Here is a 144,179-nt window from a genome sequence, read left to right as displayed (position 1 = left end):
AGAATGAAACAGGATACAGGTGATTAACAAAGAATCTCATTATGCTCCATGTTGGATATGACCTAGATTTGGGAAAAGCAGGTATTTACTAAACTGAATTATTTAACATCCCAAAGAATACAGGGAAGCTGTGTCATGGAGTGGCTTGGAAATCGGTCCAGCTATAATTTATTTTATTAAAAGAAAAAGTTGGGGTTTTTTTTAATAGCTTTGCTGCTTTTTATTGCTTCTTCTCAACATTAGACCTCTCGTTAAATCACCCTCTCATTTTCTGTCAGATCCTGATTTCCATAAGGGATCCATTATTAAATCTCTGCACTAAGTGAGAGTATCTGAGGAAGGTACCCCATAAACAACTTCAAATTACTGAGATAATTTTAAATGATAAGTCATGGACAAGCTAAACCAGTGACTTCTACTATTTCTGTTGAAATTCCCTAAGTTTTTGCACCTGTTAAAAAGGACTCCAGACTGTCACATTCCTTGTACCTGCTTCTAGCAGCAACTTATTTAGTATTTTCTTATATTCAATGTTTCCTATACCAGCTGCAGAATCTGGGAGCCCTTCCCAGCCATTTGGTCTAACTGCAGTTTCTGTCTGCATGCTGACCTTATGTCAAGACAGAGGTTCACAAACTCTCTGGCTCCGTCCACAATTTTCCCCATAACTTGCTTCCCATGTGAAGAAAAACAGATGTGAAGGGTTGAAGAGGATTGTAGTATGCTGTGGCCAAGTCTTCAAGTAGGCCAATCATGCGATCAGGTCTCTGGGTGTATCCCAGTGTTTAGATACAGTCATTATTCATTCAGTGTTTAGAGTAGTACAGTCACTTTCCTCACATAAAATGAGAAGGTGTTGGAGGTGATCAGAGCCCAGTTCCTTCCTTTTATGAGGGACAGACCCAAGACATTGGAATATCATGTTGGAAGACCTGTGATAACAATCTTTGAAAGATGGATCACAGGCAAAGTAATTAATGTCACGAGGACTTCCCCCCATGTTGAGGAAGCTATTCCTCATTCCTAATTTCTCCATTAGCCACACTGGAATTGTATTCTAATTTCCAGATGTATGTCAGTGAGATGAAAGGAAAAGGATTAAAGAACTTAACATGAAGGTGTTGCAACAGTTATGTGGTAGCTTGCAAGGGCTAAAGCTACTGCAAGGAACAGCTTGCTTAGCCTGGTCCTAGCTCTGAAGGAACTTGTAAAGTAAAATTGAATCCACAATAAAGTTTACAAGTTTTAGATGATACATGACATATTTTACACAGGGTGTTGAAGGAGAAGGAATAAAGTGTATCGTAATTGTTCACTGCTTGTGGAACTGTTGAACCACTTTCTGCTTTCTTTTTATTTCTCCATTACCATTCAAAGAGGTTTCTAAAAACTACACCATGGCTAGAGCCTTTAACTTCCTGTTGTGATTTTTGGGCAGCAAGACTGTTGCATTCCTCTATTCTTCTCTGGCAGTGAAGACCAAATAAAGAGACTGGAAGTTTCTTTCTGAGACACTACAAGAGAAAACAGAAGAGAAGGAATTGCCCTGCTACATAAGGCAGTAAAAGACTGCAAATTCTCTTCAAACGCTCTTCTGAGGCAAGCAAAGGCAGTAGGATCACTGAACAAATTATCTTCTCCTTGAAAACTGTTAGGAGAGACAATCACAGAGAGAATATTAAAGTTATTAAAGTGTTGATAGATTATGGCATTACCTCAAGGAGAAGATCTGATTTAAAAGGAGATACACTCTGAGGAATCGAAAGAAAATTAATAATATTATGAAACCCCTGAACATAGCAAATGAAAGTCTGCTTCATCTGGCCTTTCTGTCCATACAAACAAAAATGCACACTCCACTGGGCTTGAGAGACCTGAAATAAGGATAATCTTCCCTGGCCTTTTTTTCTCCAGACAGTAGAAACAGATTGTAAGCAGGAATTCAGGAAATTCAAACCTTATCCTAAGATCTTAAAGTTGAGAGAAAAAGTAATAGGAATTGAAAAAAGTTAGCGTAATGCAAAGATCCTAGTATTGCTGAGAATTATTTAGGATTGTACCTAGCATTTTCTAAACTCCTTGCCTTCATACTAGTCATGGTTCTCATTAGGTTCATTAGAAGCCTTTTAGAAAGGAATTCTCATTTTGTTGTGCAAGAGTTCAAACATACTTGGGCGACTGGATTCACCTCACCCTGTTCAGCAGGTATTCCAAAATGACAACTGTCAGAAGCTGGACTGACAGCCTGCTCTTGTCTATCCTATTCAGCCAAGTACAGTCAAGGAGCCTTATTTGGAAATCTGCCAATCTGCCACTCAATGAGCTATTCAAAGAGAATAGCCCCCAAAGAGAATTGCTCCTCTAGTTCCTCGTGGATTCTCTTGAGTTATTTCAACTTCTATTGACCAGTAGCCACACCATACTGGTATAACTCTCTCTCACTGAGCATGTGGTATAGTAGAAGCAGTGGTAACAGAAGCCCAGAGTCCATCTTCAAAGTGATCTGACTCCTGAGCAAAATTACTTCTCCTCCCTCTCTCACCAGACCATCTAGACAGCCAACAGAAAAGGGCTATAGCTGCAACAATAACAGCATCATGGAAACACAAAATAATCAGATCCAAGGAGCAGGGTACAGTGCCACGTGAGACTGAACAGGCCCTGGGTCAAGGACAAAGGATATTTAAAGAGAGCACAGTTAAATCCATGAAGATTATTTTTTGGTAAAGAGGTCACTGAGGCAAATAGTTTGCAATATTATTTTAATTGAAGCAGACAAGGAATTGCGAATAACTAAATTCATGACAGGAAAAAAACCCCACATATCTGTCTACAGATACTGCTACAAAACTAGTTGTAACTGAACTTACAGACAAGCGAAAAACGTGCTTGTGTCAAAGATGTGTCATTGGATTATCCTGAGTAGGGAAACACAGACTCTGCTGTTGAAAGAAGATGGTTTCTTAAGATATTAAAAGCAGATCCTTGGGTCAAGTCAACAAGCTCATTATCACAAGACTAGACTCTGGTTTGCTGGGCATATCTGAGACCAGAAAGTAGTTGCTCTCATGCTGACCATTCTGCTTTTAGTGCTTTTGTCACACAAATGTCAGGCTTTTGTCAGGTTCATTGAAACAGACATTTCCAAATAAGTAAGGAAAGGTGAGGATATAACTGCTGTTCCCCTCCCACACACACTGTGATTCCTTCCCTTACTGTCACTGCAGTAATGTCAAACTCAAGGTTTCAAAAATAATCATAAACCAGGACTCTCTAAAGTAATAAAATTACTTCATAGAAGCAGGAATTAAAAAAACCCAACCACCATACTACGTAAGTAGGTAGGAAGTGTACAGGGCAGGGAGTTGTTTCTTGTTATTCACCCTTTACGGTATATGGTTCCAAGTTCTCTTAAGAAATATTTCTCTAAGCATACTTTAAAATTAGTGTCAGATGATACTATCTATAATTAGTTAATTTGTAGAGATGTTTAGAACAGACACCAGGTATCTTCAGACTGCTTCTTTGTAGCATTGTACTTCCGTAGCCAATACATAAATATTTCCCTGTTTCATGCTTTTCTTGGAGCACTTTAGAATTCAAGATTCAACAGGAGCCAAACAAGAGGGAAGAGAAAAATTGGCTAGTCATCTTTTCTAATTACGTGCACTCAACAATACAGTTAGAAACACTTTCAAAAAACACTTTCTACCTATGTATTTTGTTAATATGTGCTTGGAAAAATATGTACCTTCAGTTAAACGCCAAAAACATGCACAAGATTAAACATACGAAGTCGTGTGTATTCAGATGTAGGGTAAAATTAATCACTAACACAGGAAAAGGAGAAAAAGTTGTGAAAGTATCTGCAGCCAGTGACTGTGTAATAAAAAAAAATAAATAAACAAAAAAGACCAATCAAGTATTAGTTACACTCACGTTCCTTACAGATGACTTGTTCTGCCATTTGCAATTAGAAAGGCTTTATCCAGTGTCCTCTGCTCTGCAAAAACAAGACTATATTATTAGGAACCCTCTGGAAACATATCAGATAGAGTTTAAGTATGACACAAAAACCTGAATTCAGTATGGCACTACTCTACTGTTCCTGAACTTTAGGATGTACATACTGGAAGTGACATAGAGCTTTGTCTTCCTTTCAGTTGAAGTAACAAAATATTCCTCCTGCTATCCCCACTAAGCTGACTATCTCTTCATAAAATAACATTGAAACATTAATAACAATTAATAACATTTTATTGATACTAAGTGCAGGTTGGCCAGTACTGTGCAAATGCAGGACAGCCTCTTGGCAGATAGTTTTCCGCCTATATTTGCAGGCCTTTCAGATTGTTCAAGCTGGGGGCAAAATTTCCTCTTTGCCATATGTAACTGCTGGAATTATTTATTTGCCAAATCAACAAGCTTTCTAAAACAGCATTGTTAGGGGACTTATAACAAGAAACATAGCTTAGCAACAAGGGAAAAAATTCCTTTTGTAATTTAAAAGAAATGGTACTAGCCACTCTGCTTCTGTACTTTTTATTGTGTATGGATATTCTTGCCAGCTCATGAAGAAACTAGCTGAGAGGGTTGAACCCCACAGGAGATGCAGATGACTCTTTGATTTAGTTATCGGTGAAATAAAATGAGATTCTGCCTGTGGACAGAGAAGTGGGGTTTGTTCTCTATTTTCTATTTACTGAAGACAAAAGCTCCCATATAAGAAATGTAGAAATCCCTGCTGCATTTCTTGCTTATATAGTCATCAGTGACCTAGCATGCACACAATTGTCAAAGCCTAGATTAAACACTGTAAATGACCACAGCATTTTCTTCCTGGAGCTAAAGCTATGATGTGATCTAGAGCCATTTTTCCCTTATTTGGTAACTGCAGGGTTCATACTCCGGGCACAGTAAAAACACAACACAGAGCTATCAAGCAAAAGTAATCCTCTTTATTTCAAAACAGATGACTAGCTATTTGCATGGCTAAAAATACCAGAGTTTTCCCTGGTTAATCCACTAGCCAGTCTGGTCTACTTCCCCCACACACACACACAACTCCAGGTCATTCTTGGATTAAAAACAAAAGACTCCACCCTTACTGAAATTTTCTTTAATACCTTCACTTTGTAAAACAAATAAACAAAAATCCAAAAGAATCACCTAGGCCTTTAAAACTCATTTACTTTTTTTCTTTTATTAGCTTTTTTCCCAGTTATCGTTTTATTTAATGTAAATATTCAATATTGTAAACTTCTTATGTAGTTCAACATTTGCAACTATTAGATTTTTGTACTTCCTGTAAGAATAATTAAGGTTTCTGCAAGCATAAACGTAGTGGCAAGATGTCTGCTACAGAAACTGCAGGAAACTAGAGGAAACCTCCGTATCACTTTGTGAACTGTAGAGGGCCTCCACCACCCACCAGAATGGGTAATGGTTGTTGTCAGAGAGGGTGGCTCATGCCAAGCAGGTATGACCTTCAGCACCTCACAGGAGCCACATCTCCCAGCAAGGCCCTAAGGATTATTTAAAACTCCTGTCCACCAAAGCAAGCAAGCTCCTGAGGATGTGGTGGTAGACACAGCTTTCTGCCTTTGTTGTGCGCAGAGGGAGGATTTTGCAAAGGAGTCCAACTTCTATCATAACAAGTGATATCTAGTGAACATAACTGTAAATAACCAAATGTTGCTGGTGTGACAGTGTTAGATATTCATTGTAGGAATACATGGATCATGGCAGGTAAAATAACTCTCTCTTTGGCAATATTACAAGTTTTGAAGTTAGATGCCAGAGTATACAGCAGTCATATGAAGCAGGAAGAACTTAATGGGCTTGCTTAGAAGTCAGTATTATGACCTAAGCCATTAGATAGATGGTTTGAGATAAGAATTAATTCTTAGGTAAATGATAAGTGCTGAGAGCAGTATTATTTCAATCTCTAATATACATAAACCTTTGGTTTTTAAATAAAAATAATTATATGAAAGAAAAGTTGACCTAGAAAGGGAAAAATTAATCATAATCTAAATCTTTCTGAAGTAAAACTAAAGAGAGAAAACATTTTAAAAAATTAAAGGGCACACAAATTAGCTTTACTAGAAGTTTCACGCTTACTAGCAATAGCACTCTTTTTTAACTATTAACCCCATTTTAAGACATAACCCTCACTGAGAAATTACTGGCAAGGTATCTTTTATAACATTGCACTAATATAGATCTCTGGTAACAGCCTTACACAGGCTGTCACTGCTATTCTCTGATGTAGGAGGGAGACAAGGATGTGAGGCAGCACAGACTGGCAGAGCAGGCTATACACACTACACTTGCCAAGACGCCTGAAGTATAGAGCAAAACTGTGCCATTCAGCCAGATATGGAGCCTGTGGAAGTCTAGCAGCAATAAATAGTGACACCTAAGGGAAGGAGTGAACATTTCCCAAGGGAAACAAAGATTCATGCAACAGAAGAAAAAACACCTATCCAAGTCCTCTCAAAATTACCTTTATGATTTCCAGGAAAAAAAAAAAAAAAAACAGTTTTAAAAGGCAAGTTGTCTATCACACTACCTGCCTGGAACAGGAAAACCTGCAGAAAAAAAAACTTCAGCCATTAGAAAGGCCTCTAGTCATCGAAAAGGTCAAAGCAGATGCTTCTATTATCACCTAGGGCAACTTTATCCACCTTTGTCCTGCATGCAGAGTTTAAAAAAAAAAAACCTGCTATCCAAGAAAATTTCCATGTCTAGAACATTAAAATATAATAACGTCAATATTATGATTGGTACCACATCAATTCCACAGCAAATCAATCTCCTCCAAAAGGTCAAACAGATTCATGCTCTCTGTAGAAGAAATTACTTCCCCCTCTGGAACAACATGTTTGTAGCTTCATATCTCGCAGAGCAACAAAGCCTGCACATCCTCTAGACAATTTGGGTGCTGGCACGGAACAGATGTATTTTCTGTTCTGTTGATCTATGGCCTACAGTTCCTCAGGAGCATGCTTCTCAGTAATTTTCTGCTCCCCAGCTCTGATTACCAGCAGATCCCCACATTTGTCCCATTCATCAACCATAATGCTTAAAGATGCTGTCATCTGAAATAGAAAACTCTAATGGCAACAGAATTACATAGGTTTCCCAGAGGGTAGGGGACAAAAATCTCCCTTTCTTGCATTAACACCTCTGAACTCAATTTTAGCTCAAGCAATTCCCTGATGATATAAGGAAGATGCTTTAACTGCAAATAAGACCTCAGAGAATACTGCAGAATTCAACCTTAAGTCACAGCCTCACCATTCTGACACATCTTCTGTATCTTACTGTGTCATGTTCTTGTTTGTCCATGTCCCACAATATAGCATCTGTGTGTTTCTCTATCTTAATGTCACCAAATGGTAGTTTACACAGAAGGGCTTGCTTAGGTTCTAGCTAGTTATATACTATACAAACACAAATTAGCAGCTTACAAAAATTACCCTGTGATCTGCAATATCTGAGAGCATAAAAATAGTCTGTTTATTCTCTCCAGTACTGATATAATAGTAGATGCTTAGGAGAAGAGCGCCTAAGATCAGAGCAAACATGTAGTGATGTACCCCAGTACTCCTCCAGCTTCCAGTGGTCTGTTACTTGGGGAATTGACTTCAAGAGCTAGAAGTCTTATCATTGTGTTTAATAAATTTAGATGGGTTTTATTTCATGACTTTGAACCTGCACAAACCTTTTGGCATGCACAACATCCTTCAGCAGCAAACTCCACAGTTCAGATGCACACTATGCGAACGTATCTTTTTTTGTTTCTTTGTTTTGAAGCTTCTGATATCTCCCTTTTGATGCCAGAGCAGAAAAGACAACGATCACTTGGTCTCTGTGTGTTCCCTCAGCATCACTCACCATTTTATAGATCCTATTATATTCCCCATCAGCAGACTTTCACAAACAGTAGAGTCATTAGGTCTGCAGTCACTTCTCAGGGGGAAGTCATTCTGTAACTTCAGTCTTCCTTGTTTCTCTTTCTGCTATCGACTTCTGAAATCAGGGAAGTTATGGTATTTTTTTTCCATTCCATCTTTATCATTCCTAACACCTATCTCCTTTTTTGCAATCACCACAGAGCCCTCCGCTTACATTTTCATAAAGATAATCATAACTACAGTATCTCTTTTCTGACTGGTAACAGCTAATTCAGAACTCTTCATCATGTATATAAAGTTAAGAATAATTTTCTTCATGTCTGTTGCTTTACCTTTCTCTACAGTGAATTTAATCTGCCATTTTATCACTCAATGTCATGAGATCTTTCTTCTTTGTAGTAAGTTTTCTTTTTTACTGCTCTCTGTACAGCTTAATGTCATCAGCAAATGTTGCCAACTCCCTCTTTACTCTCTTCCCTAGATTGTTTACACTGAATAGTATGGGCTTTAATGCAGATCTTAGTAGAATTTGCCCAGTGAAAATCCTACGCTGAGAAAACTGAACATTTGTTTCTACCTTCTGTTTCCTATCTTTTCAACTGTTACTAACCTATGTGTGGACCTCTGCTTTTATCCTATGGCATTTTAGTTTCACTGTTTTGGGGGGATTTCTGAAGGCCTTCTAAAGTCAACATCAATTAGAACACCTTTGTCAAGCAGACGACAGTGATTCCTCCAGGGAACTACAGCATAATTGTGAAACACGACTGTCCCCTGCAGAAGCTACGCTAGCTCCTCCTGAATACATTATATTTATCCACAACTTCACTGCCCTGTACAGACATGAGACTTACCAGTCAGGGATTTTCCACATCTTGTCCAAAGTCCTTTTAAAAACTGGTAACACATTTGCCACCTTCGCCGGTACAAAGGCACTTCTAAGTGATAGTTTATATAACACAAGTAATGGTTCAGCACCACCTAAATAAGAACCTCCAACTCCTCTCTCGGTTTCACCTTTATTTCACAGTTACATCACCTTTTTCAGAATGTCACAGTAACCTTTGCTTTCCATCCTCTAAGAAATGCCTAGAATCTATGTTAGCAGCAATTTCTAATTAAAAACTTTTTTGTTGTTGTTGCTTAATTCTTTTAATTCGTACATGAAGAAGGCCTTCTCCTATATTAAGAGGGCCAGATGAATGAAGTTCCTATCCTGTACACAGCAGGTGCATTACAAACAGGAACATCAACCTTTCTGATGTTCATTCAAACTTTGACCTCAGCTGAAGGATGGTACTGAACACCAAACGACAGCATTTGCAGTGATAAACATCACAAACAGTGATCAACTTACATCTGCAGGGGAATTTGCATGCAAATAACTCAGCAATGATAAAAACATAACTATTAGAAACTACAGGTCTGATAAGTTGTAAAGTGCAGGTCTTTTCTGAGTTTAACTCTTGTTTAGGTTTTGTTAAGAAAAATCTAAGGGAGGAGAATAGGAAATTTTCAGTGGTGTAACTTTCAGTGATGTTTAGGCAACAAATGCTCTAGTTTGTGCACCTGAGCCCCCATCTCCTTTCAGTAATCTTCATTACTGAAATAAAAAAATTCAGTACAATGAGAAAATAGATATGAGGTGCACTGAAATTTGACTGTTGACATTCTGTTACGGCAGACTTAGGACTCAGCACAATGGAAATATGCCAGAAGTAAACTGTACTTACATGTTCTTAAGGACAACAACAACAAAAAGAATTAGAGGTATAAGCTGCTGTGCATCCTAGTGAAATGGTAAGTCTGGCATTTGTTATAAACAAATGAAGGTGATATCCATGTAGCTCATTGAATTCTAATGCATGTTTTACCCCTTTACATAACTAACCCATCTTTTCTGTGTCTTCTTCTAACAGTCTAACCCACACAGCTTGCCAGTAAAGCATTTCCAACTTCTCCCCTCACAGGCTTCCTCCCAAACCTAGTTCTCCAAGGTATATAACTGATGCAACCCAGTAAGAGACCAGTAACAGATCAAAATTTAACAGTATTCTGGGGAAAGGAAATGAGAATTGCACTACATCAGAAAGATAGAAAGTATTCCTTCCACCAGTCTAAGAAACCCTTTTCCTTCCTTACCATAAGCATCTTATTTACAAACTACCTTTTTACTTTGGCTTTCAAGTAGGTGGACACCAGAACTGTGATGTGTGTTGTATGTAGCAATTATGTTCAGAGACATCTGGAGATTCAGTAAAATGATAGTATTGAAGAAATCCCATTTTTCACAGGCAGTAGTACAGCAGTTAAAGTCAATTTTTGAAGCATATCTAAGATTGTCTTCTCTTCCACTTGCAGAGCAAAGATACCCAGGGCAGAAGACTGATTTACAGAATACATAAGTCAGTAACTGAATTAAACTAAACTCATTTGACTGAGAGTCTAATAACTGCATGAGCACACTTTAAATGATAAAACTGTTCACACAGATTCAAAGAAGAGTTTTATTAACCCAGGCTATTTAAATAGTATTATAATGCAAAGAAATTTCCTGTAGGGATTTTAATGAATAATTGTATAAAGTATTATAGAAAACTATCTTAGTCATAAACAACAATAGAAAGCCTCTTCTTATAAATAGTATGAGAACTAGAATAACTGTAGAACTACATTGTTTTCATCTTTATTAAAATCTATTGGCTTTTTGTATAGGGCAAATAGTCAATAGCTTTTAATGATTTATGGATGACAAGATAAGTTATCACAGGGGAATCCACAAAGCAGAGTAATCACACTTTTGGGTATCAGATTTGGTGCCTAACTTAGAAGTTTAGGATTTGACAGGTATATCCCTGACTTGAATGCCCACAGTTAAATGAGCCTAATGTTCTCTGTACTCCAGCCACGTCTTCCCAGCCTCCCCCTCATCAACACACAATGGTGTAAGACAACGACAAAAGCCATTTCAGAATTGAGTTATTTTTGAGGTATTGTGCCCTTTCCTATAGAAATACTAGGAACATTAACTGAATCTGTTTAGGAAGGACTCCCTAAGGCGAAGTCTCTTATAGTCCCATCTCTCACATTCCTTTATCCTCTGATAACAGCTGAAAGAAACAGAGCAGACTTGTGAACCTAAAGCAGGTAACATGCAACCAAATCCCCTTTCCTGGGATATTTACTTACAACTATCTATCTCCTTTTGCCTGCAGATCTCCAGACACAATAAAGAAAATGTAAACTGACTGTTTACAGGACAGAGATGCTAAAACACGTTCCTTTAAAACAGTAAACTGATGCTGACAATGTTCCATTTAATTCGAAGTTTTGTGAAATGAAACAAAAGGAAGTTTAGGCTTAAACGTGTTTATTTGGCTAGAATCTCAAAAGACTAATTTTTCATCTATTCTGCTACTTTGTATAGAATTTATTTCACTTTTCAATCATGCAAACAATTCAATATTGGGGGAGGGGAGGAAGAAAAGAAAATGTGTCAACCGTTTCAAGTTGCTATTTGTCATGACAGAGTTTCCCAAAATCTAAATCCAATACCTTATCCATTGAGCACAATCTTCTCAGAAAACAAAAGGAACAAAGGAAGACAGATATCAAAACAAATCTAGCAAAGTTGATCACAATTTAATCCAAGTGTCTAACAAGGGCAATCAGTGCTATGTAGATGATCTTCATTAGGATCTTGCTATTCTCTGTATTGCAGCAAACTGCTCTATTAATGGCGGTCATTCTGTAATCTGCTCCCCCAAGCATACCAGCTTTCTAAGAGAGGCTTCCCTGAGCTGACACCTCATGTCCTTGGAATAGTCCCTCACCCTGCAGTTTTGCAATGGTTTAGTCCCTCCCCACCAAGTTTTACATAACCCTGTCATTGCACTGATATGACAAATTTAAAATTGTAATAATGATCACACCTCTCCTATCATCATACAGTCCTGGCTTGTCTTACCTTAGCACTGGCTGATAAAATGCTAATGTCTGATCTGCTCAGTTTGAAAACTAACTTGAACAGCATGAGCAAACAGAGATCCTCCAGCCAGCCACTAGACTTTTCCTGCGGCTAAAGAAATTTATAATCCCTGCTTGCCTGACCATAACACTACTACCTGTAGCAAAGAGATAAGAAAAATGAAGGTGAAGGAGATGAAGGAGAGAAAGGGGATGAAGGAAGAAGGAAGGAAAATATGAAAGAAACTGAATATAGAATACCAGATGCAGATTCAACACGGTTTGGTGATAGAGGCTTAGCAATAGGTGTCTGATGATAAACAGTTGTTCTGTTAATTCAGTAGAAGTCAACCCACAACTCCTGATAGATTTCAGGATCAGCTGGGCACAAGTTGTTCCCAGCTCCAATAGTTTGCACAGCATAGACAATTCATTCTAAGGAAAAACTAATTCTCCCCATTGGCAGGGAGCCTTGGTCTGAAGAGCTCCTATTAAACACTAGGTGGAGTGTAAACAGCTTTCCTACATTGCAAAACACATCGAAGGATTGCAGTAGATTCTTGACCTTTTGTCCTCCCCTCGGGTGACGACTTGCAGCAGAGTAGCTGTCCATCTGCCCTGTTAACACTCTCTATTTTTCAGTAGCATACAATATTAAAGCTATTCAGTATCAGGAAGTGTAAAACTCACCTAATTTAACACCTGCTACAAAAAGCAGCAAGCTATTATTACAAATGGCAAACACACTGGAATGCATTTCAAGGAAAAAACAATACAGGCCCATGATTAATAGACTAGCCATGCCCCAACTAGACAGTCAATTACCAGTATCATTCTATTCCATTTGAGTTTTAAACACAAACCTGTAACAATAGAGCCTCCATTCAGACTGACTAGAGTAACCTCTACTCAGAGTGCTAGCCATTTGGAATTATGGACGCCCATTGACTTGTCAAAAAATTGTCATTTCTGCAATTTCTTAATTAAGTTTGACACAAATTAAATTGAATGTTTTGTGAACACCTTTGCAAGGAGGGATATTATCAGCCGTAGAGAAAAAATTTCTGGAAAAGAATACAGGGAATAGGAAGCAATCAGGGACTAATAGTGAATCTAAGAATAAAAGAAAATTGAGTAATGGAAGCAACAGAATACAAATACACAGAGTGTGTTACCACGGCAAAGAGAAGCGCAGCCAAAATGCAGAATGAATTAGTGCAGTCAAATCAGTTAAGAGAAAATTGGATGGGTTATAACAAATCATGAAAAGAGTAAAACTGGAGACAACGAAGGACTTTTAATAAATGAAGAGGCTGCTGAAATTAATGAGGCACATCAAATGGTTGAGATATTGCATTGCTTTATAAAAACATGTTTTCTGTGAGGCAAGTTGAGAACAGAACTGGCAAGTTATCAAGTGGTAGAGATATGTAATGCGTTGTATTGACTGTAGGCAAAAGAGGACTTTTAAACGTGACCATACGTACCTAAGAACTTCTGAACTCAGGAAAGGTATTTCTTTTTCAAGACATGCATGCTTTGAGAGATACCAAGCTACAGGAGAAAAGAAAGGCAAATATAGACCATTTTAACAAATACAAAAAAATTCTTGTGATTATTGTCAGTAAATTCAGATCCAGTTACTGGCCAAATAATGGAACTAAACCATTTCCTGTGCAGGAGGTATGTGAGCTGTGATCTCGAAAGTCATAGGTTATAAATTGTACCCAATCATGATTTTAAACATATCTTAAAAAAACAGGGGGTGAGGGCAATGGGAAATGGAATTTTTGAAAATTATTTAATAGAATCTTCTGGGGTTTCAATTCACATGTGCATAATAGTACTGTGGTAAGTCACCAAAAAACAAAAATCCAGATGAGGGAAAGAAAAAGACTTATGGCCATTCATCAGGGATTTTCCTGTGTTTCACCTTTTGAAAGTCAATCGATGGAAAGCAAATAAAGAATATTCATAAAACTTCTGTTCATTGAGTTGAGGAGGTATATCAGGAAATGCAAGCATTATATCTACACTTAAATATTTGCCTAATTATAGGAAGCATATAGGAACCTGCCTTATTCCTGACAAACATGATGTATTCTACATGTCTTGCCATTAATAAGTTGGCAGGGAAGTAAAACAGCATAACAATTAAAGTTACCAGAAGCAAATAAATTAGGAAAGATTGCAAATACCAGAAAGAACAAAATAGCAAGGCAGGAGACAAATAGCTCAGGGGCAGGAGGAAGAAACTGAAAAATCCTGAAAGGAAATTTAAACTATCTTACAGAACTCTGATTTGTCATGGCCAAATCATAGCAAAATTGTTGCTGAGAAAACTAAAAAGGTGAGTAGCAGATATTAAAGGTGTTCCCTCATCAATCCTGCTGGCATCCTTTGCCCTGACTTTGCTATTCAAAATCTCTCACATCTGCCACAATCCTTGTATTTCACACCTAGCCCCTATATTCTGTGCCAGTTGATATACCTGCCCTGGCCTTGCTCTGCCAATCTACTCTAGAAGGGAGAAATGCAAGTTGGAACAAGGTAACGGGTGTAACAATATTTCTCTATTCTTGTCATTGACTGACATTACGATCTTAGTCAAATTACATTCGGTGGATTTCCTCACCTTTGCAACAGGACTGACAGCTGGTAAAACAAGAAGGGCATTCAGATAGCCTTTTGAGAATTAATTGCTACATGTAGAAGACTTAAACCTTGGGTCAGCAGTACTATAGAAACCCAGAGAACTGTAACCTACCTTTTTCCCAGTCAGTACATGCAACTCTGCTTTCAGCATGGGGATTCTTGTTTGGATTTAGCTGCCTGTTCAACCACCGTCACTAACATGCACTATTCAAGTCTCCTTATTTATTCATCAGTGTTCAGGGAGAAGACTAAAATCAGCACAGTTAGAATATGACCTTTTTGTTTCAGTTCGTATAAATAATGTCATAAGATTGTGTTTCTGCTCTCCCTGATGTGAATGGTTTCATGAACTGAATAGAAATAGCTTTCAGAACTTCTGCAGTCACAAACACAGCATCTCCCCTAAGAGGCTGAACAGCAAAAAGGGAAATGCTAGAATGCTAGAAAAGGCAAAAATGACCTATTTACTCAACAAAAAGGATATTAGCAGTATTTGTAATCCTCATTGATACTGATGGGAAATGTAAGATTTCTTTTTTACTTCCTCCACATCTTCAGGAAGAGAGGAAAAAAAAATTATTTTACTCTAGTACTGAAGTGAACCACTCCTGTCTAGAGCTTTTATTTTACCCAGAGAGATCAAAATCCTTTACAGGTATTTATGCAAGAATTATCTCTGCTTCACAGATGGGGTATGTGAAACAGATTCTGGTGACTTGTTTAGCAGCTTTACATCAAAGGAATGTCAGAACTCTAATTCTGGCTGTGTAATTCTCTGCTGCATGATCTTGACAAAGTTGGATCTAACTTTGAAGCTGGTGCTTCTTTGAATGAGAGATTGGACAAAATGACCTCCAGACATCTCTTCCAATCTAGTAATAGTCTATGATTCTAATTTGCTTTGTGTCTTCAAGCTTTCCAGCCTGAACATACAAATCACTATGCAGACTTCAAACCCCAGATAGAACATATTGCTGGGCTCCACACAAAGACAGTGCTTAATCAGGAACTGAGTAAGACATAGAATTTTAAATAGCGAGATTTGGTCCTGAGCATTTAAGCACCATAGTGTCTGTGGAATAACAACTGAATATCATTAGAAGTTTTAAAATAAGTCTAGCACAAAGCACATAATTGTCCTCCACAGCACAGAACACCCATTTGTTCTGTTAGAAGAAAGCACTGCTTGACTTCACTAAATGTAAATAAGGGTATCTTATTTGTAAAGAACAAGATATGTTCAGCAATAAAGATCACAAACCTAGTTTTAAAATATCAATTTCATAAAAGAATTCTAAATTTCTCCACTAGTACTGAAAGGGGGAGATCTCTCCTGTGCTGCAATTTTGTTTGGGTGTCCATCAGCATTCTGTCATAAAGTGGTTTGTTTTCTCTGCTCTAGGAAAAAAAATACTTGAAAGCATAGAAAATATTAGTTGAAAAGCAGGATAGAATGGATATCTTTTAAAGCAAAGAGGCAGATGGTCTTGTAGTAGGTAGCTTGACTGAAAGAGCTGGAAAAGGAGCTGAATACCTTATTAGGCAACCAGCAGCATTATAAAATTTCAGAAATAAAATTACTTTTAATTCAATTGATAGTTTGCAAATCAGTACACAGGGTAGCTTATACCACTGCCTTTTTGATATCACATTGCTCTCAGTAAGTGGTTTTCACTCTAGCTCTGTAAAATTATTTTTTAAAAAACAACTCTGAGCAGTTACCGTGCAAGTCGTCTGATTTTTGTTGATGTAGCTGTGTTTTCATAATTATCTCATTTGCCTTTTAGCAAGGACAACACATCATCTGATTTGCCTAATGCCAGGGGTTCTGCTGACCATGCTCTAGCACCAACTTTCTTGTTTCATTGCTGCTTTCTCTGCAACCTTTGCAAGAGATTCTTAAACCCTTGCAACTACAACATTTTTAAAGTTATTTCAATTATTTTAATTTTAAACTTCTTCCAAATGCATTTTTAGAAAAGTTAATGTAAATTGTCATTCTTGTATGCTAACTACAGTACCATTACCTAGGAACGAGATAGTTGTTTTTTCAATTCTTTTGGGTTTTTTTCTTTTTTTTCACCTTTTATTTCAGGACTGCTGTTTCTTCCAGGTTTATCTTCTCTTAGAGATTCAACAAAATGTTTAACACAAAACTAAACCACAAAACCCACTTTTGATGAGATGAAAAAGAAGTTTGGGCTCTGTGGAGTACTTCCCCATTTACACCTCAAAATCAATTACAGGTCATCATGTCTTTTAACGTATGATCTTTTGAACTTGGGTGCACTTGATTAAACAGTTAGCATCACCTACAGTCCTCCCTTTTATGAAAAGCTATTGCCCTATAACATTCAAGAAAAGAAAATCTGTAAAACTACTCAAATGCCATAGTTCATAGTCTGCTGTAGTTGATTAATTCACCAGCAAACACAATATCACAGCTAGTACCTTAGGTAGGGACAGAGGGAGCTGAAGAGCTGACAGGAAAAGTAACCTTCTTCAGAGGCAAAGACAGATGGGGAAATAGCAGCTTAAAGCACCTGAGGTAAAACTGACAGAATCTGTCTGTCAGAGCCTTTGTATGTCTTTAAAAACACAGTCACAAGCTCTATTTACTTTGAGAAGAGGAACAAGGCACACAGGGATGTTCCTCCGGCAACATACCTCTGTCTCCTCTGCAGAAGCAGCTACCTTGTGCCACTGCCTCTAGGGTCTCATTCAAGAAAAACTATTAACGTCTATTATGTTTTTTTTTTTTAACTACTTATTTGCCTTCTACTTTCCATCAAAGAAAAAGCAGCCCAAGGACCAATAGCCTGTAAGGGTGGGTCTGCCCATTTGCTAGCTTCAGCTGTCAGAGAAAGGTTTTTTACTTACGGCCTTATTTCCTTCCAGGTATTTCAGATTCTGGGGGCTAGGATGTACTCTGCCCCCATTTCTACCTTATTCTTTTCTGCTTTTCAGGACTACCCTTTAGTTCATCCCAAGCATTTTGTTCTGTTTTTCTGCCTGGGTTCCAACTAAGTATTCCGATATGTTCAGCAGAAACACCCTGAGGTACTTGGCACCCACAGTAAAGTATTAGTACTTAAGACTTGCAAAATTTACTGTCCCCATTCTTCACATTGTACCATCCAGTCTCAAAATATTTGTTGTAGTTATATTTGGGCATACAATATTCACAAAATACCGTAAAAACATGAACACATTCTTCAGCTTCAACACATACAATAGCTGTACTCTAATAACATCATACCAGTTTTCAGTCCTCTCAAGGAAAACTCAATTTTGACACACGGCTCTCTCCTCAAAGGTGCAAATCACTAACTTTTTTGGTCTGCTGCCACGGTAAAGGGTTCATAATATGTAAAACTGTGAAGATGAAAGGGGTCTAGGAAAAAGGAGGTATGAGGTTTATCTCTAGGAGTCTTACCACACAATATTGCTGTACTAATTCCCTTTTCTGAAGGGAAGATGCCCTTTCCTCCTCCCTTCTTCTGTCTGTTTACCTGCTCTAAAGGTAAACTCTTTGGGTACTATACATCATTAAATAGATATAGATATATATACACACACCTGATATAGTTGAAGAGGTCCCTGCTCCTTGCAGGGGAGATTGGACTAGATGACCTTTAAAGGTCCCTTCCAACCCAAACTATTTTGATTCCATTGTATGTTTGGAAAGCACCTCTTAACAGCTCATTACTCTGAGCTAGAGCCAGCACACTTGTGCAACAGCAATAAGGCAATTGCTGTTGCATCTTCCAAGTGACATCTTCTAAGTGTTGTTTTTCTGAGTTGCACAAAGAAATATGTCTAGATAAATCAAGTTTAGTGAGTTATCTTGATGTCTACATCCCCAAATAGTCTTTCCCCATAGTGGGTGGCTTGTTTGTTGTTTCTTTTTGACCATGAAAGACGTACACAACACAGAACACCTACTTATTTTCAGTTCATAATAGCACACAGCCTGACATAAGGCTAGTTACATTGAATTTGTGAGCTAGAGGCTTCTCAAGTTGTGAATAATCTCTTATCACGACCCATCCTAGCTCTCAGATAAAAAATGTCCAATAATCTGTTGTGAACCAGCCTAATCCACAACAGGACTGATGACAAGCATGACAGCAACAGGTCACACAGTACTACTTAGTGATAGAGATACAAAGATAGAGCTGTCAAGCAATCTGTTCTTAAAGGAATCCCTAAGACAATAGGGTTTTTTTTTTGTTTGTTTTGTTTTTCTGAGGGTTTTGTTTGGGTTTTTTTTTTTTCTAATAGACAAAGAATTGTGCTCCAGAAAATGACATTTAAGTTTTCCTTTTTGTTACTGTTAAATGTCATAGGTAGCAAATATGTTCCTTAAGAAAAGCAACAAAAAAAGGAAGAAAATACTGAGCTGTGTTAATAGGATAGCTAAAGAACCAACATGCATTTGGAAATTATATTCTTTTCACATTTTTCCTTGCGTATAACAATATCAAAATTTTCTTCCGGCAAATATTAACCTATACAAATACAAAACAATGTTTCTAAAATAAATAAGCAAAAATTCTCCACATCCTTGAATTATCCACAAGATGGCAGTGCTTCCATCATACAGAATAACCTGACCAAACTGATTATTGGTACAACCTGTCTTTACCTGACTGTCAGAAGATGGTATTGTACTCGTATCTAGACAAAACCCTCCCCATTCAGCAATGAGCTGAGCAGTATTCAACATGCTGTAATAATGAATTTTACAGGCTAACTGACAGCCAGATTGGAGAAGGTCATTTGGGGTTGACCCCTCTGTGAATGTACTGGCCTCCAAGACTTCTGAAAAAAACATAATACTAATTATAGGCTTCATCTCTGGTGCAAAGAGTAATGTAGGAGCCGGTAAATTGGTTGGTTTATCCCCTCCAGCTAGCTGGCTAGCTATCCAAGAGCCACTTAACAGTGACGAATTGTAATAATCAAATACCATCCTGTGTATCCCTAGGCGTAAAATAAAGGCATGACTGTGCATACAGTGTGTGTACTAGTTTGACATAGCTATTGCAGTGAACACAAAACAGCATATGCTGCCAACTATAGCATAAACTCCTCACACACCCTTAGTTTTCATTCACCTTGCTGTTTTTGCTCATATTAACAGTATTAAATCTACACAGAACATCTGCATGGCCTACAGTCATATTTTCATTTAGCAGCACAGATTGCACTGTCCAGATTAGATCATGTTTTATCTGAAAAGCAAGGAACTATCATTGGTTTAGACAAAGGAACAAAACATGGAGAACATTTCTGCTATTGTGAAACTATCACGACTCTGCTTCTCTTTCATTACCTATCTACATATCTTCAACCTAACAAAAAGTTGAGGCCATCATATTTTTTTTCCCCAATTTAAATATCTTCCCTTGGGGGTGGGCGGGCAGGAATCAAGTATCAATCAAGTAAGAGGAAGATTATGACCTTTTATCTGCAAAATTTTTCACATAAGAAATACTTTATAAACTAAAATTAATCCCCTGGTTTAATCCACAGCATACTCTTGCAATAGATGTTCCAAGGCCAAACAATATTGACCTACAATTCCAGAAGTTACTAAGTCTCTGAGAATTTCCTGCTCTACAGTAAATGAGCAACAGAGTGGCAAAAGTTCTAGCATGTCCACAGGACAGTTGCTTTCCTGCTATTCAAAACAAAATAAAAATGTCAGTGGGCAACACAAATGTCCAATTAAAAAAAAAATCAGACTACAAGTATTTTCATAGTATGGTAACAGTAGACTCTCATGACTAATTTGCCAGTAAAGGATCAGACAACAGAACAGAAAACCAGATGGAAGATCTGTTGAAATATGTAGTTTTCCACACCAATCAAGTATACACCATCCCAGCTGGTACAAACCCAGCTCACATTGGACCATAAGCCTCCATATTAATGGCTGAAACACTGAAATAGGACAGTTACTGTACTTGGATTTGGACTTTGAATTAACTAGTATGATTATACTCTTTTTCATCCCTGCATGACTTTCTATATTTGAATTCCTCTTATATAAGAATAGAATTACAAACTAGCACAATTTAAACTACTTTGGCATATGTCCTTGTTAAGCAGATTAATACCCTAATTCCTTGTTATCTGTTCTGGTTAACTACTAGTTTCCAGGTGTTACAGTTTTCTGTTCTATAAAGGAGCACATATGCTGAAACTAAATATCTAGATATAATAGATATATTTTTTATATATATTTGCATACATGTAGATATAAACATAAAGCAGGTGGGGTTTTTTATAAAAACCTGTACGAGTTATCATATTTCCTGAGAGTTCTCTGCTAGAAGAGAGTAGAAGTTCCTAGAAATATTTATTCCACAGATTTTGCTCACCTTTTAAAATTCACCACTAACTTGTACAAAATAGCCTAGTCATATGACTTTTAGACCACTGAGGGAAAGAATGGACATAGAACACCTCTGTGTTCGTAACCAGAAAAATTAAGTAGCACTGAATGCTTTTTGTTTTCCCTATGTTTTTTGTTTTCCGTGTACTCCAGTCATTTGGCATTTTCTGTATATGGCAGGAGAGGAACATGGGAGTGACAAAATAACTCTCTGATTATTTTGGGGAAAAAACATCAAACATCTAATGGTAAGGAGAAAACCCTCTCCAGTACACTTTATTGCAACTCTTGTGTTTGTCAGTTATATTTTTGTTCCTGTTCTGCAGACACATGGGTCAGTTTGTGAAGTCATTGGATTAACATTTGCATGCACACCCTTTCAAGATAAGACTTTTGGACTATAGCATCTCTGAGTTTAGGGCTAACTCCTTTCAGCGTACCTGTGGCACTGAGTCCACTGTCATTATGGAAGGAACAAATAAAGAAGAGATAAAATTGAGTACTTCAGGCACAGTTTCCTTCTCTTTACTTCTACAGAACCAAAGGGTTATACTGCATTTAAAATCTCCCATCTCCAAGATCTGAGGAATTTCATAATGAAAATAGGATTCAGGCTCCTCAAGTTCTCTAAGAAGGACTGATTTAGCATTAACCCCTAGCATCTGACTTTTCTACTAGAAAAAAGGAATCAGAATTATTACTTCCATTCCAAACTCAAGTCTCAGCATATATATTGAAAACTCTGGAATGGCCCAAGGTTACTTTGTGCCTATAGCCATACTTGTTCTTTTGTCAGCAGCCAGCTTCTCATGATCTCCTGTACCCTTCAGCTACAAGTATGACCGAGAGTTATTCCTAATTGATTCACAACTGACCTTGAAATTATTTAGCTTAAGGTTTTGCCTTCTCAGGGATAATAGTTGGCTGCACTTGATTATCTCTATGCAAATACTTTAACCCTATACTATTTCCAGCTCTTTGCAAAACAGCACAGACCACTACCCCTTCTGGAAGAAACATGACTGGTTTTGCAGCAAGTTTTTAACTTTCTAGACCATACGCACTACCAGAGCCTGAGAAACTCACCAGATTTCCTCCACTTACCACTCACAATTTATTTATTTACTGATAAATCAGATTCTTTTCCTCCTCCCAGGCCAGTCAGGATGAGTGATACTAAGGGAAACAATAAAATAAAAAGTCATGAGGTAGCAATAGTCACAATCTAAGTCATCTGTAGAGAAGAAATGTGATATTCACAACATTACTGCCAATAATTTAGCCTCAAAGCAGCACTTTATTATTTTATTAAGGCCAAAAGTTCAATTTGGCAAAGTTCCAGCACAAGCTTCAACCATGCTGGCAGTAGTAGTTGAGAGACATCATTCTGCTGCTAATGTAAATGGTTTTGCTGGCAGCAAGCAGTCAAATGTATAGATTTCTTGTCAAAGATACAAAGAGTACTGAAACTTGCAAGCTAAAATATGACTGATACAGAAAGAGCATGTGAATATTAAAGGAACATTTCACAAAACTGTATCTGATTTCCTCTTAAAAATTAAAGCAAGATTCTTGTAAAATGAAAGCCAAATGACTGCTTTCTCTTTTCTGTACAGGAGCTGACTCCGTTGACTGAACTTCATTTCATATTGTGCCTGTGAACAGACACAATAATTTTGCTAAAGTTAACTGAAAACTTTACTTTTAATTAGGAACAAAGCAGCAGCATGCCGTTCTCCAGTTAATCTGACAGCACAAACAAAAATATTCACACTGTAATTACTAGAGCTATCACACAAACCTAGAAGGTCAGGATTGGGTTTGGCCCCTCAGCTCCAAAATGATAATTACCTTTAGATGCAAGAATTCTCTAACAAAAGTGACGAGAGCCCTAAGCTGAAACCAGTCTCCAGTGATTTGCACAGAGCATATATTAGCACAAAAAGGGTGAAATCACACTAAGGGGATACAACTCAGTCTCCCTCCGTAGCTGGCCAGGTGACAGACCTTTAAATGATGCTATAAAGTTATCATCAGCAATTTCTGCAACCCTTCTTGATCATGTCCATCACTGTATTGGTCCAGTACAAAATAAGAAAAGGCTCTGACGCTTTATAAAGTCTATGACTGGGAATAGCACCATGACCCAGGACTTCCACAACCAAGTAGCAACAAGGGTAAGTCCCATACCACAGGCTTCCAAAGCAAGGTACGCACCCACAGACATGACCGTATTCACCCTAGACATAGCAACAAATATCAGCAATAACAGCTTGCTTCCTCTCTGCAAAGAATTAAAATTTATTTATTCTTTGTAAGAATATAGGTTACATTCAGCCATTGCTCAATCAGAAAGAGGCTCCCTGTACCATTGCTTTATTTGCAGCTTAGAGAAAGCTTCTGATCAGCAGTTCATTCCTCTCTTTTCCTTCTGTTGTTTCCAAGTGGTGAGTTTCCACCTTGGAGTAGAAATTAATCCCTAAATACATTACTTCACACTTCTACATTTCATCCCACTTCTCCAGCCTTCAAGGTATTTCTGTAAAGCATCACCATTCTCTGCTGCATTCATTATGCTTTTCGAAACCCTCAGGAGAGTTACAAGATTCCTCCTGAAAGTAAACCTAAAAAGTAAAATTTCTATTTGTACTAGGTATTAAAATCCATAAACTCAATAAAGGTTGGGAGGTTTTTTTTTTACACATAATGTTTTCCTTACAGGCAGTTCCTTGTTATGCCTCTATCTCCCCCAGGCAATAATCACCTATTTTACTCTGTACCATAAGGCTAGTAAACTTGCTACCTTTTCTCTCCCTAATATGCAAGGTGTTACCTTGCATCTCTGCTCTGATGCAAGGTGTTACTTCACCTTTTCTTGCAGCTTGGTGACATTATCAAAAGATGTCATTTGTACACTCTCCCTTTTTTTTACAAAAAATCATTCTCTGGATGAAAATGCCTCTGGAACCAGTGAAGTCAATTGTGGCACTGGAAGAAAGCAACAGGGAAAATTATTACTTGTTTCATTCTCTGCAGTTGTTCTATTGCCTGCTTCTTCATAGGCCTAAAAAGCTGATGCTTTTGGCATATTGCTACACCATACAATGGCTTTGTTCTGAAAGCTACCTAAATATGCTATCCTACCTTCCTGACCTATCCCGTTTTGCAGGTGAGGGTTAATATTCAACCAAGATGATTCCCCAGAACAAATTTGCACAGATATTTGTACTAGCACATACAAGGGCAGACACCCCAGCTGGGTGGGAAAAACCATTAGGAACAAGTGTGTAGATGAGAGAATTCTATGGAGTTGTCTTTGTTTCAGGATCCACCATTACGTAAAATTACAATTTTAAAAAATTCCTTGAGCAGTTCATTTGTTTCAAAACACATATTGTTTCATTGTTGTTCTCATCTGTAGTTTCCATATTTCATCAGGTATGGGTCATCAGTGAACTGCAGACCTCTTTGCTGAAGGAGCTGTCTCAGAAAGCATAATTAATTTTTCATTTTTAAGTATAGTGGTAGTACACTATAACAAATAACTGTTGGCAGTGATCTTTGAAAGACTTAATTGAATCTTCTTATTATTTAACCTCTAAGATAATGTAATTTTTCATTTTTAAGACCCTATATTTTTCCTATTTTTAAGACTGTGTAACTAACCATACTTTTAAGTAAGGCAACAGATGAAATGATCCATTTAATCCTGGCTCCTGGATTGTTCAGCCAGGCTTGTAATAATTATCCAGACTGCCAGTTCTATTGAAAATACAGAATTTTGATGTCTTGTATCGAGCAAGCATATGGATGGAATTAAAATTATTAACGATTACACAAAATTTTAAGTTTAACAGCAAAACAGTAATAGATATGTTATAAAAACCCCATTGACTTATTTCTAAATGGGCTAGAAAAACAGGAGTAGAAGAGACATTTCTTTGTCTGTAAATCATGCCTTTTTCTTCTTCAAATTAACCATTTTTTTGTTTTTATAGACATTTATGCTGAGATCCTAATCTTAGAATACATAACGTGATTAATTCATAGTAAACATATTAAGCAGTCTTGTTGACTCCAATATGCAATATGTCTTTAATTCTTTGTTAAATTATAGAAGCTGAATTGTTAGATTGGTAAGTGCAATACAATAATTTACCAGTAGAAATTAAATTTCTCAGGTGTTACAGACTGTATAATCTGACAAATGCTGTACTATTCTATAAGAATAATTTATTTCTATTTTTATCCAGTTACAGTGGTATTGGAAAGCCGGAATTTAATACTCAGAATTCCTCTGATACACCTTCTTGGTTTGCATATGCAAAGCCAAAATGCATCATACAAATTAGTGTAGCCATCTTAAAGTTGGCAAAAACAAAATTCACAAATATCTTGCAATGTTGATTCATTAATGAAGTACAATTTGTAGGTCTTTTAATGCCCCCTCTTTAGGCTTTCAGCTGTGTATCCTTTAAACTTTCATTTGGAAACTTCCCTTTTCAAAGCAATGCTGAATCACACCTGGAGAATGTGATGATGAAAGGGAACCTGGAGACCTTTATATAATCCACCAGTAAAGGTACTGGGACTCAGGGACCAGCCACACCATAATGTGCAAGAAGAAGGGAGAGGCTACAGTGTTTGCTGCATATAATCCACCAGTAAAGGTAGTAGGAGTCAGGCATTTATTTCTACCAGACATGTATATTAAATTTATTTAATGTGGCAATCTCTGCTTAAATTTAAATGCTTGAGGATCATGATCTCGTGTCATTGAGCAGTCAACAATAACTAGGAACTGATTTGTATTGGAGTTGCAAAATGACTGAGATCCCAGTTGGCTTCAGTAGAAGCCTATTAGCAGGGTATCCTAGCTCTTCCAGGATGGTCACTATATTGCAAAAACTAAGTTTATGTGAAGTATTTACTTCTTTTGAGAATATTTTACAAATTCATTCATGCTGCTCTGGATGGAGGTAGCATCCTTCTCCTTGCATCAGTTCCTACATCAGGGACAGCAAAATGGGACAGAAGTGACTGTTAAATAACAGCAAAGTGCTAAAGAAGTTCTGCAGAAAGATGCCAATCTGGAAGAAAAAGTAGCTGGATATTAAGAAAAACATGCCCTTGGGCAAACTACTGGCTGATATGAAATCTCACCCAGGAAAAGGCATTAAAACCAGGACCTTGCTGGGAATGGTTTTGGTATTTTTAGGTCTTCCTTGGTACAGCAAATTGAAATAGAACATACTGTGAGGATCTTTCCACCTCTACGTTTTTGTGATTTAGGTTCAAGGTTGGTTTTATAAGGCTTTTACTCATATGGTTTTTCCTACTTTAAGAACTGTTAAATTGATGTTCAGAAATAATACTCTTAAAAGTAAATCTAAGGATAAAGGAATCCTCTGGGAAATGTACAAAGTCATTTAACAAATAACTGAATCTCTGTATGGCATTTTCACCTAGTCCATTGAAACGGGTGAATAATTCTGAGATCTTATCATAGATACTGGATTCAGACACCTCTCTACAATACATTGAGATGTACTAAGATAATTCAATATTCAATGAGCTCAGACTCACATTCCCACTAACCAACAAGTGTTAATGTGGGAAGAACATGCAGCATAAGTAGATTATGCCTAGGTGAGGGCTGAAGCACCTTACTTATGCCACTGATGTCGATGTATGTGTATGTTTTGTTTCTGTATAGTTGTCTCTATTCACATCTGCCATTTTAAAAGCAATACTATATTCTACATGGGATTCATGGAGAAACTGTTGGGTGGATGAAAAAAATACTGTTGAAGAGAAGGTTACTGGTTTCAGTCTGACTTCTCTGATACTCGGGCAAGTTGCTTAAACATTTGGTTTCCCATTTTATGTATCTATGAAGTAGGGCACAGCATCTTACATGGATGCGAGAGGTTTTACTGAATTAATATTTAAAAAGTAATTTAACATCCTTGACTAAAAACAAATAAGTACAAATAATCATTTCATTGTTTAAATACTCAAATTTGATATATTTGGTGCTACAAGTAAACATTTTGTTACTGAATTTTTCAAAGAATGTTTTTCACATAATAAATCTTGAGCCACCAGACCCCAAGTTTATGGTGGTTTTTTTTCTTCTTTAGCAAGATTACATATTGTCATTTTCAAGGTGAAATCAAAAAGCTAAATGCAAAGGTCATATACATAAATGTTCTTCTAAAACTATCCACTGTAAGCCCTGATCCTGAACTGAATTTTGCCTGTCAACCCATTAAATGTGCTAAATAACTGATTCCAGTCAGGAAGGTAAGGAGTTCAGGTAACAGAAGAAGGAAAGATATTGGGTCTGATGGTAAAGTTTTCTTGGTTTCCTTTTAGAATTTTCATTAGAGGGGTTACTTGTTACCAAAAAAAACCCCAAAGCCAATGTACCAAACCAAAACCAAAAACCAAACCACACAGGAGGTCTTTTAGATGCAGGAAGAGATTTAAACCAGGAATTTGTTACGCCTACCACAATAAAGCAGAAACAAAACAAAACCAAACCCAAACCAAACCCAACCAAAAAACAAAATAAAAAAAACCCCAAAGACAAGAGGGAGACTTAATTAGATGGACATGAAAAATGGAATCATTTTCCTTTTCAAATAGGAAATGTATATTTATAGAATAAGAATGTTCCAAGAATGAATGATAATCACATTTTTATGGTGTCAGGAGATTTAGGTTAATACGCAAACTATGTTTGTACATGTAACATTGCTTCCTGTTAAGTGAACTGCTAATTTAACAACCCTATTTGCAAAGATAAAGTGGGAAGAAGGTAATGGGATTGCACAGCTCAGTTCCATACATAACTGCATATGAAGCACACTGATTTTCTCATGTCTAACAGCAAATGTAGTTCAGCTGCATATGGGTTGTTTTGGAGTTCTATTCCTCATCTTTCAAAGTCTCTTAAAACATCTGTTTGACTACAGAAAATTCTGTTGGGGAAATAAGGCGACAAGGAAAAGGCAAAGCATACATACAAATAGAAACACTGTGAAGCATTCCCAATGGGGGCTTACAGAGCTTATTAAAAATACAAACAACATCTGAAGAGAACCAGAAAGGAAGAACAGAAGTTGTAGGAACATATTTGAGGTATCACCAGGAATTTCCTTGGCAGTTACACATGCAGGTCTAATCACAATCTCTCTGTAAATAGCCTCTTAATATAGAAGTAGTTTAGTTTTAGAGGCCAGAATTCCATTTCATGTTTATATGCTCTATAAAACACTGTGGTTGTAGAGACTTCAGAAACTCTCTGTAGTGGGGATTCCCTTTGAGAAGCAGAGAGAATTTTCCTGCTCAAAGGTGTAAGAATTCTCTTTTAGTTTACTTTACAGTATGGGTTGTATAAAATTCCTTTTCCTCCCAATCCCATCTCTACCTAGAGAGTTCAGAAGTCGGAGCAAGTCCTGCACATGACATATCCTACCACCCAGCAAAACAACTTGAAACCAATAAAATGTCTAACCTGACACTGAATTTTCCAACTTAAATTCAGTCATAGACACCATTGATATAATAAATTCATGTGTAGGTTTTACATGTTAGTCTGCATGAGACCTCTACACATTGTTGAGCATTGTACTGTGGATAGTAGGCAATAGTTAACAGCTGGGAGGAGGTAGAAGGTATGTACAAGGGGGAGATTAAACTTCCCTGTGCTTTTGTGGTCTGCTTCTGAGCAAAGTGGAAAATGTTAGTCCAATTAACCTTCAGCTGAAGTTTAAACTAAGTAATTTGACTTGTTCTGCAAAGACTAGATGTGGCACCACTTGAAAAAAATATAGCCTCACAGCTGAGACCAATCATTTACCTTGGAGCAAAGTTACACAGGTGAGTTTGAACTTCACCTGTGTAACTCTGCCTGTAAACAGGACTAGAAGCTACATATCAAAACCAGTCTAGAAAGTTGTTCCCTACTGTTTTGTGGCTTCTAGGTCCTGATTCCTAGGCAAGATCTGCATGCCTAATCTTAGTAGGTGTATACATGCCCCAGCTGTAACAAATCCCCTCTGTTGTTTGGTTCTTCCTGTGGATTTTACCACCAGAGGAGATAATCCAGCCCTAAGGTTTATCAATTCCTTTTGCTTGTGGAGGTTTCCAGGCATCACAGAAGTTGGCATCAAGAAAGAGCAAAATTCACTGATGTTTTCCATGTATTGTCTTTAGGAATACCATACCTAGATGTTTAATCTACTTTGTAATTAACCCAGCAATAATGAGATAGTACTTTACTTTCTTGGTATTTCAAAATAAAAAAAAAAAAAAGTGAACAATCATAAATAAATAAGAAAGTGTGGCAAGCAGTATTTTTAAGAACTGCTGAAACACAAACCCAAACATAAATAAGTCTTCTTAGCCAAATATCTTCCCTTTCCCAGTATGTACAAATAGACAGAAAACATACCTCCTACCTTTGTAGAATGTCTTTACTGAACAGAGTTCTGTCCTAAGCATGAAAAGGACTTTCAAAACCTATCCTCTCCTGTATGTGTCTTTCAGTCACTGATTTAATTTTCATACAGAGAGGCTCCACCTGCAGCAGTTACACATGCAATGCAGAGGATCAACCGAAGTGCCACCTCCTGACAGCAACTGAGTAAGCAGTGTGGAGAGGATGGGTGAAGGTTCTTATGGGCCAAGGACAAAAGAACAGAAACTGTGACCACCTGTAACAATGTAACACAACTGGAATCTCTCAAAGCAAGACCTGAAAAAAAAGTGAAGACCTGTACCTAGTCGTAAATGACTTTTACGTTTTTTATGTACTCATTATGTCACGACAAGAAAATATATTCTGTAGTAGTTGGAAAAAAGTTGAAATTGCATCCACCTCAATACATGTCGGCCATTTCTACCAAAAGTGAGTTTGACTTGAGCAATCTAGGGAGCATCGAGAAGCCATCCGGGGAAGCCATGAACTGTGGGCTAAACATCATTTAGGTTAAGACTGTGGGAATGGGAGCTGGGCTTATTTGGTTCTTCAGAGAGTGTGGGAAGCTCAGGGGCATTTACAAATGAAAAAGGGAAATGTCAGGAAGGCATAGTTTCCTGTCCTGGGGGATGTATTTTAGGGAGAAGGCCATACAGAAAGGAGCCCTACAAGCATTTTTAGCGTTTCAGCCTAGTAAACGAGCAAGGCCAGGAGAGGGCTAGCAGCCAGCTCCACCGAGCTGAGGGCTCGAGGGATCGGTCCTGTCAGAGCCGCGGCGAGAGGGACAGAGCTGCCTCCGCGGGAAAGCTGCTTCCCCAAAATCCCTCTCCTTTCCTAGAAGGACTCCTTTTCCTTCTCGCTTCATCACCTGAGCCTCGCCGAGACGCCGGCCGTGCCACCGACGCAGCTCTCCTCCCCGCCCCGCCGCCGCTGGGGACAGCGGCGCCACGGCGCCCGCCTCGAGCCGAGATGGCGCCGCCCTCGCCCCCCGCTCCCGCCCTCCGCCCCTCACAGCGGCCGCGCCGCCCGCCCGGCTCCAGGGCCCGGCAGGGGCCCCGCCCGCTTCCCGCTCCACCGCCGCCACCGCGGGCCGCAGCTCGCTCCTCCCGCCGGATCCGCTGCGGTTGTTTTACTTTCTGAGGCGGGCGCTAGCAGCACCCTCGCCCGCCGGGGACCCGGGAGGTTTCGACTGGTCGTCGTTGGCGCCGCAGGGGTTCTGGTGCCTCCACACCGGGACCGGAGCGGGCGGAATAGGCGCTGCGTCCCCACCCCCTCTCTCCGGCAGAGTCAGCAGGGAAGAGGCTGAGGAGCGGGGACTGCGCGCACGGCGTCCTCCGCATTGTGCGAGCCTGCATGGGCACGGCGCGGGGGCGCGGCCGTGGGGGGGCTCCCCCGAGCCTCCCGCCCCCTCCCCTGCGTTGCCTGTAGCCGCCGAGTTGAGGCATGAGGGATGCTTTTGTGCGCGGCTGCGGGCGGAGCAGCGGGTAGCGGCGGAGCGAGCGGCAGCTGGGGCTGCGCTTGTGGAGCAGGTCGGGCGCCGCGGTCAGCCGCAGCCCTCCCGGCGAGGGAGGCCGGGCGCGATGCTGAATTAGGCGAGCGGAGCCCTTGCGAGCGCGGGGGCAGGCTTAGCGGTCCGTAGCCGGCCTGAGTCCCAGCGGAGCTGGGAGGGCGGGCAGGCAGCTCCTCATGGCGAGCAACCGGAGCATCGAGCTGGAGCACTTCGAGGAGCGGGACAAGAGGCAGCAGCGCGCCGGGCCGCGCCGCGGCGGCACCGGCAGCGGCTCCGGCAGCGGCGGCGCCGGGCCCCGGGGCAACGGGCTGATCCCCAGCCCGGCACACAGCGCCCACTGCAGCCTCTACCGGACGCGGACCCTGCAGGCGCTCAGCTCGGAGAAGAAAGCCCGCAAAGCCCGCTTCTACCGCAACGGGGACAGGTACTTCAAGGGCTTGGTGTATGCCATCTCCACCGACCGCTTCCGCTCCTTCGACGCCCTCCTCGTCGAGCTCACCCGGTCCCTGTCGGACAACGTGAACCTGCCCCAGGGTGTCCGCACCATCTACACCATCGATGGCAGCAAGAAGCTCACCAGCCTGGACGAGCTGGTGGAAGGTGAGGGGGCTCCAGTGGGCCAGGGGCAGGCGGGATCAGGCCGTGGGCGGCTCTGCCCATGCATGTTGAGGTCCGGTAAGAGGTGGCATGGGGCCTGGCGGTGGGCTGCAGGCTCTCCCTGGGGTGGGCTTTCCTCTCGCTACCCTGATCAGAGCTGAGAGACGTCGCCTTGATGAAAACTGGCAGCCACGGAGCCCCCGAGGGCCAGCGGGCCAGCGTTGCCCGCTGCTGTGAGGTGCGACAGGCCCCGTTTGCCCAGCGTGGACCGGCCGCTTCTCCCACCGCCCAGAGAGAGCCTTCGGCAAGCGTGCGGGGTGACTCTAATGGTAGTGAAGCAGCAGGTACTCTTCATCTACAAGAACCATAGTAAAGTTCTTGGCTACCTTTCGGTCATCGCTATTTGTAAGAGAGAGCAATGCTGTAATTTGTTTGTCTAACAGTTGTTACACTGTCATTGATGCCTCATAGTGGCTTAAGCTTTCTGACGGAAAGCTCCTGTGCTGTGAAAAGGGATATTTATACCCTACCACTTAAACAAACCAGTGTAAAGTCCAGTTTTTCAAATGTGATGAGAGTATGTGCTCATAGAGGGAATTATAGACCTAGTCTGACTTCCAAAATAATTTTATAGAACCAAATGCTTTTCAGAATTGTCCCTAAATGGCTTTTGATAACAGGACTTAGCTGCTAAGGTTACACAGACCTTGCAAATCTGAGCAGTGCTTTACTACTTCTCAAAATGGGGCTAGAAGTACTTTTTCTCAACGAAACATATGTCTCTTGTTTGTAGGGAATGACAGTTACCAGAACAAGTAGCAGACTTCCCCCATGTTCTCTTATGATGTCTTAAAATACAGTTTAAACTCAGCATTGCATGAATCAGCCTTTCAAATATATTAGCTATGCTGTGCACACTGTGAGGTTCATAATCAAGTTGCACTTCATGCTTCTCGTCAGGTATCTAATACATCAACCACAGCAGTCTTCCACCCAGTGACTATATGGCAGGTGTAGGTGATTTGCATTAGCGAAAAAGTACAATTTGTAGGTCTTCTAATGCCTCCTCCTTTGTAGGCTTTCAGTTGCGTATCCTTTAAGCTTTGATTTAGAAACTTCCCTTTTCAAAACAATGCTGAATCACACCTGGAGAATGTGATGAGAAAGGGAACCTGGAGACCTTTATATAATCCACCAGTAAAGGTACTGGGACTCAGGGACCAGCCACACCATAATGTGCAAGAAGAAGGGAGAGGCTACAGTGTTTGCTGCATCAAGGGGGTGTCACTCAAAAAAGATATGCATGAAAGCACACTTTATAATAGTAACACAGTGCCTGAGGACTTTCCCCATCATGTGATCTGCCATAAGGCTGTTCCACCGTCAAAACAGAGGAAATGTGAAATGATTGCAGAGTGAAATGCTGGCTCTGTGGTAATAAAATAAATGTGAAATGAACGAAAAATTTTTCCATGGCTTGGTGATTCCTTTAATTTAGAGATAGCTTAAAAAGAAGAGGTGCTGGAGTGGTGCTGGTAGGGAAATGAGATGAAGCAAAAATTGGGTAAACTAATGATAACTTGGGGTGACTTTTGAAATGTTGTAGAGGGAATGATCTTAAGCTTTTACAGCTTAAAACAAAACAGACAAAATGACTTGCTGGACAAAGTATAAATGCAGTGTATGCTCTCACAACTCTAAGTTAATAACTGAAAGCAAAAACTTACTTTCTGTCTCTTCAAATACTCATTGAAAGAGTGACCTTTGTCTTTGATCTTCACTGAAAGAATAAAGCAAAACAAATGTCACAACTGAAAAGCTGCTTCCATGCTTTCTCATTAAAATAAAAGGCGGGGGGTGGGGAAGGAGTCCCAATTACTTAGTCATCTATCCATGACCAATACAACACTCAGGAATCTTAAGGAAATCCTGTAGCATCATAATTGGATTACTATGTTCTCCAATTAGCATGCCAAAAACTTTACCAGTGTAAGTCTAATCACCATATAGAGAAAGGAAAGCATATACAGGGGTGAGAAGAAAGTAAACAAGTAGTGAATCCATCGTTCCTTGAAATTATCTGAGCTGTCTGCCAGCTGCTTTGTTCTTGACATGTTGGAAGAGGATCTGATTTGTTTTTATTTTCTTCATTTCTTGTAGTTCCAGCACAGCAAGCTTGTATTTCTGCTCTAGAATAAATACTTGAACATTGGTGATATCCTAAAGCGTGAACTGCAGTAGCACCAGAAGTAGTTTTGAATGGTGTTTTGTTGTATTGCTTTTTAATTTTCAGAAAGGAAAATAAAATTAAAGTGGTGTTGTGCACGCCAGCTACATGCTGAACAGCAGACCGAACATGGCTACTTGATGCAATACCTAATTGACTAGTCTGTTTGCACATCATCAGTGTTGTTGAACTGGTACATGGAATCGCAGCAGTTCAGTTCAGTAGTGACAGAAGTGAGCAGAAGGTGAGTGCTCAGCCCCCTGTGCCCAGCCAGCAAGATCCACACTAAACCTCCCTCAACTCAAGCTTGTGTGTGTAGCTCTTGGACAAGGATGTGCCCCAGTGCAGGCAAGCTCTTTAAGGCCTGTCTGCTGTCTATCAGGGTAATATCTGTCTGGGGTATAAAAGCTGGCAGTATCAAATTCTGTATTGCAATAGTCCAAACCAGCTGAATTGAGTCACCGATAAATGTTTTTTTCCGCATTTGGCTGCATTTAGCAATCTGTTTTACTGTTTATCATTTTAAGACGAAAATAGTTAATGCACAGATGTACTGTAGATTTCAAATATTACTGTTACAGGTTCAGTCAGTTAAAAATTTGACCAGATCATGTTTATTAGTTAAAAAATTGCCAAGCTCTATTTTAAGCATATTGCTTTTCTTAACTGGTTATGACAGTCAAAAAAGCATGCTCTGCTGGACCAGGCAAATACCATTTATATTCCCAGCCTCTGTACGTTAGGGAATATTGTGGCTCATGACCTTGAGAGTTTTCACTGCTTTCTTAGAATGGGAAGAGCGAAGAAATTAATTGTCTGCTCCTGGTCTTGTTTGAACAGAGAGATCCAGAGAGGGGATGGGGGTTGGGAATATTATGACCTTCTTGTAGTTTTCTTTCTTTCAACTTTACTATCAGACTTTCCGCTACTATTTACTTTGGAATACGAGATTCCATGTGTAATATATCTTTGCTTCAATAGCAGTAATGGAAAAATAGTTTCATTTTTATTCTTTATCAAAGTTAATTGTCTAAATCCTTCAGTTTTCTTTAAAAATGTAAGCTTCCTAAAGCATGACACAAAAGTAATAGTAAGTACTGTGCAGTTCTTTAGTGCTGAGGCTTGTGTTTTATGTTGATGTCAGTCATGCTCTGTCTTACTGTCCTGTGCTTTCATTGTCTTGGTAGTGAAAGACATGGAAAATCCTGATTGTTAAGGTCTGCTGCGAAGTTGGGAGACTTTGCTGGATTTTGGGGGAGGAAACCAAGTGTAGACTCTATTCCTGGCAAGAAAAGTTATGTTGATTTGACATGTAACAGGGAATTTTTCTAGTTCCCTAGGTAGGAACCGTTGCTAAGAGTCTTTGTTCTTTCAATTACAATGCTTAATTAATACAGTCCTTTATAAAATGTCAGTAGTTTTGTCTGCACGGTTGTGCAGACAATCAACAGACACCTGTAGGGTAGTCTTTGGGCAGGAGCTGGGAACATTCTGAGCAGGGCAGTGCTTTTGCATGGCTAGGACATGTAGCACAGGACAAAAACCTGCTTTAAAGGGCTCTCCCACACTAATACGGGGTAAAAAAATGTTTTTGAAAGGACATATTGAACAATCCAAGTGTTTTCTGCCTAAGGTCATTCTTATCATTACTGCATATTACATGTTAATCCTGCTTAAGTACCTGTGATTCTAGTCAATGCACACTTAGATTAGGTCAAGAGTGTCAGGGCAAGCAGATGGTAACGCTAAGGAGGCAGTTTGTATTTTTGCATCTTTCAAAAGATATGATTAGCTTCGAGTGCTAAAGCCAAAAGCTGTAATGCTTTAAGGAGACACAAATGTAGCAGATTTAACAAAGAAGAGTAAAAAGGAAGGATAAAAGAAGGATTAAAAAAACATTAAAACCATATGCTTCCAAATGTATGTTAAAATCACTGTAGTTACACGGTCCTGGAGCAATGGGGTGTGGATGTGAAATATGGATGTAATTGTTAGTTAACTTCCCATCCAAGCAAAATAAAATAGTTCAACCACTGTGCATCTTTCTAGTTCCAGGGATGGGAGAAATGTAATTTACCTGAAAAGAGTTATTTAGTGGGATTAGATGGGTTTGATACCAGGTGGCCTTAACTGTCTCTGAAAGCTTTTACCCTGCCTGAGCAGGGGATTGGACCAGTTGACCTCCAGAGGTCCTTTCCAACCTCAGCTGTTCTGTGATTCTGTGAAAACTTGTAGGAAGCTGTCATCTGAACCTCCTGACTAAATAAAGTCAAAAGAGCAATTAATCATCTGCTAAAATCCTGGTTGTCATCCCAGGTTTTAAAAAGTGTGTGGGGAACATAAATGCTGTAGATGAGGAAAGATGGTGACTTATAGAGGGTTGTTGGAGGTGATGTGAAAGTGAAGGAATCGTAAGAAACTAATGAGGAAGGACGTTTTGTGAAAGACAGGAAGAAAAAAGAAATCTAAGTAACCTAATCCTTCATAAAAGGCATTGTTTTATTTTTAGAACAGTCCTTTTATACATGCCGTAAATATACTGTTCTGGAAATCTGCTCGGCTTTGTGTTATAGAACAGAAAAAAGGTACTCTCCTGTGATTCCTAAAGTTAGAAGGTTAGTAGCCCTAGTAACTACTGTGCTATACTGAATAAGCAGCTTTTAGCATCCTTGAAACCCATGAGTTCCACCAAAAGAAGATGAGGAATGCGAGATGGATAGATGAAATATACCTAGAAATCTGCCCTGTCCTATGTGCTTCACAGGGGAACACACTTTTTTTTTTTTTAAAAAAGACACTAATGGTTTTCTTTCTGTAGGGGTGTTTTTACCTGTGTCAGCTGTATCATTCTCTGTTAAGCAGTATGCCGTTTAAAAACATGATGCTTTATGTAACTCTCAGGAGATGGTATTTAGTGCTTGTTAACACCTTGCAAAAAGCAAGCCAGAAAACATTGTTTCAGACTTCTGTTTCAAATATCCCAACTCAGGATTTTTGAGTGTTGTACACTTGATTTCTTCCTTACGTTATGCACTACATGGTGTATCCACACTTTGTTTTTTAACCTAATGCTAAGGAAGATTAAATATCTACAAGTCTTTCTTCAGTAGTCTCTGTTTTTAAGGACAAAAAGTCTGAATGTTTCTAGACTATTTGTTAAAAGCCTATCAGTGGGCTTCAACTCATGAAGTTTGTGCTGTGAAGAACCTCAAGTTGTCAGGCAGCTGTGTTTCCTCAAAACTGCACATAGTTGCAAGTGATGTACACTTGTGATACAAAAGGACAAGATGCATCCTTCTTTTCCTATCAGTACCTACAATTGCATAGCTGAATTTTGGAGAGTTCATGTACACCCTAGTCTCTTTATCCCTATGTTTATATCTTGAAAGGTGAGTTAGGCACATTTCCTGTGAATAACAGCATTGAAGAAACAGATGCAAAAGAAAACCTTTGTAGATGAGTTTTTAAGTACGCAAATCAGTAGTTAGGCAACTGATGGTCTATGGCAACTTATCAGTCAGATTGACCAATGTAGTCTTGTTTTCTCTTTTATCCATTCTCTGTGTTCATCATCTGTATTTTACTGTTGTGAGGGAACAGCGAGTATTATGTTAGCTGTCTGAAACCTGAATCCTACAGTGTCCTCAAACTGTATACACACTGCACATACACAGGTCTTGCTTCATGGATAGTGCATCTGATTACAGGTAAATTATTTAGAAGCATGTAATGTTTCCTTGCTAATAGGCAATGTTTCATGTCTTTTAGTTGTTCTTCTGATGTTAATAAGACACAGAGAATCAGAAGTAAACTTAATCCATTTGTTGAGTACATTGTGACCCAAAATATCAGCAGATGTTATTCCTTTTAAGTGAGCATATGCCACATTTGAGCAAGTTTTGGTGGTAGCAGGATTTCTTCATGGAAGAATTGACACTTTTAGATTGCTCTGGATACTGTCATGAAGCGTTGGATGGATGGCACATATGCTCTGTTGAAATTATAATGCCAGCTTATAAGGAGGCTTCATACTTCTGCCAAAACTGCTCTGCAGCCTGATTAAGCTTTCTGCTGTAGAATAGTTTGGCTGGGTTCAGAGTCCCAGCTGTAACCTATGTCTGTATTTTTTTCAATTTTTTCTGCATTTAAAAAAAAAAGTATTGCTTAATAAATCTTTCTACTTTATTAGTCTATAGTTTACTTCTTTACCTGCAGATCTCATTGTAACATTAGTGACTACCTTCACAATCTAGTCTAAAAACTAGGGAGCTGGTTCATGTCAATGCTGATGTAAGCTAAAGACGTGGTATTTATTTCCAGTAGCGTAACTGCTGTGACTATGTGCCAGTTAAGGCTAGTATGCATTAGCTTTAAAAACTTTCAATACTAAAAATGGAAAGTTGGCCTTCAAACCATAAGATTGACCATATCAAAGTTAGCAATGTAACTATTTGAAGTATTGTTTATGACTGTTTGTGGAGTTGTGTCAACTTCTTACAGCTGGTAGATGTACAAATGACAAAAAAAAAAAAAAAAGAATGGCCTGATCAAAATGCCACTGAAGTCTCAGAAATTATTTTCTTAGTAATTGAGATGAAATGTATTTAGGTTAGACACATGAAAAATCTTATTCAAGGCAGTTAGTGAAACAGCCAAACTTATTTATGTATGTGATTTTAACTGTGAAGTTATCTGTTACTTTGTTAACAGTGTTTGAAATCAATTTAACTGGTATAAACCCCCTAAAAATGCTGTATTCACAAACATTGGTTTTCTGGGAGAGTGAGTGTGGAGGTTATCAGAAGTGTGTATTTATACATAAATTAATCCCAAGCAGGTTTAAAATCAGGTCATATGTTAAAGCTGTGAGGAAATATTATATATAACATTACACTTTCAGGTTTTTACCTACAAAATATGTAAAAGAGAGATAATACTCTTACAAATGACTTGATGTTTCTTCAAAACAGACATCTGTAAATGCATTTTCCACTTTGGAGGATGGCTAAAATAATTTAAATAATAGCACAGTGTTCAAAAATTAACGCCTGGTCATCAGGGAGTGGTGGTTTTTTGGAATGCTTTTTGAATATGCCATTCTGTAGGAGAGTTTCCTGTAGTGAACTTTATAGGTGTGATTTAACTTACCCCGCCATTTTTTTTCTTGAATACTTTCTTCTATCAAATAATCAATCGTATACCCCTGTTAAACCAAACAAATAATGTTTAACTCATTCCTAGAAAATCATTCTTTATGTATAAAGCAGCAATTGGTTTCCTAATTAGATTGTGTTTCTAGCATTTTTTTTTTTTGGTATTTTGCAAGGTTCTCAATAGAACTTAGAAAGTGTGGGCGAAGTCCTGGCTGTGGTGAAATCATTAGACGTTTAAGTAGTAATTTCAATAAGGTAGAAACTTCATCCTTTATCTTTTAAGTCATGAACCAAGCAAGTCACTCGGTGCATGCTTTTTTTCAGTCCTTGCTCTAATCCTGCCATATGTGCCTTGCAGGTGTAGTAGTAAAATCAGTTTTCTATGTAAGACCTGTGTTACTAAGTTTAGTTTATATGCATGCTATAAGAAAGCAGGCATGGAATTTAAAACACTTACTAAACAATCTGTAAAATACTATAGTTCTGAAGTAATTAGTCATTCCTGTATCTGCCAATTATAAGAAATTTTGCAACGAGTTTTGCCAGATACTTACAAAATAATTTTTCTGAAGCACTGAAATAGATTATGCTTCAGCTCCAGGCTTATTAGCTTAAGGCTAATACCTTTTAAGGTATTACTTTGTTTTAAGTTGAAAGCACTTAATATATTTTTTATCAGAAAAAGAAAACTAAGGCCTCTGCTTAAAGGAAAAGAAATAATAAGAACATCTGTTGTAAATGGTATTGCAACCTATTCAGGTAATCAAGAAATTATTTTATTCATGCATCAAGCAAGGGAACTAGTAGAAGCAGAGTTTTATGCTGCTATTTTAAAGAAATAAAGATCCTGTTAGATTAAAACTGACTGAAAAATTTATAATGGGACAATTTCTGCTGTGTTATACACAGGGTGTTATAGTACAGCTCTGACAGGTAGTAGATCATATTCCATGATAGTGTAAAGAAGATATTCTGTTATGATATGTATCTGTAAAAGACAAAGCTAGCATACCATATTGAGATTTTTCTATGGTAAACCCTCTAGCAAAGGGACCTTTTGTTCTATACCTGTACTTCTTTATGTAAAGCAATTAGTTTGTTTCAAGCTGGAGAGCCTGTTTCTGAATAGTCTTAATTTTGAGGTGTTTTGTTTGTTTTTTAACTTCGTTAATTTAAGCTTCAGCCCTGAGGTTTAGCTTTGAATTGCATTTTGTGCATTTTTTTAATGGTCTAGGAAGTGCATTCTTTTTGAGTTTGAAAGGATAATTCCGAACATGCTCAGTGATGGTGAATTTTGAGGTACCTTGTAGTGCCGATTGCTAGAATTTATTTAACTCTCTTGCACGCAGGTGGACAGGCTGTACTGAAGAGATTACTCTGAAGCGATAGATGACTTCATGTACTGAAGCTTATGTAAAATCTTTGAGATCTAGGGGGACTCAGTGTGTTTAGAAAGGTATTCTCATGTGTAGGATGCTGTCAGGTTTATTTATATATCAATTATTATCAGAGGATGATTAAATATTACCAAAGTCTTATGCAGATCAATAAACTTCAAAGCAAGTGGTCAGGGACTTTCCAAAGTTGAATGACTAATATTACGCACCCAGAATAATGACGACATTGCCTTCTGTTCATTTTTTGTAGGAGGAAATAATAATTAGTATTCTTAACCAACATGCACACACAAAAAACAAAGTCACTTGCAAGGTAGATCCACAAAAAGTTTAGCATGTAATCATGGAAAAATTGTCCTAAGTGTTTGTGCTGGTTTTGGCTGGGATAGAGTTAGTTTTCTTCTTAGTAGCTAGTATGAGACTATGTTTTGAATTTGTGCTGGGAACAGTGTTGATAACACAGGGATGTTTTAGTTACTGCTGAGCAGTGGTTACACAGAGTCAAGGCCTTTTCTGCCTCTCACCCCACCCCACCAGCGAGGAGGCTGGGGGTGCACAAGGAGCCGGGAGGGGACATGGCTGGGACAGCTGACCCCAACTGTCCCAAGGGATATTCCATACCACATGACATCATGCTCAGCATATAAAGCTGGGGAAGAATGAGGAAGGGAGGGACATTTGGAGCGTTGCCTGTTTTCCTGGAGATAACTGAACACCTGCCTGCTGGTGGGAAGTAGTGAATGGATTCCTTGTTCTGCTTTGCTTGCACGCCTGGTTTGCTTTACCTATTACGCGGTTTTTATCTCAATCCACAAGTTTTCTCACCCTTCTGATTTTTCTCTCCCCTATCCCACCAAGGGGGAGTGAGCAAGCACCTATGTGCTGCTTAGTTGCCAGCTGGGGTTAAATCACGACAGTGTTCTATGTCACATAGTAAACTAGTTGTAATGGGGAGAATAACAAAACGATCAGTATTTATGTTAGTAAGTCTATTGGTATGAATTAGAACTATCAGCTTCTTTGAGATGCTTCTTATTTGGCAGCACTGTGTTTAAAGATAGGCAGCTTCATTGCTTATTAGAACTTGTTCAGAAAATAAGCATAGTCCTTTGAATCTAGTATTAGAGGATGTTGAAGGGGAAGACTTCGCTTTCTGTTGAGGCCAAACTGCTGTAACAAAACTTGAGTATCTCATGCTATTTCACAGTAACAGGATAGATGTTACTAGAAACATAGATGAAAATAGCTGTTGGAAGAGAACTGTCCACCTATTTAGAATCATAGGATAATTTAGTTTGGAACAGACCAAACTCATCCAGTGTCTCAAAGCAGGTCTGCTTAAATCAGATTGCTTGGAGACTTGTTGCAACAAGTGTGTAGTTCTGGGGCAACATAAGCTTCTAGGCCACCACAGTTATTCCTAAACTGTGTGGGTGGCTTTTTTCCCCCTACCTGTAGATTAGTGCTAGCTGTGTTGGAAGTCCTACTCAAAGAGTTAATGAGCTGAAAATAGCTCATTTTTCATTGCTAATTTTTTGGGGAAAGAGGAGGAGTCTGGTTTTGTCTGTATTGGTTTCTGTTTTGTACACCACTTGGTATATGAATATGAGGAGGACTGATGGGGATGAGTGAAGAAGAATAATACAGGCAAGGCAGTGGCATCCATAAAACCTCGCACCAAATTGTTCCTTTGTACCTCAGTGGAGTACAGTCCCAGGGATGTTTGTGGAGGTGGAACTGGCTGCCAAACTTTCCCAATCAAAATCGTTGTTAACTTGACTTAATTATAATCTGTTTTCTTGCAAATACAACAAGAAAACTTTCAAGAAGGTCTAAATACAGGATAAACTAGAAAGCAGTGTAATTGGTATGGGAAAAGAAATGCAAAAAATTCTGAAAGATCACAGTAATTCTTCTGGGGTTTACTATCTTGCTTTTAGAATAAAGTATACAACTTCTAAGCTAAATCACTTCTAAAGACCAGAGTTCAGAAAGTAAAAGTATTTGTTTTCTAGTGTATATCTAAACATAGGTATACATTTATGTAAATTTTACAATACTAACAGATGTATGTGTACTTTACTCCTCTTGTTGTGTATATATATAGGAGGTAAGTTTGGTTTGTTCCACCAGTGACCTTGAGTGTGTAGCTTTAATCTTAGAACAGGCTAAGTTTTTTACGATCTAGGTAGCTCTTCTGCCTGGATGAATGGTGTGTTCTGTCAGTTTGGAGTGCTTCCCTTTCATCCTTCTGGCCATACTCTGCCTCTTCGAGAAAGTCTTTGGATGTTATTTTGTGAGACCCCAAGGATGTGGGTTACAGAAATAACCCAGAGTTAAATAGGTCCTTTGTCATCATCTGCATCTTGAATATTGCTGTCAGACATTAAGAGTTGTGGTAAAAAACAAACGCCAGTTTGAAGAGAAAACTGTCCTCTTAAAAAAAGAAGAAAAGCCAGTTAGTCTCCAGCCTGCATTATGTCAAGGAATGGAGAAAAGTAACAAATTCCTTAGGTCTGCATCATGGCTGGTGCCACTTTAAATAATTTGATGTAAAGCTGTGATAACATCTTTGGTCCTCTGGCCTCCCTTTCGTGACTTCCAGAGACAGCAGTGCAGGCTTTGAATTAGGAAAGAAATTAAAATCGGGAAGTGTAGATGTCCTTTCATATTCCAGTAGTCTGAGTCTCATTTGTGGCCTCAGGATGTGATTGTTGGTCTAAAAAACATTGAAGTGAATGCATTTCAGCAGTGTATCATTGGTAGAAAGGCAATAACTCCTGGTAAAATAATGTGTCCTTCAGGCCAAGGATCTTGAGATGCTTGAATTTTATTATGTTAAAACTTCCTCCTTTTAAAATAATTCATTACTAAACATAGGTACGTGCGTACACATCTTCAAGTATATACTGGAGGAATATATAGGGAAGGACCTGGATATTTGCTGTAAGAGAATGCTCTTAATGTCACATATTGTGAGCTCAAGTAATTTAAGCATTTGCAAAATGACACTGCAGTCAGAACTTATGATCCAAAAGCAACATGAAATATCTTCAACCCCCTCATTACCCCTTTACTGTGTTTTTCGGGTTGTGGTGGTTTTGGTTATTTTTGTTTGGGTTGATTTTTTTTAATATGTGTGTGTGTTTTGTTGTTGGTGGTTGTTGGGTTTTTTGTGGGGTGGTTTTTTATTTATATATTTGTTTATTAAGCTGAGGTCTTTTGAAACCTGTGGAAACCACTCTATGAGAGTATTGTTTGGGTAGGAAGCTCTGATAATTTACAGTCCTCCATTTAAAATGGCCTGAAGCAAAATCACTTCTTATGGAAAAATTTTCTTTTTTTTTTTTAATTGTTGAAAAATAGCTGCAGAAGCCCTTAAATTATGAAAATGTGTCTTCTTTTCAGGTGAAAGTTATGTATGTGCATCCAATGAACCGTATCGCAAAGTTGATTACACCAAGAATGTCAATCCAAACTGGTGTGTAAACATAAGGACTGGGTCCACTCGAACCTTGACATCTTTGACTTCCACAAAGAGTGAAGTGAAGGAGAGTAAAGACTTCATTAAACCCAAATTAGTGACTGTTATTAGGAGTGGAGTAAAACCACGGAAAGCTGTGAGAATTCTGCTGAATAAGAAGACTGCTCACTCCTTCGAACAGGTCTTGACTGACATCACAGAAGCCATTAAGTTAGATTCGGGTGTAGTCAAGAGACTTTGTACACTGGATGGAAAGCAGGTAGGAGAATAAATTGCTGTGACCATCTAATAATTATGAATTAACCTAAGCTGCTTTGTTTTCATAACTTGAGTTCCTGTGCCTCTATCTGCTTTAACCTGCTTCTGAATAAGGGCAGTTTAATAAATGGCAACTTAAAAACTTTGTATTAAAATATTAATATCTACCAAAAATTTATATATATTGCAAAAGTTGACCACTTTACATTCTCAGTTAATCTTTTTTTATATACTAACACTGTTTCATTGCTAAAAAAGTATCTGTTAATACAATTTATTTGAAACATTTGAAAGCAAACTTGTTAAAATACATATGTGTTTTCAGACTACTACGTAGTGCTGACCTATATAAGAAAAATATTGCTGCCTCCTTTTGTTTCAGACTGTTTTGTTTGCAGACTATTCAAATAGCAAAAGAACTGAAATGTCTCTCTGGAGGTAGTAACTGACGGGATCTAAGGTCAAGAATTTTATCTGAAGTTCATATTTCTGGGGGGGATGGTCATATCTTTGCAACTTGGTTTTGCATTTAGTTTTACCACTGCAGAAACATGCTGCCAGGATTAATGATGTGGTAGGTCTTTTATTCTCACTCAGAAATACAAAGGAGTGGCCCACAGAATGTTCTGCTGCACCAGGTAAAAGTATCAGGAATACATTTGCTGTTGGTCAGTCAGGTTAATGACTCAGCCCTTCATGGAACAGGGCTTTGATACCTGATACTTTTATTTGACACGGATGTGGAACTTTGACAGCATTGTGGCTTTAGTAATACAGAGCAACGCAGGCTGCAAAGTAGATCACATTCCATATCAGGTTCCTGGACTATTTACTGTTGACTAAATATTAGGATCCGTGCCCATTCAGCAGGTATTTTTGCACAGTTGCATACCTATATATTTGCATGAACTACTTGTAAAAGTTTCAATTGTGTTCAAACAGATGTGGGAATTTTTATTGTCAAGCTTTTTGTAATGGTTGTATCCTATAGACTACTTAAACTTACTCAGATTGTCTCAATGTCTCGATATGAGGTCTGTCTCTCTCGCTATGCTCTGTATGCTGTGTATACACTTTTCATAACTAAGTTCTTGAAAAGAACTTGCTTTGTTTGGTATTAAACAAAGCAAGGCAAATGCATCACTGAGACTCTTGATTTTCAGGATTTGGTGGCACTTTAATGTGTTCTTTAATTCTTCTAATAGGTTTGATTTTTAATGAGATTTGTTAATGAGATTTGTTTAGAGAGAATCCTTTCTAGGAACATCTGAAATGTGATTTAGTCATGTTTAATTTAATTCATAATAAAATAGCTTTGAGGATATTTATTATACAGTAATTAGTCTCTTTTGCCCATGAAGTCTTCTGTTGCTGTCTCAGATAAGATGATTTTAATCTTCTGAAGCAAGTAGATAGAGTCAGGAAACAAAATTGCAAAAAATAGGATCTTCAGTTCGGATACACCTCTCTTTATTGCATTGTTGATACAGTAGAGACTCACTGGTCTGCATTGGTGTGGAAGATGCAGTAGTGCATCAGGGATCAATAAAATTAATTAACATTAAATCTCTCGTGTTGCTTGCACATTGCTGTTGACGGTGGCTGTCTCAGTCCACAGTGAGGATGACCAATCACTGGTAATGCTCGAAAACAACTGTAAGATCTCTAATTGCTGCAGTACCTCCTCCTGCCCTTCTGTGGTAAAGGCAATAATCAAACTTAGACTGCAGATGTAGATATAAGTGTTCTCAAGCAGGATTGGGAAATCCGTAGTTCTCACTGCTAACAGCCTGCAAATAGCTGCTCCTTACAACTGCTTCTCTGTGTAAACTGTTTCAGCAATAGTAGTGTATGACTGTGGAGACTTCCCATTTGGAAGAAAGACCTTTTGCTTTTCCATAGACTTTGGGAAAGAGCCTTTGCGTGCACAACCATAGTGTAATTGTGATTTAAGTGGTCGTGGGATATAGTGCCCCAGATAGAATCACAGAATCACAGTTTGGAAGGGACCTCAGGGATCATCTAGTTCAACCTTTCTAGGAAGAGCACAGTCTAGGCAAGATGGCCCAGCACCCTGTCCAGACGACTCTTGAAGGTGTCCAATGTGGCCAAGTCAACCACTTCCCTGGGGAGATTATTCCAATGGGTTACTGTCCTGAGAAAAATTTTACTCTGGTGTCCATTCAGAATCTCCCCAAGACCAACTTGTGTCCATTCCCCCTTGTCCTCTCCATGTGACTCCTTGTAAAAAGGGAACCTCCAACTTCTTTGTAGCTGTCCCTTAAGTACTGGTACATGGTGATGAGATCCCCTCTAAGCCTCCTTTTCTCAAGGCTGAACAAACCCAGTTCTCCCGGCCTATCCTTGTATGGCAGCTTCCCAGTCCTTTGATCATCTTGGTGGCCCTTCTCTGGACCCCTTCCAGTCTGTCCACATCCTTTTTGTATAGTGGGGACCAGAACTGTACACAGTACTCCAGGTGTGGCCTGACAAGCGCTGAGTAGAGCAGGATAATGACTTCTTTATCTCTGCTGGCGATGCCCTTTTTGATGCAACCCAGCATCCTGTTGGCCTTCTTGGCTGCAGCAGCACACTATTCACTCATGTTGAGCTTCCGGTCCACCAGGACCCTCAGGTCCCTTTCCACAGAGCTGTTCTCCAGCCAGGTGGATCCCAGTCTGTGCTGCACTCCCGGGTTATGTTTTCCCAGGTGCATGAGGTTACACTTTTCCTTGTTGAACTTCATAAGGTTCTTGCTGGCCCACTCTTCCAGGCTATCCAGATCTTCCTGCAGAGCAGCTCTCCCTTCTGGAGTGTCTACTTCCCCACTCAACTTGGTGTCATCAGAAAACTTCATCAGGCTACACTTGATCTCGTTATCCAGATCACTTATAAAGATATTGAATAACATTGGGCCCAATATCGATCCCTGGGGGACTCCACTTCTGACAGGTTGCCACATGGAAAAGGAGCTATTTACCACCACCCTTTGGGTGCGGCCTGTCAGCCAGTTCCCCACCCACTGCACAGACCACTCGTCTAGGCCATAATGCATCAATTTCTCCAGCAGGAGGCTGTGGGGAACTGTATCAAAGGCCTTGGAGAAGTCCAGGTAGACAACGTCCACTGCCCGCCCCATGTCAACCAGGCAAGTCACTTTGTCAAAGGCCACCAGGTTAGTCAAGCACAATCTGCCTTTAGTGAAGCCATGTTGGCTTTTCACAAGCTTCATGTGACTTGTGATGGCCCCCAGGAGGATTAATTCCATAACTTTCCCGGGGATTGAAGTAAGGCTGATGGGCTTATAGTTAACCCTGATCTTCCCTTGAGCCCTTCTTGTACATGGAGGTAACATTTGCCTTTCTCCAGTCCTCTGGGACATCCCCTGTTCTACGTGACTTCTTGAATATTATGGAGAGTGGCCTCGCAATGACGTCAGCCAGCTCTCTCAACACCCTTGGGTGGATATCATCAGGGCCCATTGATTTGTAGGGGTCAAGCTCCTGCAATAATTCATGTACTAACTCTTCCTTCACTGATGGTGGGTCGGTGTTTGGATCAATCAGCAATTTTGTTCCCAAAGCCTGGGACCCAACAGTGTTGGGTGAAGAAGGTGTTGAGGACCTCTGCCTTTTCTGCATCGTAGGTGATTGACTCTCCTTTTCCGTTTAACAGTGGGCCTATGTTTTCCTTCTTTTTCTGCTTATGTTTGACATGCCTGAAGAAACCTTTCTTGTTATTTTTTACGTCTACAGCCAGTTTCAATTCAAATTGAGCTTTTGCGTTTCTAACTGCATCTCTGCACACCCTGGCTATGCCCTTGTTCTCGCCAGATAATCCTCCACTTCTCCATTTCTGGTGTGCTTCCCTTTTGGATTCAAATAGACCCAGGAGGTCATGGTTGAGCCATGGGGGCCTTTTGTTCTGCTTACTTCCCTTTCCTTTGTAGGGGATAAATTGGCTTTGTGCTTCCAATAGAGAGTTCTTTAAGAACTCCCAGCACTCACTAGCTCCTTTGTCTTCCATGGAAGCTTCCCATCGAATCCCTCCCAGTTGAGCCCTGAGTGAGCTGAAGTTTGCTCTTCTAAAATCCAGAACCCTTGTCTTAGAGGTGACCTTTAGCACACTCAGCAGGATCCTGAACTCCATAATATTGTGGTCACTGCAGCCAAGGCAATCACTAACAGAGATATTACAAAGCAGGCTTTCTCGGTTTGTGAATAACAAGTCCAGCAGTGCCTCATTCCTCCTTAGCACATCTAACATTTGTATCAGGAAACAGTCCTCTATACATTCCAGGAACTTGGTGGATGACATGCAAGCTGCCGTATTGTTCTTCCAGCAGATGTCTGGGTAGTTGAAGTCACCCATCAGGACCAGGTTGTGTTGGCCAGAAGCTTGCTTTAGTGCCCCAAATATAGCTTTGTCATCATGGTTAGGCGCTCAATAGCAGATGCCCACTGTGAGGTCCTGCTTGGAGATGACCCCTTTGACTTTAACCCAGAGGCATTCGATAGAGCAGCCACAGTCACCATAGTTGACTTCGACCTATGGCTTTAAACACCCTGATAAAAAAGCCTCCTTCTGCTTATTTAGGAGGAGAGACTTCTGGGGTTTTTTTTGTTTGTTTGTTTCTTTTTCTCCAAAGTGAAGGGCTGACCCCAGTTTTAGGCAATAGGGATTTTCTTTTTTTTTTTCCTTTGTTTGTTCAGTGCTGGTATATCTAGAGGTTGGTGGCCAAGGGCTTTGTGGAATTTGGCAAATAAAGAGTTGCTTTGCTGCCAGTTACCAATTGGTGGAAATTTCTGAGCCTATTTTCTCTAATATAGTAATTGCTTATTCTTCTAAATCTGCTAGGGAGGCAGATCTTTTATGTTCATTGTAGTGTTGGCACCACTTGAAAGGCAAACATTTTTTTAAAAAAGGCATTTTGTAAATGGCAGTGTTCCTATAAATGTAGCTCTTGTGTTTCTCAGGGTTTTGGTTTTTTTTTGTCTTTTCCCTGCTCCTTTATCTTTTTATCTCTGAGGAGGAAATACATATTTTTTGTATTTTTTGTGAGTGAATAGGTTTAGGTTGTATTTTCTGTTTAATACAGAATTGATGATGAAATTCAGGTATTTAAAACATGCATGTATAAAATTTGTATCCTTTTTTTAGGGGATGTGTTGTTCTGTTAACTTATGGGGCAATTTTGTTTTCCAGTGGAACTATTTGACGTGTGTAGTAAGAAATGATCATGAAACCAGTGATCTATGAAGAAATGTTTTTGATTTTGAACAGTATAACAGAAAGGATGTCCTCAAAATTTTATTTGCTCTTCTGACTTCATTAATCTTGACTGTAGCAACATCTTGGTGATAGTAGTAACACAGAGAATAGCATCCATGTTGGATATTTTCCTTGATTATTGTGTATGAAGACAGACAATTATCTAGCTTTTAATTGTAAGATTTTATAGCATTTAAAAGGTTTCCTTTTATCTTTGGTTTCAGTATGGATGCTGTGACTTAGAATATTAGTGCTTTGTAGCCTCAAGTACAGATTTGTTATTTTTTTCTTAAACTACATTGATGCAAGGCTGACTTTTCAGTTGTAAGCTGTTGAGCAACCAACTTTTTTTACTTCCCAAGACTTTTGTGATGGTTTCTATGTAAGGAAAAATATTCTTGTAAAGGTAACTAGGCTTTAACTCTGCAGTGCAGGCTTCTGCTATTCCAGTCTTTGTGCTTCTGACATTGAGGTTTGTCTAATATATTTGCTTGACCAAAGTGTTTTCCTTACTTGGCTGCATATTTCCTTTCTATTCTTTGCTGGAATCTGTCACTATCCTACTGTGAAGAAAGGACAGTCAGGCTGAAACGTCTCCAGTTGGGAAGTTAACCCTTCATTATGTCACAAGAGAATGGAGGGTTTCTAGCTTGCTAAACAAGCTTCAAGCTTCAGTCTTTGCAAAGTGTAGGGTAGGAACTTAATGGTATATTACTTGCGCTAATTGTTTAAAAGAATATAATGTATAGGGGGTGAGGAATTTCCTTTGAGAAACTCGAAAAAAAGCCATACAGAACTCTGAAACATGTATTATTTGACACACAAAAGATAATTAAGTCTTCTCTCCAGAAGACAGTTATCTTTTTAATCTTACATTGTATTGCAGCTTCATGGATTAGTATCCATAACAGGATTGACAAGGTGGATGAGCCACCTTTTCTATACTCTGTTCCCAAAATAGTGAGAACATACCACAGATAAGCCTTACTTTAAAGGTCTTTTTCGATGGGCCACAGGTATGTTGGTGGTTATGTCTGAAACCAAAAACTCTCTAATCTTCTGTTAATGAAGTTTTTCTTAAGGTGCTCATTAAAAGTAAATGGGTAACTGAAAAAAACAGGTACTATATTTGAAAGTATTCATCAGGATTATCATGTTCTCCTCCCAGTAATTTTTTTATTTTCCAGTGACAGATTTGAAAATTCATAGTAGAGATGATAGCTTCTGTAAACTGAATTTTGCATTTGCTTTGTAGTGCAAAATCTAAGGAGACCAATTGGAGCTATTAACATACCCATCATAGGAAAGCAGAAACCAAAACAAGGGATGAGCAGAAGAGATCTCTTTTATTAGTACAACCGATATTCCCCATATTCTTGTTTCCCTTCTTTTGGCATGTAGGCTTCTGTCATTCAGATCTGAAAATCTCCAGTAATATAGTGTTTTTACTAGCACCTTAATCTCGGTGAGAACTGATTAGTAGTGAGACAAGTTAACTAAGTAGTTTTGGCAAATATTTACCTTTAGTTCAATTCTCTCCTACCTAATGACAATTGATAGGCAACTTGGTTTTCAATTGTATCTTATTCATGAGCAGTACACTTTCTTTTTTTTTGAAGAATGAGGCACTAGAGCTAGGTGTACCTTTTTTTAAAGTGTTATTTAATTGTATTGTTATATCACTTTCTGATATCTCATTGCAGGCTGAGAAACAACTGTAATAGAAACTTGCTTTTATGTTATCAGGCATTATGCATAGCTGAAAGCCACTGAAAGAAAAACAAGTCTTTATCTCAGGTCTCAGGCTCTTACCTAGTATAAGCACTTTCACAAATGTGTTGGAAATAGCACAGATCTGAATTTCTGCTACAGCAATTTTTCAAGAACATAAACTCCAACTTTTGTGCAGCTCTATTTCTGCTGAAATTTAAAACAGCACTTTAAGCTGAAATGTTTCATTAACATGCAGGTATGGAGGGGAAAACCCCTGTAAGACCTTGCATTCCTAACAACTCTTCAAAAGGCTTATATATTGTTATAGAGGAATGTCAGTGGCAGATTCAGAGTGATTCTCTGCATTGCAGATCCCACAGAAGGGTGGACAAGGAGCCTTTCCTCACCTAGCTTCAAGACTGAACAGTAATGATGGTCCCTGCATTCACCTTAAAGGCTGAGGGTCAGAAGAGGTGAAGTCAACTTTTAGAAAGGAATTTACGTTTTGCCAAACTGCAGCAGACCACTTGGTGTTTTGACGCTATGGGCATAATTGACAATATGACTACTAAAAGAGTAGATATATTGGATAGAAAGGCTTTACAGAATTTGTGGCTGATGTCCACAAGGAAAAGTATGTTAATCTGCTTATTATGTGGCAAATTACACAAATGATAGTTATGTCTACTCTGTGGGGGAAAACAAAAAATCACTGCAGTCTTTATATTGGTTTATAAGACTTAAATATCAGCAGAGTGTGCGCAACATCGTATGAGAGAATGGGAGCAGGACCATTACCCCTGAGATCACTTGATGCAGCAGTGGATAGCATTGCAACATAAGAGTGGAGTATTGACTTGAAAGAGGCATATATGTTGTTGTTTTGGGTTTTTTTAGCTGACATGAGTCCACAAACTAATAGTGTATGATAAACAGTAAAACATATCGATGGAGATGCAACCAGAAGTGGTATTTGGATTGTCTTTGAAAGAGAGATTAGGACTTCTGAGAGAGAGACTTTCCAAGAGAATAGGAACTGAGTGGCCTGGGAAATCAGAAAAGATACACACTTAGAGTACAGAGGAGGAAAAGAAAAGATGTTGTCAAGAGTGATTGTTCTCATTCACAGGATGGTCATGAGACAAAACCAATGTGGAAGAGCTAAAGATTACTTTCCATGGCATGGAGAAACCCTGAAAGAGAGTATAGAGGAGTCCTGGAAGAGTCTAATTGTCCTACAGCTGGTGTTCTTTGGATGAGAGGAGTGCCCCTAAGGTTGAGCTAAATAAACTTGACTCTCAGACTTATGGGGGAAAAAATTGAGGAAGCAATACTGTGAATCACTTGCTGATGGTTGGCTGGATCCTTTTCCCCTTTTACAAGTAAATAAGTAGCAGTGGAACACCTCTATTACCGGGAAATTGGAAAGTTCCACATTATGTGGTACAGTCACCTTTATAGGCTAGAAGAGCTCTGACACAGCACCTGTCTGTTCAGGGAGCCTGCTGTTTTGGGTTATGCTCAGGACGCAGAATGCTTCAACAGAGTGTATGAGGTGGGCTTTTGAGTGAGGGCAGGGGGTTGATTTTTTTGTTGTTGCTGTTTTTTTAACAATAAAGAGTTATGAAACACCGACTTGACTGGGGAGAGAGGCAAGGGGAAGAAAACAATAGTGGCTACTTCCTTGTATCTGCAGCTACCTTTTTGTCTTTTCACATCACATCAGTCAGCTAGGGAAGCGTGGTCTGGAAAAAATGCACTACTTACTGGATGTACATTTGGAATACTGTTGTTCTGAATGACTGTTGATTGGTCGCTGTCAAACTGGCATTTTATACTGAGTAGAAGAGGTCAATGAATGTGTGTCTATACTAGTCGCTGTACATGGCCTGGAAGATGGAATAGAGGATATGCTTAATTAAATACAAAGAATACACCAAACAGATGAGCTGCAAGAAACTTGGACAATAGAAAGTTGACAAACTGCAGAAAATGCTTACGGTAAGGCAGGCTGAGTAATCTTAGACTCAGTGGTTTTTAACAATGCAGATAGGAAATGGCAAATAGCTGTGGTTGAAGCGGTAAAGGATCACAGCTGAAGGTGAATTAATGGTGTCAATGGCTGTGCACAGGAGAGGAAATCTAACATCCAAACAGAAGGTGTGGTCAATCATTTTATTTCTGATGTACATGTCAGGTGGCCATTCTACTTTGTCTCACTCAGTGCAATCATAGCAGCAAGAGACAGCCTTATTATTGAAAATCCAGAGAAGAGTAAAAAGAATTAAGAAAACGTGTTCTATGAAGAAAGATTAAAGGAAATGGGATTGCTTATACTAGAGAAAGATCATCAACAAGTTTTTGGGGAATGAAGAAAAGAGTATCAGCAAAGAAAAAGGAAATTGCTTTTCTGTCTTCCCTGTGTATAGGAAAAGAAATAATAGGCTTAATCAAATCCAGTGGTTAATCAGAACTCAGTGGTAAATAGTCACGGTAAAATTAAGATTAATGAAGAGGTGATTTTTGTTTTAGCAGATGAATGGGGTCTAACAGTCTGTGAGGTTTCTGAAAACTTTTTTGTTTGTTTCTGAGTGTTTTCCGTAACTAAAGGCTGTCTACAGCTTTGGAAGCACTGTTGAGCTAGAGATAAAACAACAAAAATCTTGAATGCCAGTTAACAATAAAATGTGCATGTATACACACTTGCATCCCACAGAGAATTCATACAGCAGAGTAAGTTTTATCCCAGTGCTAGCAAGCCTCTTCTAGAATTTGATATGGAAAGTGATTTGGGGGAAGCTGGGCTTGTTCTAGAGACTAGAATTGTTTCAGAGAACAACTGTGGAGAGATGTCTGTCTAGTCAGTGTGGGATATAAATCTTGCAAGTCTAAGGAAAACAAAAGAATTAAAGTGGCTCTAATCTTGAGGAAGCCTGTATGAAAGGAAATGTATACATCCATGGACACTGCTATGTGATATTTTTGTTCAGACTTTCAATTGGTGTGCTCAGAACTGGAAGCTGTGGTTATTTATTGCTAGAAGAAAGGAGGAAATAGTGTACTCAAGTAGAGGAGATAATTTTGGCCTTCATCCATGGGAATAGAAATATTCCCATCTGTAGTTATTTATGGAGGGAAGTGCTATCTGAAACTAACCTGAAATTAACTGTGCCCTGTCATAGATGCAGGGATCTGAAAAATACCCTAAGTATGAAGATGCAGAGATCTTTTTCCAGCTACAGATCTTGTCATGGAACAATGTCTAAAGCATTTTCATTACATGCAATGGTACAAAGGCCACAGGCAGATAACGTGTGGTTTAGGATTTACCCTAGAAAGTATTTACCATTTTTATCACAGTTGTCATACTGTTGGACATTACCAGTCCAATTGCCATTTTGAGGAAAAAAGAAAATGCAAAATGGTAAGGATTTTGTTTAAAAGTAACAAAATTATGATGCTTAAGGTGGTAAAGAAAAAGTATTAAAAAAGAAACAGAATCTTGGACATCTAGTGAGTCATCTCAGAAGAGTGTCTTAAACTGTCAGTGAACAATAATGCTGAGGAAGCTCTTCAGCTTTGTTGCATATGCAAAATATAACCATCATGCCACATGCAATGGCCACAGTCTAGCTCTGGAAGACTTAATTTTCAATAATTTTCTCAACAATCATTTTCTTCTGTTATGCAAATATGCAGTCAATGCTAGGTTCTTAAATATTTATTTTGTACATATTTATTTGGTGTTTTTTTTATTGATACATGGCACAGGGTGCCTGCAATCGTGGAAGGCTTTTTGAAGAAACTAAAATATTTCAGAAGAAAGCAAAAAGAATAGAACATAACTCATAACTCCCTGGAACAAAGGTCTTCAGAATTTGTTGGGGGTGGGAGGGTTGGGACAGAGGATCCCCTGTATATTATTCTTACTTTTTGGAGATCAATAACCCAAACTATAGTACAGATAAAATAGAGAATGTGCATCTCTATGTACCCCACAAGGGTACATAATTCTAACTTTGGGGATGTGGTGTAATGTTACTGAGAAAGCAATGGTTGGGGTCCACTGGGTGTGACTTTAATCAAGTGAGATAAGGTTTAGGTATGTAATTAGTAATACCCACTGCTGTCAAACTAACAGGTTGGTGAAGTGAGATGTTAAAAAAGTAGAGTACTTATCAAAATGAATACAAAATCAGACTCTGATTTGAAGTCAGCACTTTTAAATTAGAGCACATGGCAACTGAATAAAATTGCTGATATTTTAGCTAAAAGCAAGCATGTGTGTCCTGTTAAGTGATATCCAACTTGCTGGAGTCTTTGTGGATCTATAGAGAGGATAAATCCTGCTGGGTTTTCAATTTTTGTCTGTGCAAACCAAGAGCTGACAGCACTTAATAAAAACAACATGCTGCACATTGTGGGAAACAATTGCTGCAACAATAGTGGTCTCACCAGTGGTAACGTTGTATTTTTGTTGAAGTATGATTACAATAATTTTAGTGCTGAGTTACAGAAATGGTGTGTATAGCTCTTGGAATAAAAGAGCGATACGCAGTCATTGTCTGCCATCTGCCATGCTAAAGATCGAATCACATGACTTGGAAGCTAAACCTTGGGAATTTGTTGTGTCCCGCTGAGCCTGGCCATTAACAGATAATTAGTCTGGTAAAAATCTTTTGAATTCATTCTGCAGCTGTCATATGCCAGATTAGGATTTGTGTCACAGGTTCCTCATTACTTTGAGATCTTGGAATTTTTTTTTCCTGTAATTAAATTACTCTATGTTACTTCAGTAAACAGTTCTTGCATTATCACATTTAAACATGCAAACTTGTCTTTAAGAAGCCTGTTACACCTTACAGTGCAAAGCTATTTGCCAAACACGTATGAAAGGGTTTCAAGGTTGAATTTTATCCATTCCTGTTCATAAGAGAGTCTATAATCAGACTTTCTAGTTTTAAGATTTGTCTTTCAGGTTGTCAGGTTGATGGATCTGTTATAGTTAGCTTATTCTTGGTTGGCTGTAATCAGATTGCCAGTGTCTCTTAGGTGTATTGAAGCAAAAATACTGAAATCTTACAATGTGAATTTTTCTCCTATATTTGTACCAGTTCTAAAGAAAAATAGCGTTCTCTTCCCTAATAAATTAATGGCAGGAAACATTAAACAGTTTGTCAGAGAGAGGAAAAGGCATATTCATCTTTAATGTTTAAAATATTGCTGGCTGATTAATTTGCAGTGAACCTTTAAACTCAGTAGTCTGAAGACTCTGAAGGGTAAGTAACATTTAGGTAATAGGAACACAAGCCAACTTTTAAAAGCAAAGATCGTTGCAGCACTTAAATGGAACAATGACCGTGTTTGTGGCTTGAAGCTAGTAAGCTTTGCAGAGGAAGGAGTGATACTCAATGTTTTCACTGTAGGCAGTGAAGTTCAGTGTTCTTGTAGCACTTGTTTACAAAGTCAACAATCATTTTCTTCTGCTGTGCAAATAGGCAGTCAGTGCTATGTTCTTAAATATTTATTTTGTTCATATTTGGTGTTTTATTTATTGATACCTGGCACGGTGTCTGCAATCGTGGAAGGCTTTGAAGAAACTAAAATATTTCAGAAGACAGCGAAAAGAATAGAACATAACTCATAAACTAAATGGCAAGTTAGAATTTTGGGCTAGTAGGTTTGGCATTTCTTGGCTTTGCCCTTCTAATCTCTAAACTCCAACTCAACTAGTATTTAGTTAGGGAGTTTCAGTCTGGTTAAAATTATTGGAAAATAAGCCAGTTAGTTAAGAAAAATAAAGATGGGTGAGTAGCAGACAGCCAGAATCCTCCTTAAGTGCTTTCTGAAGGTGCCGTTTTCTTGCATGTGGAAAACTTGCAGTTTCTCTTTTTAAAGAAATCAAGGTTCTGGTTCACTTAAATCTGAATAAAATTGAACAAGAGAGATTCAAGCATAGATAAATGTGGAATTGGATCCTACTTAAAGAGTATTTGCCTTATTCTGCCTGTATTTTGAAAGGGACACTTAGAATATGCCTACATGGTTGTACAGGCAGACATCTAGCACCTGCTAGCTTTTACCTGTATAACCTACAGACCTGGAGGTGGTCTATGTCTGGTCAGACTGCAGACTGATTGACAACGTATCCAGCTGCTGTCAGGTGGGTAGATGTATTCTTACCCAGTCAAGTATGTAATCCTTTTTGAGGTAGGAAGTAGTGTTTCTATTGTGAAGAGAATCGGAATATAACGTGTGCACTTGCTGATAGTTTTCTTACCACACTACTTTTGGGGTAGTAGAGAGGCAATTGATTTTCCCATTCTTTACTTCTTATAGGACCTCCTTCCCATGTGTCAAACAGTAGGAAAAGGCCTGTAAAATTAGTATTTTCCCTCCGATGTATTTCCTTTATTACCAAGCTTCAGATTTTTCTTTCTCCTTTTCGTGCAGAAATGAAGAGTGACTTTGATGAAGGGCATTTGATTGAGCAGTTGGGGTGCTACTCATATTGAGACATCATGGGTGTATGACTTTTCTGGATTAGTTGTAGTAATCTATTTCCAATATTCTATTTCTGCATATTTCTAATCTATGTACTACGTTTCTAGCATATACTGTGCTACAAACAAAAGTATTCTGAACATTTGGTTACTAGGTTTTCCTAGAAGCTGGGGCAGTTTTCAGATGCATTTAGATCCAAATTCTTCTTTCCTGCAGTCATGCTGGGAATAGTAATCCAGCCAAGACACATTTAAAGGTAACTATTAACTAGCATCTTTCATGTAATCATTTTAGCAATATCAAAAGTAAACAGCCTGTTGAGATATAGGACTGTAAGGGACAGCATGGCTGAGAATATCCAATCACCTCTATTGGCATTGGCAATCTTGTATGCCTTATGTCCAGAACAGTTCACAAGGATGTCTACTGTGGCTTTCTCCTATACACTGCTGGTCATAAATCCATCCCCAGGACCTGTTACAAACTGAAGACTGCTGATTGGTGAAACTTAGGGACTTCGGTGTCTGTGTATTACAGGGAATTTCCAAAGTAACAATCAAGGCTTACTCACATATTTTGGCAACGGTCAGCGTGAGGTGAAAGTTTCTATTCCTTGAACTTCTATTCTGGAACTTTATTCACCATTACAGTAACTCCATCTTTGATATATATGTATCTTTATGTGAGATAGAAAATAAATGCTAATGTTAGGAGTGTTCATAGTTCATCATATTGTGTAAAAAATTTTCATGCCAAAACTGCATGTAGAGAAGTGCAGATTAGATGGAAGATCACTTATCCGCATGGGGTTGGTGTGACCAAAGTGCAGGACCCAGAACTTGACCTTGTTAAACCTCATAAAATTGACCTTGGCACATTGATCCAGCCTGTCCAGGTCCCTCTGTAAAGCCTTCCTACCCTCAATATCACTTTGTTTGTACCAATACAAATCAAAAGATGTGAACAGAAAATTATCAGAAGCACTGAGACATTATGTACCTCTAAAATTGATTCGCTGTTTAACACCTTTCTTAAGTCTTACCTGAGGCTTTCAAGAAGTTTCTAGCTTTAAATCTATTAAAATATGATCAGCCAAATAGAGTCTATAAGGTCAGATCACAACACTTAAAACCTTCGGTCTCTGATGACCTAATTTAATGAATGCAGTTTTCTAGTGAGAACAAGTAGAACAGCGATCTACTTTATAAACTAAATGTTCAGTTGTATCTCTGTGTGAGGGGGAAAAAACGTTTCAAAATTGTGTTGGACATCTAAACTGTTATGGTGAGGGGTTTTTAATTCTTTACTCCTACATTCATTACAGAAATAAAGGATGGCCTCACAGCTATTTGGACTTTCACTGAGCTACCTCTGATTGGAGAGGGAACAGCCAGAGCATAGTGCCATCCAGCTACACTTCGTTGTTTGCTCTAGTTCTCCTTAGTCCTCCTTAGGCTAACGCTTTCCTTGTATAAGTGTTGCTAAGTTAAGGAGTGCAAAACTACTCTACTGCTCGCATATTAGTGGCAAAAAACTCTGCAGGGATTTTTATCAACTCAGAATCCAGCAGGGTTCCAGAATGAAGAGGGATTTCAAACTTGTTATTACCCAGGCCTCCAAGATTTCTACTTCACGCTTACGCAGTGAGGAAGATCCTTGTGTCACATCTTAGACCTTCTTTTGTCATCTGTTGGGAGGTAGATGCAAGCCTGGTAGTGCCTAAAGGCTTATCTGAAATTGAAAACTTCAGTTTATCAGTCTTGCTTAAATAAGGATTCTTAAGTAACTAATAAAAGCATCTTTCATTGCGCTAGCCCTGTCACTGAGATCTTCACTTGATGGTTTGGAGTGGAGGGCATAGTTTGTTTATCAAAAGCCTCCCTTAAGAGAGGAAACAGGATAGTCCATGGTACTATCATATGGAGAATGTTGCTGTCATATACAAATCATTTTCTACTTATTCTAGTTAGAAAAGGTAAATTGTCATTGAAAAAAAATCAACTGTTAAGCTAAGGAAAGTGAGAGGCATACTTCCTCTGGCTGTTCTCAAGTCATTGGGCACAAATGCTCAATACACGTTGAGGTCTATTTTCTAGACAATGGAAGAACTGTGAGAATAGAGCTTTCGATATTTCTGCTAAATGTGACTCCCCAGTGTTTCACTGCTCTCAGGTTTGCAGCGTATATCTGAAATGACTTCCAAATCTTTTAGTGTGGTTTGTGTCTTGGTTTTTTCCCTTCATCTGTAGCAGAATTTATTGGTGAAATTCTCTTGAAATAAGATGTGCATTAGAGGGCAAAATATAACTGTCTTCTGGCTTGTTTGCCTGATAGTTAGAAGTGGATCTATCTTTTAAATGGAATTATTTCTTTTCCCAAAATTTTTCCAAAATTGTAAACTCTGTCTTTCTTCCTCTCCAAAGCCAGTGGGATTGATACAGATCCTGGCAACAGGAAGTGTTGCTGAAATTCTCATTGCATTGAACAAAAATCCTTTATTGCTGTAAATATTGAGGGAGGATGGAGGAGGAAAACCAGGATCCAGTATTTTCACATGCAGACCCAGCCAGGAATCCTTGTTAGTACACTGGTATACTAAGTAAGAATTACAACACTTCCTCTTTTCTATGGTGGAAAAAAGGGTTATGTGAACTTCAAGACTGACTTGGGACTGAACTAAAAAAGGCTTGTCATGTGTGATATATGAAATAAATATTAATACCTCATGTGTAAATTGACTTTGTTAGTGATAAGACTGAAGTTAGCGGCTCTTTGTGACCTTATATTTTCTGTGTTTTATATATCCATGTATAAGTAATCTTTATGAGATTAATTTTAGATGATTCATCCTCCCTCATACTGTGAGTCATTTTTAGTCTGACTAGCATACTCGAAAAATTTTATATTTAGCTAAGGGCTAGATATTGTGTGTATGACACCTGAACATTTGTGAGAGGAGCTTATCTGTAAACTGTCCTCAGTTGGCAGGGAAAAACTATAATTTTGTCTTGTTCTATAGAAGTTCTCTTTTAGTTGTCATTTTCTATAATAGAAAGTGCAGGTTTTCTGTGAAGTGGAATATTAACAAGGAAACTCTTATTCTGGTAGTGTATTACCAGGTTTCAGTGAGAAAAGTGACTTTTATCAGCAGCATTCATTACCATATATATATGCTTCAGTTTCTGTTTTGTAAAATACTTAAATAAAATTGTTTTCCAAATTTGTATCCTCAAAACAAATCTAATCTTTTTTTAATATATAGTTTAAACAGATTGTTCACTTTTAATATTCTATTAGACTAGATTCTTTGATGCTTAATCTGGCTGAGAGTTCTTAGGATTTAATATATTAGGTTATTATTAAAATCTCCAAACTCATGAACATATTTCCAGCTATTTTAGAAATTAAATTCTCAGGGCAAAATCTGAGTTCTGAGAAATTAGTTTTCAAAAATACCTGCATGTTTTCACTAGTGCATAGGTATGCTTGAAATATGTAGCACTTGATAAGCTATTAATTTGTAAAACTGATTATAAAATTGCTGGTTGCAAATTACTTGTACTGCGTCACTTCTTTAGCAGACACTTGATGTCTGCCTTCCTCTAATTCACTGTGACCCTTCACCACCACCTCTGTGATGGGATTTGGTTTACATTTGTTTTGCTTCTGCTGTTGTGTTGTATTAAGATAACCCCGAAAATCCCTCAAGTGATTTCAATGTTTTGGTTGTGTTTTTTTTTTGCCTTCCCCTCTCTTACCCCCTACCCTCACCCCTCCCACCCCCCCCAGTAATGTATTATTTTTATAACTGTTATATTCTTAAATTTTGCTGCTTTTCTATTCTTGCTGAGTCTCTCTGTATTTTACTTCCCTGTATTTACTCCTTGCAGTAGTAACTTGCTGATGCACAGGGCAATACTTGAACATTTCTGGGGTCTGTGTGTAAAGTTAAATTTGGGTTGACAGCACTTAATTAAACATGAAGCATATTAAGAGAAACTGTGTGTCCGGGGAGATTGGACTTCTGCTGTCAATTTTTTTAAGTGTTTTTTTTTAAAGCCTACTGTTTTTAGAGTTATCCTACGTATTACAAATAAGTCAACCAAAATCAGAGAAAAGAATCTTCCCAGAAGGACTAAGAGCTTTCACTGAATTTGGTTTTTGCACTGCAGGCACTTCTTGCTGTGTCTTTTAGAGCATTCTCCAGATAGACTTTCAGGAATATCCATTCTGATAGATACTGAGTTGAGAAAAAATCAGCGCAAGTCCGGAGGATCTGACCATTGCTCACTTGCAGGCTCTGAGCTGTTGTGTTTTGTTTGCTCTGCCTCTTAAATGCAAAAAAGGAATCATAAAAATCAGTTTTAGACTTTAATACAGCTCTGCAGAAAGCTGTGTTCAATCTTGCATGTAAACAGATTTCAGGAAGACTGAGGTCCACGTTTATTAATAGTTCTCGCTCCTTTAAAGGCACCATTATGTAACTGTCATGTATTGAATGTAAATATTTGTATAACAATTTCAAAGGATTTTTTTTAGACTAGTAAGCAAAGAGTTTTATAACAAAAAATATTGCTACAGTCCCCTTTCCACAAAAGAAAAAAGCCTGTCGGAGAAACATCTATGGAATACTTAGCAGATGCAGTGTGAACCATGGATTCCTGGAGTTGCAGTTAACTTTTCCATATGGTATTCTAAGTAGCAGTTTCAACATGGTATTCATAGAAAACAGATGGTTCCTAAAAGCTAATTAGGAATAGTAAAGCAATAACTGATAATTTTAAATTTCCTTCTTGGGGATCTGTATCTCCACTAGGAATATTTCTGGGGAGGCTCAGAAAAAGGAAGAAACCCCCAATATTCCACTGATCCAGTATATGCGAATAAATGAGCCATGTTGCCTATTACCCCTGAAACTTTCCACTTGCAACGGAATTAAACAAGACTATTGCTAATGTCAAATAGATAGTTTTTATCAATACAAATCATATCTCTAGGCATTTTCTTTAAGGCAGCTTCTGAGAGAGCTTCTTGTTTGGGGAAGGCTTTGCAAGTCAGACACGGATCGGCCGGCCCATTTTAATGCACTGTACCGAGTGCAGCGTACTGTCAGTCCATTTTAATGTACCAGGAGAGAAAACGTCAGGGTAAGTAAAATCAAGTAACTATGACTGGATATGCTGAATGCAGATAAGAAGTAAGACTCTTGCAGTGAATCTGCCAAAAGTAGCGGGGCTTGAGTTCTAATTTTGAACCAGTTTGAATCAGTTGTTCGCTGACAGGGCCCCACGGAGGTCTGCTTGGCACACATAGTGAAACTCTACCCACAGCTAGTAAAAACAACATATGTTCCCAGAAGCTGCTTAGGAAGCTCTTTAAGCACCAGGGAATATCTGCAAAAGCCTTAGACCTTGAGAGTAGGAACAAGGACACCAATAACCTCATAATGAAGGAGTAGTCGCCAGAACTGTACTCCTGCTTTAGCAATAGTGACTAAATGGATTAAGGCTAATACTGCTGTAACCAAGTGCAGGAGTGGCTGAAATTCTAACCATGACTCCAGTATGGACAGAAATTCTCTCAATGGGAGGAATTGCAAGAGCGGGAGGTGTAAAGTGAATCTGTTAGTATAACCGATATGTGAGATTCAATGATAATATCCTGACAGATTCTTGTTCACGTGTCTGCTTTACCCTTTTATGGTCTATATTATCTCAGGACTATGGGGCTATTTCAGCTTTTTGAAGAGAATGTCAGAAATCATGCCTGAGGAAGCATTTTCTGCTCTTGTAGAATAGAAGATTCTTGTGGTCTAAGGAGGAAGGGAATGGCAAAAATTCAGGTGTTTCTGTTTCTGACACAAGGTACCTACAAAATATCAGTCAAATGAGAAATATATATTTTTTAAATCTGCTTGTTCAGGATCAGACAGCTAACTGTATATTAAGCCATACATGTAATGGAAGTCAGTGGGAAGAAAAAAGACAAATCATACTATGTGCTTCTTAAATTAGGATGCTTCTCCAGACATTTTATACTTTTTGGAGATGGAACAAATAAAATCTTGATCTGACTACAGAAAACTGGAGGAATGCGGTTGTTGCCATGTTGTTGTATGTGTGATCAGAAGTGTGTGACAATGACAACCTGCTGCAGTGTTTGCTTCAAAGCCTGTTTAATTCTGAGCAGATCCAGTATGTGTTCCTTATGTGCTACTAAATTGCACTCCCTGGTGCTGCTGTAGTTGCAAGGTATGTTTGTGGTATAGAGACTGCTTATACCACCTTTAATCTATTGTACTGCAAGCAGACTCTAGTGTACAATGTGCATTTCTGTGCAGTTGCATACCCAGATGCAGGCTGTGGAGCTGTCTGTACTACCGACCTCCCTTCTGCATGGAGCAGGGGTGAGTTTATAATACGTTTCATTTCCAGAAGGATCACTTGACAGTGAATAGGTGCAATTGCAACGTGGCTTTAAGTTGGCTCTGGTACAAAGAGCAGTGAACTGGCAGCAACCCAGGCCTCAGCTGCTACTGTTGGTACCCAGGATGCCAGACTGCCTTTTGCAAAGTTTTATGCTGCAGTGTTGCTACTGTTAGTGTTGAATATGGCTAGATTAAAGCTAGACTGGATTTGGCTGCATGAGATGGAGTCCACATTAGCAGAGTCAAGTTCAGAACTTATATGCAGGTACTATCATCTCCAACCTCAACGTTATTTTTATCTTATTACAGAATAAATTTAAAACCTATTGCAAATACACTTTTCATCTCTTCGTGCCATGATCTTATGTCTGCTTTGCCTTGGTGAGGACAATGCTTTGTTTTTTATGAAAAGGAGGAGGAGGAGGGAGTTTGGAAGCTTTTTTCCATTTTCCAAATTAATCTTGATAATAGTAATGAAAGAAACCCTGTAATCCCAGGAGTCCTGATTTATTTGCATAGGTATTTCCATCAGCTGCAACAACAGGTACATTTTGAGCCAGATTGAACATCTTGACGCTATTCTCTCTAAACTGGAGTACAGAGCATAGAGCAAAGGCATCAGCACTGCAGTTTAGATTAAGCCAGACTGAGCTGGACCTTGATTAATTCCACTTGTTGGGGGCTGTGATGGGAACATCATAAGAGATGCCAGAGAAGTGTAGCAGCTACAGTAGTTTCTGGTTCTGTGCGGAATAATATGGCCATTCACCTGTTGGGGCTGAGTTTGCTATTCTTAGCTGCCCCAGACTGGGTTAGGATCAGGAACACAGGGAGCATCTGCTGTATCGTTGGAGGTGATCTCCGTGTTGCTAGCTGTGTACGTATGATAGCTGGGAATCCTTATCTATTCCCAGTTTTGTTGTAAACTGTAACATAGCTTACATTTTAATCTATCTTTGCAGTTTAAGTAATGTTTTTAAAAAATCCTTTCATCAAAGTTGAAAAAAGGTATGAAAGATATATACAAATGCTAAAGAAAACTAATTAAATGGAAAAAACCCCACAGAACGGTGAAGCAGTAGTATTTATATTACACAGTGGCAGTAGCAGGCACAAAACTGTATAACTGCTCTTGCTGATAAGTGAATAATGAGGAAAAAAAATGATGGTATCTCCATATATAATTCTTGCGTCCAGTTCCATAGCCTGGTCTTAGTTTTAGCTTGCAGCAGACTGGGTTTTGCTTGTTGTTTGTGTGTTTGTTTATTGAACCAGAAATAGGTGATTACTGATTTCCAGACTGGCTCGCTATGTACACAATACAACTAGGAATGTGAAGGGATTTTACTGCTTCATTTACTGGTTTTCTGTGTGTGAAAAAGATGTGTTCATGCAGTGAAAATAAGAGGTCTGATGCATGAGGTCTTAAGCATCGTAAAGACAAAGTATGAAGAAATGCTTGATGAACAGGTGGTTAAAAAAAAAAACCAACAACAACGTGAAATTAACAGATGTATCCTAATTCACATTACTTACTGTATTTAAATGGCTTTCAGCAATGTATTAATGCTTCTAAGTGCTTATATAGAGCAAAAAGGGTTATTTGAAAAAACAGCCGTCGGATAAAAAAAACCATATTCAGTGATCTCTGACTTTATTATGGGAAAAACACAAACTTGGGAGACTGACAGTTTAGCAGCAGTTATGAATAAAATTTTGGAAAAACAGACTAAACCAAACCACTGAAAAGATTTGGTCAGTCAAAATCTCAAGATTATACAAATCTAAATTTTGCTTTGGGCCATCCATTATGTAAATTAGGTTTATGTAAATCTAAAGTAATTTTAACGTAATTCTAAAGTCAGAAGAGGTTTGTATTACAGGAATAAATATGGTTTTTATTTGCTTTTCAATGAGTGGTAGGAGTTTGGAAGACAGTACTGATTCAAGTATTGCCAAATATAAGTGGAAGAAAGTGAAAAATTCTTTTAGAGTGCTAGCATTTTTTTTGAGGGTAGCAGAGCCTTCAGTGTTGAGTTTCACTGTGCTTGATGTTATGATTTGAAGATTGTGTTTGCTCCACTTTACACTTCATAGTTCAGTGTATTATGGAAGGAGGCCTGGAATGTGTTTTTTAGAGTTTCTTAAAAACAAAAATTCAGTGGTTTGGAAATGGATCTTCAGTAACAATCAATGATGTATTGTTCCTGCTTTCTGAAAACTTATTTCCAGATACCAGTAATGAATTCCGAACTAAATAATTCCAAACAGGATGATCTTTCTCATGCATTTCAAAAACACCTATCATATAATTGATACAGAGTTACACAAAACAAGATAATAGTACCAGATGCTTCTAATATTCAGCAGCGTCTCTGATGTTCTGGCTCAGCAGAAACAGTCATCCAAGCTGCTTTAGGGTTTTTTGATAGTTAATAGTTCGTTGTTGATTTATGACCCTATATGCATCTTTTTCACCTTCCAGTTTACTCCCACTTTACCTAAAAGACCCAACTAACAGACTGAGTCAACCTTTAATTAAAAAAAAGTACTGAGTCACCTAAATCCTCTGCCTAACTCACCAAAGTAGAGTTCCAAGCTTTTCCTAGCAGTATAGCAATAAAAGTGTAATGCAGTATGATTTTAAAATAAGATATCTAAAACGCTTCACCCAGGACTTACAGCAGATGCCACAAAAGTCAAGTGACTGAGAAATGGGGCTTAGCACTTTCTGTACTGTATGTGGCCTGGAGAGTCCTGGGGGCAGCGTTGTTTTTGGTCTGTGCTTCTGTGGGGGCGGTTCCATTTTGCTTTTTTTCTGAAACTTGTGGACATTTTTTCAAAGGAAGAATTGACATTTTCAGGCATGAAGGAAGAGATATCCGTGAGATTTTGCTGGTTTTTGTTTTTAAGGATAAACGGATAGAAACACCTTTTTTCCTGGCAGGACTTCTGGTATAACAGTATTGACACATTTGTTGTTTTGTCAGTGCCTAAAAATGTTATTTTTCTGCTGTCTTTGTAATCCATTTGTTGTCTGACCATGAAATCAAAGATGTTTCTCCATCTTCAAATGTGGTTTACACCTGTTTATCTGCTTAGTAAAGCAATTCAGAAGCAGCAGCAACAGGGTTTGAAATAATGTTGGTCAAAGTTGGGAGCTAATGGAATTGAATTGGATATCTGAAAGCCGGTTACAAAGCACAGTTTCTGTTTCCTGTACTACTGTAATTTTCCTTGCATTTCTGAGCATCTAATCTTTCAATTAATCAGTTATATCCTCATTGTTTTTACTTGGTGCTGCATACCTAGCAAACTGTTCTGGGTGTTGCATACAAGTTCAACAGACCTCAATAGCTCATGACAGGCAAAGCAGGCTAAGCATGGAAGCTAATTTTCTGAGCCTGAAAGACCTTCACAATGAATTTCTGTCATTTCATCTGTGAAATGGCATTGTTTGAAATGGTGAATAAAGAGCATCCATAAGCTTAAATTTGCTTCTGTATTTCCAGTTTCCAGTTAAGTGAGGAGGATACTTCAGTAGTCAAATGCATTTGAACAGTCTCTGTGCTGTTTGAATGTATGGCAAGCAATTAACATTGCAAAACTTATAAGCTAACATTATAAAAACAGAACTGCAGGGTCAGTTGGAAGTGCAGTTGTTTGTTGTACTGAAACAGATAGAATCCTGATTAAATGAAGTAACTTAGGGGTTAAAAATGTTAAATGACCAAAACTTAAAATACTTGTGAAAAGCATTCTTCTAGTCTGTAAGGAGCTCAGTGGATTTTAGCAAGACTTCTTGTTGTGTGGAGTGGTATATATGAAGGGGACAGAACCGATAGAGAGACCTGAATTTATAGGGTACCTAAACTTTTTCCCCTCCCATTGCAGTGCGAGACAGCTTTGAATGAGTACGAGATTGAAACCCTGACACAGGAACTCAGAAAACAGTAGATTTTTGTATCTCTACATAACAATGTTAATTGCAGTGAGTCATGGCTTTCAACTAATATTTTTAATCTTAGAGTTACTTAATTTTATTTTTTTAATAGAATTTGAACAGAAACCTGACTTTAGCAGCTACTACATGAACAATTCAAGGCATAGGAAAACCACAGAATCATAGAATGGTTTGGGTTGGAAGGCACCTTTAAAGGCCATCTAGTCCAACCCCCCTGCAGTGAGCAGGGACATCTTCAACCAGATCAGGTTACTCAGAGCCCCATCCAACCTGACCTTGAACGTTTCCAGGGCTGGGGCATCTACCATGTCTCTGGGCAACCTGTTCCAGTGTAAAACTAAAACTTTCATTTGAAGCTTAAAGATTCATGAAAATTTATTTATACCCTTCATCAAAGGACCTTTCCAGAGTTCTACCTTCTCTTTTATTCTTTCTGTACCGGCCACAAACACCGACTTTGAATTTCTTGTTTGTCTATGGAGAAATAGTTCTCATTTAAAGAACTGCTGCTTCTGTAATCTCTCCAGGAAATAGTGTCTGCCCATGAGCAGTGGAAACCTTGGATTGCAGTAGATTATCACTGTGTGCCACAGCAACTCTTCTGATCTAAAAAAATCAGAGAAATGAAAGTACATTAAGTATTTGGCTGTATGATTTCATTTTTTTAAGTTCCTCATAGTATGTGAATGCCATCTTTTTCAAGTAGGGTGGTTAGCTAAGGGCACTGATTCCTATAATAGTGCAAAAGGGGTGATCTTATGGAAAAAAAATGGTATAGGATATTTTAACTGCATTTGTGTTGTGGAACAGGGTGGCATTAAATCCATAAGATTTTACTGAATTGGATGAGCCACCTATCTGTCCTTATATGTACACTTTTTCTTTTAATGTTCTTTCCTGATACAAGTAGCTTTTATTTTTAGACTAGCTACTCAGTGGTAAGAGGGAAGGTTAGCTGTGTGAAGTCAGGTGCTATTTTTAGTTCTGTATTAGGCTTCCCAGTTATGCCACTTAAGGAAAGAATCTGTTATGCTGACTTCTGAGCTGCTGTGATTAATGCATCTATGGGCAAGGATATGATCCTTCTCTTGTAACTGAAAAATACTGGTTGATTTTTTTTTCTCTGCAGACAAACTGGATTATTGTCGTACCGTGAGCTGTATTTGTTCGTTCTTGGTTTCCAGTTTCCACTTGTCCCATGTTTAGTAAGGCGGTTGTTTCTTTGTGTAACTCTTGAAATTGAGAAGCATTATGTTAAATTTCACTGTTTAATATACTGAAATGATTGACTCTTGTTGAAGTAGTGGATAATACTGCAGGAAGGATTGTTCTGGGGTGTTTTGTGTTGCAGAGATAGACAGATAAGTTATACAGTGTGATTCAAAATGATTCAAAATTTCCAGAATTTTAGTCCTTTTCAACTGTGATTGTCTGATATCTAAATAGCTGCACTTAATCAGTGCAACACTTGAAATACAATTTTGCAGAAATAGATTTGTTTTGCCCTTTGTAAAAATGGGTGAATGGACCTTGCCAGAAAGTCTTACAGTACTGGAAGGCTTTGAGAAATAGATATGTGTAGGAACTCACTTTAGCTTGTGCATATTTCTACAGTTTGTTTTTCTTACTGTCATTGCCGTTGCAGTGAGGATGATCTATCTGAATCGCACCCAAATGTGATCTTCCATTTCCATGTGTGTTCATCTTCTGAATTAAACTTTGAGATGTTAAAAAATATATGCAAAAATCTGTTTAAAATTAAAACCAAAATGTGATACGGGCTCTATTCTGTCATCTGTTTCCAATAGCTGTATGGCTCTATGAGTTGTGGTGACCTGACCACTCTGTTTATGCAGTCTTTCTGCATTGTCATACTGAATTAGGTGTTTCCTGCCAGATTTTTTTCTGTTTACAAGGCAGCAGGCAAAGATTTAACACTTCTGTTTTCTTACTCTTTAGATTCCCTGTGGGACAGAAGGGTTTGTCTCCTCAGTTTTCGCTGCTGTTCGTCATCACATAGTGTCAGTGAAAGGAGGTTCATTTTCTAATGACGACTGTAAAAATGTGACACAGCCACTGATTAAATAGTCATTTGGGAAGCTGGCCTAGAAGAATTATTCTCAGTATGGACTTTGTTTCAATTTTATTTTTTTTTCCTAAAAAGGCTAACAAGCTGCCTTTATTGAAGGCAGGCAAATCCAACATTTACAAATTTTTAAAAACAGAAAGCTTAGGTTTTTTCTTATTGTTTACTGAATTTAATAAACTTGAAGGAAAAGACAAAAGGGTGCCAGATGCCAAACCTCAAATGGTAAATCAGCCAATGTCTTGTGGAGGTTCTGGACTAAAAATCAGATTCATTATATGGTTTTATTGCAGTGTCCAGCAGAGCTGGGGCTGCCCTCAGACCTTTCACAAGCCGTGGTTGTGTGTAGTTTCATGAATGTGAATAATTCCATTGACTGCAGCGGAACTGCTCTCAAGCCTAAAGCTAACCAACTGCATGGGTTAAAAAAGGACTTTGTACAGTGAGACTGAAAAACAGGTGGACTACTTGAATTAGCTATAGAGAAAAAGGACCAACATGTTTTCACAAACAGATTAACTGAGACTGTTAGAAAGGTCTTAGAGCCTCAGAGTAAATTGCAAACAAGCAAAAAACACCCACTTTTAAAAAGTTTCTTTATTTTGTTAAGAAATATAGGGAGGTTAGTATAAAGGAAAATCATAGTCTTTAAAATCTGAAGTGAATTTGCTGATCAATATGCACAGTTGTAAAACAGAAAATCAGGTAATGAATTTTTTAATTTTGTAACACAACTGATACTTCTGCATTCTTTCTGCATGATCTGATTTCTGTTACTGTATGTCATGTTTTAGTTGCAGACAAAATAATTGTGCATTTAAGCCTCAGATATTAAGAGGTATTTGACCTAATTCTGATTATTTTTCGAGGACAAAGGAGATTTTTTTCTGGTCTGGTCTGCTAATGATCTTATGGAAGTTGACTGTTGGGGAAGTTACTATGATGCGTTTCATAGTCCTCATAGCTACAGCCAGTAAGAAATGTGTCTAGAGTCTGTCCTCAAGCTTTAGGACTCCCCAGCCTAATCTATAGCTGTTTTGGGCAGATGTGCCCAGTCTTAGTGGCATTTGAGCTCTTTCAAGCATTTCATCAAAGGTTAGGAGCTTGCTTACCTTTCTTCTGGTGTTGTGTAATTTTGTTTAATTTGGGAATTCCCAGAGAGATTCTGTAGTAGAGCTGTCACAGAGAACATATGCTGGTGAGGAACAGAATTTTTTTGCAAACGTCAAGTGTTTCTTCACTCTACCAGCAGGAATTTTATCACTCGACCTCATTTTCCAGGTTTACTATGTATCTGATAAAGCAGTGCATTTTGTTGCTGTTCCTGTGTACAATGTGGGCTTCCATACTTGCCTGGCTCTTGAACAGTTTCTTTTTTGCCTGATTCCAAATCACTTAGAATAGTTGCTTTCAACACTTTGTCATTTCTACCAAATCAATACGTTGTTAATTAAAAAAAGAATACTGGCAATTACAGTATTTTTTTTAAAGGGCATGTCAGGAACTCACTGGTTTGACTTTTCTCTCTATTTCTACTTCCTGAGTATATTCTCACTACCTATCAGGGCACTCCCTCGTTGTTTAGTGAAGGCATGTCAGGAGATGTGACTCAGTATAACCAGGCAGATAGCTGCCTTAAGTTATTTTCAGTCATGAAGGATATTGATGGCTTAGTAAGTAGTTCAGAATATTGGTTAAACACGTACATCCCCTTTCCCTTGGTCAAGTTTTTCTGTGAAAGTGCAGAGACTAAGGGGAAGTTCCAAGGTAAGAAAATCTGTGTTAAAATCACAGTACTTAGTAGGAAAGCATGGGAATGCCCTTTTCACCTTCCTTTTTGAGTTCCTGAGGCTGCTCAGAGGAAGCTCTTCCTTTGGAAAGTTAAGGCTGGCTCCGCTGGTGATGGGACTGAAATAGAAAACGGAGGACTGACCTGTTTCTGCAGGAGTGCTTTCCTTGCATTTTGCACTTCAGGACATGCATAATCCCTTGAACTGTAAGCCTGACAGCTTCAGAAACTCTGCAAGAATTTTAATGAGACTGTATGGCAGTAAAGAGGAAGTGGCAGCACTAATTGTGTTTGGAAAGGCGAAACAAAAATCATTATTACAAATACGACCTGACTAGCACAATAGACAAATATTCGTCTTTTGTGTTCAGAAATAAAGGTTGATGCAAGGGGCAAAGGGCAAAACTGTCAGGCCAGCATAGCTGTAATCTGTCCCAGTCAGAGAAGAGTAGCATTTCCCAGCAGAAATGTGGAGAACCCTCACACTGAAGGCGTAGGCAGGGAGATGGTATCTAGATTTGTCATGCTGACATTTCACAAATTATTCACATTTTTTTCAGCAATTCATGGAAAAAAATCCCACACTGCATTTCTTTAAGAATTTCAGCCCCAAATGCCTGTCACTACTGTTGAGCTGAAAACACATACACAAATCCAGCTGTTACTGTGCATGCCAGTTTTCCTAGTTTTCCTTTTGTCTGGTATGTTATGTGCTTCCTTTTTTAAATATTTACACCATATCCTGTTTTCTTGCAGTCAGTAGATACAAATATTTCTTTCATTGTTAAAACAAATACAAATGATCTTGCATATCTTTTCCAGTTTTGATGTTTCATGAGTTCCATTTTCAGCTGATGGAATTTGTCATCCAGAGAAGCTTTCCCCAGTCACAGGGTGTGGCTCTTCAGACTTAAACAGTACAGTCCTGTTGCTGCTTACTTAAATTGAATCAGCCGTACTAAATTGAGCCAAACTATTTGTCTTTAGAGCTCTTCCTTCTACATTTAGAATGAAGCATATTTGTAGTGCTGGAATAAATACAATTTATCCACTGAGCTCTTGGCTGAAACATGTTGATATATGGTTAGAATCATAGGATGTCCTGAGTTGGAAGGGACCTGCAAGGATCATTGAGTCCAACTCCTGTCCCTGCACAGGATAACCCCAAATTTACACCATATCTCATCTCTGAGGGAGTTGTCCAAGTGCTTCTTGAATATTGTCAGGCTTGGTGCCATGATGCCTCCCTGGGGAGCCTGTTCCAGTGCTCCACCACCCCCTGGGTGAAGAACCTTTCCCTAATATCCAGCCTAAACCTCCCCTGCCACATCTTGCTGCCATTCCCTTGGGTCCTATAGTTGGTCACCAGAAAGGAGAGATCAGTGCCTGCCCCTCCTCCTCCCATTGTGAGGAAGCTGCAGACCACAATGAGGTCTGTCCTCAGCCTCCTCTTCTCCAGGCTGAATAAATGAAGGGACTTTAGCTGCTTCTCATACACCTTCCCCTCTAAACCCTTCACCAACTTCATGGCCCTCCTCTGGACACTCTCTAGTGGCTTTATATCCTTAATGTACTGTGGTGCCCAAAACTGCACACAGCACTCGAGGTGAGGCCGCACCAGCGGAGAGTAGAGAGGGACAATCACCTCCCTGGACCAACTAGCAATGCAGGGCTTGATGCACCCCAGGACACGGTTGGCCCTCTTGGCTGCCAGGACACACTGTTGGCTCATGTTCAACCTGCTGCCAACCATAACCCCCAGGTCCCCCTCTGCAGAGCTGCTCTCCAGCCTCTTGCTCCCCAGTCTGCTCTGGTTACAGAACTCTCTTTAGTGCTAACATTTTGACAGGTATTGAATTCTTCAGTAATTTTTATTTTTAATTAAATAATTAAATTTAATTAACTCTTTAGTAATTTTTCAGGTGTTTATAAAACCTCCATGGTGTCAGTCTCTCAGCTGGCTTGTTTGGGGTTATTTTTACTATTTTTTTTTCCTGTGGAGGTGGAGGACAAATATCTTGTGAATTAAGGTTTGTGTATATCATTCAATTTTTTAGCTGTTACTTCATCATAAAGGACAATTATTAAATACCTGTTGAATTCTGTCTATAAAAGATAGATCATTATTTATGTTTCTTCTGGTGGGAATGTATCTTCTGCTTGTTAGATTCAGAGGTGGGAGTAGAAGTTGGTGTAAATTACATTTCTAGGCCTGTGGGATTGTAATGGGAAAGGAATTTCTGTATGGACCACAATTTGTGTATTCTAATCCAGTAGCTTCATCTGACTGAAGAAGTATTTATTTGTAAAGAGCAAACTTGTTTGGTTATAAATATTTCAGAAGTATAAGCCTCTTTTAAAAGGTAAATATGATGGTGTATGTGACATTAAAACACTGCACTAGTAGATCGCAAGGGATCAGGAAACTGATTTTTCAAATAGGTGTGTTTCTCTCCCTTCCCTTTCAACACCCCAATTTCACATTTTGGCTTGCATTTTTGTCCATTCTTGTGAGTTTGTGCTTCATTTTTTTTCCTGTTTGTAAACCACATTTTTGTGCTTTCAGCCATGTGATTTTTGAAGTGCTTTTACCATTAATGGTCTTGTAAGCTACTGTTGGTCATGCCACTTCTGTAACATAGTGCATATTTAGTAATATGTAACTCTGTTAGAAAGGTCTTTGTGTGTTTTTCAAAAAACTTAATCCATTCAGTGTCCCAAGATTTCCTCAGTTGGGGAAGAGGGGGAAGTTTTATGAGAAAAGACTCCTTTTTTTGTAACAAGCAATTCAAGTTTTGGTTCATTGGATCATTGAGCCTCTTGCATACTTGTTTGGGTTTCTTGCAATTCAGGCGAATTACAATATAATTCTCCTGGTGCTCCCGCTTGAATTATGTTGTCCTCTGATCTTTAGTCTAATGATGAGCACAGCCTTTCTGAACCCATCAGGAAGCAGTGATGCCCAGTCTCATTTGCACATTGTCTCAGAAAGCTGTGGTGAGAATGCAAGTGAATGGATTCTGTTGAAACAGACACACAATAATGCTGTGGGTGACCCTGCTAAAAAAGAAAACATGATGTTGACTTCCAGTTATATTTATTCTGAGACTTCTTGCACAATATTTCTGCTTTCCCCTATTCCCTTGTATTCCTGCTTGCAATTCTAAGCCATTAGAAGTATTTTTAAAGGACTTGAGTACAAGTCCAGTACTACCCAAATATGCACTACTTTGCTGTGTATAGTGACATATTTTGAACAAAAGCAGTGCAACAAGGCAACCTGATAGCAGTCTGAGTTGTCAGAGGAGCACCAGTAAGTCACTTTCTGTTCTAAATAAAGGGAAGGCAGTGGAATTACCAGCAGAACATAGGCAATATTTGGCTAAGAACGGGTGTTGTATTTAGAAATAAATAAGGTTTAACGCATTTTAAACATGTTAATTGAAACATTCAGAGTTAACAAAATAAGATTTTTCTAAGAGTTCCTAAAGCCATTTTTCAAAATATATTTCACTTTTCTATGGGGGGGTGGGGGGAAGAATTCAAGGAAGTGAATTCTTTGTAGTGCTAGTTGTAATGATAAACCCTAAAAAACTTCCTTGTACAGCTCTGTATATGACTTCCATTAAAAAAAATCAGATTTAAAAGAGAAATTTTCTTTCCTATCTTCTCTGACAAACAAATCACGTTTGTCTCGCTTTTTTAAGAGAGCACTGTCTGTGGTAATTAAAACCACAGACAGGAGAGGTTCTGATTGAGCTTTACTGCAAGGCCACAGATAGAAAACATGCATTCTGAGTACTTTTATAGAGATTTTGTAGATGTAGTCTAAGAATAGGCTAGATCTGAATCTCAAAAATGACCTAATGTCTGTAATTTTAAAAAAGCTCTCAAGACTACTGAAAATCAGATCTCGTTTTGGTGCTTACCCTCTTCAAGGTGTCTAAAGCTCTTCACATTTTCAACTTCCTTCATTAGAAGTTCATAGCATCAGGACTAGCAAAAGGGTTGTTACTTGAATGAATGACTACATATTTGCCTATTTTTGCCATGGTACACTTATATGCAGCTTTGCTAATGCTGTCTTCCTTTGAAAGGCTTTTTAGGAATTATTTTGAAGGACTGAACAGTTTTTTAGCACCAAGTGCAGCAAAACAAAGAACGGGTAAGAGAGCATAGACGCTTAGTGGAAAGAGAAGCAGCATTTGTCATACATCAGTTTGACAAACCAAATTTTGATTCTGAACTTACTGGAATGACTGACATGCTCTTCATATGCACAAGTTCTACTGCTAATGAAACTCTCAAAGAAAAAAAAGCAGTAAGTGTTTGAAATCCAAGAGGGAGGTGCAGTTGCTCCATGTCCAGCAGTTTATCTGATCACTGGTACTCACAATTACCCCTCTGTATTCTTGCCTGGGGAAACTGTATATCCATGAACCTGTGGGAAAGTACCTATGGAAATTAATACTTTTCTTAAAGTTCTTTATTCCCATCCCCAATAGCCATTTACAAAAGGTTTTAAGGTGCTTTTCTAAAGCTACTCCTGCCATCTTTTGCGCACAGATCTGACCCATCCTTTGCAGAATTGCTCTGCAGACAATGAAAGGATGATGCTGCATGCAGTAATATCACTGACATAAGACCTGTCATTCTCTCCTCTCTTTCAGCTCAGATGTTAGACTGGATAGGTTAAGGAATGAGGGGGAGGCTTTGAATCAGAACAGAAAGATTAATTTTAGGCTCTGCTAAACCACAGCATTAAACTCTAACCTGCTCAAAACAGCACGGCAAGGGCACTGGGGGCATGAGTAATAAAGCAGTGGTGGGTAGGCAGAGTTTGTGGAAATGGCACCCAATTTTCGGGGCTTTGGGTGTGAACATCTGTCTGACAAAAACATCTCTTCCCGTGTCCAGCAGTGCTCCTGGGATAAGTGTTCTGAAAGCTTTCTCACAGCTCTTCCTGTAGCGGTGGGTTTGGGTTGGTTGCTGGATTCCTGAAACCTGTGGAAACGATAACGAGTCCTTTCGTTAGAGAGGAATAAATCCCATATTAGCAAAACTTCTCTTAAATTTGTATGGCCTTTTGAATCCAGTTATTACTGCCTCTTTAGTTAACTAGAAGCAGTGGTTTCAAGTACAGCTGAAAATGTCTCTTCTCAGTGAGAGCAGATTGTCATTGCAGTGGTAAGAAAACAATAAAAGGAATTTGGTGATGGCTGGAGTCTTTTTGGCTGCATAACACAGTGACACGAATGCTGGATGCTGCATCTGGCACTGTAGTGAGGATCTTGCTGTAAGGGCACTGGCTGTTATTCCTGGGCGAGCTCCCATGGCAACTGCGCTGCTGGTGAATGCTGTGTGTGGGTGTTCTTGCAGAGAGCTCAGGGTCATTGATATTCTGAGTGTTTCTCAGAATACTGCAGGCAGTAGAGACCCCCTTCCAGTAGTTCTGGCAATGTTTACTGTTACCACAGTGGGTAAAATAAGTAAATGGTGTTGACAGGTGTCTGGGAAGGAAAAAGGCTAGTTTCCCTGAAAGCAGTTTTTTGTTTTACCTCTTTAACTACATGATTTTACCAAATTGTTCTAACTTTCTTGGCTTCTACATAGCTTTTATTCCCAGATCTCATTTGAGTGTGCAATGTTAAAAAGAATAGGGAAAAGATTATACAGTAAAATTTTAATCTGTTTACATTTTAAAAAATAGCTTGCTACCTTGAAACACTTTTTTTTCTTACAAGGGAGCTAGAATGAATTCGGTGTGGCATTTTTTTATTTTAGTTTTTTAGGTTTTAAAGCAGACACTTGCTCCTTCACATGGTGACTTCTATGACTTTTGAGGAGTGAGGTTTTTTCGAGGTCTTTGCTTTTGTGTTTTTAAAGACTGTCTAAAATATTTTTCTTTTTGATATCCCCATCCTTCTTGAAATACACTGTAACATCGTTAATGGGACAATTAAGAACAGACAGAGCTGCAAAGGGCATGTAAGGGACTCTATATTTCTTTTTTTCTTGAATAGGAAATACCTTTTAACAAAAAGGAGAAATATTTTTTTAACAGGACATTAAAACATGAAAATTAAATGCCTCAGAGCATAAAAAAATAAATTTGTAGATGCAGTCATTTTAACACAACAGATATTTCCATAAGCAATTAATGTAAGAATACAAGATGCTTTGATATTTGAGTAGTGTTAATAGCTGGTCCTGTGAAAGTCATCAGCATGCATGTGTAGTTACAGGCAAAAATACAGGTGTTACATGTAAGAGAAGTTGGTTTTGGAGGTGAGGGGCAGTCATATTTTACATTCTTAATGCTGAGGTTTCCTGCACTACTGGGAGAGCTGAATTACTTAAGAACTGGAGTGTGTCTGTCATTAGAAAAGAACATAGTATCACTGTGAAAAAGAAAACAAAAACTTATTAATTGTTCCTGACTAAGTGAAGATTTAGTATTTGCAAGTACTGCATTTATTTATTTTGCTTTGCATATTTTGCTGTCAAGGTGACATGCTTGCAGGACTTCTTTGGAGATGATGACGTCTTCATTGCGTGTGGGCCTGAGAAATACCGGTATGCTCAGGATGACTTCGTGTTGGATCACAGCGGTAAGACTGAACATCCTAAACCCACTGAGAAGTTCTCAACTTCATTGAGAACTTCTCCCCACCTCCCCCCTGTTCAATCCTCCAGTTGTGTGATTTAGGGAAATATATATGGGAATATATTTTCCTATGGATTAAGAAGTTTTTCCAAACTATCATCTGGATTCTGTAAGTCTGTTAAAATGCACTAACAAACCTGATCTATTTTCTTGGAAAATAGACTCTGTCCCTAATGTTGCATAGAAAACAGCATCGAATTTTAAAAAGTCCAGTGGTGGATCTAATGGATCTAAAATCTGTTAAAAACGTTCACTTTTGACATCTGTGACTATAAGATGATTTCCATATTGCTGTCTTCATGAGATTTTTGAAAAGTGTAACCTTGTTCATTTCAGGTCTTGATTTGTCCTGCTAGACAATTCACACATTCCAGTCTTGTCTGCTATAGACCAACTGATGAGCGTGTTTATATTGTGAAGTTATAGGGGATGCTGGGTGGTGAGGGGGGTCAGACGAACTAGAACTTTGTGCCCGTGCTCTCTGCCATTGACAGATCATTAATTTAACTTGTTTATGAAAGATTTTTTTTCTGTAAAGAGAAAATTTGTAAGTAATTTCAAGGGAGAAGCTCTCTCCCCTGCCAGAGATTTTTAGAATTGGCTTGGAATATCAAATCATATATGTGTTGGTTTTCTTGTTCATGTTCATAGTGTCATAGAATGGTTTGGGTTGGAAGGGACCTTTAAAAGTCATCTAGTCCAACCCTGCTGCAGTGAGCAGGGACATCTTCAACCAGATCAGGTTGCTCAGAGCCCCGTCCAACCCAACCTTGGATGTTCTTGGGATGGAGCATCTACAACCTGTTCCAGTGTTTCACCATTCTAATAATAAAAAATTTCTTCCTTATATCTAGTCTGAATCTACCCTTTTTTAGTTTAAAACAGTTACCCCATGTCCTATCACAACAGGCCCTACTAGACATGTTTTTCCTGTCTGTATTGGTTCAGCTGTAGAATCACCCTGATCTTCGTTTATGAAAAAATTAATATGTAGTAAAGAAAACTTGCCCTGGTAAGAATCATTAGATTATTTGAGGAGAGCTTCAGGTTGTGAAGGGTGGGGCGTTTTGCCTTGCTCTCAGGTAACTGCAAGCAAAAGCACCTGCTGTTTTTTCTAATTTTTACAAATGCCATTAATTTCATTACAAAATCTTCAGTTACACCAGGAAGTTATATATCTAACCACTGCTTTGTACATTTGGATGGATGGAAGATTTAGCTGGCTTCCATTCTATTGTTGTTGCCAGCATGCTGCTTTTCCAGAACTGCCTGATTATTTCAGCTAGTGTGGGGGTGGCAAGAGGGGTATTTTTTTTTAACATAGTTTTAGACTAGCTAAGACGTGATTTTATTCTGATATGGGAGTGGAAGAGCATGGCTGTATTAACTCACACTGCAAATCCCAGGCTGGGCAAAATCATCATTTCCTTTGTGGATTTTAAGGCTGTAAGTTTGCTTTTCCTATTACACCATTCACAGACTAATTCGGCTCATTTCCTTTCGGAGATCCCAGTGACGGCGGTTTTTTTTCTCCCTTTGTCTCTTCAGCTCTAGCAGTCCCTGCTTTCTCTAATAACTCTGGAGGTCTTAATGGAGAAAAGCAGGTTAGGTACAGAGTGGAACATGACTTGACTGGCACAGTACACAGCTCTACTTACTATTTTTGATGGTGACATGGCATCATAATGATGGCATTGACATCCTAGTGATGAATAACAGGGACAAAATTAGGAGGGAAATTTATATGATTCCATTGGGAGTGATTTTCAGTGGATGCTAACTGTAGGAATTAAAATGTTTCTAAAATGTCAATGCATGTATGCCTATTGATTCCTATCCCATTTAGGTTGTCCTTTATTTAATGACATATTGCTGATGGTAAATGGCAGTAATCTGTTGACTCAGCCTTTTGGAAACAATAGGCTGTTTCACCTCTTTAAAAATCGGTCACAATATCAGTTTCTTGCAAAAGAAGGTAAGTGGGGCATGCTGTGCAGTTGCCCTATAGAAGCTCCCATTGCAGTGTGCAGGATTTACTGAATTATCAGAACCTTGGCATCAGCTGACTTCTTTACTCTTTCAGCTGTGCATAGGTACAAACTTGAATTATAGTAATAATCCAGTTTCAAGACATGAAGAAATAATACATGCAGAATGTTACATACAGCGTTTGAGTAGCTCAAATATGCTTGATGGTATGTAGGTCAAAGTTGTGAGATGCTCTTATAAATCTGTTTCATTTAGTTGGGCAAGCATGTTTAGAAAACACTGATGTTCATTTTCTGGATAATAAGCAGCAACAGTAGTGATTAGAGGAAGCCTGTATATTGAACTGTTGTCAAGACACTATCTGCTTGCTTTGTAGAATGCCGTGTTATGAAGTCCTCTTACTCACGATCATCTGGCATGAGGCATACTGGGTCCAAAAGTCCAGGACCTTCACGTCGAAGCAAATCACCTGCCTCAGGTACTACTTCTAGGAAAGAGCTGAACACGTAGAATACATGAAAGGTAGAATTTGATTAATGGGTTGAAAAAACTGTTGGCTCTGTCTATAATACAAGTGCCATGCTTTACTTCCTGAGGGGAAAAAACATTTTTTCAGTTTGTGTCATAGATTTAATACTGCTATATAATAAAAATTGCATTTATTTTTGAATCCTGATAAGAAATGTGGCTTCTATTTTTTTTAATTAACACACACAAAAAGTTTCAGTTTATGTATACTTGGGATATGTTTTTGGCGTGCAACTTGATTTTCTTGAAGACTATTAACTCTAGAATGGTTATATGGTTAAATTCATGTTCATTGAACTAGAGTATACCCTTAAGGGTTTTGAATTTGAAAGATTTCTTCTATATAAGCCTTAGATTGTCGGAAATACTGGATTTTGCATTTTCAAGTAATTTTAGGAGATGTTCTGGAATGTTATTGCCCATTAACAAAGACATTTTTTCTTTTTCTTGTGCTTCCTGTAATTCCAAAGAAAGGTTCACATTGTGTTTTTGCCAGCAGTTTGGCTGAACGCCATATGTTCCAACCACTGAGTCTCTTATGCAAATAATAGAAGGGAGAAACTTGGGTTTTTCTCTTTTTTACCTCTGCATTTAATTTCTAAATACAATAAAAAATAATTTTTTTCCTCAGACCTGGAGAAGTAGCTGTGAAATCAAACCATAGAATATGTAAATATGTGATGCTGTGTTTTGAATGTAACTGTACATGTGAACTCCTGTGCGTGTATTCAGAACTGCAACATGGTCCATATTGTCATTTCCATATCAATATTTATTTTGCTTAATTGATGCTGGTTAAAGTAATTTTATGTCTTTGGCTTCTTTCAAAATGGAATACTTATCATCTCTTTATAAAGGTTGAATATTTAATTTAAAAGCTTCAAAGACAGATCGCAGTAACTACAAAGAAAAATGTAGCACGAAGGGCAAGGTTCACAACTGATCTGCATTTCCCGCAATCATGTTAACTCCAATGAGATCGCATAGGATATCTAGCAACAGTGAATTTTATGCAAAGTATTTAGAAAACAGTGCCGTCATTTCCTTACTTATTTCTACTCTGGTTAGGTTAATTTGAAAGATTTATCCAAAGTGTCTGGTATTTATCCTTCTATTTACTTGCCATTTTTCTCATGTAGTCTTTACTTATATTTATTTACCCTTCTTCCTTTCATGCATGTTCAGAGCTGTTTAATAACTTCTTTCCTTACTGTCTTTTTCCTTTGTGTCACATATATGAGTACAGTAAAGAGGGGTGGCCACTACTCCAGTGCTTATTCTTCAGCAAAATCCCCAGGTGAGCCATTACTATTATGGCTGTATATCACTAGCGTGTCTCCTCCCTCTTCATTTACCTGTATTATTTTTGCCGTATTTGTGAATATTTTTAAGCTTGACACACGCATTTTGCCTTCAGTGAATGAGAGACATAATGGGTGTAGGGTTTTTGTTGAAGTAGATAGTTTGAGTGAGATAATATAAAGGATGCTTTATAGTTGTTGGACATCTGATAATGGTGTCAAAGTTAAGTTTGCTAAGGTATAATTTGACTACAAGTACAGGAGCATTCTGAGGAGCAGTACATTTGTATGTGTATTCTAAAGCATACTATAATAGAAAATTTCAGCCAGCGCAAAAAGACAGGTAAGAGTTGCTGGAAAAAGCAGTGCAAAACCACGTGTCATAGTTTTCATTTTATTTGCAGTTTTTTACCTTTGTTTTCTTGTGTTATTTCAGCCTAAGTTCTAAAACACCAAGAAACCTCTTTGAGCCTCCAGTTCAAAGTGAAAGTATCTCTAAAACAAGTAACCTGCATTTTGATTAGCAAATAAATTGACACTTTGGACCATACTAGAAGTTAACGATTTAAAAGGTATTCATAGGTTTTCCAGTTTTCAACATTCCAATATGCTAAAGAATTGTAGCCTCATATGTACTAGTTAAAGAATGACAGAGAAGAATTTTTTTCCCTGTATATTCAGGCTGCTATGCATGTCAAAACAAACACCAAAAAAACTTATACTTAGAAAATTCTTAGAAAGGTAAGTTTTGCGTATACATGAAATAATCAGCAAATCGATAGCAGTGGACAAGTTTGTGCCAAACATGAATACCCATTGCTTGTGTGTTTTCTGAGTTAAAAAAAAAAAACAACGAACCCAAACCCCCAAAAAACTACTGTCTGAAATAGCAGTGGGAAGGTTTAACCCCAGCTGGCAACTAAGCCCCACGCAGCTGCTTGCTCACTGCCCCTGCCAGCGGGATGGGGGAGAGAATTAGAGAGGTTGAAATGAGAAAACTCGTGGGTTGAGTTAAAAAGAGTTTAAGAATTGAAGTAAAATAAAATAATAATACATTGTAATTAAAAGGAAAATAACAGAGAGAGAGAGAAATAAAACCCAAGACAGACAACTGATGCAAATGAAAACAATTGCTCACCACCAACCGACTGATGCCCAGCCAGTTCCTGAGCGGTGGCCTTCCCGCCAACCTTGCCCCTAGCTTTATTGCTGAGCATGACGTCATATGGTATGGGATATCTAATATCCCTTGGGTCAGTTGGGGTCAGCTGTCCCAGCCGTGTCCCCTCCCAACTTCTAATGCACCCCCAGCCTGCTCGCTGGCAGGGTGGTGTGAGGAGCAGAAAAGGCCTTGACTGTGTAAGCACTGCTCAGCTGTAGCTAGAGACAGCTCTTTTAAACAGGATCCTCAGCAGAATGTGCTGTGTGTTGTAGAATTATAGAAGGGCAAAAGCTGGAAGGGACCTCTGCACATAATCTAGTCACACCCCTGGCTCCGAACACCACCCTTGTCCACCAAGTATATCTAAGATACTAGCAAAGAGCTGGTACTGTCAGTGTAGGCTGGAATGTTCTTCTGTAAACAGTTATTAGATGGAAGAAGATTATGTTAACCAGCCAATTTCACAGGCACAATTTAGTAGTTCTGTCAATACTTAAGAGGATGGTAGTGACTTAGAGACAGGTAAGGATGTCTTATAGTGTGTGAATGGTTATGTTCAGGGAATAGTGACATTTCTGTAAGGCGTGTAAAAAGAATTTCTGAATAAACAAAAATTTTTTCCTCCTGTAGTAATAGTTGGTCATTTGGAAGCAAATTGTTCTACTGAAGTATCTCATTTTTGGTCATGAACTTTACAGCTGAGTATTTTTTCTAATGGCTAGAGCAAATTGTGTGTGCAAGAAGCAGAAAATGGTAAGATAGCAATCACTAGCACTTTTCATTGTCATACTTGCAAATTCTCTATAAAACAAGGGTGTACTGATATGCTGGGTGTCAAGAAGGCTATCTAAAAGTGATGAAGTCTGCAGGAGGGATGTATACTCCTAAATACTTTTAGCTTCTTAAAAAACCTCTTAAATAATTCGCCTGTTATTCTTACAGGAAACCCTTGTTAACGTCAAGACAAAAATATCCTAAACATACTGAATACTTTTAGTAGAAAAAACTAAGATATTAGTCCTGTAACAGATCTGGGAATGTAAATCCAGGTTATCGGACTTCAGGATAGACTTATTCTGTAGGTAAATGCTAATGAGTTGTATCTTAACATCACACATCAGAGATTTTTGTGAAGGAAGGAAAAAAGGGGGGGATTTGTGGAAGTCGTAGCACAGCCAGATTGGCCCACTGTTCCTACTTGGAATGCATCTTCAACACTCAGAGAATATTAGGGTACTAGGTTAATAGACACTTGTAAAATATATCCAATAACACTGGTTAAGAAGTTATGCATAACCCATGACAGACCTCTGAATGCGTAAAGGATATGTGCAGGTGTAACTGTTATTTACTTTGAAGCTAAGTTTCTATTTGCCAGGGTTGTTTTTTTTCTTTCTGAAAAAATAATTCTTCACCATGAATCAGCTATGAAACCTTTTTAGCTCTTAAATTTCTGCCTAGTATTTTCCTTTCCCAGGAAAAATGAGGTTCAGTGAGAGTGGAAGTAATGTCACATCATACAACGTTGCATCATATTTGTGTATGATGATCAGTGCACTATTCTGTCTGCATAATGAAATTAATCAGTTTTTTAAATTATTTTTTTTTTCAGAAAAGTACAGGGACTGACCTAAGTTGTTGTTGTGGTTTAACCCAGCAGGCAGAAAAACACCACACAGCCATTCGCTCACCCATCTGCCCCCGTGGGATGGGGGAGAGAACTGGGGGCAGGCGGTGGAAGTAGACTTAGTGGGTTGAGGTAAAGACAGATTAATAGGACAGAAAAGGAAGGGAAAATTATAACTATAAAACAATATACAAAATAAGTGATGTACCATGCAGTTGCTCACCACCCATTGACCAATGCCCAGCCTGTTCCTGAGCAGCAGTCCTGCCCCAGCCAACTCCCACAGCTCTATATGCTGAGCATGACGTCATATGGCATGGGACATCCCTGGGGTCAGCTGTCCCAGCCGTGTCCCCTCCCAGCTTCTTGTGCACCCAGCAGAGCATGGGGAGCTGAAAAGTCCTTGACTAGTGTAAGCACTACTTAGCCGCAACTAAAACATCAGCGTGTTATCAACATCATGCTCATACTAAATCCAAAACACAGCCCCATACCAGCTACTAGGAAAAAAATTAACTCTACCCCAGCTGATACCAGGACAATTATATTCAAATCACCAGAGGTATAACAGATGAGGCCTCTCTGGAAAACTGGACTTAAAATGATTGGACTCAAAATCAATAGGGAGGGTATTGTATGTTTTCACAGACACTTAAGCTTCTTGGAAGTTCAGAAATAACCAACTGGCCTTTACCTTGTTGGGGCTTTTTTCCCCTAAATCGATATTTTTCTGAACTACTACTTAAGTTCTTTATCATACAAATAGCCCATACTTCTTGTTTGTTCGTTTTTTTTTTTCCTGAAAAAAAAAACCCCAAACAAAACTACTTGTGTTCTGTGAAACATTCTAGCTAGAAATAAGGTGTTGATCCAAAAGGGAGAGATGGAGGGTCAAATGTCTTTATGAACACTTTCTCCTGATCTTATTATGCGATATCACAATAAAAGATACAATTTTAAAAGGCTGTGGCTGCTATTTACCCAAAGCTCTTGCACTGGCAAAGGACAGAATAGGCCTTTTTAATCTCTAGAATGACAATGCATTGTTTGTGTGTCGTCTTGATCCCATATCCAGCCACATGAGTTTTGGGGGCACAGTTGTGTGGCATGCAAGCGTATAATTTATTCCTAAATGCTGAGGAGTCTGTTTTGGTCTTTGTATGCAGATTTGAGTCATAACTTGTCAGAGAGGTTATGTTTAAAAGCAGGTTAGGGTTTTTGACTTTCATTCATCTCTTCTTTCATCTGTTTGCTTTTATTGCTTTGGCCAGTTAATGGAACCCCAAGCAGTCAATTATCCACCCCAAAATCTACAAAGTCCTCCAGCTCTTCACCAACAAGCCCAGGCAGCTTTCGTGGACTAAAGGTAAGTACAAGAACCATCAAAAACACTAAATTCCATTATTCACTGAATTAAGTATTACAGCAAAGCTGAAGAAGAAAAAAATAAAAAGGAAAAAAGAAAGGGTTATAGTTCTATAGGCTAGCCTTGCTATTATGATTTTTCAGTTGAAGTGGAGAAGAGATCTGAAGTAAGATTTTTGTATTTTGCCTTTGGTTGACAGGATGGAACTCTCACCTTAGGAAAGGTGGAGGGTGGTGGTGGCTTGAAAATGCCAATTTGCCTTCCAGATTTTCCATTGTTTTGTGGACTGCAGAAACCCCCCAAGTAATGTATATCCCCTCAGCCTATATAAATATAGTATCTTCTTCTGGATACTTTATGGTCTCTTAGCATTGCCCGAAATTTTATCTGAAGCACACTTCCTCATCTGTGGCACACAATTTCACCCCTTAATGCAGTCTCCTGCCTAAAAGCATATGAGGGGTTCCTTTGGGAGCAGCCTCATGCCTGGCAGATTTTTCTCTGTGTTGCACCAAGAGAATTCTCTTCCTCTCCCACTTAAAAATTCGTAGCATTTACAGTTCTTAGAGGTGGCTCTGTGCCTTCGCTCGGTAAAATAACAAAAAAAACAGTCTGGAGCACAGCTGAGCATCTTACTGCTGCATTTGTGCAGCTGTCCTTTCAAGGAGAATTTTCTTATGAAATCATCAGTTGCATCCTTGCTGGAAGCACACTGGATGGTTCGCACTGATTATTCTGATCAAGTAATAGCTCCCATTGGTGAACACAACAGTGGTGAAGAAGCTGGATAATTCTGTGGAACACTGTTTTCTCAATTAAGAGACTGGCTAAAGGACGTGATTTGAATAGTATTTAGGTTTGGGTTTTGACATGCTAATTGTTACCAAGGCTTTGTCTGTTTTGCAAGGAGTATGGCACTGGTTTCTGCCAAGCTTCTGTGATAACTCTGAGAGAAGATATTTATTTATTTGTTTAATTCTAATATATTTTTAGTTGTTTCGTTCATTGAGGCAATTTAGTATTGATCTCTGCCTTTATGTGATTGAGCTGTACCATCCCATAGCTTCAATTTGTCCAAAGCAACATAGATTGGTCTTTCCTCTGTAAAGCATTTTTCAAGACCAGTAAGAGTTCTGACATTGAAAATCAGAACTGTGTGCTTAAAATTTGTCCAGACAGCTCTGCTATAGAACTTAGAGTAGAGGACACCAGAATCATTGGACTTGAGGCTCTCAGCTGGTCTGCACTGTATTTAATAAATGGTCTTTTGTCTTTCTTTAATGAAATTACAAGTTTAGAAACTAGATAATTTGGTTTGGTTTTTTTTTTTTTCCTTATGCTGTCCTGTCTGCTTTTAGCCGATTAAAGCTCCATTAAGATAAGAGATAATTCTGATAGTAACAAGCCGTTTTCAGTAAAGCAGACATGTCCTTTTTCCCCTTCATTGTCAATTCCACTGAACAAGGCTGTTGTACTTTCTCATTTTGGAATTTAATTGATGCTAGATGCTAGTGGACTTTCGTGTCAAATATTTCATCCCTATATGACCAAGAAAACAGAAAAAACAAATTAATCATCTCAGACCTGACCTTTTACTGAAGTTAGTGAGTACCTCTTGTTTTATCCCATTTGGATGCACTTGTTTGGTGGGAGGATCCCAGCTGTGCTCCTGAGACTGAAGATAGGGAAAGTTATCTGGTGAATCTCAGGATAAATTCCAAAAGGACTGAGTGCACTGTGCAGTGACCTTTGTTTCTTGATTATGTTCTAGTAGTAATGACTGTTTTGGTAAAGTATCAACATAAAATCAGCAACAGGGAGGCATGGGCTTATGCAAAACCAGATTCTTTTAAGAAAACCATTATTATTTTTGTTATATTGATCTTCGCCAGTCTGATGAGGGAAAGCAGGGACCAGTTTTGTTATTTTGATATTACTGGTTTTCCTTGTTAAATAATTCCTTGTTGCTAAGGCTGCATCACTGCAGACAAGTAAGTCTGGCTTCCTGCACTTGTATAAAGAAGGTGCCGTGACTACAGCTAAATGAAAATGTAGATGTAAATACCATGGCAGACAGTGAAAGAATAAAGCATATTTCTCAGGTTTCTAGCTTTGGAAATGCAATATTTTGACTGATTGGTTGGGTAGAAATCATGTGAGTTTATTTTTGTAGAGCATCAAACAGGAACACTTAATAATGGTTTTATAGGAGCAGCAGGAAAAGGGAACAAATCAGGATTGATGTTTCTGTTTCCTGTAAAGAGCAGACCATCGGAGCAGCTGCACATGAACTGTACTTTAAAAACTGCATTGTTTGGAAAGCAAAATAAAATATTTGACTAGAGATTAGAACCTGGCTTAGCTTTTTAAAATTTGATGATCAACGTAGAGCTTAAGTGATAACGCTAGTCATCAAGGCAGTAAACTTGCAAAAGGTGCTGACTGCAACAGGAATTTTTTCTGAGTCTCAGACATTGAGTTTTACATCATACTCTCCGAATGCCACTTTAAAGGAAAAGTGAAGTCTCTTCATTCCCCAAGGATTCCTTCTGCTTCACAACACTTCATAAGCAAAAGTGGTACACTTAGGCACAGAAAACCCCTTGTAATAAACAGTCCTCGTGGACAGCTTATCTTTAAAGAGAAGGGTTTTCCTTCTGTTTTCTTAGCTCTTCCAACCAGTGTGCCCTTGTGCTAGTAATTGTTTAGAACAGACAGTAAGCCAGTTTTCTGTCCAGCATCCCAATCTTGTAGAATTGCTTTTAAAAAACTGTACTAGAGTCTAAGATTATATTGAAGTAAAGAATTTATGCAATGGCTTAAGAATAGTAAACACTACAGAATTTTCCCACAACCCCAAATAAATGCCTTTGTTTCTGTAAGTGTCAAATATGGATACCATGCACCAAGTTACATGCTACTATGTATTCTTATTAAAGCTGTTTATTTTTAACATCACAGTTGTAGCCCGAAACTAAGCATTTTGCTTTGCAAAGGATTTGTTTCAAGGTAAAGATTTAGATATAAAAGTTAACAAATACAGGCATGAAGTAGATGACTACTCTGTGCGTTATTCCTTTTTGAAAAAATGTGCTTTCTTACTTTTCTATTAACTTCCATAGAGATTAAAACTAATGCATTGATTAAGAAGTAATGGGAGTAGTGCATTAGGTGGCACAGGACAACGGACTGAGAGGAGTCCTTTTGCTGTTCTGTAGGCAGGTAACAATTGAAAAGTTTAACCCTTTTCTTTGGTTCTAAGTGTGCACTTATAGATCCCTAGATATGCAATCCTGTTACGGATACTTTGACTCTTAGGTCTTCCAGTACGTCTGTTTCTATGCACACTTTGTACCATAAAAATCATCCAGAGACTAGATTAAAGACGAGATTTTGGAAAGTGGTGTCATAACTTCCTTATGCTTACTTGGATGTGTTTTATTTTCCCCTCTTGAAATAAAGTATCACAAAATCTGGTCATCTTTTTAAAAAGAAAATAAAATTGTACAAATAAAGAAGCTTTACAGTTGAGGCCTTTCTTAGAATCCCAATTATGTTAAATAGCATTGTGTTTGAATTTGTCTCAGTAATACTTTTTTGATTGATTGACCAAATAACCAAAGTGAAAGGGCATTAAAACCTGATCCAACAAATAACTTAAGTACTTGCTTAACTTTAAGCTATTAAGTAGTCCCTTTACTTCAATGAGGATGTTAATGTACTTAAAGTTAAACATGTGCTTAAGAGATTTGAAGGATTAGTGCCTATCTTTATCAAGGTTTTAATTTCTTCACTTTTGTACACATGTGCTTCTGTTAGGAGCTACACGTTAAGAATATTTACATGCAATTATCCAACCTAGTGACCCAGCTTCAACAGCAGTTCTTAGAGGAATTCTTTAACTGCAGCCTTTGTTGAATTTACAATTCAGCATCATGTTCATATAGTGGATAAATAGACTTGGCTAATTTGTGCTGGTAGGGAAACTGAGGTATTGCACTTAGTGTAGAGTCCATTCACCCTTGTCATCAGTTTGCAAAATGCTTTACATAATGTGATGCAACTCAAAATCTCTTTAGAAAAAGCGTAAATCTTGATGTTGTTCTTGAGTGTTTCCAGAGCACTGCAACAAAATGCATGACATTATATCTATTCCATACCATGTACGCTCAAATTAACGATAGCAAAATCACTACATTCTAATTGGCTGTTGTATTGTTACAAGTAGCTTCTCAGTATATTTGGGTTACTAGCAGTGTTTAAGTATTGCTTAAAAAATATGAAGTTTCTGTCTTACAGATTATGTTACTATTAAGCATTATAATAATAAATACCAACAGCATCTCATTGGAAATACTGATTACATAAATAACATTTCATTTATGTTTGGAATATCATTTGTCCCTTTCTTACTGCAGCCTTTCAGGATGAATTACAGTGACACTATAAAACTGTCCCCAGATTGCAGAGAATACTTCTGCAAACGGTTAATTCACAATTTCACTAAAAACTCATAGTCTACAGTTAGATTCGCCACCAATGTGGATGTTTTCGTAAAGACAGTGAAAGCTTCTTTGAGACTATCAAGGAGTTTTCTGAAGGTATGAGAGTTCACATTCTCTTCTTAGCCATCAGATTAAAGATTACCACAGCAATGCCAGATCAGAACTCAAGGAAAAGTTAACAATATTAGACAGTCTTTTTCTAAGTTTAGCTAGATGCACTTTGAAGATATTACAGGATCAATATAGTAACAATAATGTTTGTGTGGAGGTCCCATATTTCTGTCTGGAATTTTCCAGGCCAGAAGGGTGTGGGTGTGCGTACATACGTACCATACAGTTCAGAGTATCTTCAGCACATTATGAATGTGCTGGAGGTCAAGGGCAGCACATTTAGTGCATCTTAGATATACTATGAAGATGTTGAGCAACCATAGGAGGTCTGACTGAAGTCAAAGAAGCACTTGTGCGTGTGCATGCAGGACAATGTACACAGGACCTTTGTATGCCTAGCAATCTGATGGCAAAAGTCTTTCATTTCTATCCAGACAGCAAGAGGGACAGACACAGGAAACCTTTAGATGGGTGCTCTAGAAGGCACTATCCCATATAGCTGCCAAGAAGTTAGGTATTTCTGTCAATATGAAGAAGGCCCCAGACGTTTCCACAAACATTCATGTCATGGGCAATTAATCTAATCCTGAGTGCAAAGGTTTGTCAGCTAAGGTACCATTCTATGTCAAGAGAAAATATGGGTTTATATCTGCGGATCCTTCCTCACACTCTCATGAGATGAAAAATAAAATCCCATCAGATGTGTAGTTATCTGGGATTACTTTCTTATGTCCCTGCACATTTTTATTTTAAATATAAACACTATGTTTACTTTTTTCCAGGTATATGATAGCATTTTGATTCAAAAGATTTATTAAAAATCTTTCCTGCTGGACCAGTAGAGGTAGCTTGATTAAAACAACTGTCAAGCTGCAGCTTTTTCTTTCCCAAATCACTTACGCTCTGACCCAGGTTTTAAGGGAATCTTGGGCCAGTCCATCCCTGCTGTTTAAATATCACCTGACATTTGCATAGCAATTTCAGGTGGTGCTCTTAGACTCTGCTTTAAAGGCTTTTATGTTTTCTGTTTATTTTTTTCTTTCAATTTCTTATGATTAACTTAGATGTAGAAAACCTGATATGCAGTATCAGGCAGGATGCAGCTGTCTGACACATTATACATTGGATACTTCAGATAGTGGGGAAAAAAAAAACAAACCCAAAACCAAAAAAAACCCAACAAAAACAACCAACCAAACAAAAAAAGCTACAGTACAAAGTACAAAGTAGAGTTTTTAATGGGTTGGATATTAGTAGGGATAAAATTAGTAAATGCTAAATACCTGTTCCTTAGTTGTTATGTCAAGATGTAATAAGCATGTTGGGTACTAAAGTAGGTGTGTTAAGCTTACGGATATGACAGATCTAATGTGAGTGTTTCTCAAAAAAACACAACATGTTGATAAACCTAGTGATTTAAGTCATAGTCAGTCTCTGTAAAATAATATAAAATATAGAGGAATGTGTTTAGTAATTTTTGTGAACCTGGAAAAATGGTTATTCCACAGAAAATAGTTCAGCATATGAAGAAAACAAAACAGTTGGGTGGGGTTTTTTTCAGCACAGTACCTTTTGTAACTTTTTACAGCATCTTTAATTAATCTGTAAAATTGCACGCAACTAGTTTTGAGAACTGTGTGTTCACCAAGATATTCTCAGTATCTCTAACAACTGTGTTGTATTGTGCATTTGGCTCTGGATGTGCTGTTGAAACACGAATTACCTGTGGGGAGACAACTTGAGGGAAGTAAGAGCAATAATAATTATGTTTAAATACAACAGGAATGACTGTTGGCATAAGATGTTCTTGGCCAGTAGCATCCACATTCTGAAGCGTTTGTTCTGTTCGAAGGGTTGGATAGCCATTGCTGCTCTAAATTACTCTGTGAGCTTTTAAAAACAAATTCTGCCCCAGGTCTGAGTTTTTCTAGGGCTTGCATGTGTATGTGAGAGGGTGGATTTAAGTCCTGTGCACTCTGAATTTACCATGTGTAAGGGGAACAGTATCAGAAGAGAGCAGTAGTGCTGTGTTGACTAGAATACAGGAGGAGGAATTGTTGCAAAACCTAATCAGCGGTATGACTGTAGATGCCATCCATGTTCCTAGTGTAGTATCAAAGCAACACGCATCCTTTTCTCTTCTCCTTGCTACTTCAGGAATGGCTCGTGAACCAGTCAAGGGTACTTGCGCATCCAAAATCTTTACCTCACCTTCAAAATACCTGTAGCTGTTGGGATGCCAACAGTACAAGATAGTCTAAGTATGTCACTGCATAGTTAAACGATTAGAAAATTACTTCAATAATAAAAATCACTTTATTCTGTGTCACTTATTTTCAATTCTTACCTCCTCCCCACCTTTTTCTGACTAGTCAAGCACCTCACAGACATCTTAAGAATTTATTTCTACTGTGCTCTGAAACAATAGGGAAAGACTAGACTGATTTGCTGCTGAGGAACTGAGGCACAGGCCTACTGCACCCAAATTACAGGCAATCTCTGTTGTAGAGAGAGTTCAACTTCATGTCGAGGCGCATGAGGCAAATTAGTGGCAGAGCTAAGGATAAACCTGCCATTTCAGATTCTGATCTAGGTCGTCAACCACAACTGCAGCATTAGATTTTTTTTTTCCTTCTCATATTCCATTTAGCTTTTTTCCTGTTGCTGTTTGCTTCCTTCTTGTAAATACTGGGGTAAAAAGGAATGTGCCCAGTCATGCTCTGACCTGATCACAAGGATAAAGGAAGTTGGAAACGTGGGCTAGATATGTATTGTCACTCACTGAAAACCCAAAATAGAAAATGTTTTTTGCTGATGACTAATACTTTGCAGTGATCTGTTCTGTTCTCTCTTCTTTATCCTTGAAGAAAATGTGACTGACTGGTTAAGAGGCTGACTCATGATTCTGCACAAATGTCATTTAACCCAAATGTCCTTGTTCCTGATCCTTGTTAAATAAATAGATAAGTCAGAAAGACAGTGGCATTAACATAGCCTGGTTTCAAGTTATTAGCAAAGAGCAGGTTAGTAGCTGACTGGTTGCTGTTTGCTACTTCTATGCCAAATGCTAGTAAACGTTATTGTTTTAGAGGCTTTGCAAAATTAAGTTGTACAGCTTCTAGTTACGGTACCTTTAGCTGATTTGGCAGCTTAGCTGCCACTAGAAACTTAAGCATTCATTAGCATTTCATGAGCCTTTAGACAATATCCCTATCTGTCAGTTCAGTTCTTTCATTGACAATAGTGCTAATGATTTAAAATATTCAGCAGTGTAGCCAGACAATGTCAGCTAAAACGAAAAATGCTGCATTTGCATTTCTGGTGTCATGCAAAGCCATTTCAACAGACACTGAGCTTAAGTCAGAGAAGCATTTTAATCCTTTATGTGGTGAGTGGTGAGAACTACTATAATAGCCCATGAAGAAAACAAGATATGGAACTTCACAGAACAGCAAGAAATGTTACCTAGAGAAGGGGGAATGATCTAAAATGCATTTTAATGTCATAGAGCATCCCCATTCTTATCTGGAATGGGAGAGCTTATAAAACAGTGGTGCATAGAACACATCCAGTATATTTTACTATTTATTGCATTAATTCCTATGCCTCCACCCCTTTTTAAAATAAAAATTAATTGTTGTGTATGTCCCTGTGCAGTATGACAGGATGACTTTAAGTAGAATTGCGAAGATTCAGATCAAGTACCAGTTAAGTTGTTAGTGCAGAAAAAGTAGTTTTCTTAAGCTTTCATCCTTCAAAAGCACTTAGATACTTGTTTCTTACACAGTGTCACAGTTACTAAGACTGGATCTATGTCTGGATGCATGGTGTCTAACTTGAAATGTTTGTAGACTTCATAAATCCTCACATCCATAATAATCTAAAATATAGACCACTAGATTACCAAACAAATCTGACTACCATAGCTGTACCTGACCACCTATGCCAAAATTCTCTTATTTAAATAAAAACTAGTAGGGCCATGAAAGCAAGCATTTGTACATTACCTTCCTAGCATGCTTCAGTGCTTAATCTAAAGAGAGCATATATTGACAGAGTTCAGTTAGGGAAAGCTCAGACAGTGGCAGCTATGAAGAGATGTGTTAGACTACACCATGAGAGCATGTGCTTGCTGCACTGCCCACTGAATAGTTGTCCGGAGATGGCTGTCTCTGGCTAATGTGAAAATGTATGCAGTGTATTGTAGCGATCTTGTTGTATAGAATGAGGAGGGAACGTGTCTCCACAAACACTGGCTCGATAGTGTTTAGGTGAAACTTGGTGCAGCTTGACGGAATTTTCTTTGCTGTTTATTGAAATCTGTTCAACTATTTGGCTGAATCTTAAATTGGTGCAAGTGACAGTGATATATTATAATGATGATGAACTGTGAGAAAGTAAGAATAAAAATAAAATGGGAGTAGAAAAGTAAACTGACTCTGTATAGGTGTGTTTTACGTTTTGGTTTTTTTTTTTTTTTTAAACTTTGCTAGTTTTTTGTCTGGCTCCTTCTTGTGATTACTTTACCATAATAATAAGTTCTTATGTACTTCCACAGATCCATCCACATGGTGGTTCTTCTTCCAATGTGAATGGTGTACCTGAATCAGTCCATTGCCAGAGTCCCGAAGGTAGGACACCAATAATTGCTCACAATCCTTGCAAAAATTTTGTTGTAGGTGACAGTTGGTTTAGTACTTTTAGATGGTTTCTGATGACTCCAAATCATTTTTTGTTCTGAGATGTTTGATACCTTGTCAACAACCTTATATTGGGAAAATTGGTATTGCATTTTTCTACGTCAAGGCAGTAAAGCTAGGAGATAAATTTTGGTCTTTTTTTTGTCAAGTGGTAGCATATTAGTGGACCCTGCTCTTCAATAATCACTATTAGGAATTAAAGTGATTTTGAATATGACCTGCAGAGTATCACCAGAAATGTGTTTGTGGCTGGATTGAAAGTGGTGCCCTCCTCAAAACAGCACATTGTGCTTCAGGTAGAAATGCTAGCCCATCAGCTGACCTTAGCTAAACTTAACCTTTCATTCCTTATATCTTTAAAGCAATGTTATTTTTTTAGAGTCAATTTTTTAATTTAAAAATACTGAAATAAGCAGCCATCAAACTTATTTGCATTTTGGCTGTTTCAGCAGGAGGTAAGGGAATTTGAAGGAATTAAGCAGATAAAACTTCTGTTCTTTTACATGCATTGTAGATGAATTGTAGATAGATGAATCTTATTTGCATTTTTGCTTTGAATATGCAAAAAGATATTGTAAAAAAAGGATTTTGAGTTCAGAAAATATTTAGACTAAGGAATTCTAACTGCATTCATTAATTTTAGAATATGTCCACACAAAAACATAGTAATATTTGGTTTGTGTGTTAAAAGGTCAAACAACTCTGATTAGTCTTATCTTGTTCTTTCTTATGTTTGAGGTAAAACAAGGGAATAAGCTGTGAAGAAAACAGCTTAATTTTAAGTTTTGTTTTGCATTTATGACTCTTCTGTATCTATGGAACCCGTTTGGGATTTATTACACGCTGCTGACACTTCTCTTCAGTTTGCATTATTGACCTTGCTTTTTTGCAGGTGTGAATGGAAACAAGTGCTCAGGGTCATCTACCATTCTTGAGAAGTATAAAGTGGGGAAGGTGATTGGTGATGGCAATTTTGCTGTTGTAAAGGAGTGCATAGAACGGTGAGCAAGGAAACTGTTCAGTACTGCTGTTTATTTTACTGGATAAAGCACTGCGCGTTAGCATAAATCCATAGAAAATGTGATGAGATGAAAGCGAAGAGCAGTTGCAAAGATATGCCTATGCTTCAGGAGAACTAGGCATAGCAAAACACACAGAGCTTCCTTTGTATTATTCCAGCAAAGGGATATGAGAGCAGCAGAGGAACATGGCTTTTTATCCCGTAAACTAAAGGAGGTATCACCTTCTAATGGAGGCTCTTAAGGAAACCCCACAGACCTTCAAGAAATCCCCTCACACACCAGACTGTTGTGGATGGCAGGAAATTTTATGTGGCATCTAAACAGTCTTTGAGACGCCCCCCCTTCTGCCTCAGCAATTCTGCTGCTATAGTATCTCTACTGCTTGCTGCTTAAATGATTTTTCGCAGCTTTCAGCATACTGTGGGCAAAGTATTCTCAAAGGCACGTAGTTGGTGGCTATTAGCCTGTGCTACTGACTCCTTGGTGCTTGCTTCTTCTGTGAGGTAGTGCAGCGAGTAGCCAGAGACTTTTCAAATCAACCCTTCAATATTCCAGACTGAAATATTCTTGTGCCTGATTTCCAGTGGGGTAGACAGGATACCTTTACAGACCTGTGCTGTGTTACTGCTCTCCCTGCAAGCTTTGTGTCACACTTTGCTGCTAGTGCAAACATAACAGATGACTTGACTGCTGCTTTCTCAGTGTATTTTTTTTAGAACCACCTTCTGCTGGCTTCATCAATCTGAGAGTTGTATCAGCTCCTTAAATATGAGGAATCTGCAACTCGTACACAAATACCTGGCAAATTCAGCAAATGTCTGCAAAAACCATAAAAGTTACAGAAACGGTGTTTATTATTTGATCCTCATCTGCTGGTTTTATTTAAATGAAAAGAAAGATAATTATGAATGGAAACATGGCATTTCATTCTCAGCAGGTCATAAATGCATAGATAGATACTTTTGCTGAGACATCCAAATGGGCCAAAAGGGTTGGGTACCGAGGCTGAACCTGGGGCCTCCTCTACTGAAACATAGGTGAATGGATCTTATAATCCATAACTTTCCACAACCACTACTGCTTTTTCTCAAGAGAATTGTTTCTTCATACTGTATCTAGATTATTTCTACCAATAATATTGGTAGGTGGTATGTAACATAATGTCTAATACACCCATCTGGTTTATAGCGGAAAATGACAGTTGTTATTTTTAATACGTTTTTGAGAAAGTGATGTACAAGCATGCAAGGTTTACAGAGTAAGGAATAAAGACTGAGGTGGCAGCTCCTAGAGATACTAGCCGAGTACAGTGCTGATAAAGAAAAAAATGGCTAAATATGATCTGAATATGCTACAATTACTGCTCCAAAACAGTTCCTGTAGCATGTGCAGGCTTAAGAGAATGTTTCTTGACAGTGTTAACATCTAGACTCCAAGGTCTTGGTATTTTTTTCTTTTTGAACAGCTTCTGCAAACAAACTCTGGTTCCTGACAAGCATTACCACATCAGTGTGTAATCATGTCCCTACTGCTTTAAACACTGCAGCTCTTTAAAACAGTGAGAAGGCAATATAGACAGCTGAGTTGCAACTGGATTTCTTTCCATTTCATTTTGCAAGAAGCTACACATAAGAGGTTTGAGTGAAACCGAATAGAAGAGAATGGAATATTTCAGTTGAAAGGGACTTAAAATGATCATCCAGTCCCACTGCCTGCCCACTTCAGGGCTGACCAAAAGTTAAAGCATATTTATTATTAAGGGCATTGTCTGAATGCCTCTTAAACACTGACAGGCTTAGGGTGTCGACCACCTCTCTAGGAAGGCTGTTCCAGTGTTTGATCACCCTCTCAGTAAAGAAATGCTTCCTAATTTCCAGTTTAAACCTCCCCTGATGCAGCTTTGAACCAATCCCACACATCCTATCACTGGATACCAGGGAGAGAGCTCAGCACCTCCTTCTCCGATTCCCCTCCTCAGGAAGCTGTAGAGAGCGATGAGGTCACCCCTCAGCCTTCTTTTCTCCAAACTAGACAAACCCAAAGTTCTTAACTGCTCCTCATAGGATATGCCTTCCAGCCCTTCCTCCAGCTTTGTTGCTGTCCTTTGTATGCTTTCAAGTACTTTAACATCCTTCTTTATTTGTGGGGCCCAGAACTGCACACAGTACTTGAGGTGAGGCTGCACCAAGGCTGAACAGCAGGATAATCCCCTCTTTTGACTGGCTGATTATACTGTGTTTGATGCACCTCAGGATGCGGTTGATGCACCTCAGGATGTGGTTTGCCCTCTTGGCTGCCAGGGCACACTGCTGACTCATACTGAGCCTGCTGTTGACAAGCACCCCCAGATTCCTTTCTGCAGGGCTGCTCTCCAGCCATTCCTCTCCCAGTTTATACTTGTGCCTGGCATTATTCCATCCTAGGTGCAGAATCCAGCATTTCAACATGCTAAATTTCATCCCATTAATCATAGCCCAGTGCTCCAATCTACTTAGGTCTCTCTGCAAGGCCTTCTGTCCCTCAAGAGAGTCAACAGCACCTCCCAGTTTAGTATCATCAGCAAACTTGATAACGGTGCATTCAACTCCTGCATCCAGATTGTTGATAAATACAGTGAACAGGACTGGCCTTAGAATTGAACCCTGGGGAACCGGTCACCAGCCAGATGTAGCTCCATTCACTACAACCCTCTGAGTCCTGCCCTTCAGCCAGTTCTTCACCAAGTGCACTGTGAAGCTGCTTATCCCACAGCTGGACAACATGTCCAGAAGGGTGCTGTGAGGGACAGTATCAAAAACCATACTAAAATCCAGAAAAACTATATCCACCGCCTCCCCTTCATCCACTAAGTGGGTGATGTTATCGTAGAAGTATATCAAATTAGTTAAACAGGACTTTCCCTTCGTGAACCCATGTTGACTGTGCCTGATGATTGCATTATTCTTTAAATGCCTTTCAGTAGCACTCAGCATAATCTTCTCCATAATTTTTCCAGGAACTGAGGTTAGACTAGCAGGTCCTGTCTTCTCTCACACCCTTTTTGTAAACTGGAATAACATTGGCTAGCTTCCAGTCCCTGACTCCCAAGACTTTTGGTAGATGATCAAGAGGGTCCTGCAGTAACATCTGCTAGCTCCTTCAGTACTCTGGGATGAATTTCACCAGGCCCTATGGACTTGTGAACATTCAGCTGATACAGCCGGTCCCTTACAATTTCAGTGTCCACAAATGGAAAGTCACTGTTCCCACACTCATAGTCCTACAGCTCAGGGGGCCGGGTAGCCCAAGGCCTATCAGTATTATTAAAGGCTGATGCAAAAAACACATTGAATGCCTCTGCTTTTTCTTCATCCCTATTAGTCAGATGACAGTCTTCATCAAGTATTGGTCCAATGTTTTCCTCTTCTTGCTGTTGCATACTTAAAAAAGCCCTTCTTGTTATCTGAAACAAAACTGGCCAGTTCAGCTCTAACTGAGCTTTGCCCTTTCGTGTCTTCTCCCTGCATATACAAACCATGGCTCTGTAATCTTCCTGCGAAGCCTGACCTCGCTTCCAGAGATCATACAATTTCTTTTTGACTCTTGACCTCCACGAGGAGTTCCCTGTTCAGCCAAGCTGGCCTTCTGCCCCGCTTCCTTAACTTATGACACAGTGGGATTGCCTGCTTCTGTGCTTCTAAAAGGTGGCTGTTAAAGGCTGACCGGCAATTGTGGACTCCTAAGCCCTCAAAAGCAGATTCCCAGGGTACCTTGTTAAATAGCTCCCTGAATAGCTTAAAGTTTGCTTTCTTGAAATCCAGGGTAGCAACTCTACTGTCCCTTTTTCTCATTACACCAAATTTTAAACTCAACCATTTCATGACTGCTGTGGCCAAGACACACACCTACCATAACATCCTCCACAAGTCCTTCTCTATTCACAAACAGCAAGTCTAGGAGGGCACATTTCCTACTTGGCTCACTGAGTACCTGTGAAGTTACGTCCTACAAACTTCAAGAATTGCCAAGATCTGCTTGTCACAGCAGTATGATATTCCCAGTTGATGTCTGGGAAGTTGAAATCTCCCATAAGGACAAGGGCTACAGATGCATAAATTTCTCCTAATTGCTTACAGTAAGCACTCATCAGTGCTTACATTCTGGCTGGGTGATCAGTAGTAGACACCCACTATAACATCTCCTTTGTTTTCCATCCCCCGAATCCTCACACAGAGGCTTTTGACCACATTGTCATTAACTGTAAGGGCTGTACAATCAAACCTCTCCCTTACGTACAGTGTGACACCTCTACCTCACCTGCTCTGCCTATCCCTCCTGAGCAGCCTGTAGCCCTCCATCCCAGCACTCCAACTATTTGATTCAGTCCACCAAGTCTTACTAATACCAATGATATTGTAGCTCTGAGAGCTGACCAATGCTTCCAGCTTATCCTGTTTGTTTCTCATACTGCATGCGTTGGTGTACAAGCATTTCAGATGTGCTCCTGAGCCCTCTGTGCTCCCAGGAGCAGTCTAAATGTTCCCTCTAGCATTGCCACCCTCAGGCAATGCTATGCTAACCCTTGGCTTACCTACCGCTATCCTGTTGGTATCCCCTTCCCCCACCAATTCTGGTTTAACGCTCTTGATCAGCCCTGCCAGCTTACACCCAATGATGCACTTTCCCCATTGGGACAGGCGGATCCCGTCAGGCCCCAGCAGTTCTCTCTTGAAAACTTCTCCATGGTTTAAAAACCCAAAGTCTTGGCGCAGGCACCAAATGAATGGTGCTTCACAGTGTTTTCCTGTGCACCCTGAAACTGGCAACACATCCCTTGTTATCTATAGAGTGAATAACATTAATGAAAGATAACAGGTTAAAAGCATAAGATAACGTAATTTATTATTTTCAGGAATATCGATGGCGCATGTTGGAAATCACTTAAGTTCCACTGAAAATGGGACAAGGGCTGCTAAGTGTCTTGAGTTTCAAAACGTTATCTGTGATTTTTGGAATGAGGGGACTGGACTAGAACACAACCTTCCAATTATTTAGGAAAAAAAAAAGGCAAAATTAAACTTAGAAATCTAGTTTTGTATGTGATCCAATCTTTATATGTAGTGAAGCATTATTAAGTGAATTTTAAATAAAATAAATATATCACAATAGTTGCTAATAATAACAGTGAGAGAGGAAATGCCAATGTAAATGCTTGTCTTCTAATTCCTATTAATTATTATACTTCATTTCTAATAGTGTTGTGCTTAGAAGCCTTAATTGTGGAGCCAGGATCCTATTATACCAGCTGTTCTACAAAAAGAATAAGACAGTCTCTTTTGTAAAGGGTGCCTATATGTCTGAATACAAAGACATGAGTCAACAGATGGACACTGACAGCTAGACAGAAGAATACCAGAAACCTGTCAGACAATACTGGTATATGATAGGCAGTGGTATTAGCACACAAATTATGTGGATGATATCCAGGGTTTTTTCTTAGGTGCGATAGTAAAGGACATCTACAAGAGGGATTTGAAGTTGGTTGATGAATTGGCTTTGTGAATTTTAACTCTGCTTTCTATGCAGCATAAGTGCTGAAGGTTTACTAAGTGGTTTTTGCTGATCAGTTGTTTGCAGGCTTTCAGATAATGCCCGTAATTTAGTATAGCGCATAAATTGTGATTCTGCATTACACACTGTATTCATAGTAGATTTTACATCAGGTCTATAATATAAGAGGATGGCATTTCACAAATACCATTTCAGTAACACTTCTATCTAAAGACCAAATCAGGTTGTAACTATGACAACATCGCAGATACAGCTGCACTTTCAGAGAAGAGATACTCTGCTGCAATTTTTTCAATAATGGATAAATTGAATGTGAGACAGTAATTCAGTTGCTTTTTTGTAAGATACTAATTTTGACTAGTTGTATCTAAAGCCAAAAGTATAGTGAAAATTAGCTTGGAAGCTTAAAAGCATGCCTGACTCTTGTTTTTATAACTGCCACCAGTGTTTTTTACTACACTGGTGTAGTAAAAAACTACTACACTGGTGTACTTGTTCTGATGCACACTGGAGTCTGTAGGTACTGACACACCACAGAACAGTAGCAACAGGGTCTTATGGGATTTTCTGTGATTTTTTAATTCATTGTTAATATAAGTAGTGATGTTGTCTTTGTTTAAAGAAAAATAATTTGTGTTCCTTTTTTTCTCTCATTTTCTCCCCTTCTGAAGAAATGGAGATTATTATTGCTTAAACAAATTGAAGGCAATCAAGAGCTCCTTTCTGTGAGAGATTTACTGAGAACAGTAATCCTTTTTACTTTGTATATAACCGCCCTCTTAAATGTCATGGGACTTTAGATGACTGCTATACAATTCCACAGAATACTTAAAAAATAAAGAATTAAATACAAAAGGTCAAAATTAGTGCCTAATAAATTCTGTGGGATTTTAGACTGGCGTGTAATGAACTATGGCTTTTAGCTCTTCTGAATCCTATTGAATTTTTCCAGTAGGGTATCAGTCTTTCTTCTGATCACTTACACATCATAAATGTGTATGATTTTATCTTTAAAGCCTACCAGTTGAACAAAGCCAAGTGGAAGGCTCAACGCAAATTTTGCATGTTGCATTAAAGAAGTGACAGGGAGTTGTGCCAGGTCGCAGAAGAATGAATTGCAGCTGGAGCCTGGGATTAATACACCAAGTGAGCTAGGTTGTGGTAGTCAGGGAAACAGCAGGCACAAATGCTGCTGAGAAAACAAAAAACAAAATCAAGTCCATTCTGTGAATTTTCTGTCAGGAGCCTCCGTGGGTCAAGGCACTCTGTTACAATGATGTATATTCTTACAGATAATGCCACAATTTGTTGTCCAGTTTCTAATGAATGGGTCTCACATTTTTCTTGCCAGATCCACAGGAAAGGAGTTTGCGCTGAAGATCATAGACAAGGCTAAATGCTGTGGAAAGGTAGCGTACAACAATTTGCATGTATAAGAAAAATAGCAGAAACAGCACTAGCAGCTGCTCATTAGTCATAAATGGTGGGTGTGTTTGGGTTTTCTGACTGTTTTCAGAGTATCTGTTTAAGGGGATGATAATGTATCCAAGAAGCCTGTAATAAAAGTAGTGAGTGTTAGTCTACTAGATAATAGAGTAGAAATCAAACAAATTCTCATCTGTTTTATTGGACTAACAAAGAAAATGCTAAAAAGTGTCCAAAATGAAATCAGAAGAGAAATTGCCACATATATTAGAAAGATTTTGGTCTGTAAAACATGAGAGAGGATGTTGGCAGCTCTATGTGTATTTATATAATTCCTGTCGCCCTCTGCCTCGTACATGCTCCTTTTATATGCAGAACATGAATTTGGAAAGAAATTTCTTGCAGCCATTTCCTTCTGTTTATGTAGTTTCACCATCCTGTATAACGGAGATCTTTTAACGAAAGAGTGCCTTAGATTTTCTTTTTATTCCAAGCTAAAAAAAAAAAAGTCCAAAACTCTTTCCAGCGGAACAGCGTGTTACACAATTGAAGCAAATCACAGAATCACAGGTTGGAAGGGACCTCAGGGATCATCTAGTCCAACCTTTAATATCTGAGAGCGTCACAGACCTCTCTTCACCTTGCTCACAAGTACAGAGATTTTTAAAAAAGGAAGAAAAACCCTCAGCCTACAGCCAAGAACGTAGACTAAGTGTCGGAATAGATAACAACAACTAAGTTACTTCTATTTTCACTGCTTTGCAATATCTTAAAAACAAAGTCCTCTTGAGGAACCTGTGAATCAAATGTATCATAGTTTAGTCTTAGTTAAAAGGACACTGAGGGCACAGTATTAATTAGCAATTAAATTCTGGACTAAAGTTTCTTTGGGAGTAGGAAAAATATGCAATTTTCTCAAGGGTGGCTGAAAAGATGGACTTTTTTGATGCAAACACTTTATTTTTTTAAGGTGAACAATCACACTGAAATGATTCTGGAGGAAACTTTGCAACTAAGTCAGGGTTTTAATTCCAAGGTAGCCTAGCCTTTTTGTCAATTAGAGAGAGTAACTGCTCTGAAGTGTAATTTAGAGCTCCAAATGCTGAATGTGACCTTGTTGGAAGGCGCAGCAAGTCCGTATGACATTCTTTGTATGGTAACGAGCTGTATATCACTGTACAGTAATGCGTTACCTGTTGCAATGACTTGCTTTAAGTACAGGTCCTCAAAGAGAAATATTTTATCTATGCAGGTTTTAAATTGTGTATTAGGTGCTAGGAGATGAGTGTTCCCACCTCCCCATCACTTTATCTCATACTCTCTTGGTTTATTTAAGGGAAAATTTAGAGAGGGATCTTAAAAATGTGTAACTACAAGAAAAAGTGCTGGAATTACCTTTTTGAGATTAAAATGTTGCCATTTCTTTGGCTGTGGGAAGGGCGAGCCAGTGTGTTCCACTGCAAAAGAAAACTTTTGGGTGATGTGTACAGCTGCTGAGTCAGCTGCTTAGGTATCATAAATTGGAATGGTCCAGAGATAGACAATACATTTTATACAGCAGAGTTTAGACATATTTTCTATTTATAATTCTCACTGCTTTAAAACAAACAAGTAAAATAAAAATCAACCCCATGGATGCATACTTACCTGTTTTGCAAGAACCCGTGTCGGTACCGCTACATACAAATGTATGTGTATGTACAAGCAGAGGACTGTTGTTAGGAAGATGTTTATACGGTGGCAGAACTGTCCAGGAAGAATTCCAACAAAAAAAATAATTAAATTTTGCTACAGCTTAGTCCTTCCTCATTCAGTTTCAAATGCCAAAATAAGCCCTGCCTTAAAAACACCCATCTGGCCGAAATATGCATGACTTCTCTGTTGCTCACTGCTCTAGCAGTTTGTCTTGAATCCAATTGACTAATGCATTTTTCCACAAGTGGCTTAAATGTTAATTATACATTCATTTCTTTGTAAGTAAATCATATTAATGTAGACTGCAGTCTACATTACTCCATTCAGGAGAATGTTACGGTTTGAGAATTATTTTTTCACATGACAAAATATAGCAAAAACAGTGGGGTGGTTGAAAATAACTAACTACATACGAGTCAGCATTTTGAGGACAGGTATTAAAACAGTAGCTCAACAACATTTTGCGGCCTTTAAAAAATTATTGTTGTTTATTTTAAATAAACATTACTTTATGCCTGAACTTTATTTAAAGCAATTAACAATTTAGTCAAGCGAAACAAAGCATGCACAGGTAAAGCTATTGTGCCTTAGTTGTAATTAATGGATGTAATAAATTTAATATGTTACCTGTTCTTTAGTTAGAAAAAGCTATAATAAGAATCTAGATTTTTTGCTTGGACTCTTAATGGCAGTTTTGAATTTACAGGCTTCCATCCATAAGGCTTAGTATGCTGTGGCTGTCCACTTTTGCCTGTTGATGAGATTCAGCATTGTGTTTAACAAAATTGCTTCATGTTTGTTTGTTTTTTCTCCAGAGCACTTTGCTTGGAGGAGACATATGTTTGTTCAGAATGACAATTGATGCTCTTTCAAACTGAATTTCAAAGGTGTGACTGTCTAACCCATATATGCCGCACCAAACTCTCACGAAATGAGATGCACATATGGCATATGGTTTCTGACTCACATAGCCACATAAAGCTTTGGCAAAACCACAGTGCATCCATAAATAGCCCTGGAAATAGAAGGTGAAGTAGCATTAGATCTTCAGTCACTGCCTATGCACAGTGGATCACATCTACTTCTAGTGCTCTGCTCACAAATGCATGAAGTGCATGCTACTAATCAGCGCACTAAACCTGAACAAGTTCTAAGTCCTGTGAGATGATTTATTATCTGCCAAAGTGTAAGGAAACTAGTGTTTAATGCAGGCATTGTTACAGTGAACCTAAACAACATCTGTATTCCAGTATTATAAAGGAAAATGCAAGTCATTCTTCACATGAAAGGAACGTGTAATTTTCTTCGCTCTCCAGTGTTAACCAAGTGCTGAGATGTTCTAGAAAATGAAACATTCTGAAACTAATTTGTTCTTGAAGCCCATTACTTCCTCAGAAGTAGGGAAGGGGAAATTAAACTCAATCTGTGTGCTGTTAAGCTGTTGGAGCCACAACGATTTAGCTATTACATGTTTTGTGGATTGTAAATCTGAACACACATATAAAATGAACTGAAATCCATAACCAAAGCAGTTATAACGTTTTTCCTGTGTATAATCCACAACCTTATTTTTAAAAAAAGGCCTTGAAAATAAATCCTAGGTAATCCGTCCTTGAGTAACCTACACTAAATGAGAAGTAAAGGCTGGAGAGGATCAAGAACATGTTAACTATTGATGGGGGGTGGCAGGTTACAATGATCCAGCTCAGGTGCAGGGGGCTCTGAACTTAATTTCACCTCATAATACTCACATGAGAATATAATCTGCACTTCCTGAATGGCTGTCATGTTTGGGGGTCTTTTTTCAGAGATATCCCATTGGTTATGTGTGTGAAATATGGTATTTTAAATTAAGTGTGGTCAATGATGTAGTACAGTTGGGCTAAAATACAAGTTAAAATCTAGTATCTGACAATAACCTTTTACTATATAAATTAAACAGCAAAAAGGGTACTCACTGATCAAGTGATCAGTGGTCAGCTGACTAAAGGAAAAGTGTATTGGCAATTTCATGTCTATTCAGATAAACTTCCATCCTCTTTTATGGACAGGAACATCTGATTGAAAATGAAGTGTCTATTCTGCGCCAAGTGAAGCACCCAAATATCATTATGCTTATAGAGGAAATGGACACCCCAACAGAACTCTATCTGGTGATGGAGCTGGTCAAGGTAAGACTAAGGAGACTGGTGGTTGTTTTTTTTTAGTTCTCTGTGTTAGTGTGAAATCTGAGAAGTATCTAGGAACATTAAGATCTTGGGAGACATGATCATATAAGATTTCAGTGGTAACCTGCATTTTTAATCACGCAAATACTCTTGTCCATCAGTTATATTAATGGAATTTATGTATTTTCTGTTGTAATTAGACTATTTACACAGCTTTGAGGTAATTTTGCAGAGTGTGGGCACAGTCTAGAGAGAAGTGGGCAGTGGTTTTTATATCATGTTTACAGTGTGCAGGAGTAATAGTGATAGGCATTTACTAACAGAACACCTGCTTTTTTTTTCACTAATATCTTTATTTAATAACTTGCTTTAAAGAGACAAACTCTCTTTAATGAATTTATGCTAGCAGACGATAGATACAATGAATACTTTAAACTCAAGGGGTTATGGTCCAGCAAAATTAAAACTCAAAAAATCTCACCTGTTTTGCTTATCTCAAACATTCACTCACCTTATTTCCAATTCACCAGAAAATAGATACTGCTTTCATACATGTACAAAGAAAACAAAAAAATCTTCATTTTGCTGTCACCTCGTGAACCAGCTACACAAGTTGCATCAAGTTAGTCATGAGCTGTCTTGTCTGTGTTCTGTACATACACAGCAACACTCCACATCAGCTCGATCAGCATGTCAGATACTAATAATGTACATCATTGCCTTTTTTTTGTGTCTGAAACATTAGATTCAAGAATCCCCTCTAGAATGGTTGCCAGCCTGGGAAACCTCTAAAGAAAATCTGTAGTTGTTTAATTCATAATTTCTGTAGCCCACCAGTTTCTCTTCCTTTCTAGAAGATATTTTTATATAGTGGAGGCTTTTTTGGTTTTAAGACAGATTTTTTTATATATATATTTTAATACACCACCATCTTGGCCTGTATCTTCTGAACTGCTGCTTCTCTTCCATGTATATTGAAATGCTTGGAATGCCATCCACAGCTCAGATCACTCCTACAGATGTATCCAGGGTAACCATCATAGAGACGCCCACGTAAAATTTGTTGCAATGACTGGAAATGCTGCATCGGTAACTCCCTTATGTGTTGTTATGTATTCCAAGAGAAACAGGGCATCCATAATCAGAGAATGCACAACTGGCAGATTCAGAAATCACCTGTAGGTTCTGCACTTCAGTGTATCACAGAATCATAGAATCATTTATGTTGGAAAAGATCATGCTTATGTTGTTTGTCCTCTTCAGCTATATTTATTGGATATTTCTGCAATATCTACAGAAATTCCAATTTGCAGTTCATTAAAATTGCTGAATATTTGTTAAATTAAGCTTTTTATTATTGGGCTGATTTATATTACTTGAGGCTTTGCTCAAAATTAGGGCTGTTTTTTGCTATGTAAAAGTATTATATTGATGAGATGAAGAAAAGGTAAACTGTATGCCTGTACCTGTAGGTAATATAAATGAGCAATCAAAGGTAGGAAGATCAGCAGAACGAAATCAAGACAGAGAAGAGCTGTGATTTGCCCTAACTCAGACACCAGAAGCCTGGAGTACAGTTGAGAATTTAATGTAGGTGACCCAAGTCCCAGCCTAGTGTCATGGCAACAAGATAATCTTTCCACAAAACAATTTTTTTACTGTTTAACAGGCATTTGAGCATGCCTTTTGTAAAGGAAGATTTTACGCAGCTTTTTTATGAAATATCATCGTCTTAATTATTTTTCATGTAGTGATCTATTATATTTCCATTACTCTAGGGAGGAGATCTATTCGATGCTATCACCTCTTCTACAAAATATACAGAGCGAGATGGGAGTGCAATGGTCTACAATCTAGCCAGTGCACTCAAATACCTTCATGGTCTCAACATTGTGCACAGAGACATCAAGCCAGAAAATCTCCTGGTATGTTCCATTTATTTCCTAGTATTTTCTCTTACATTGCTCTCATTAATGCAAATGCTTGTATATAAATGTCAAGGAGCTGAGCAGAGAACAGCAGGAATATTAATTTAGAATAAGTATGTATGAAATAAATCTTCTGCCACGAGGTAGCAATCACCATAACCCAAGTAAGCTGTGCTCAAACCTGTCCTTAGACCTATCTTTATTTACATTTTGATTGGCTGCCATTTGGATAAGCAGGAGTATTGTCTCACAAAACAATGAATTTTAAAGCTATGTCAATGAATTATTTATGACAGTTTGCAAGTGGAAGAAAAGGTGGGCTGAGTGCCATTTCTTTGAATGATCATATGGTTATCTCAAGCAATTTTTTTTTCCTTTTTCTTTCACTGTCATAGTAGGAACATCTTTCTGATGATTTACCAGTATTCTAGCTGTGAATTAACTCTGTACATATATTTATTTTGTCCTAGGGGACTGACTACTTTTGTTTTCAGCAGAGACATAAAATAACTGTGTTGACAAGAATTACCATGAAGTCTGCTTTGGGAACAGCGTGCTATCTTGCTTATACACAGAGGTTATACTTATGTATTACATATTGGGTATTAGATATTGCGTGTCATGCACTGAACAAACAGGGCCATAATCTCCCCCGACTGAGGCACTGTCATCAGGAATGCTAGCAGCTTTCATCAACACTAGGTAGGCATTCCTTAAAGCCTTCTGTTGGGTTTGTCAATCCTGTTTGATGAGGTTGCATCTAGAGCAGGAGTCATGGCATATCCCAGACCAGATTTTGAACCGTTACGAGGTTAGGGCTACAAGTTGAAACTATTTTCCAATTAATAGTCAATTCATTCTCAACTAATTCCACCAACAGTATTTAGCAATTTAAATAAGCCCTCAAATAAATTAGATTGTTTAGCAAAAGAAGGGAGTGGGGGCTTCTCCTGGAAAATGTAGTCACAGCAACACGGCACTTAAGAGAAAGAAAATGAAGGTAGAAGTCTGACTTATTGTGAGTGCATCTTCAAATACAGCCAGTCCAAAGAAATATTAAGCTCTCATTAGTGATTGAATCAGTTATAAATAGGCACAAATGTCCTTTCTGCCTAGAAAGCCTAAAGAGATTACTCAACAGATGCAAATCCTATTCACTGTGATTGACACTGGCAGAATGTTAAGATAACATACTGGTATTGAATGTAAATGCAGATAATTCCCACTGATGGCTACCTATAATTGCAAGTAGTTTGTTCTTTTGCACAGGGTCATCCCGCTGCCTGAATTACATTCTCTTTACTAGTTGTGCATTTAAAAATACAAATTCTAAGAGTAACAGCAGATATGAAGGTGTTATATCAAGGAGAACAAGTGTTTCCATTAATGATATGAATTACACAGAGGAATGAGGGAAGGTATTGCCACCTTAGCATTAATCAGTTTTTTGAGAAAACCAAATAAATTCAGCCATTCTGGTGCCCTACATTCTAAAAACTAGATTCTGTTGAAGTCATGTTAACATAAATATTTTACTTTAAGGATAAAAGGAAGATTACTTTATTAGGGATGTTTCCTTTGCTGTTGGTCTGGATTGTTTTACTTTTGCTATCACTGTCATAAAACACTTTTCGTTCTATTAAAATTTAGCTTCTTTCATCAACAAAATGACTCAGAACAAAATGTGCTAGATCATTTATGGGGCTTTTGTTAAGATGCACCTGAGTCTGCACAGAAACCTAAGCACTTCTCAGTCAGCTTTCTCACGCCGGTACTGCATTTGCCTGGACTAAACTTAGGAAAGACATTTGCCTATGTCAGTGTGCTAACCGACTAGATTTATGCTAAGTTAGCGAGAGATGTTAAACAAATGTGATTGTAGCTGCCAATCCCATTTTAAACTCTAGGTCCCAATCAAATGGAAATATATTATTATATTTTTCTTAATATATTTACAACTTCTCAGCATTCTAGGATTGGGTTTTCTTTTCCCCCTTGTAGTTGCTTGAGGCCATATCATGGTCTGACCTACACAGCTGGCACACAGTGCCATTGAACAGTAGCTCCAGCTGCACTGTGGCAATCAATGGTCATACCATTTTTCTCTTCTTCCCTACAGGGCTGAGAAGTTACCTCTTTTTCCTGTCTTCTTGGTGTATTATTATTTTCCAAACAAATTAAGGGATTTTAAAAGATGCAGATGTTCTCCTCCTCATTCTGTTTTTATTTTGCTGATTCTAGGTATGTGAATATCCAGATGGAACCAAGTCTTTGAAGCTAGGAGACTTTGGACTGGCGACTGTGGTTGAAGGACCTTTATATACTGTCTGTGGTACACCCACATACGTGGCTCCGGAAATCATTGCAGAGACAGGGTGAGAATGACTAAGACATAGGTCTTGAAACGAGTTATTTTTCATGGGTAGCTCCTAACTGTTGTAAAAACTAGAATGCTATAATAAGGATGGTCCTCCATCTTTTTGTAACCAAACCACCTATGAGAAAGCAGGCATCATTCAGTTTCTCGAAGAGGCCAGTTTCATTGCTCAACCTGCTCCCAGAATTCACCTTTGCCTCCTGAGCATCCCCGTAGGACCAGTGCTGGTGCAGTGAAGTTTATTGGTTTGTGTTCCCTGCCTCACCTCACTGTTCAGGGCCCATTATACCAGCCGTGGCAGCTGCTTGGGGAAAAAACAGAGAAGCAAAACACAGTGGTCATGTTAGAAACAGAATAATTCATATTGGAAGAGACTCCAGAGGTCACCTAGTCTAAACCTGTCCTCAGAGCAAGTGTAATTAGATCATGTTGATTCAAGTGCCCTTGTTCAGGTGACACAAGCTATTTGGTAACTGTTGGTGTAATTAAAGAGCCTCGTTTTTCTGTATTTAACAGGTAAATACAAAATGATTTTGTAAAACGATAGAATTTTACAAGTCGTCTTTCCTTTTAGACCTGTCAGACCGCCATTCCATCCTAGCTGACTCTTGCCATAGCTGTGACCATTCTGAATTTGGTCTTCCTCATGGCGGAGGTTTGTTGTATTGTTACAAGCATTGCTCAGTGCATTTGTCATATCGAGAAGTATTTCACAGCTGCAGTGACCTCAAATGTCAAAGGGTACTTCATCTGCATGTTTTAGATTTTGATAACCTGAACCTACTGGATAGAAAAGAATAGGAAGAAAGACCTCTCTCTGACCTCTAGTGCTTTAATTTCTGTGCTGTAAAAAAAAAGCACAGTTCTTTTTCCCTGTGTTACTCACTCAAGAGACTGGAGAATTGGTATCTTGTTGCTTAGCAACACATGATAACCTTAGAGATAGCTACTCCAATATAGGGACTGAGAAAGCACATCCTTGTCTTTTATCATTAGTGATTCTGGATTGGGACTGAATTGAATCTGAGTATATTCAGAAGACCCTGGAGAGCCTTGAGACTTATGAAAAAGAAAAAGAAATCAGTGGAAAATGATGTTACCATGGTTTCCTAAAGACAGTGAAGGATGCTAAGTTAAATGATGCTTAGGTACAAAATAAATTTCTACGTCATCAGCAAGTAACTTAGAACAGATTCTCAATATATGTTCATGTAAATGTAATCAATTGCTTGATTGGAATTTTTTTTTTTTTAATCTAGCACAAGTAACACAGTCTTGTTTTCTCAGATATGGCTTAAAGGTGGATATTTGGGCTGCAGGTGTGATCACATACATACTGTTATGCGGATTTCCACCTTTTCGCAGGTGAGTGTCCCTGTATGTCAAAGGGAGGAATAGTAAAGAACCAAGTTCTTTCTGAGCCAGTCTTACCTATCTCACTGAAGAAGGCATACCTGGGAGGAAAAAAGGGATTAGGTTGACATATTTTCTTCACCTTTTTATTCTTTTTTTTTAAATTGCTTTCACCTGTCCCTCTTGTCAGGTTTTGGGATCAATTTTATTATTTTTCTAAGGGAGCAACTGTTTTACTGCTGTGTGCAGGGATATGGTCCTGCGAGGGCATAGTTTCTTTTCCTTTTGTCTGCTACGTGTATCCCAGTTCAATGAACGTGTATACTTTGCCCTCTAGTGTTTGTGTTTGGACACAGCAGCTTACTAGCTTGCAGGGTTGAGGTTGAGGTTAATGGTAGAATGAGGTGAGGGGAAGAATTTGCTCATGTAGCATTTTTAACCTTGTTGATCTTTTTGCTAAGTGTCATATGAGTGAAGGGGTTTGCAAACATGATTCTTGCTACTCAATGTCACAACATGTATGAGTTCTAAAAAAATCAAATGGATATGCTTTGTGCCTCAGCAATTTTCTTGCCAGGGAATGAGAAGCAATTAGCACATTTTAACAGGAATTCTCCTCTTAACTTATAAGTTATTTGTGCACAGTCTGTCTGTCCATGTTTACAGCCAAGTACTTAGTTTTTAACTAAAAATCACCAGACCAAATGTTTTGCAAAGAATACAATGTAAACAATTGTCAATAGGAAAATTATCATTTTGTTTAGGTATTTTTTTTTTTGTATGTGGTTAGTTTATGTTTAAAACTGAAAACATGTTTTGAAAAGTATATTATACAAACAAATGGCAATTGCTTTGAATAGAGTTTGGGGGTTGGGCATGGAGAATGTCCATGCTGTGCTATTAGACCCTGGTCTTAACTGGGGTTAATAAATACTTATTGCAGAACCAACCCAAGATGTAAATTGTTCATTACAGAAATAGGTTGGGTGGATGTTCGCAGTGGCTAGGGCCAACAGAGGTTAGAAACAAAAAAAAACCTGCTGCCATTGACTCCTGAATATTCATGATACCATGTTTTTGTTACAAAAGTACTTACCCTTTCAATATCAGTAGCCTGCCTATACTCAGTAAACTAAATGTGTCTTGTATTTTCCGTATCTCCTCTTTGGATTTTGAAAATTCTCCTGTTGTGATAGTTTAACAGAAGAGGCTCATTTCACTACACTGCTTCCCCTATCATATGCTTTCTGTAGCAGGTCCTTTAGAACTAGGTTGGCAAGTGACTTATTTTTTAATCACCTTTCCTGTATGTTAGCTATGCAGTTGCTATTCCAGTGGAAGTCCTTTCACCTCAATGTGTTAGTTTTTCTGTTCTCATCACTCCTGACAGGGTAACTATAGCAAACACCTCAGAAGTGCTGCCACTATATAAGCTTGCAAATTATGCATTTATAGTGGTTGATATAACATTGTTCCTGTTCCATCCCAAAATCAAGTTACAAATTTGCATGCCAAATTGACTCCTTTCTCATGATCTTTCATTATGCTGTTCTACAGTGAAAACAACCTTCAGGAAGACCTCTTTGATCAGATACTTGTTGGGAAGCTGGAATTTCCTTCTCCCTACTGGGATAACATCACTGATTCAGCAAAGGTACTGATACATTTTCCAACCTGAAATAGGGTTTCTGACAAGCCACTGAAAGACTGTGCTCTGTTGAAAAGGCAGAATAGAAGATTCAGCCCAGACTCTTACCCACTGTTCCAGCTGCGGTGTCTGGCCTAACAGCACTTGATGAAAGCTCAGGTTTTGCAGGCCATCATGTTATTGTCTGAGTGAGTAAGTGTAGCAGAATGCCAGTCGCACACAGTGAACATCACATGCTATTCAGTTTACCTGATGATGCACTATTATAGCAGGTTCAGTGCTTCAGCTGTAAAATAAGTGTGTGCCTGTATTTTACCCTCCTATCACGCTTTTAAGACAGAAAAAATATTGCTGTGTGGAGTGAATGCAGTTGGCGTAATTTGTTCCTATTTCACTTGAGCCGGTTATCAGAACTTTTCAAGAGGTGCAGCCAGCTTGATTTGCCATTGCTAATAGTTCTTGTGTTATCATTGCCATTTGTGTTTAAAATGATCGTGTCTGTAGGACAAGGGTTCCAAATTTTAAGCCCTACTTCTCAAGTTAATTCAGTAACATGCGCTGAATGTTATCTGAGTATGCAAATTAGCAAGTGGACATTATTTGTTACCCACCCAATGAAAAGCTGCATTTCCCAATGGCTGTTTTTCCATTTGCCAACACTTCCCAAACTCCAGTCATCTCACGCTATTCCAGATGTGCATTCTGCACAAACAAGGCCCTCAGTCTTGGTATGAAAGGTGACCTTTTACTTCAGACTTACACAGACTAAATAACTTGTCTGGTGAGAAAACCTCTCACTTTTGTTGCTACAGAATAGAGTCATAGAATCATCTAGGTTGTAGAGAACAATAAGGTCTCCCCTCAGTCTCCTTTTCTCCAGGCTAAATAACCACAGTTCCCTCAACCTCTCCTCATAAGACCTGCTCTCCAGACCCTTCACCAGCTGCGTTGCCCTTCTCTGGACACAATCCAGCACCTCAGTGTCCTCCTTGTACTGAGGGGCCCAAAACTGAACACAGTATCCGAGGTGCAGCCTCACCCATGCCGAGTACAGGGGCACGATCGCTGCCCTACTCCTGCTACACTGATTCAAGCCAGGATGCCATTGGCTGCCTTGGCCACCTGGGCACTGCTGGCTCATGTTCAGCCAGCTGTCAACCAACACCCCCAGGTCCTTCTCCGCCAGGCAGCTCCCCAGCCACTCTGCCCCAAGGCTGTAGAGTTGCATGGGGTTGTTGTGACCCAAGTGCGGGGCCCAGCACTTGGCTGCATGAAGAAGCCATTTCCCAAAACTGTAGTGATGAACAATTTCAAGGAAATAGTCTTAATAAAAATATGAAGACTGACAATTTGGAGGCTATAAAAGGGGCTTTTTGAGAGGGGGATTTGGCTCCAAGTACACGAAGTTGTTCATGTGGGAGGGGGACATATTTGTTTTAATAGGCTTGTAGAACCATGAATTAAACCAGTAAACTAGTTGTTAGTTGCAGAAGAAGAAATTTGAATGAATAAACTATTGAAGAAAGGTGGTTTGGGTTTTGGGGTTTTTTAAAATCTTATTTTACTGACTGCTTTGTATCAATGACCTCCAAGGTTTCTCATATACATAGGCACTATTAGCAGAAGGCCCATGGAATTATTTGATAAAGCTAAAGACATCTGCTCCTGTGCCTCTAAAATATGATGAAAGCCACAATATCAGCTTGTTAGGGATTAACAATATAATTAGTAGAACTGAGCATCTTTCTCTTTCTATCTTCTTTTTCCTATACCAGGTGATCCTTAGCTGATGAAATGAGTGAAATGTCTTTTATTCTTATGGAGCAACACAAAAGAGAAAATAGTTTTAAAATAATTTCAGCAGTTTCTTGAATTTGAGATGCAATTTCTTGCCTCTGATTTGTGCTCTTTAGGTACTGTTACTATGTGCATGTACACTGCCCATGCAGGATCTCATCTTCCCCAGGTTTGTTTTCATTCTGGTCACCTGCATGAATATATAGAGAACAAATCAGGAAAATATAGCTAGTTTTTTTAACATTTCCTTTTCATCTGGTTTCAAAAGACTCAGTGAAACACAGATACAGTAAGGAAGTTGACATGAAATTCACTGTCCAGCATCCTCTAACCCTGAAGGGCAAATTTTTTATTCCACTGAAGTCACACTGGTGTCACTGGTTCTGCTATAATGTAAGCTGTGTTCTTTTTTCACCCAGGTAGCAAGAAAATTGTGCTGAGAAGAACTTGATGTAACAATATTTTCCATTGTAATGTCCTTCCCCACTCTCCTCAAACCCTCTTTTTTTTTTTTTTTGTAAATAAAGGAGTTAATTAGCCTGATGTTACACGTGAATGCTGAAGCCCGATATACAGCAGCACAGATCCTAAGCCATCCCTGGGTGTCAGTGAGTAAATTGCATTTTACTTGTCTCTAATTTGATATTAAATCTATAAATCTAACCATTAAATTGTAGTTTTCAGAAGCAGTAATGCACTTCTGTGTCCTTTTCTGGAACCACTAGTGCTATTTCCACAATAAAGAGAAGAGCAAGAGTCTGAAGTTCGCTTTAGCTGTGACAGCACTGTTAGCTTCAGTGCTCTGAAAGAAAAGAGTGAAGGGTAGCACTTGCTGACTGTGATTAGAAGGTGCTGGGGGTTGCTATAACCCTGCTTAAACATAACGCAATAGGCGTATGTGTGACTTGGGCATCATTTTTGTTATTTCCCATTCAACCTAGAAAATAGTCATCTCAAAAATGTGCGTATGGAAGCACTGTTGTGCGTGTTGGTATCTTACTTGCTGCAATGCTACTTGAAGTATAATCTCCTGTTTGTTAAAGCACTTGCAGCTTCGTAAGATAAATAAAATTAGCAAATAAAATACCTAATTTAATGCAGGCACTAAGCCGATGTCCTTCATCTTATTGGTCAGCAGCAATGGGGAACACCTAAGTGCATTGCTTATTGATTTTGGAATCAGTTCATTATTAATAAATACTAGGTTTACATGTACATAGTCAAAGTTTATTTCCACATACATTTTAAAAGAGGGACTGAATATTCCCCCAAATAAGAGAAGACAGTTATAACAAGTGTGTCTATGCATAACAGCTCCTCTCAAATGTATTCATGGTACTGTATAATGTTTCCACGCTTAGGACATGATGGACCACTTAAAATGCTGCTTTAAAAGCAAGCCAAATGACAAATATGCTTTTTTTAACATTATTTCAAGCATGTTATTTTTAACATGCCTGAATCAAACTTGCGGGTTTTAACTGTGAGACAAGAGTGGACTGAAAGTATACGGCATCACATGGCATTTTAAGAAATAGAATTTATCGCATAAAACAGTGATTGCTAAGATCCTTTCCTCTGTAATTTGTCTTAGCCCATATCTCATGTAGCAGAGGGCATTTACTTTTGGGCTGCCTGTCTGAACACTTACTTTGCATTAAAAAGCAGGAAGTACCTGAGGATCATAGAAAATTTCTATTTTATTCAGTTACAGTCAAACATACTTTGGGGTTTTTTCCTAACTTCAATATTGTGTTTATTCTAATACAGGATGACACTTCCCAGGAGAATAATATGCAAGCTGAAGTAACAGGTAAACTGAAGCAGCACTTTAATAACACCCTACCCAAGCCAAATAACACATCTGCTGGGGTTTCTGTCATCATGGTAAGAGAAATGAACATTTTTATACATTGATATTATACTTTGCATATTTTCCTAACAGTGCTCTATGGGCATGTGTGGTGCAAGAATAGCAAAAGCAAAGCTAGAATAGTCTCTAATTCTAGTCTTTATTTGTGTATAGTGTGGATTGTCTCATCATCTCTTGAGAGCAGCCAAGTCTACCGCAGTATGCTAGCTAAGCCATAAAAACCAGCTTTCAAACAGAAACATGTAAACACTAAGTAGTTGTATGTTGAAATGAAGCTTATTAACAATTTGAAATCGTTCATTATAAAAACTGTAATTTTTTATCATACTGACCACCGAGTTAGTTAAGTAGGCTCTTCCCCGCTGCCTGACCAAGTATTGCTTGATCTGGAGCATACTGTTGTTCAACACTACACTTGCTGGGAAACCAGACTCCATTTCAGAAACTTTCTGTGTAGTACTGAATGTTTACCACATTAATTTTGTCCCAATATAACCCCAGCTTTGGTTTTTTTTGTTCCCTAATGGGGAACTTTCTTCAAAGGGTACAAAGGAACCCTGATGACCTACAGCTGAACTTACATAAACAGTAATTCCAGAAGGCAGGCGTGTGAATCGTGGCAGAAGAAATGGAGTTTACTGTTATCAGTACTCAGAACTGCACTTGTAATTGACCCATCACTTTTGCAGAGAATATGCAGCTGCTGTAGAGATTGAACTCCCGTTCTGTTCTTATTGCGGTTCATTCTTGTCTAATGCAAGGACGGACACTGCGCACAAGGAGTATCTTCAGTTACTAAAAGAAATATAAAACCGTCTGTGGTAGTAGCATAACAATGACTTCCACCCCCACCCCTATCCCATTAATATTAATTACTCTCAAAGAAGTCCAGCCCATTTATGTTAACATAGAATTGTTTTAATCATCTGAAAGTAGGTAAATTTAAATAATGTTTCTGCATACACATACGCTTTTGCAAATACATCTGTGTGAATTAAATAGGCCGAAGATTTAAATGTAGGAAAAGTGGTAACACAAAAATAAAAATGAGAAGTCAGAAAATGGATTCCAGGTTCATGCTGTTGTCTACATTTCATTTGACAGTTTGACTTGACAGTTTGAGAGGGACTTCAGAGCTTCATTCTTTATACTGTTGAGACTATGGATAAGCCTGAAGCTGAAAACTGGTACAAAATGCACTATATGTAATAAGAGCAATTTTAATTCTAACTCTCAGCCCCTCTCCAACTTGCATGCCACTTAAGCCTGTCTCAGATCTCTGACACAGCGTAGCTTCTGGCTTCGTATTGATGTGGGGTTTTTTTCTGATTCTGTTAGCTACTGACATTCCTTCAGCCAGGAAAGTACACCTCGTTAAAACTTTTCATTTTCCCTTTTCCTGCCTTATTTCCTTCTAACAGGTATGGAAGGATGCAAAGGCATAATTATTATTTCTGAATGCAGCTCCCAGTTAATGCTGAAGGGAAAAGTAACTTCCTCTTCAAAACACTGTAATCTGATGAGGGTTAAGCCCCCGATTTGTTATGCTTGCCCTAGTTTATCTAGAGCATTGAAATTTAGTTATCTTCATGTTAAGAAGTTCTTCACTTGTACTAGCACTCATTGCTTAAAAACATTCAGATTCAGACAAGCACAGTATTGTAATTCTCATGTATTGCAGTGCATTGCTCTATCAGTCCGCCTGCATATTTAATGGAATCCCTTTTAGCATCACTTCGTTCAAGTATTGTCACCTGGCCAATGCAGATAATAACATCACGTGGCAGATAAGTAAAGCTGCACAAACCTACTTCAGTGTTCTTGCACAGGAGACTCTCTCTGCCCCTAAAAGCATGTTGCTGTTAATTCATTACTGATTTTTTTTTGTCAATTTCAAAATGTTCTGTAAATTAAAATTTGTTGCAATTGTGTTAGTTCTGCTTAAAGTAAGTCTAGTTTCTGTCCCTTGCTTCCTTCCCTTTCCCTTCTTTCCCAATGCCTGCATTGCTTTCCTCTGAGTAGGTCCAAGGCAATGGTACGTACTAACTGCGATGCTTTGTTCTGCTGCACAAAAATTACATGTTTTCAATTTGTAACAAGAAGAAAGGAGAAATAACTTGGCCAGTCTGAAGTGGAAAGAGCTTTACAGCCACACAAAATCAGTAAAGGAAAGTCATTTAAACATTTAAACTAAACAAAAAAGTCGTCTGTATTAAGTGATGCATATCTGAAATATTCTAAGCAAACACTGACATAACCAGCTATTTTTCACTTCCCTAGACATATCTTGGTCTGTTCTCCTGGGAGTAATTTTACTTACAAGATGAAAAAACAATTAGAAAAAGATAGGAATTCTTTGAAGACAGAACAAAAAAACCAAAACGGCTGAAATAAGCATTGTTTCCAGTTAAATTAAAAATTTTAATTGTCACTTCAGCCTTTATGGTATCACAGAGCTAGTCAGAAGTTAATCAGTCCTAAATTAAGAAAACGGAATGTCTAACATTCATGTTACAGGGGGTGCCACAAAGGTGAAACATGTACGTGTGCTCCTCAGTTCAGTGTCACGCACTTGTGGATCCCTGTAGAAAGCCCAAGCTGTACGTAACCAGAGTAAGTGTACCTTGCACCATTCTACATAACTGAGTAAACTACAAAGAACTTAATTAATTAATCTGTATTAACTTAAATCTGCGTTACCACCGGTACTTGAAGATCTTCCACAAACTGAATAGTCAAGCCAAGAAGTATATGGATTTATAATGATCAGTATCTGCCTTCAAACTGTGAAACAAGACCAATTATGCTGTCCCTCCAAGTTTCAGAAAGCAATTTTGATGTGTATATTTTTGACACAGGAACTACTAGATTTCCCTCTAGGTCACTTCAGACGTTCCAGTAGCAATTAAACTTCACACTGTGGTTTAATATAACTTGCAGTATCCCTCAGCGGGTATGAAAGTTGTCAGCTTCAGCAGACACACCACATACTCCAGATAAGCCAGCTACTGCACTGTAGAGTTCTCAGTTTTCATTCTGACTTGCTACTCTCTTCTCTAAGAAACTAATTTTTAAGTATAGCATTCAGAAATTATGTGGTTTCGGCACAGCGTCAGCTTTGTGAGAGGTCATTTGCCTACTCTCAACAATAAGCAGAAATGTAAAGCCTTCTGTACCATGTGGTTTGTTACAGAAAATGTATTATTAAGTTTTCACTAAGCATCATGCCTTGTGTCTGCAAAAACACAGGTACATAAATTTTTCTAATAGCTAGTATGAAGACTTCCTGCGATATCATAATCACTCATGTAATTATTTTTTTTTCCACATCAGACTTGCAAGACAAAAATTTTAAACTCACACCATCATGGCAAATGTCTCTCTGGAAGATATGTTTTCCATGTGTTTTCCAAAGTCAGCACCATAAAATGCTACAATTAATTATATGTAAGATGTCTAATGTTATTTCTCCTTTTTTTTTCCTGGATCTAATGCATGCACTTAATGTCTCGTAGAGTGTTTTAACCCTGAAGGTAATACAGGGTTTTGATTTAACTGCTCTTTTCATATTTGGCCTTGGGTTTTTTTTGTTTGTTTTTAGAACACAGCTCTAGATAAAGAGAGTCAGATTTTCTGCAGCAAGCGCTGTCAGGACTCTGGTAGAGCTGGAATGGAGACAATTTCTGGAATTACTGCTGCAGCTGACGATCCTCGTGTGGCTGGGTCCCAGACCCTCTTCCCTGCTGCTTGTGAGCCACTCAGATCCCCCACGCTCCCTGCCTCAGCGTCTCCCGAGTTTGCTGGGGACCAGCCCGGTGCGTAGGACTGATGAAACCAAGTCCAACTGAAGCTCCCTGCACTCTCGCCACAGTTTCTCTTCATTTCACATGACAGTTTGTTTTCAGTTTGCGTGCACCCTCTCGTGGCGAGCCCAAGGCAGGCTCTGTCACGGGAGACTGATCTTCTAATAGCGGGTGAGTGAATGTGCTTTTTGAGTGCTCTTTGCCCTTGTCTTGCGAACAGCAGTCGGGGAAAGATTCTGGCAGTGTTAGGTGATTTTTAAGTTATCAGTGTTAGTTGAATTAACTGCATTTCACAGAGCCCTGGGCCCTAAACAGACTAACTTATTGTGTAGCTAATCATATTTTTATATGAGCAGTGAGATGAAGAACGGTTACCTGGCCTCTCCTCTACAAGCAGGCCCCGTTCTGTTCTTCTGATGAGGATTCTCAGAAAAGTGGGAGAGGAAGACAAGGGAAGGAAACTTACACTCACCCTCTATTCTGATGCCTCTCTTTTTAGCCAAGTTTCTACTAAACTTCAAGAGGCAAATTTTCACAAAAAAATTTTTAGTGGACTAACTGTAAAATATCATGAGATAAACATTGGAGATAGAGGGAAGGATGGTTGTTTTTGCATCAAGTTTGTTACCAGACTTGCAGGCTACAGGGTAGTGTTTAGAATGAATTTAAATAAAGTGACTTGGGATGTAAAGATGAGCACTGGACATGTATTTGTAACAAAGACTGAAGTCAAGGAAGCCTTTTTGTTCTAGCCATTTTCTATCCTAACCACAAGTGTCACATCCACACCTTTCTCCAGGGTCAGACTACCTATTAGATAAAATAAAATGTCTTTGGACCTGTGAACGGAAGGCCTGCTTCATGTTATCTAAGCTAGCATGAATGGAGCAGTTCCTAGTTCTATGGTGGGCTGATTGAGGACCTACTACAAAAAGAGCTGCCATCAATAGCTATCAGAGGTTTGTCAGTGCTATCCCCCTATTCACCTGGTGCAGGCACTGGAAACAAGGACTGGGGAGCAGCTATCCTTAATCTGCAGTCACAGATAGATGAGGTTTTATCTTTACCATAAAGCTTAGTTCAATATAGTATGTATTCAGCTTATTCTTTTCCTTTGCTCGTTCTTATGAATTGGTCATAGCTCATTTTCTTTCTTAGCTATACTTTCTACTAGAATTGTAAAACAAAGACCTGCAATAAACTTTCTTCATATTAAAAAAAAAAAGTAATTAATTTCTTTGAGAACTCAGTTATTTTGTCAGTGAAAATGTCATCATCTTCTTTCTGGAAAGATTGAACGGTAAGATACCTACCAAAAAGATTTCATAAAATTAACCTGAGGGATTCCCGTAACCTTTTAAAGTTCATTGACTCCTATGGAAAACATTGGTAATACATGGCTGAATATGAGTGTTTTACCTTTTGAAGAGGCAATTAAAGATCAAAATGTGCCAACTGATAACTTAAGGTCATGGTACAGCTGAAAGAATGACAGCATCTTGGCAAACAAAGGGTAGTAAAGGTATAAAAACACGTTACATGTCTTAAACTAAGATAAAAAGATTGGGCTACATCCAGTCATTGTGAATTAACTTTGTAATGGGTTCACTGGAGTAAGTTCAAGATATTTGGAGAGTATGGGAGTGGCCTTTGTAGAAAATTATATACATTTATATTTTGGTACAGTGCAAAAATATGAAGATAACACTAAGCTTACTCAGAACAGAAACTAGCAAGAGTCCATTAGCTGGCTTTGTGTGCACAGTTGGTAAATTCTGTAACAAGCCTTAGCTTAAGCTAAAGAAAGGAAGCATAATTTCAGATAGAGCGGGCTAATCAGCCACCTACAGCAAGGAAAGGGAGCCCTGACAGACAAGGCAGTGAGTGGCAGACTACTGAATTGGGAGACTCATAAAGAGGAAGCAGCAACAAAGCGATGAACGCTGGGTTGAGTTCTGTTTTTCCTAAGAGGGTGGCTGCTCAGCTGTGCAAGGCCTAGATACTCCTTTTACAAAGAAAAAAAAATTTGTCATGGACTAGGAGACATATCTAACAAGTTGTATTCCACAAAACCTCATGCATATAGAATAGAAGGGATGGTAATTTGCCTGGTCAACAGCTGCCAGTTCTAAACTACTACTTTGTCTCATGGAAGGAGAGAATAAAGACATACATACCCTGAATTCATGTCCCTAAATTAATGACTGATCAACAGCTAAATATTCTTAGACAAGTATTTTGATTCACGGCGCAGAAGCAGTTATAGACTATGCCAAAACACCTATTTTAAAATGGTGACGACAGCTGGAAAAGATGATCATGTCAGCAACATAATCGGATAAAAACATGAGATAGCTGGGCAAGTTCTTAACTCCGTGCATGGCCCTAGGAAAGTTATATCACTACTCCATGCCTTAATTTAGTTCCACAGATGTTAAATCTATGGGTGCATAGGCGGTATGTTTGTGCTGCTCAGGGTATCACAGTTGACACAAAAATAAAGACATGTTGGTTAACACTAAAACACTTAATGAAGGTTCATAAGTATAATTTAATTCCTCTCTCTATGTAGAGCCACTAGTTGCTGGAAGAAGGCAAAAATAGAAACTTTAAACCAGAACTGCTCTATCTGCTATAAAAGGAAAGAAGTGGCTATCGAAACTGTAAACTCAAGTTATACATTTGTCAAAGAGGACTGTCACCTTTTATTTTTGTTTCATAGAAGTAGCTGAAATTTATGTACTTTTTGATAGTATAGATTTGATAGGTAGATTTGATAGGTATTGAGTAAATGCCAGGTTTTTTCAAAACACTCACCAGTGACAGCACAACTGCTACAATGTCTACATTAAAAAAAAAAAAAAAAAGAATTATTAAAAAGATGTCTTCTTAAAAATCCCCAGCCTTTTTGGCTCCCTTGAACATGAGTAGTTGTTCATATATCCCAGTGGAGCCAGCTCCTGCAGTTCTAGATTTGAAATCCCAGAACTGAATCTTCCCCTGCTGTAAATCAGTGTAACACTAAGTTCACTGAGAGTCCCATCAAAATTTGCCCTTACAGAAAAATACCCACCTTCTTGAACTTACTAATTATAATAATTGTCAAAATGCATTAAGGTAGATGGTGTTTTATGATGATGTTACGTCAATCAAGTATTGGCTCATGCTTACAGCTAGTCATTAAGAATATTTATGAAGGTCACTAAATCTTCCTTTGGACTACTTTACTTTAGTAAGCAAAGATCTCTTGTTTTTAGATGCAGAAATAGTTGACCCCCATCTTAACTGAATACTTAAGAGAAGCTAGGAGGAAGTAATAACTAAAACTTACAGATCGCAGGGTAATTTTTCCTAATAAATCATTTTTTAATATATAAATAACATATGTAAGTATTCTTAATCTACTTCTTCCTCTATCTCTGTCAGGGGAATCCTTTCTGGGGGGATTTTTGTTTTGTTTTTAAACTAAAATAGAATTGTAAAAAAATATACCAGTGCAGGGACTGAAGAAGCAAGCTGTCGTTCAACCATCCACCAAGACATTTTCCTCAGCTGTTGCTTCTGTTCTTTGTTTCAAACAGCATTTGAATTTTAAGTGCCTTTGTCATGTTTGGAAACAGGAAGCCCAGAGTGAGAATCACATAAGATGCAGATTTCAGAGAAGCACAGCTCCACCAAAAAGTAGCAGCAATTATTACCTTCTCATCAAAATAATATTTGCCAGTTAATATGAAGTTCTGAAGTTTAGAGTGTTTAAACACTGAATACTTAAACACTGGTCTTAAAAAGGCTCTATCTCTAGTTAGAATGGTCAGATTTTGGATTTGCAGCTACCAGGGCTTGCTTGAAAAAGGATCCCTAGCACACAGGATAAACAAGACAAAAAAGCAAAATGCAAGAGCAATCTGCAAATATCTGTTATTGGATCTACTGCCGAATACACCAAGCTCTAAACACACAATGAGACTCAGTTGTGCTACAGAATTTTGCAGCTCAGCGCTCACAATACAGAGTGAACAACAGTGGGAAGAAAATAATTAGAACTTAAAGAAAATAGTAAACTATATCTCAAACTTTGTCCATTTAGCAAATACCACTTTTTGAAAACCTCTTTTTGTCTATTCCAGTGCAATTCAGCATCATTTCCAAAGCACACATCTAAATGTCTTTAACTAATTGACTGTATCGTGCAGTTCCAAGTATGAAGCTGGATGTAATTTCAGATTTTACTAAATATACAAATCTCTCTGGCTTCAAGACAATGCTTTCTGATAGCATCTCAATTAATTTACAAAAAGTAGTTGTGTTTCCCATAATTTATAAAAAGTTGTGGACTATTTTACATAGTCATTATAATAATATGCTTCTTTTTACTAAGTCTCAACTAAAAATAAACTATTAACAGATACAAGTTAGAATTTATTCTGTCAAATTTTATTTTCTATGTTTTAATAGAATTTTTTTTTCCCCTCATGAGACTGGCTGTATTTGAATTGCAGGGCTTTAGGTTACATGTAGTTGAATTTCACTAAATCTAAACAAAATCAGAAACCATTTCCTACAGTTTTTGATCCAGCGCTTTTTTAAAGAGCAGCTTTCAATTATGACGCATAAGCACAGCCATGCATTATTAACTGGATTAGTTTACTGAAGTTCTTAGGTTGGTTCTGCACAAAAGTAAACTATTTTGGCTTTCATATAATGTTGTATCACATGGGAAATGCAAGTGAGTGACTCATCTCAGGCTTTACACAAATAGCCTAACCCTATATGGGAAAGGTCTCACTGGTTTAGAGCAGACCCACAGAATGGCCCATCTCTGGTTTTAACTAGAATGCAGCCAGTTTCTCAAGAACAATATAGTCATCTTTTATTCTTAGAAGTAATTCAAAGGAAATAAGAGAAAGAGAAAGCAAAACAGAGATGCCATAATACAAGCACACTTAAATCTCTGGGCATATGATACTTAGTACATAAAATGGAAAAGCTACAATCCAGATAGTCACCATATCTAGGCCGTTCTTATTCAATATATCTAACAGCAATTATGCCCTGACTAAAGCGGCACTAAAATTCATCTCCCACAGCAGTCCCAGTTTTGAATTTCCCTTTGCTACTAAAACAACAATTTTTGTTCCAGGGCACCAGCTCTGTATGAAAAACATGGATCGGGGTTTTGTTGCTGCTGTTCAGGTGTGTGGAATAACTGAAGAAACTCCACTGTTCCTTCAAAATCACCACCCTGATCCCACACATTAAAAGCACCACAGCAGAAAAAGGTCTCCATAATATTTCTAATATTCTAAATTTGCAAATATTTAATTAGCATGTTTTTAGAATTACAACGAGACCCCTAAAATCATGCCGATTTCTGACAGTAGTTGTAAAAAACAGCTACCACTCTACCATAGTAGTATTAACATAGAATAATAGAATCGTTAAGGTTGGAAAAGACCCTTAAGATCATTGAGTCCAACCGCTAACCTATCACTGCCAAGTCCACCACTAAACCGTGTCCCCAAGCACCACGTCTACCCTTCTTTTAAATACCTCCAGGGATGGAGACTCAACCACGTCCCTGGGCAGCCTGTTCCAATGTTTGACAACCCTTTCGGTGAAGAAGTTTTTCCTAATATCCAACCTAAACTTTCCCTGGCGCAGCTTGAGGCCATTTCCTCTCATCCTATCACTTGTTATTAGCGAGAAGAGACTGACCCCCGCCTTGCTACAACCCCCTTTCAAGTAGTTGTAGAGAGCGATAAGGTCTCCCCTCAGCCTCCTCTTCTCCACACTAAACAACCCCAATTCCCCCAGCTGCTCCTCATAAGACTTGTTCTCTAGACCCTTCACTAACTTTGTTGCCCTTCTCTGGACATGCTCCAACACCTCGATGTCCTTCTTGTAGTGAGGGGCCCAAAACTGAACACAGTACTCGAGGTGCGGCCTCACCAGTGCTGAGTATCTACAAGTATCTACAAAAAGGGCCAGAAGGAGGATCTGGGGAACTACAGGCCTGTCAGTCTGACCTCGGTGCTGGGGAAGGTTATGGAGCGGTTCTTCTTGAGTGCCATCACAAGGCACATATTGGACAACCAGGTGATGAGGGCCAACCAACATGGGTTCATGAAAGGCAGGTCCTGTTTCACTAACCTAATCTTCTGTGACCAGGTGACCTGCCTGGTGCATGAGGGAAAGGCTGTGGATGTTGTTTACCTGGACTTCAGAAAAGCCTTTGACACCACAGCATTCTTAGGAGGAGCAGCTGAGGTAGCTGGGGTTGTTTAGCCTGGAGAAGAGGAGGCTGAGGGGAGACCATCTCGCTCTCTAGAACCACCTGAGAGAAGGTTGTAGTGAGGTGGGTGTTAGTCTCTTTTCCCAAGTTACTAGTGATAGAATAAGCAGAAATGGCCCCAAGCTGCGCCGGGGAGGTTTAGATTGGATATTAAGAAAAAGATTTAAGATAATACTAAGAAAAAATTATTCACCAAAAGGGCTGTCAAGCATTGGAGCAGGCTGCCGAGGGAAGTGGCTGAGTCGCCATCCCTGGAGGTACTTAAAGATGTGTAGATGTGGCGCTTGGGGACATGGTTTAGTGGTGGACTTGGCAGTATTAGGGTAATGGTTGGACTCAGTGATCTTAAGGGTCTTTTCCAACCTAAATGATTCTGTGATTCTGATTCTAAACTCTGCCTTTCCTAGAAAAGAACAGCCTCCATCAGCAGAACACCCAGAGATAACTCTTTGTATTATCTTGGTATCGGATTAGTTCTTTTGGCCGTCTATTCTGCTGAGTGCTAAACCAGCAGAGTGGGAATCTTTAGCAGAAACAAAGTCCTGCCGATAGGTGGAGGGCTACCAAGAGTATGTCAGGACCAGAAACAGTAATAAATACATATTCTTTGCGCAAGGCATGCTTTCCAGGTATAGAGGCTTTTTGATAACGCATAGCACAACACAGCCAAGAACTGAAGAAAGTATTACAGCATTCATTTACCTTTGCTTGCAGTAACACCACAACACAAACTTCCTTCAGAGAAACATCCCCTCTGATCACACCATCATCTCTCACCAGATCCTACAGCATTTACATCAATCTTCACAAAAGAGAAGGGATTTCAAGCTACTTGCGCTAAGCCATTTCCCCACAAACCCAACTTGCTCTCAGCAGCAGCAAACACCACTTTCCAGAGCACCTGCCATAAGCTATAGCTAACACCACATCTGTTTGAACTTACCAGAACCAGAAGAAAGCCCAGACTGTGACATAAAAAAATGCTGTTCATAAATGCTCCCTCTGAACGTTGAGGACTGAAAGGACTCTACTCCCTCTCTTCTGGAATAAGCCTCAGCTAGCTGAGGCTCAGCCACAGGTTAATGACTGGCACCTGTTGATTAAACAGGTTTCAGGCAATCCATTTGACACAGGTGCTGCCCTGAATAGACTTAACAAGTACCTGAATAGTTGGAAATTTAACCTTTTTTTGCCACCTCATCACCAACAGCATGACAGGGACTAGTCCAGCCAAAGCTGAGATCCCAAGTGCAAGTCTGACCCCCCAGAGTGGTGCCCGCGGTACATTTGTTTACCCGTCTACTCACCAATGCCACCAGCAAAGCAGTCCAGAATGGGGGTGCCTTCACAGGCTTGCTCACGGAGTAGAAGGTGAAGAGGTCCTTTTCCACAGAAGGGCTGCAGCACTCATGATGTGCAGAACACCGTGCTGCACTGCCGTTGCTGCTTCTCCAAGGAATACTTGATACCACTGCGCAGCTGCCCATCAGCATGCTCTCTCTGGCTGGGTGCAACTCAGGATGGCACGCACAGATACAGTCGTGCTTTCCGTTTGGGAAAGCCTCTCATGATCAGTAGGGGCCTTTATAAAATAAGCAATCTGCCAAATCAACGCCCCATTAAATATTTTGGCTCCAAGATCAGAAACTATTACTTCTATCAATAATAAAGTGTTTCCTAAGTCAGTAGGAGATCATAATGAGAAGACTTTCCGAATTTCCATTTGGCAAAATACACCTTTGTTTGTTCTTTCCCTCCACCTAGCCTAGGAAACCCACCCCTGGCTTGAGAAAAATGCAAATTGCACTTCAAGAACATACCAGTTTCCCCTCAAGATCTTCTGATACAAGGCTACGAATGTTGTTTTCTCCACCTCAATTTGAGAAAAATCTTCTTTCCTGTGAGGGTGACAGAGCAGTGGCACAGGCTGCCCAGGGAGGCTGTGCAGTCTTCTCCCCTGGAGACATTTAAAACCTGCCTGGATGCATCCCTGTGCCCCCTGCTCTGGGTGTGCCTGCTCAAGCAGGGGGGTTGGACAAGATGATCTCCAGAGGCCCCTTCCAACCCCTACCATTCTGTGATTCTGTGTTGTTTGAACTTAAGGAAGTGCATAACAAATGCAAAACTTGATATACAGGGCACTTGACCACAGACATGACAACTATAGCCTTTGCTCAATCAGATCATCCTTCTGCTACACAAAACAGAAAAGTGTAACTCTACTGATATCAGCATAACCGTATCAGTATAAAAACGTAGAAAGCACAGAAAACTTCGTCACCATTGCATAAACACCAAGAGTACTTCAAATGCATTAGCCACAGCACCTATTTCCTGTATTGTGAATATACATTGCATCACAAGAACCCAGTACTCCACTGAAGCTCTCAATTACAAACGTAGTTTTATTTAATTTTTTCACTCAAACTGAATTTTCTCATTCCAAATCTTTACTGAAAGAGACAGTAGTTAAATGCTTAGAAAAAACAGGAACGGCTCTAGTAGGCAGCTAGAGAAATGCATGTATCAATACATATATGGAATGTAAATTTCAACTCATAGATCACAACATACAAAGAAGATTTTTATGCAATACAGACTTACAAAACAATAAGAGTTCTTTTCACAAAGATTTTCAGAGTTCTGCACAGCAATCTTGTAGAAAAGTAGATTTGTGCAACACCAAAATAACTTACTGTTCCTTAGTATAAATTATTTTTCATTTCCTAAAAGAAAGAGATAATTTAATATGATTGGGCAGGATCTGACTGGATTTATGACAGCAAAATATAAAAGATACTGTTGCTATATGCAGAAAAGGAATACGCATGTGCTACAGTATTGCAGGGGCTAGTTCTGGGATAAAAAAGAAAGTCACCTCTAAGTCTAGTGCTTCTACTGCTGTATAGAGGCTGCGCACCAGCAACCCCCTGCCTTTTTAGTGCTTCCACAGTCAACCAGCAGAAGTGTGCTTTGGTACTTGCACCTATTAAAAAAATACCTGCCTCTGTGGGTTTCTAATTTGATTTTAAAGTCTCCAAAATAGCCTTTCTGATTTTGACGAACAATCCACATTTTGGTGTGCTTTGAAGGAGATGCCAGGTAGAAACTAGAAGGATTCACACTCAATGTAAAACAAGCTCCACTCCCGATTTCTCTCTCTCAACGGCACAAAACATACAACTGAAAAAGAACTAATTGTCTAGGCCTAGAAACATGCTTGAATAGTAACATTGATGGAAATGATTTGCAAAGTTTAAAATTACATTAACCATAATATAAATATTACTATTGATTCCCAGAAACTTCAGTGCTGTTGTAGTACAATCATTTGGAAAAGTAAGAGACAAAGTGTGGTACAGATAGCACAGATCAAAATACCCCAAACGTCATAATTCATTTCCATTATGTTAAAATCATATACTCCTCAAGGTTGTAGGTAAAGCTTCCGATGGAAAATCCATTTCTTCATAATATAGCTAGAATGTGAGTTTTAACCATCTTTACTTTAGGTTTCTTTTACATTACAGGGATCAAAATAGACTTCTCGTTATGACTAAAAATATAGATTTTTAACTAGAGAACCCAGCAGCCATTTTTCTGCTTCTTTGCCCTTCCCCCAAAAAAGTCAAGCAAGGTCTACAAAAATAGCAATTAACTTTAAAAAATAGGTTGCTTCTTCCAGCAAATTTAAGTTACATTCAGATGTAATATAGCTATTTATAAGGAACAATGTTGTGGCAAGACACCAAGGGAGGCACGCTGTGTTCTGCCTCCTTCCAACAACAGCTGCCCACACCAGTGCTAATCTTGGTCTCTGTGAAGATCAGTACCTGGTTTGATACTCATGGTGCCAACGATTGAAATCATTGTAGAAAACCACTATGCTCCCAGATGCCATGCCAGTCATTATACACCTAAGGAAAGCACAAGACCATATTCATTAGCAAACCACCTCACGTTCCGATATATGAGTCAACACACCAAAGAGTTACATCAATATAGGCACGAGAACCCCAGGCAATGACCAACTTCCACCGAAGACAGCTGGAGCTGGAAGTGCTCCCCATGCCAGAAAAGTCAGGCTTTAGGGGCTCCCGTCTTGGGCTTCCAAGGACTCCAGAAAGCTGGATTTGAATAAAGCAGATTTATGGATCACAAAACATACAAAACACCATGCAACAGTTTGTATGGTCAGCCTGAAGCTACAATTGAGAGTTAGACAACAGAACTATGAGCATGACTGTCCTGCAAGGCCACTTCAGATTTCCTGGGATTATTTCTTGGCTTGCTTGGTCAGTTTTTGCGGGGGTACTGGAGTAGAATGAAGCCCTGGTGAAGCAGCAAAGTGAAGGAAGGCTAGGAGAACTGTTCATTTCATTTTCACCTCCCCCATTCAAACACATGATCTATATGAAGGAATTGGATGTAGGCACAGGACTTCAGTTGGAAATGTTAGTGGTTGGGTTTGAAAGCAATCTGAAGGCTTAGATTGTTTTGGAAGTTCCTGAAAGCAATCACTGTGCTTTCCCACTGAGGCACTCTTTCTTTCTAAATTCCTTACCCTTGGCCTACTACTAGAGATCATTTAGATCTGTTTGAAAAGCCATGACCCTTACACAGCACACAATTACAAAAGTTTCTATATCATCTTTTCTACTGTCTCGTATTAAAGTTTTATGAAAGTCAAAAGTATGAAGATATGTAAAATTCTGGTATTTTAGGAAATAAGCCTCAAAATTAAGAAAAAAACCAACAAAAACCACAATGTAAAAAGATGTAATTTTTCCTTCAAAAGAAAGACTGAATATGAGATCATCAAAACAATGCATTTTGGTAGTATCACACTATTTCATTTCAAGAGCACCATTTTGATTTTTTTAATATTAAAATGTCTTTTTACACACTGCCATTCACACACACACATTCATGCATAGCAAAGAAATTACTCCAAGTAACTACCTGCAATTACTGAGTAATTACTCAGTAAAATACTCTCAGTAAATCCCTTCTGAGTTTATGTGTCTTCAAACCCAAAGTGAATAGGTTCCTAGCTTGAGCACATGGATAAATTTATAGATGTCCGTATTAAATTTCAGTTTATTGACATGCGAAGTTCTTGTTGCCATGCCATTAATTACAGTTTAAAGATTCTCTAAATGTAAAATTTTATACATTTCAGAAGTCTAAAATTCAGCAGCTGTAACTACAGCTTTTGAAATATTTTTAACAGCAGGGGCTTTTTAACAGAAACCTGTTTCTTCCAAAGTGCCCGCAATATCTAATTATGCTTAACAAGAAATTGCCGAATGTTTGATTGAAGTCCACAGATTTTGTTGGTTTTGATTTTTGTAACTTCATTTTAAGTAAGTTTTAGAAATGTAGTCCTGGTAAAAATGTTAAAACATTCAGTAAGTGGAAGGTTAAGAGTCTCAGCACTACACTTTACTGCACAACGTAGACACTGCTAAGGGATTTAGGAGCCGAATCTGCTCGAAAAGTACGCAGGAACTCTCCTAAGCAAATACATCAAAGCAAACAAAATTCTAGCCCACAAGCTAAAAGTGTACGAATGAAATGGTAAACATCCATCGTATAAAAAACCAGTACTTTTGTGATAAAAAACACAGGAGGACTTTTAAGCACAGCTGCATCAGAAAATGTAATGTAAAAATGCAGTAAAAATATTAACTGATTGCCTCAGTAGAAGGAACCTTCAAGGAGGGTCATGCTTTATGTGGATGAAATAGCTTTCCTAGAAATGAAAATCAATATTTGCTTGAGCAAATTATGGATGTGTGGAGGAAATCTTACTGTGCAACTATTCTAACTGTTCCATTTTCAACATAAAGGTCTGGAATTAGGAATGTGATTTGTGTTGTAAGTGAAAGAAGAAACATGAAAAGCACTTATGTAACCTTCCACCCTCCACGTGACCCACACTGTACATTGGTACAGGCCAATAACTCAAACTATCTTGAAAGTCTGCCAAAGAAAGATTTCTTGAATCACTCTCCGTTCCCCCAAGAGCTGAAATCCTGAAAAACATTATCTGCCCTAAACAAGACATGTTAGAAAGGAACTTATGCAAGCACAGAATTCTCAATATAATCACCAGGATCTGTGATCCACAAAAAATCAACATCAGAAGAAAAACAAAAATACAATTTAATTGTAAATATATATTCTCTTAAACTCTTGTGATGACCAGACTTTGCTCTAACCTTTGGTCGTACGATAGGGCCATGGATCGGATTCCAGCATCACACCCTGGGTAAGCAAAAAGCTGCTTGAGGTCCCACACCTGCCACACCATGACAACTCCGTTGTCTCCACCTGTAAGCAGATACTGTCCATCTCGACTCAGCTGAATTGCCTAAGGGGAAACCACATGGATATTTGTCAGATAAATGTGCTGCTCTTACTCCCCCTCTTTTACTTTCAGAAGAAGTTTCATATTGACAGCTGAATGCCTAGGGAGACTTGATATCAATACAGGCTTTTGGGAAGCAACATTTTTGTTACATTATTCTACCCAGCAATAAAATTAACATTATTATGCACAAGTATCTTTTACTACATTAGACACCACTAGTTCAGTTTTACCTCACCTGTGATTTATTCCATATTCCAAAGATCTAATACGAGGTCATCTAAAGAAATGTACTCTCCTAATTAGCTAGATTTACAAGATCCAGCAGCACTGGCATTAAAATATAGTGCCTGACATTCCCCCAAGAGTCTTTAATACTAGCCTAGCAGAAGTTATCCTTTCCTCTCTGGCAAAGGGCTGAATGATGGAGAGAACTGAAATGTTACATGAATTACTAGAATTAATCTAGACCAATGTTTTTGGAATCCTGCTCTGGATTAATAAGATAATGATCCACCTCTCTTTGTAGAGACTGTGCTTCCATTCATCATCTATCCTGAAACTGCCTGTGACAAATACAATGGCTTATACACTGATTTTGCATGGATCGTGGGGACTGATGGCAAATGTACATTTGAAGTCTTTATTTGGGATCCAGATCATGGAGAAAGAATGGATATCACTCGTTTTCACAGTAAAGACTTATTGAAACAGGAGTCTTCAATCTATTTTGATGTTTCTTGTGTGCTGTTGGAAAAATCACAATACATACTGAGTACCTGGCAGAACAGTAACTTTCCTCAGTTACCTGGTGACTATACCAGATTACATTATCAGATATTAAGATGACTAGAAGCATGAGAAATATTTCTTTAACTGGGATTTTGCCAGTTTCAATAAGGCAAAATGTGGTTTAAGAGAACTGAAAAGTGAAATTTTACTAAAATAAGTGATACTCTATAGGGTCAGACAGACCATGATTCATCTAGCCTAGTGTTGTATCACCAACAGTGGCAGCAGGAGAAGCTGTGAGGCTGGCCACCCTACAGTCCCTTCCCCTCTGCTCCCCAGCACCCACAATCACAGGATCACTAATATCAGAAAGTATATCTCTGTCCATTCCCTTTGGTATCTGTTTATGGATGTGCTGCTCATGAATTTTCTTAATCCTTTTGAGCCTTCTGATGCCTTCTATGGATTAAAAAAAATGAAAGAAGTTAATTACAGTGAAAAATAGTTTTATCTGTTTTGAAGTGATCCTACTAGTTTCAATGAGTACCCCATAGGCCTCATATTGTGGGGTTTCCTGAGTAACAGTTCCACATTCACCTCATCCATTGCCTTCATCACTCTGTAGACCTTCAGTATTTCCTACCTCATAAAACACTGAGTAAAACTAGTTCCCAACACCAACCCCTGGAAGATCCCATTACTGACTTTTCTCACAGCAATACCAAGACCTTACACATCTTTTCAACACAGGTCTTAGTATTTACTACTACAGTAACCCTGAAGAGTTTCCTTCTGAAAGGAAAACCCTGTTCTGCTGCCAAGCAGAAAAGAAATGTAAGCAGTAGACAAAACCAGGCCTTGATTTTAGAGTTTTATCCTCCAACTATCTGGGAAAATTGAGGGGTTTGTAGGGTTTTCTAAAAAAAAAAAACAAACAAAAAAAAAACAACAAACCAAAACAACCAACCCCAAAAAGTTGTATGAATTCTGTCATATGGAATGACATCAGCATGAGCTACCAGCAAGATCATGACCCTTAAAACTACAGTTTGGACTATTATTAATAAACTGCTGTAAGCCTTTTCCTATACTCTCTCCTCCTGCTTCCAGATGCTCCTTCTCAGTTCTTGTTCTGACTATTGCTCCCCAGCTTACTTCTGTTTTTTCCCTTCTCTGCTCTCTACCTTTATTTTTGTATGCAATGCTCAGTACAGCAGCAGCCTATCATCCTCTTCATTTCAGCGTGCAGAACGGTGAGAAACAACACTGTTTGTTAGTTGTTTGCTTGATGATTTGCTGTTATCAAAAGGAAAATAAGGAAATTTGCTACTATGAAGCACTATCTAGTATTAAACTCCTGATCCTACCTAATCCTTCACTGCATTTCTCCTACTTCCAGTTCCTATTTTTCCTTCACTCCTTTCTGCCTCTTCTCGTCTTCTTCCAGTCTCTGACAAGTAACATTCTGATCTCTACTTCTCTGTTCCTGTCACTCCTGCAAACATCTCTTTCATTCTCTCCTTGGTTCTATCCTCAATTCTGCTCTTCTTTCTCCTCTGCTTCCCCATCAGTCCTTCCCCTTCCTTGTCCAGGATCGTCTCATCACATTTCTTGCTGTGGCATTTTTGTGCACCTCACTGTTGGTTGCAGGGGAAAAGCCTGCATCCCTGGGCCACAGATGTTCAGTACAGAATGTAGATGCTAAGCATTACCTACTGGCTGTATTTAACACGAGATTTGTGAATCAGCTAAATTTGGGCAACATTTCAACAAAATACACATCCTTCACACTGGGACTAATTCATGATAAATTTCAGCCCAAGGCAGGGAGCCACAAAACTTTTCAACATAACAGTATAAGAATGGAGGATATTCAGAGCAATGGCTTTGAAATTCCAAACACACACATTCTACAAATAGATTGATCCACTTTTTAAACGCTGTCACTGAAAGACAAAGAAATTGCCTCAAGATGATAGCCTACAAGCAAAATTCCAGCTCAAAGACTTAAATTTAGGAAACAGTAGAAAGAACTGAAGACAGGATCTTGCAAACATATCTCTCTGCTGAAGTCTGCAAGTATTTTGGCACTCTGAACCAAAAAACTGTAGAACCTCTGCTTCTACAGTTTTTCAATATTCAAAACTTGTAACATACTATGATTTTAAATTCCTCAGGAACAGAAATTTGTTGTGGTTTTTTTTTTAATATACAGAATTTATAGTGCATGCACCACAAAAATGAAACTAAAACACAACAGTGTTACGTTCATGCAACATTAAAGTGTTTATACAGACTGCTGACAAGCCTAGAAACAAAAATATACAGTGTACGCAAGATACTGCTTCGTGAACAGCAATAACTGAAGTCAGACATATTGCACATCTGTATTTTTTGTATTGCTATAATCTATTACTATGATGCCAAATAATTCCTTTAAGAACGATATGGTGTGCAACACTTACATTAATTTTCTATACTATATTATAAATTGTGTTTACTGCAACAACTCCCAAGTAATCAGAGACTCACATTGCTAAAATTTTATTTTACACAATTACTTTAAAATGAATGTAACTGAAATACAAACATATACTGTAAACAAAATAATATAGCACTGAAAAAAACCAGATGATAAAGCTATTCTAGCTGCGTTTTGAATTACAATAACAACACATACATGTAAATTTAGGCACAATAAAGGAGAATATGTAGAGTTTTTTTCCAACCATATCCAAGTATGGAGAATTGCATACTAACCAAGGTTAGAGTTGAACATTCTGAGCTGAAGCTTCTCCCCCCAAAAACAAATGTTCCAACCATACATTTCTTCTGCGACTGTTTCTGCCAGCCTACAAGAATATGCTAAGCACCTCCCAAAGCACAGCCCCAAGGAGCTTGAAAACTCATTAGAGACCCGCTTAGAAGAGTAGAGTAACTCAGTAAGAAAGGGGTAGAAAACAAACTGAGGTAAGACTGTGACAGGTATCTAGAACTGGCACGCACTGAGTGGATGATCATGAGACCTAACGTACCACACGCAATTATTAAAAAGATTATTCATTAGAAGCAAAAATCAATATGGGGGGGGGGGTTCTTCTCTATTGCAATGGAAGTCTCCTAAGGGTATTTTCAAATTGTAATGAAGACCGTGACAAATAATTATTTGCTACACTTATAAAATTCAGCTGATGAAAATCCATTAACCTTATGGTCATGGTTCACTTGAATTTTATACTTGAGGCTTTTACTGAAGAAATGCTGTATTAAAAGGAAAATTTAAGCCATTAATCTTTAACTCTTCCACTACCTGCAAAATGCAGTGGTTTTTGTGATCTTTGGATTAAATAAAGTGTAGACTTTGAACCTTTACTAATACCTATGCAATTTTACTAAGTCATTGGCTTGTCATGAAGCCAAGTTGTTGATTTATTTGTTTTTATTGTTTATTAATAAATTTCTCAGCCACTTGCCTATATATAGATATATATATGAATGAAGGAATGAACAGAATAAAAAGGTCACCCTGTCAACATTTCAGTTTCATGACATGCCCTTCAAGATTTAACAAACGAAAGGATGCTTTTACTCCCAAGTACTCCAACTGGCATAGAAGACGACATGAATCAATTTTACTGTTCTGCTTTTCCCCAGTGTAGTTTATCTACGATTCTGCTAGGTATGAAACTGAAACAACTCTGCAACTGATCTTTCTCACAGCATGAGCTTCAGACTCTCAAATAATCCCCAAAGCGCAAAATTTCAGCAATGTTCTAAAAGCTGCATTTCTGACTTGTATTTCCTTGGAAAGTCTCAAAACTTTGCACGAACCCCTTTTAACATCTCAGATTTTTGAAAGGCAGTACTTCGTAAAAAAGCGGAGCTGACACTGTGACAGCCCCGGCTTACAGCAGCAGGAGTCTTGTGGGCACTTCCACATTTCAAAACAGACTCAGGAAAGGAAAATAAATTGGTTCCTCTGGGTGAAACAGCATACAGTCTTTGTTTAGGGTAAAATAACTTTACTTCCCAGAACAAGCAGACTATTTAGAGTTAAGTTATTCTATTAAGATATCTAAACATTACACGGTAGATGTACTGTGATATGCTTAAGCTCCACTGAGCAATACAGTATTTAAAACAAAAACAGGTGGAAGGCATTGATTAGACTTTGAATTTCCCCAGAGCGTCTGGAATTTTTCTAAGAGTTTTCTAGCACAAGAATACAAGAAAGAAAATCAGAATGTTGTTCCAAACATCACTACCGAAAACCACTAGTTTTGTCAATAATCTTCTAAAATACAGGTCCATAATGACATAGGAAAATAGAAACTAGAATTTTACATTACAGATTCAACATGTATGACCTTTTCCTTCCCTTTTCTATCCTCCTTGAGCAAAAACCAACGTAAAGTGTTTGTCAGCACAGCCCATGGGTAGGTACTATTCATTCTAAATGCCCCTTCTTTAATCATGCAGTTGCCACTTGCCTTCTAACATGATATAGTGCAGAAGCCCTGGGAAAGACGCTGTAGATTGTTTAAGCATAAAGCCCAACTGGGACCACTGGGAGAGAAAGAAAACAGAACAAAACAAAATAAAACCCAAACCCCGGTACGTATGTAATTCTGGCCCACAGAGAGCAGAACTTCCATTGCCTCTAGCAACATTCCTAAAGCTGTGGGTACTAACTGAAACACTACAGAAATTGTTTTAGCCGGCAAGGGATTTCTAGATATTTTACAGATTTGCTGGCCTAGCTGACAACATAATCACAACCAAAAGTGACAGATTATCAACATTATTATTGTAAAAAGAGAAAACACTGCGATATGTACTTGCTTTATGGAAAGAACTGGGATGAAGGGTAGGCTGAAAATCTCAAAGGCATTGGTACAAGGACAGCCAAAGGTGCAATTTCAGAGAACTGAAGAAAGATTAAAAATTGAAGCAAGAATCCACATCAATTTTGGAAAAATGGCTTGGGACAGAAGGATACACATTTTTCCTTCATTTCCCCAGCCTCAAATCCACACCTGTGGCTGCCATAGCAGCCAATGTTCGAATGCCCTCCCACCCCTGCAGACACCACTCTCACTTCAGAAGAGAGACCTACACAGAGTGTTATTTGCATATTCCACCACCAATGTATCTGACATTTTGAAAACATAGGGATGCTGGATTAACAGATTACAGTACATGACTGAGTTTTAGAAGGTTTTAAGTGGAATACACTGAACTACACTGGAGACTTCAGTGGTAATGGAGCATTCACTCTTCAATGTAAGTTATAAAATGGAAATAATGAAGGCAAAAATTCTTTACAATATATTGACAAGTTCTTCCATCTTAAGAATTAATATGAACAGAGTAAAGAGAAGAACAGGTGCAAATTTTAAAATGTTTACAATTTTGTACAACATCTGAAAGAATTTCAATAATTTTGTAAAATGAACATGAGTGCCAAGAGCCATTTTCTTCCTGAAACACCTAATCCAAATAAAGGAAAAACTTTTGAATTTTCAACTCAAGAGAACATTGGAAATCCCAGCAGATGGGCTAATCCATCAAGTTATGAAAGTCAGCTTGGAGGTATAGTAATCCTATATATTTACAACAACAAAAGTCTCCTCTTACTGATTTTAAATAGTTTAATAGTTTTATACAGGAAACACCTCTTTACTGTGAGGATGACCGAGCACTGGCAAAGGTTGTCCAGAGGCTGTTGAATCTCCATCTTTGGAGATATTCAAAAGCCATCTGGACATGGTCCTGGGCAACTGGCTCTAGATGGCCCTGCTTGAGCAGGGGGGCTGGACCAGATGATCTTCAGAGGTCCCTTCCAGCCTCAACCATTCTGTGATTCTGTGCCCATCAGACCACAACTACTGGCATAGAGACCATAACTTCACATAATTCAGTTAGCCTGAATGTTGACCCAGCAATGTGATCTTGCTTCATGTCTCTGCTGCATTCTCTAACTTTCTACTAGATTTGGTAATGCCTATCCATTTTTTCCCTTCCCTTTCCTTCTCATTCAAGGGAAAAGTGGGAATATTTCTAATTCAAGGGGAGTATTCTTTAGACATTTCTGCTTCACCGCAGTATAGCTGGCAGGTTCTGCTCCGCTTCATAGGTACTATTTCATAGGAACTGTCAAAAGACCTGCATTATGTATTATCAAATAATTTCCATAAAACCATAAGCTTAAAATGCCTCCTGCATAGTTTTGGACTTGCTCCATGTCTCTGGCAGCTAAAGATGTGGAACCTAGCTGCCTGCTCAGCAAATGCCAAAAGGCTTAAGAGTTGAAATACAGACATATGCCTATAAACTTCCGGAAGATCAGCACAACACATGCTATCTCAAGCTAAGGTGAAGGAATGTAGACAGAGATGCCAAAAAAAGGGAAAGCCAATATCCAAAGCAGCATGTCCAACAACCTCCTGCCTTCAGACTCAAAAGTAAAGAAGTAGCCCAGCTCCTCCTGGTCAGCAATTAGTATTCTTCAGTTCAATATTTGTAATCTCCAGTTCAAGGGAATGTCTACAGGATATTCCTTCCTATGTGAACAGAGTTATTTTAAAATTGAAAACAGTCCTATTAGGAGTACGTGGTCCCCTTAACCACAATTTTTTGAGAATGCTGCTATTGTGGTCTAGTACCATATACTTCTATGGCCTGGCTACGGAAAGAGTCTCAACCCAACTCCAACATTGATACCTTTCCTGATACCAGGACCGACAGTCCTTTACACACATTTGAGTACACTCACCTTTATCTTGTCATCAGTTTCCATGGTGGCTTGAAGTCTCCCATTCACACTGAATACACAGAAGAGGCCATTTTCATAATATATGACACACTGGCCTTCTCTCGAAGCTTGAATAAGTTTTGGTCTCAGGCAATTTTCAGGACCTTCTAATGTCCTCAGTAGGTCTCCATTCATAGAATGTATGAGACATGGTCCTTCTAATGAGACAGAATAAAATCTCTCGTTATTGGTTTACATGCTCATTTAAAGATATCATATATCAAATAATAAGTAATTACTTCTATTTAGGTAATCACTACTATAACACATTAAAATGATTTTTACCATGTTTAAGTGGATAGCCTATGACTTTAAGAGTGCCAGAGAGTGAAATGAACAGCTTTATCCCTTAGAAGCTTTGTATTAAGGTATTTTAGAGCACCTATCAAAGCTAGTTAGAGACCTAACAGATTTTCTTTTGTGGATTTTCTTCTAAAACTGGTAGTAGTTAATTCTGAGAGCACAAAAATAAATGTACTGAAACCTAGAATGAGATTTTCAAAATCCAAAAACACAGAGGTAACTGTAATGAATTTACATACACAGGTACTCTAAAAGTGTATATTCTCAAGTAAGAGTTTCACCCATACATGATCCACTAAATATTTGCTTTTTAATATATTTGGACAAATACCAGGTCTGCATGTAAGCCACAAGTGTTCACATGCATAAAACAGAAACACACAGAGGGGCACACGGTGAGTATACCCAGCTTTGAAAAAGTGTCTCTTACTTTGGAAACACTAAAGCAGAAAGATCCTAATTCTATGAAATTTCCAGTTTAAAAATAAGTGTGGACCAGCAAATAGGAAAATGATAAACAATATTTATGGAATCAACACCATTCTTTACAATTTGCCTGCCAAAAGCAGGTCTTTGAGAACACAAATTTGTCATACTATAAGCTTTGTAGCTAAGTTCAAGGAGCCTGAACAGAATTACTACAAATTTTAGTTAGTAGTTTATATATCCCCTTCATCAAACAAACAAGACAGCACATTCTTTCTCCTGAAACTAATTTTTGCTTCCCTTTCTGAGAAGTTATCCATAACAAACATTCTTCACCATCCTGGCAGTCAAGAGCTGTATCCAGCTGCATGCTATATGCAATTACACTGGATAAACAAACAAAAAGAAATAGTAATCAGTAGGCTATAATAGGGAAACTAATGTAGTTGCCTCTTCTTGTAAATATCTGAATAATCCTCAGGTTTAAGGTGTTTATAAAGAGGTTTCAAATCCCACAGCAACTAAAAAAGGTTAGAAATAAAACCACCATACATTTAATAAATTCTGCCACCTGACACTATATTCCTTTCTGCATTAGGATTATAGCTTCATGAACAGAAAGAAATGACAACAGCTACCTTACCTTTTGAACCACTTATCACCAGGCCAAGTTCAGCACAAATGGCAGCACAGGTGATCTCATAGTCATGTCCTGTCAAAATAGCTCGAGGAGTTGCAAAATCACCTTCAATGAAAAAACAATAAAAGCAGCCTTTGTTACAATCTGTTTCTAAAATCACTGCTTTCAATCATTGAAGCGTCTTCAGTTT

General features: G+C 38.5%; 2 protein-coding genes across 7 annotated transcripts in view; one reads left to right on the top strand and one right to left on the bottom strand.

Moving 5' to 3' along the window:
- The first annotated feature begins 30,987 nt into the window (after nt 1-30,987).
- On the top strand, nt 30,988-123,657 carry DCLK2 (doublecortin like kinase 2). 6 transcript variants are annotated; one of them, XM_075090415.1, is made up of 17 exons: nt 30,988-31,544; nt 43,727-44,061; nt 78,323-78,425; nt 80,847-80,948; nt 82,245-82,295; nt 86,360-86,454; nt 95,629-95,701; nt 96,663-96,771; nt 103,694-103,751; nt 107,514-107,633; nt 109,409-109,555; nt 111,800-111,933; nt 113,223-113,300; nt 114,846-114,942; nt 117,261-117,341; nt 118,504-118,620; nt 122,208-123,657. In XM_075090415.1, the coding sequence occupies exons 1-17, from the start codon at nt 31,121-31,123 to the stop codon at nt 122,427-122,429; spliced, it is 2,346 nt and encodes a 781-aa protein (XP_074946516.1). In that variant the 5' UTR covers nt 30,988-31,120; the 3' UTR covers nt 122,430-123,657. The 6 variants fall into 6 exon arrangements, with proteins under 6 accessions (XP_074946516.1, XP_074946520.1, XP_074946518.1 ...); XM_075090419.1 differs by lacking the exon at nt 122,208-123,657 and adding an exon at nt 121,124-121,217; XM_075090417.1 differs by lacking the exon at nt 122,208-123,657 and adding an exon at nt 120,288-120,371.
- A 7,431-nt stretch (nt 123,658-131,088) lies between these two features.
- The window catches only part of LRBA (LPS responsive beige-like anchor protein), a 419,175-nt gene continuing 406,084 nt past the window's right edge, over nt 131,089-144,179 (bottom strand). The window contains exons 54-58 of the mRNA XM_075090413.1: nt 143,993-144,094; nt 142,582-142,778; nt 134,926-135,077; nt 132,535-132,618; nt 131,089-131,427 (exon numbers count right to left, since the gene is read on the bottom strand). Coding sequence (XP_074946514.1) covers nt 131,421-131,427; nt 132,535-132,618; nt 134,926-135,077; nt 142,582-142,778; nt 143,993-144,094 — 542 coding nt within the window. The 3' untranslated portion in view covers nt 131,089-131,420. The remainder of the gene's footprint in view (nt 131,428-132,534; nt 132,619-134,925; nt 135,078-142,581; nt 142,779-143,992; nt 144,095-144,179) is intronic.

Source organism: Phalacrocorax aristotelis, chromosome 4 (genome assembly GCF_949628215.1).
Source record: "Phalacrocorax aristotelis chromosome 4, bGulAri2.1, whole genome shotgun sequence".
Taxonomy (NCBI): domain Eukaryota; kingdom Metazoa; phylum Chordata; class Aves; order Suliformes; family Phalacrocoracidae; genus Phalacrocorax; species Phalacrocorax aristotelis.
The sequence above is the reverse complement of the archived record's forward strand: the minus strand, read 5'-3'. Positions and strand labels throughout refer to the sequence as shown.

Excerpts from the sequence above, each read along its gene's own strand:
- DCLK2 (XM_075090415.1), top strand. The coding sequence starts at position 31,121 with ATGGCGAGCAACCGGAGCATCGAGCTGGAGCACTTCGAGGAGCGGGAC. Across the intron at positions 86,455-95,628 it reads GCAGCTTTCGTGGACTAAAG|ATCCATCCACATGGTGGTTC; the intron begins GTAAGTACAAGA and ends GTACTTCCACAG. Across the intron at positions 114,943-117,260 it reads ACATCACTGATTCAGCAAAG|GAGTTAATTAGCCTGATGTT; the intron begins GTACTGATACAT and ends TTGTAAATAAAG.